This window comes from Coturnix japonica, chromosome 1, assembly GCF_001577835.2.
Source record: "Coturnix japonica isolate 7356 chromosome 1, Coturnix japonica 2.1, whole genome shotgun sequence".
Lineage (NCBI taxonomy): Eukaryota > Metazoa > Chordata > Aves > Galliformes > Phasianidae > Coturnix > Coturnix japonica.
Genome location: NC_029516.1, coordinates 1,321,806 through 1,465,984, shown reverse-complemented (window position 1 = coordinate 1,465,984; position 144,179 = coordinate 1,321,806). Strand labels below are relative to the sequence as shown.

General features: G+C 41.9%; 3 protein-coding genes across 5 annotated transcripts in view; 2 read left to right on the top strand and 1 right to left on the bottom strand.

Annotated features, from left to right (window-relative positions):
* Positions 1–75,966, top strand: part of EXOC4 (exocyst complex component 4) — a 365,546-nt gene extending 289,580 nt beyond the window's left edge. Inside the window, exons 12-18 of the mRNA XM_032448867.1 lie at positions 14,801–14,937; positions 20,461–20,616; positions 30,893–31,071; positions 47,722–47,863; positions 51,504–51,682; positions 53,161–53,320; positions 74,745–75,966. Coding sequence (XP_032304758.1) covers positions 14,801–14,937; positions 20,461–20,616; positions 30,893–31,071; positions 47,722–47,863; positions 51,504–51,682; positions 53,161–53,320; positions 74,745–74,982 — 1,191 coding nt within the window. The 3' untranslated portion in view covers positions 74,983–75,966. The remainder of the gene's footprint in view (positions 1–14,800; positions 14,938–20,460; positions 20,617–30,892; positions 31,072–47,721; positions 47,864–51,503; positions 51,683–53,160; positions 53,321–74,744) is intronic.
* A 6,917-nt stretch (positions 75,967–82,883) lies between these two features.
* On the top strand, positions 82,884–127,595 carry LRGUK (leucine rich repeats and guanylate kinase domain containing). Of its 3 annotated transcripts, XM_032448801.1 has the most exons (21): positions 82,886–83,250; positions 84,370–84,477; positions 85,117–85,198; positions 86,246–86,346; positions 86,818–86,899; positions 89,408–89,532; positions 92,438–92,581; positions 95,500–95,580; positions 97,047–97,133; positions 98,867–98,973; positions 102,714–102,833; positions 105,865–105,961; positions 107,014–107,127; positions 109,986–110,187; positions 111,129–111,233; positions 114,549–114,706; positions 117,437–117,525; positions 121,438–121,572; positions 123,782–123,811; positions 126,048–126,217; positions 126,584–127,280. In XM_032448801.1, exons 1-21 carry the CDS (start codon positions 83,065–83,067, stop codon positions 126,718–126,720), a joined length of 2,460 nt encoding a protein of 819 aa, XP_032304692.1. In that variant the 5' UTR covers positions 82,886–83,064; the 3' UTR covers positions 126,721–127,280. The 3 variants fall into 3 exon arrangements, with proteins under 3 accessions (XP_015715721.1, XP_032304692.1, XP_015715786.1); XM_015860235.2 differs by lacking the exons at positions 123,782–123,811; positions 126,584–127,280 and adding an exon at positions 127,388–127,595 and having other exon boundaries at positions 82,884–83,250; XM_015860300.2 differs by lacking the exon at positions 123,782–123,811 and having other exon boundaries at positions 82,887–83,250.
* Positions 127,596–132,485: 4,890 nt separating this feature from the next.
* Positions 132,486–143,467, bottom strand: SLC35B4 (solute carrier family 35 member B4). The gene is made up of 10 exons (XM_015860415.2): positions 143,214–143,467; positions 140,506–140,619; positions 139,922–140,024; positions 138,902–138,951; positions 138,318–138,399; positions 137,529–137,589; positions 137,021–137,130; positions 136,210–136,285; positions 135,917–135,992; positions 132,486–135,131 (listed from the first exon to the last, which is right to left on the bottom strand). The coding sequence occupies exons 1-10, from the start codon at positions 143,288–143,290 to the stop codon at positions 134,885–134,887; spliced, it is 996 nt and encodes a 331-aa protein (XP_015715901.1). The 5' UTR covers positions 143,291–143,467; the 3' UTR covers positions 132,486–134,884.
* Positions 143,468–144,179: the final 712 nt, after the last annotated feature.

Sequence of the window (144,179 nt, the reverse complement as noted above, 5' to 3'; positions counted from 1 at the left end):
GGTTGGAGCAGATGAACCATCTCTTTGCCCTAGTATAAAATCACCCACCCATCTGACTGGCCTGGTGTCCCCTGCTGAAGTGAGGCAGTGAGGAAGGTTAAAGCAAGCTCTAAGTCTATTGTATCGATACCTCTGTATTTTTTCTCCTTTTTTTTTTCTTACTCTTTTAGGAAGCATAGTTGATTCAGGTGTATTTCCCACCATTGGTTTCTGCCCAATGTAATCTCAGAGGCAGGGGAGCTTCTCACATTTTCCACCATTCTAGCTTTATTCAGGAAAAAGAAAAGGGGTCTTTATAACCTCTTGTATTACTTGCCGTGAGTGTTAACTTTCATGGTTGGTTATGACAGTGCAGATTGGGCCAGCATCTTCTAAACATGTGGCAGCAAATTAAAATTATATGGCTGAATGAGTTCCTGCCCCCAGCCATCTGCCCCCTCTGTTTGATGGCTGTTGCTGGAAAGGTGAGGATATCAGAACTGCCTGCGAATCAGTTGCTGAAAAGCTCTAGTTTTCACCTGATAATTTCCAGCAGACATAACCTAGATATCAGTTTATCTGAATTCTGTGAAGATTTAGGTACAGATTCACAGGTAGGTGAGATGCCCCGAGGTTGTGTTTTTCAGCTGAATGATTTTAGTCCGCAACTTTCTCAGGCCATGAAGATTTTGGTAAGATCCATGCTGCCCTGTGCACTGATGGGAGCAGGACACAGCTCCTCAGAAATCAGGGTTGTATATCCCATTTTGGGGGTGGTCATATTGGTGTCCTCTTCACTCATCATCAGCCTCAGATCTATGGACTTGGCATCTGGTTAGTCTCTCCTAGAGGTAGTAATTTGGGAACCATGATGAGACTTAGCCATTCTTCTTTTCCATCTTGAAATGGTCAACAAGAGTTGACTATTGAGTCTGCTGGGGAAAGGAAAAAAAGAGAAGAAAGAAAGAAAAAAACAAATCAAGGAGAATCTTCCCTATTCATTAGGTTTCTTCGTAGTCTCTAATAGTTCAGCTCTATCCCCCCATGCTGCGTGCAATGTTCTTCCCAAATCACATTAAGTCTGACAGCTCTGGATTGCCTTGATAGGTGTGTAAACGGCCGGCCCCATTGAAACATGTGCCTTGCTGATACCTCCTGTTGCCAAATCTAATCACACTCTCATTACACATAGAATAAAAACTATTCGCTTGTTTCAGCTTTGAATTGCCAGTTGTTGGAGTTCAGCAAGTTGTGCAAATAGGTTTGATGTTTTTTCCTCCAGGCTGGATTTGGAAGGGTCACAAAGTCCTGGTCTTTGCCATCAGATGCACAGCGTCGTGTAATCACTTCTCAGAGACAGGCTATGCCTGTCTTCAAAGTAGTGTTTCTTTAGTGCTCTACCATCCTTCTGCTTTTTAGCATAACTGATAGCCAGTGTTCATATAGGCTACTGAATTTGGTCCACCTGAGCTTTACTGCATTTCACTTTGGGCCACACTGGTCTAAGTAGTTTGGAGGCATCTACAGATGGGTCTGCTCAGAGGCACTCAGCTTTTCTGCTGAGAAGTGGAAGGTTTTTTAAAGGAAGTCAGGCTTATTGTAAATAATTTCCATATTCTTTCTCAAAAAATAAATTAGTAGGGCTTTCATTGATAAGGAATGCTTGATTTTCCCAATAGCTGAACTACTCAAGATTGATCTGAACATTTGTCTAACATGTCGCCCAAGGAGGTTGTGGATGCCCCATCCCTGCAGGCATTCAAGGCCAGGCTGGATGTGGCTCTGGGCAGCCTGGTCTGGTGGTTGGTGACCCTGCACGTAGCAGAGGGGATTGAAACTGGATGATCATTGTGGTCCTTTTCAACCCAGGCCATTCTGTGGTTCTATCAGATCATTCCAATGGTTCTAATAATATGATTCCAGATACAGTGGTCTACAGCAACAGGCAATGATTCTATTTAGAGAATAAAACTATGATTACTATTTTCTCACACTGTTTCCAAGGGGCCTTCAAACCCTTTAACATTTCTGTGCTCTGTGTTCTCAGAAATTCCATTCAGAAAGATTCCATAGCCACATTCATCAGCTTGCTTTGTGCTTCTTGGATGGAGGATGCATAAAAGCCACACAATATGATGTTGCAGAAACACTTCTCCACATTTCATGTTATCATAGAATAGTTGGGGTTGGAAGGGACTTAATCATAGAATGGTTGGGGTTCGAAGGGACTGATTTCTCATCTTTTTTGCCTGGTCACAGGCCCAGTGATTCCTGTGCCATACAAACTCCCTGCTATTGTGCTTCAGTGTCCTACTGATTTTACATCAAATGAAATGTCTCCAAGGAAAAGCCATTCCTTTCCCAAAATGTTTCAGGTGCTTCAGCTCCACTGACGCTGCGCTCCACATCACACAAGGCCTCAATGGCTTTGACCAGATAAGAAGAAAAATATTTCTCCTGCGTTGGAATGGAAGGGAAAAAAACCAATCCAGCAGCTAATTGGAGTGCTTTAATTTGCTCATCCTATGGGGATGTGAGGCGGATCTGCGGCCATTAATTTCTACAACATCTTGATGTCACAGACAGATTTCTTCCCCACTCTCTCTGCATTCCAAACACCACTCCCAAAGGCAGAAAGGATGGTACACGAGCAATCATGAGTGCCACCTGGCTTCCTAATAGAGCCTGCATTTCCTCTGGTTCCCTTGTCAGGGATATCGCTCCTTGCAGCAGCATGGCATTGCCAAAGAGATCTTGCAAATATGACAACATTCGAGAGACAAATTATCTCCATTCGGAGCTAATTTCTGTTTCCCAGCAGGGCTCCACTGTGACCCTGCTGAGTTTGGAAATGCTGCTGTTTGGTTAATAGATGAATGTTTTGTGGATGACTGTATCTGTGCTCTGTTGGTGCCAAGTTTGGCTTCCTCTGCTCCCTCTCCTTCTCACTTGCAGCCAACATTGCAAGGCCTAAATGGATTTATTCACAGGACAATAACTTGCCTGTCATTAGCATGGGGAAAATAATGTATGAGCAAGTGATAAAACAAAATGCTCATTCTCTGCCATCCATAAATGCCTGGGAGGTCTCTTAAAGATGTACTATAGGGAGCCATCTGCTCAGAAGGGGAGATGGGATTGTCAGGAAATGATACACAAGTTAGAGATGGGAAGAGAAGATCTATAGTATCATCTAGACCGTTTGCTGAGTGAGGCTGCTCATTACTGCTCTGCCCGCTCTGGCTGGCAATTGAACAATGGTATCTCCACTGTTATTAGACGTCTCTCATAATGAGATGACCCAGTGGGTCTTTCATTTCCCCATTTGTTGTTTGTGGTTTTTTTCTCCTTCTGGAATGGAATCTGAAGGGAAAGGTGAGGACTTTTTCACTGCCCTTCTAACCATGTTTTGGAAGCAGGATTTTGTGGCCAGGGAGAGCTTTGTGTATCTTTACTGTGATGAAAATCCTGAGTTATAAGCAGAGAGCTTTTTTTACAATAAGGGTGGTAAGGCATTGGAATATGTTGTCCAGAGAGGTGGTGGATATCCCATCTTTGGAGACACTCAAGCTGAGTCTGGATGGGGCTTTGAGCAACCTGAGCTGTAAATGTCCCTTTTTATTGCAGGGCAGTTGGACTAGATGACTTTTAAGGGTCCCTTCCAACTCAAACGATTCTGTGAGTTATTGAGCTACTGAGTAGTTCATTTAATTCATTTTGCTTCTTGCAGGGAGCCCGGAGGAATAGAAATATTCATTGCGTACTGTGGGAAACTGAACTACAGTGGAACACTTCTTTGCTTCTCTGAGTTGAGTTTGTTGTTTTAGATTTAAGCACAGGTCTCTGGGCAGATCACGATAAAATACCACAGCAGTGTAGCTGAGGTTTTGTCACCATGTGTATTGTGGTTGTGAAAGGAAGAGGACAAAGGTGGAGGATATAAGACTTCCCCTGACACGTGTGTAATTCAGGGTTTATCTGCTGGAGCATTTCTCAAACACAATGTTTGACTTTACACTGCGAGCAAACAGCACATCTGGTTCCTAGCACAAATATTTATTGCAGAGCTCAGCCCCTGTCCAGACGCTGCTTTATGTTGGAAGGTGTTAAGTGGAGCTCTACCAAAGCTATTCCTTTTCCATCACTCTCCATGAGGACAGGATGGTTTGTGTGTGTGTGTGCCTGTGCTCCATCTATTTGAGATTCTCTGCAGGCATTCAAGTGATCCCATTTCTTCATGCTGTCTTACCCTGGTACAGCCAACCTTTCATACAGTCATTTGAGTTGGAAGGAACCCAACCCATTATTGAAACGGTGCTTCAATAATGCTTAAATTTTTCACCCTGCCCAAATTTTACACTAAGCCTCATTGCAATCACTGTTTCTGTTTGCATGAATCAAAGGCTAACGTTGTCTTTTTTCCCATCTCTTGAGCAGAAGGGTTTGTCAGACCCGAATCACCAGGGTTTTTGTGTGGTCACTCACTTTTGATTAATGTGATGTTAATACAAACTGTCAGATACTTTGAGTGATCTGCTCTCAGTCTCCATGCGTGAGGAGTTTCAAAATAATCCTTTGGAGACATCCAGGGACAGAACTGTGATCTCTTTAGTCTTTGATGTGTAGAGCACAAGACTTAATTTATTGAACAAATCACAAGTGATGCTGTCAAGTGCAACATAAGAGTTTCGTCCTCTCTATGCTCTTTGGGCAGAGCACTTCATGCTTTATCTCCCCTTTTGGACCCCTGAGGGGCACCCAGGGCACCCTGAGTCTCCCTTACATAGTCAGATCAATGCCCCAAGAGTAGATGCAGAAACATAAACAAGGAGAATAAATGAATGGATGAAGCTTTAGCATGTGAAGATAAAACTGATCCTGTTGTAGTTTCCAACTACTTAAGCTATTCACAAATGTTGAAGTTTTACGTAACCAAGATTTCACAAGGCTGAGGATGTTTTGATTTTCTTTTCTGTGTATGTATATGCACGTCTGTGTGTTTCTACCTTGAATATAATGCAACTGAATTCGTAGTAGTTCTGCTTTTCAGTTACTAAATTGTACCTGGAATTATGAGTATGGGAAGCTCTCCGCTGAAGATGTCAGCTCCACTACAGTTATGTCTGGAGGTGTTTGGAAGGCTTTTTTTTTTTTTGCTGATTTCTGATTTACCCATCCCATTACATCAGTATATTTGGTTGAAATTCAAAAAAGCAAAGGAAGTAGGGCCTGAAGAGTCCAGCATCTCTTGGTCAGGATAGTCCATTGATTAAGCCACAGTAGGATATCCAAGTCTGAGTCCTTCTGCTGATTGAACAATAGAAGAGAAATCTTTTACTCCTTCTTTTTGGTTTCCTAACCACCGAGCCAGGCAGAAATCATTTTTGTATGTAAATCCATTTCAGCACTGGTCAGTTCTAGAGAGAATATGGAAAAGGTTATGATTTCACCCACTCTAAATGAGGAAAGTTAAAATTTGCCATGAAACCAAATGGTCGTCCTCTAATCCTTTGTGACGTTCTTTGTTTGAGTGCACTGGGGTGTAAATTCCCCTTAAAAAGACTTTTTTTTCCCCCTCTTTAAAATGAAATTCAACCTTAGCAGAATCCAATAGCTCCAACTTGAGGGTAGCTCTCCAGGAGCCAATGGCTGTTGATGCAGCCCATCAATCACAGCTGTCAATGGTAATGCCCAGGCCTGCATGCTCAGGCTGCGTTGCACAAGGCAACAAGTTCTCCCTGAAACAAGCATAGTAAGGGCTTTAGCAAAAATGTAGCTGCTGAGTTGCAGAAATCCATCTCAAGTTCATTACTGGTAGGTGGCCTGTGTGAGTATTTGAGAACATATTCAAAAATACAGAGTTCCCAATCATCATTCCCAGTTATCTTATTGATTGTTGTTGATTAATGAAGAATAAGAGGCTCAGTGAACAGAAACATGAAATGCAGTGCTCTTATGTGATATTTGAGCCATTTCTGCCTTCTGGGACTCACCCTGTATTGGACATTACCTTCTAGAAACCTTCTGGTGACATTGGTCATGATGCTCTGTGATGTAATTTAGCCCAACAAATGAGGCTTTTTGACACTTGTCCCAGAGTCTGACAAATGGTTATGTAACATTGGTGGAATGACCTCTCAAGCTCATCCTTGGTTACCCATTAAAGCCAGTATTTCTGGCTTATATATTTATTTGGCCGTTTTGTTCCTTTCAGTCTCACGCTCCTGTTTTTATTACTTGCTGAATTTATATCATATTTATGCTGAGCCTGAATATGTCTTCACATTGGTGTCCATGTGTGCAACATAAATCCAGAGGCACAGTGTCTTCTTTTTGGGGTTCAGTCCTATTCTGTTCCCTTCTGTTCATTCAGGTTGGTTTGCATCTTGGTCTGCCCAGGGGCATCTCTCCTTCATATATGTTCTTCCTCTCCAGCAATAAAGTTTTTTCACATAAAAGCACTTTTAATCTTGGGGTTCTCAGACTGAACAGGCCTCCAAGCAGACAGAGTATTCATAAAAATAATACAGATGGCTCTTATTCTCCAAACTAGGCTAACCATATGAAAACATTTATTTAAAAATGAGTTGCTCTGCTTCCAGAATTGATGCCCTACTTCTGAGCATCATTAATTTGCTGGTCTGGGTTCAATTTGTATCGCGTTGCAGGCCGCTAACGATGTTCTAGAACAGTTATTACAAAGGAGAGGGAAAGCTGCCACTCAGTGCTTAGGAAATAAATCTCCACCTTGCCACGAGTTTACCTGTAATTGGAAGAGTTGTGCAAAATACGAAGAAGAGCCACTTCTGGGAATATTCAGGGTGGATGAAAATGTCAGGGACCGGCTTTTGAGCTCCTGCAGTACAATCTGTGCTCGAAATAACTGAATGTTATTCCTTTTCATTGCAGCCTTGCACAAATGTATATTGATTAATAAAGGAAGGGCATAGTTTGTGCCTGGCACTTTTGAGTGATAAACAGTTACGCAGCAGTAAAGAGGGTATATTAAAGGGTAAGAGCTAATGACTTTCCTTATGTATGTAACACATTAAAACCAGCATGAAACTACAGCTATTTTATCATGCTGCTAATGTCCCTGACAACATTCACTTGGTGGGAGTGAATGAATAGAAATCCATTTAGAGAAGTAAATTAAAATACCTTAAAAAATGTCTTTAATAATAGCTACAGAACTCAGCGGGATCAGAGAAGTGAGAGATACAAAAGACCTATTAAGTTATCCAGTCCATCTCCCTGCCAGGGCAGCAGTATTCCTTATTATGCAATTACTCCTGTAGCATTTGGTGAAGATTTAAATGTCTCAAGTGCCAGTGCCTATAATAGGGGAGCAATCTAAAGTCTGGGAGATGGACTTTCACAAACTTTCCCCTCTGTGCAACCTTGTGTTTCCTTCTCCTCTTGGCTCCTGTGCTGCATGAACAGATGTGTGGTGGCAGTAAATGGAAGGAAATTCTTATCCAAGCTAACTTTAATATCTCCTGCTCATAACAATGCTTTGTTACCAAACTAGTTGGCACTGGAGATGCATGCTTGTCTGAAGTCTAGGGAAAGATGTCTTCCCAAGCAGATACTTCCAGTTCCAGCACTCTGATTTTTGGTGGCAGAGGAACTCAGTACCTTCAGCCAATGGACCTGCTTAAATTTATTGCCATGCTGCCAAGTACCTGGGCACTGGTTAAGAGTTAATGTGCCAGGAATTTCTGTTTTATGGGTAAATTCAGAGATCTGAATGATTATGGTCTCATTTTTGGGGAACAGATTTGCATTACCAGTACTGGAGAAGAAAATGTCACTGCTCTTAGATGCTTGTTTCAGAGCTTCTGGACTGTCAGGGCGGTTTTGTTCTCTTGTTAAACAAGAGGACACAACCATTTTTTCCCATGGAATTTATTTGAGCTCAAAGTCAGACTATATGCATCCGGTATAGTCAGCCACAGTAATTCACGCAGTAATTTCTGCATCAAGTCCATGACGCCTGTTTGAATGTGGCTTGTCTTATAGAAAAGCTCCTGTGCTTGATTTAGAGCCTTTTATAGATGGGGAATCCTGCACACACAGTTGCAAGCTGTTCCTAGTGGTTAATTACCTACAGTGTTAAAAAGGAGTAGCTTGCTTCAGATCCTATCCCGCTGGATCTCATTATGGCTTTTTTATACTGATTTAAAGGACTTAAATAAAATAAATAAGGAGCTTGAAAAATATCCTGATGTCACAGACAGAGAGGAGGTCAGAAAAGGCCCTTTGTCTTCTTTCTGTGCAAAGGGCTGAAGAGAAATGTCGTGATAAACAAGTCTAGTTCATTTGGGCTTTGTAGAGTATGTGTGTCAGTGTGCAGTGGTCACTAATTAGTGGGAAGAAGAGCTGAATTAGAACCCAGCTGTTAATTCCACATCCTGCATGGTGTAAAAGTACACACAGGCTGGTGCTGGCTGAGTCTGACCTGTGATGCTGTAAGGACTGAGTTCATTTCAGCAAAAACTGGGGAAATCTTTCTAAGGCAGCATCTCTTTGCAGTCTGAAGCAAAGGTTGAGTACTGGGGGAAAAAAAAATGGTTCTCAGAAAGGGAGATGAGGCATTAGCACAGGCTGCCCAGGGGGTGGTGGAGTCACCATCCCTGGAGGTTGTCAAGAGAAGGGTAGATGTGGCAACTGGGGACGTGGGCATAGCGGGGATGGGCTGATAGTTGGACTTGGTGATCATTCCAGTTTTCTCTTTAGTTCTGTGACGTGGTCTCACGTAGCACAGAAATGGCACATGTGCTTTCAGAATGCGAAGGCTTTTGTTGAAGTTGCAGTGTCTGTGAATATCGTTTCCCTTTATTTTTTTGAACCAATGTACAGTATAGTTTGGAAGCATTCCTGGAAGACTTCTCTTTTGGTGCCTTAAATAGTTGTGATTGATTTGGTACTTGCAGCACATTGGCAAGGTTGGCTGCGGTTCATGTTAACCTTGTGTACAATAGAGACTTGTGTGTTTAAATACTATACTTGGGATCCCTCAGAATCCCATTGCCTGTGAGGTGGCAAATATCACCTGCAGAGAAACAGGCAGAGCTATCATTTAAAAAAACAGTCCTCAGAGTTAGGAGGAAAGTTGCAGTAGGATGTAGAATAACCATAGTAACGAGCAGGATTCTGTAGAACTGATACTGGAATAATGAATTTTGCTGGGGAAAAAAAAAAATACCATATGAGAAAAGCAAGCTATCAGATTTTGAGACCATAAAAAAAGAGTTCAGCATTTAAACATGCATTTGAATTGATACATACTAAAAACTCCTGCCCTTTGTAAAGCCTGGATGTGCCGGAGAAGAAAACAAATTGAAAAGCCTCCTTATCGCTCAGTGTGAAATAACCACTAATCAGTAAAACAGGCAATTTTGGACTATCATCTTCTCTTTGATAGCTAAAAAAATATATACTTTTTGGTTCAGGGTTTTGGTGGTTTTTTTCCTGTTTTAGTGCTGTATGTAAGTAGGGCTGCAGGTTGTCTCTACGCAGCAGTGATAGAGCTTGGGGAGTACCCAGTTCTCTTGCCTTGTCCATACCTGTTCCTCTGCCCACAGGGGCTTATCTGGGCTCATTTTCAGCTATAAGTAGGCTTAAGAAAACAACCTGTGGCAGCATTCACAGGAAGCTTGGTTCCCAGCTCAGTTTTTAGACTGGTTTATATCTCTCCCCTCCACCAGCATCACCTAATCATCCAACATCAGCATCATTTAATGGGGTGAGAGAATGGTTATGTCATTGGCCTTGCAGGATGTTTTTGCAACTGCCGGAATTCGGAGAAAAGAAGTGAATGCGTTTGTATTCTTATTTATCTCCATCCATTTTCTCTCTATCGCCATCCGTTGTGCTGTCCAGGTATTTAAAGCAGCTCCCTCCCTTTCCTATCCACACCAGTAAAGCACAGCACATGCTGGGAGATTGCCTCAGAGCTCCGTTTCACACGCCTGCTGGGTAATAAAGCATTATGAATTGACAGCAGGGTAACTAAATTGCAGCTGGCAGCGTAACACTGCGGAGCATCACGGGTCACAGCCTGGAGGAGATGGAATCACAGGTGGGGGACGCGGGCTGGGAGGCAGCTCAGGCAGGAGGTTCCCATTTCAGAGCTGTTTGCCTTGGGTGTGAATGTGGAGAAGCTCTCACGGCTGCCAAAATCCCATCAGTCTCTATAAATGTCACAATAAAATTGATAACAGCAATAGGAGTTGGAATAATGTTAATATTAATTAATGTCATAATAAAATTAATCGTAGATACTAAACCCTGCATCTCAGGTAGAATCATAGAATCTTTAAAGTTGGAAAAAAACTTCATCCCATTGGCCTCAACTCATCAATCCAACCTGTCCAGTTCCCTTTGTAGGGCCTTCTAATCCTCTGACAGATCAGCATTTCCCCCCGGACTTGGTGTCAGATGAGGGTGCACTCAATCCCCTGCAGATCTCCAAACCCACCTGGATGTGGGGCACAGCTCTATTGGCCTTGTTGGAGCAGAGGATGGACAGATGGTGCCTCCAACCCCCAGCAGTTCTATGATCCTGTGATACATGGGCATAACAGTGATGGTGAACAAGGCTTCAAAACTTACCATCCACTTTGCTATCCCATGTTTTTTTCTGTCCTGAAAGAAATACAGGGCAGCTTCTGACCCCAGTTCAAGCACCAAGCCTGGAAATGAATCACAAGGAGCAGAAAGACAGCAGAAAATAATCAGTCTATGTACCAGGCGCCCTAATCCAGTGGAAGGCATCCCCACAATATGAGCCTGTAACTAGATAACCTTTAAAGGTCCTTTCTAACCCAAACCATGATTTTGTGTCATGGCTTTATAAGACACCAGAGCCCCTGGGGCCACGAGAGGAAACCATAGGGACCCATAGGAGAGTTTGTCTCCACAGTGGATGATTACACAGCATACAGCACCCAAGACAGGTGAGAGTAGCTTCGAGCAGAACAAATCTGTATGGATGATGGATTCCTGCTGGGACAGGCATAGGTTTCCTCCCTCAATGTGTTGATTTATATATTTTTAGCTCTTTCCTGATGTGTAGTGCCCCAGCGTGGGTCATTGGAGCCCCCTGCTGAACGTACCTTCACAGTGCTGGGAAAGAAGGATGAATAATGATTGGAAACAGGAATTAAAAGTACTCAGGGATGTGGGGAGGGGGCAGCTGAGAAGCTGTAATTAAAAAAATAATAATAATTAAAAGAATTGCAGAAGTAAATGTTTCATGTCAAGGTGTCAGTGTGAGGTTTAACCGCCAGTGTGCTTTGGAAGTGGTCCCAAACCCAGAGCTGTGGGATCAGCACTGAGGTTGAAGAGGTTTGCAAAGCTTTTGTCCCTCCTGTTCTGCCTTTAATTACGGCTGTGCTCTGTGTAGCAGTTTTTAAATTGTGGGGTGTCAGCTACACTCCGGCTCAAAAATTAGATTAGGCTTTATTTATTTTCTCCTTTGAGACAGCCACATCCTGCACTCATCTGGTGCTTTCCTCTGCCAAGACATCTCAAGGAGATTTAAGTGATGGGCAATAATAAACTAATAATCGACAACCTCTACGGTGCCAAGGTCTCTTCCTCCATCTGCTGCCTTTTCAAGAGCCCATCATATGCTCAAGACATCCCTGCACAGGGAAATTCCCATCCTCACCATTCTTTTCCCAAGACAATGAAGAGTTTGCAAGTGAATTGGCCTGGAAGAAGCTGTGAATTATGCAGAGGAAAAAAAAATCATTCAGGGTGGAGATTTTTCTTGTAATCTTTTGCTCTTTGCTGGGAAGTCAGAGGAAACAGAGCAACAGATTGAAAACTGGAGGTTTGTGCAGGGTTGACCTGTTGCTTTGAACTTTCTCATTGTGTTGGCAACTCACTGATCTCTGCTTTATTGTGCCACCTTTGCATCTGCTATGGGGACCATTGGAAAGGCCATTTGCATCATTGTACATTGAGTGACGTCTTTATGTACAAAAGGCATGTCCAACCCATAGCCACAAGACACTGCTTACTCTTGTCTCACACTCTGGTCTTCCAGGGTTTCACAGTGATAAGGTCTACCAAAGAGTCTGATAATGTCTACCAAAGAGTCTGATAAGGTCTACCAAAGAGTCTGATAAGCTCTTTGGTGACTTGCTCACAGTTACATCTTCCCCCACATGTATAGAGCAAAGGGGTGTTATTGAATTCTATTTAGAGAAAGGAAAACTAAAAAAAAAAAAAAAAAGAAGAAAAAAGAAAAAATGTTATTTCTATGCAGAAAAAATTGCACCCATTGATACTCACCAATGCTTGCTGAATGTTCATGGAGACCAAACAGTGGATGTGGGCACAGTGAAGGATGCAAGTACAGAAAAGGAAATCCTATCATGTGTTTTTAGTTGTTGTTGTTTTTCTTGCCCATCTGTCAAATGGGGGTTAATACATCTGAGGCTGCTTATTCTTCTCCATCATTTTGGGCCGATGAAAGCACTATGGTCAGCGCGTAAATCATACGAGCCCTGGAGCTGCTTTACATTATCTGAAGCTTCAGTCCGACTAAGAATAAGGGCTGTATCAAGGAGCAGTGATAAATGTTTGCAAAATACATGAAAGATAAAACCCACGGTGTTAATAACGACCCGTGCTATTCTGTTTCATCACATCACATTGGCAGTAGCTAACGGACAGGAGGTCGTACGAAGGAGTTTCTTTTTATTTTTAGTAGCTGCAAGAGCCTTTTAAAACCTTCACCCCGATGTGCTGTAAGAGTAATGAATCATCCCCTCGGCGTGGTGTTGGGATTCAGCATCACGCCGTGTTTTCAGGTGCGAGGCGATGGATATTGTTCTGCGGATGAGTCTCCTTGTTAGCGTGGGTTTTTTTTTTGAAAGGGTTCATTGAAGTGCCTTGCCATAAAATTATGCTTTGATCATATCCATTTGCTGTTAATGAATCCGGATGGGTTAGCAGCAACTGGATTGTAACTCTCTGATAATACATGCGCTGCCTTTCATTTTCTCGCACGGAGTTTTAGAAGATCCTGTGCTGGCCCAGCTAACGAATCCAGCTGTATTAACATGGCCTAATGCATCCTAATACATAGCATCCCCAGAGACACATGCAGATGTGTCAGGATTGCTTTGGAAAAGGTTAGAATGGTTCAGAAAAATAGCCATTACATATCTGGTTCTGTCTTCTTTCATATGGTAATTCTCTTTTCTTTCTTCTTTTTTTCTTTTTTCTCTTTTTTTTTTTTTTTTTTTTCTTTTTCTTTTTAAGTCATACGAGTAGCTTAATATTCTCATTAAATCAAAAGACCTTATTCTAAAATCAAGATATTGGCAGGAACTCAGCTCTGGTTTTAATGTTGTTGTAGACAGGAGGGAAATGGGAGAAACTACACAGAAGCCATCAATGCCGTCCCTTTTAACATCCAGTATTTGTTTTTTTAAGTTGTTCTTTTCTCAAATACTGAGTTACACAATGAAATATTGATGTGGCAGATTGAAACCGGCTCCCATTCATAGAATCATAGAACAGCCTGGGTTGAAAAGGACCACAATGATCATCCAATTCCATCACCCAGGGTCTCCAGCCACCAGACCAGGCTGCCCAGAGCCACATCCAGCCTTGCCTTCAATGCCTCCAGGGATGGGGTATCCACAGCCAGTCTGGGCAGCCTGTTCCAGTGTGTCATCACCCATTTTTTTCCTAATATCCAACCTGAACCTCCTCTGGTGCAACGCAATGCCATTATCCCATGTTCTATCAAGATGTTCTATGATGACTTTAAATATCACTGAGCTCCAAGCCTGCACGCCCCCAGTGTAACTGCAGTCCAACATTTCTCAAATGAAGCACAACTCCCGGTGTCTCAGTCTCCTTCTTTGCCTTTGTATTTAGCTCAGGAGGAGCCCTTCGTTCTACTGAGCCTAATATTAATTCAATTTGTATCAGCTTGGGACTTTGATAACCTTCCTTCTGTATTGTTTATAGCAACAAAATTAAATACAGCAGGCAAGTCACCTTGGGGTGCCTCAGAAATCCCGAAATTTATATGGGGCTCTATAAATCTTGGATGTTATCAGATGCACGGTGCCTCCTTCCTCCTGCAGGATGTCTCAGCTGGCTCATCTGTAGGCTATGGAGCAGTGTTTTTGATTTTCAGATTCGCCCTGTTCCTCCTGTGATTGTGTTAAAACTGTTTATAGTAACAAAAGGATTGCAAGGTGCTGCTTAACCCTCAGCCTCTGGCAGAATGCTTATCCTCAGCACATGCAGTTTGTACTGATGTAAGCAGTAGGGTGTAGAGTAGTGAAGCACTGGCATAGGTTGCCTGGAAAAGTGTTGGATGTCTTATCCCTGGAAACAGTCAAGATCAGGCTGGATGATGCTCTGAACAACGTGACTGAGCTGTAGATGTCCGTGTTCAGTGCAGGGAAGTTGGAATAGATGATCTTTACGGATCCCTTCCAACTAAAAGGATTCTATGATTCTGTAATGCTATAATCAAACATTTGGATGTTGAGGTTTCATCTCATGGACAACAAACCCATTGAGCTTTGTTCGTCCTCAGCCAGATTTTTCCCAACCTGATATTCAAGCCCTTTAGCCATCCCTGTTCCTCTCTCACATAGTTCCTACTTTTTCCTCTTTTGTTCTGTTTTATGTCACTCAGTGGCATGGACTCTTCCAGCATCTGCTCAGTGTCAGAGAGGATCAGCTGTACGGTTGCATCTGTCACATTAATTAACAAAACATGAGAAGGCTGAAATTAAGATATATGGCTACTCATAATCCTGCTTTCTTTCTTTTCCAGAGCACAGTAATTGTGGAGAAGACTGTTCAAGACCTGATGAACCTGATGCACGACTTAAGTGCCTATTCAGATCAGTTCCTCAACATGGTGTGTGTGAAGCTCCAGGAGTACAAGGACACCTGCACCCTTGCCTACAGGTATGAACAGGATCACAAACCCATGTATGCTGGAAATACTGCACATATTCTGTTGCTTCCTGACAAGAGAAGGAAGGAGTTACATATGGAAATCTGAAGTAGCGATCATTGCCGTATGAAGAGTTTTGGTTTCCCAGTGACTTTGTACAAGTCACCCTATGGTTTAAGCTTTTTAAATTATAGAATTGACGAAATTGGAAAAGATCTCTAAGATCATCCATTTCAACCATCCACCTACCAGTATTTCCCCACTAAACCATGTCCCTTAGTGCAGCAGCTAAGTGTTTCTTCAACATTTACAGGGATAGTGTCTCAATCACCTCCCTGGGCAGCCCATTCCAGTGCCTGATAGCAGAGCTTAGAAACAACGTCTTTGCTCGTAATCAGGTAAAAGCTGGCTTCAGGTTGGAGATGGAAATCATAAGGCATCGTCTCTAACATAAATGGATGTATAGTGGGCTGACAGTCGGACTTGAAGGTCTTGGAGGTCTTTTCCAACCTTAATAATTCTGTGATTCATACTCTATGTAAATACACGCTGGGTTTTGTGGCACTTGCCCTAAACCTTCCTGTAAATTTACTCTTTTAAGGGGTTGTCATATGCTCTGTTTTGTGCTGTTCATCATTTTTCTGTGTCTGGGCGGTAAGGGGGGGGGAGATCTGTCTCTAACTGCTTCCCAAACCATGGTGTGGAAGCTAAACTCAGTGTGGTCCCACTGGGCACAGGGTTGGGACTCAGAGTTTGAGTCCTTTGGGTACTTTATCATAGATTTCCTTCATAACCATTAATAAGTAACATGTTCTATGTACATCTCAGCTGCCCATCTGTAAAATGGCTCCCTGGAGAGAGGGGCCAGGAGCATGCCCTGCGCCGCGGGGATAAATACTTGCATTGAAAGACACTAAAGATGCTGCAGCAATGTGGGCTATAATAGCTGCTATACATAATCTCCTTTAATAGCTAATTGAGGCTGGCGATAGCAGGGGAAGCTGAAAAAGCCCCTTGTGTTTTCTGACCAAAGCATTAAGAAATTATTTCCTATTGCCTGATTTCATTCAGAAGAAGCTTCATCTGGCGAGCGGCTGCGTATGGGCTCATTATTATTATTAATAGCACCAACAATAGCAGTGAGCACATATGGGGGCTAAACGGCGTCCGAGCGTGTGTGTAAATTGGTAGCTATGCTTGTGCCATTGTCCAAAATGCTCATATTTTATATGAAACTTCATTGACTGGAGCCAGACAATAGATATAATTTCTTTGGCTTGAACTTAAAGGTCCTTCCTTCCTTCCTTTCCTGATACCATTCCTGGCTTTGGCACCTGCTGAGGCGTAATTAGGACAGCCCTCATTTGGCAATATCCTGATTACAGCAGGAGGAAAAACAGGAAATGTTCTAGTTTTGCTGCTAGCAAATGAATGACTGAAATAGAAATCTATATACATTTCAAATGATTCAGAGGAATACAGCAGCTATCCCTGCAAGCGGTTCATTGAGCGGGGTCGGCATGCCCTCTGCAGGGACATTGCATCTCTACGGCTCAGCGTTGACCATGGTTTTCCTTAAGGGTTTGAGAAGGATAAATCTTCACAATGATAGAGTTAGAATTCTGCATAAAGTAAGAATCAGACCCTTAGAGCTGTATCCTAATGCCAAGCTATTGGAGGAAGGGAGTGTGTATCTGTTCTTGAGATGTCAAAATAGTAAGAATTTGGGAAGGCAGAGAGATGTTTTATGTAAGAAGAACACGTGGCATTTGTTCCCTTCCCATGTGCATGTGTTTTCTGAAGGGGAATAGCAAGAAACACAGATTAAATGTATTCAAATACGGGCTCCTCAAAGGAAGACGCTTTCATTTGGAGTCTTTGCAGCACATCCATCAGGACGTCAGCATGAAAAAATGCCGTGCTGAGATTTTTCAAGCTTGATTTCCACTTGGCTCTGATTTTCTAGCGAATACAGAAACTAACAGGGCTGATTGTGAATGGAACGGTCATTTATATAAGCAGCAACTACAGATTTTCTTGCTTCATTTGATGACACATTTTGGAAGTGTATTGAATCCGAGCTAATTGAGATGTCTTCTGTTCGTAAGAAGTTAAACACAGACTGTTTACAAACGTTGGATTCTGTTTTTCACCCCTTTTCCATCTTTTTTCACCCCATCTCCATTGAACAAGTGTTTTCTTGTGCTTTCTTCGACCTGTTTGAAGAATCTGAATTCAGACATCCAAATTACTCTTTATGTAAAAAGAGGTGGACATATCCAATGAGAGATTCTTCTTAAAACATGGCCATACAATCTGGAAGTGCCCAACTCTCACCATCAGCTATGAAGGAAGTTTATGGTGATCAGCCTCCTGGTTGAACTGTCTTGCTGTGTTTGTAAAATTAGGTGGGGTAAAGCTGGTTGTAGCCCTATGCAAACATGAGCAAACTCAAATAAAACTAAGCCCCCTTTTTATAGATAAGGAAATGAGAAGATGAATTCATTTGGGGTGAGGGATTGGAAGCCAAAATGGGATTTCTCAAGCCTCCAAAAATTGCTTTTACCACTCAGTTTAATACTCTATACTGGCATCTTCTTGAATTAAGCTTTTTTATTTGTAAGTTGTCTTTGGATCTAAAAACTTTCCAGGCAGTTTCTGTATCCCTCAGGCCTGGCATGTGCTGAGCTTACTTCTTTTAAACTCTTAGCAATTCGAGCAGAGCTCAACGTGGCAACATCCTCTTGGCCATGGGAAGAGAAAAGAATCATTCCCAGATACTACTGACACGACTCAACAGAGCTCAATTAACCCCTGTGGTGTGCAGATGTTTACCTAATGAAAATCTTTGATCCCCAGCTGTGTCCGGAGATGTTCCCCATCACTCTGCTCCCAGCCTTGGGATGCCCTGATGCCAACCCAGGACTACGACCACCAGCAGATGTTTTCTGGCTAAAACTCAGTGAGCTGTGGAGGAGCAAACCCTCTTGCACATGTGCCATCACCTGTGCAAGAGTTACATCTATTCCCTATCCACTCCTGAGAGCTGGGTACAAACAGATGGCATTTTTCTGGGCCCATTGAGCTGTGAATTAATTAGTTGATTATGGCATTGGTGGTGGCAAGTAAACCTATTACAACAGCGGGAATAATTGCGGAGGGCTCTGGGAGAATGGGGGTGTTTGGAAGAAAGCACTCTGAGCTGCACTAAAACATGTCATCCTGTCTTGTGATAATTTACTCGAGGACTTGAATTAGGTTGACATTGATAAGAAGGTACGGAGGCTGAAAACTGACTGAGATGTTAGAAAGAAAAGGAGGGGAAAAAGGTGTCTGTAATTGATGGGGAAAGCTGGGCTTCCAACAGAGATCAGGGTACATTCCACCTTATTTAACACCTTCCATAATGAGGAGGTGGTTACATAAAACCAGCCTGTCAATAAAAATTAGGAGGTGTTGCAACCATGGGAAAAAGTAAGGAAATAATTCAAAGGGATCCGTGTAGCAGTGGCGGTGTCCCAGCATTGAGGCATCCTACTGATTGCAATAGAGAAATCTGCCAAGGACCCCAATGGCTCATGGTGCTATGAGTAAAACACCACCAAAAGTTAAGAAAAAAAACAGAATTGTGTGGGTTAGGCTCTTGGAAAAAGCTGACCCTAAAAAAGCAAGGAGACCTGTCTCAGTTTGGAACTTGCTATAGCAGCCAGATGGACATCCTTCTCTCTTCCCTTGACATCCACTTTAAAAAGCAATAGCCTTTTTGAGGACAGCACATAATAAGGATCATGAAACACAGAGGGAGTTCTGTCCTCTGTCTGACTCCATAGAAGGCTCCCGAAGATGGCTTTCAATTGCATACATCTAAAGGACTATGATGATGCTCTAAATAACTGAGTACTGAGGCTGAGTACTGAGTCGCCTGTAAGGGAAAATATCCGGGAGTAATGGGATGAAACTGAGTAAAGTAAAACATGGTTACAGTATTAGCATTCTTTTTTTTTCTTTGTCCAAGAGTTAGGTTTGTTCATCTGTGAAATAGTCTCCCAAGGGAAGGATTCTATTACTTTAGTCATTTAAATCTGGAAAGGAGAAAGCGATGCCTGATGTATTCCATGGAACAGTTGTCCTGCCTTGGCAGAGAAATGGCCAAATGTCATCAAATTTAGTTTTTCTAGCTTGGATGTCAGAGATTCTACTGGAGTGGTTTTTTTCCAATGTGTTGAGCAATGCTCTTTTTCATAAACAAAAAAATACTGAGTTCCCAAACAGCAGCAGAAGGCCAAATTGGTATTTTCAAGCCGAGGTCTTCTGTGGTTGGAAACAGAATTCATTCTATTTTTTGTCTGTGGGAAATCGAACATGAAATTTAAAGATAAGGAATATTTGTATGTAAATATATGTGACATGTGTACTTACCAAGCAGAGGCTGTTTCTTTGGTGGTAGGTGAAAGGAGCAATAGGTTGCTGGTGGAAAAAGAAGTAATCTGTTCTCTTTCAAGTCAAATCAGTGTTGGCTCCTGCCTCAGTGCCATTTTCACTCTTTGTCAAACTGCATGGATGTGTTTATTGACAAAGCCTACTTAATATGAGGCTGGTTATCTTGCATAACCCCTCAGAAACCTGCGGGATCCTTGTTGTGATCTTACATAACCCATCCCAAAATCACTACTTTGCATGGGTAGTGCCCCATGCAAAATCCCAGTTGGCATCCTGAAAGCGTGCAGCCCAATGAATGTCACTGTGAGCTCCAGGTTCAAATGACCTGGTTTGAGCCAGCACCCATCTGGCCATAGTGCAGCACCCAGCAGCTCCAGTTCCCAACTGTCAGACCCAGCATTGAATCTGTATCTTCTTCATGTACACCAGAAAGAGGGCAGTACCACCATGTTCGTGCTTTGAAGATTTCAGATTAATTACACTGCCAAAAATATTAAACAGGGAAAGTCTTCGTAACTGAATTACACTGTGATCTTTGGTTCAGCTTTACACGTACATACAGCTCAGCTGCAAACTGTGTTATTAGTTGTTTTGGGTGACTAGAGGGAAGATTCAGGACCCTTCATTTCCTTTCATTGCTTCAGGCCTGCTCCCCATGTAGGACCAGCTGATGCTTCCCACCCAGGTCTTCCTGGGCAAGTTTCCACATTGCATTCACAACACAATCAGCAGCCAATGGTGGCCTCAGTTGGGATGGTAGAGAGCATGAGCTGTAGAGAAACTGCCTTCTTGTTGTCTTAGTACAGGATGATCCCCTCCAGTTGTAAACTGTAAGTTGAATGATTTCAAGGGTGGGAGAATATGGCCAAGGGGCTCTATCAACATCCATCTCGAGTTACGAGGAATTTATATCACATCTGTTTGTGCTCTTATGCCTTCCCCACAAGCACCTTCTTAAACTCCTCTTTGGACCCATTCATTAATACTCTGTTTTGCAGGTCAACACGTGGTATAGATTTTAATTAACATGTGTGGAACCTTGTGAGAAGTAGAATTCACTTTGCAGTAATGTGATTGTTGCTGGTTTCCCACAGGAGCATCGTGCAGTCAGATGAAAAGCTGGTGATCAGCGCATCCTGGGCTAAGGATGATGATATCAGCAGGCTCCTGAAATCTCTGCCCAACTGGAGCAACATGGCTCAGCCCAAGCAACTGAGACCCAAGAGAGAGGAGGAGGAAGATTTTATAAGGTAAAATATTTTATAGCTGAAATTGCAGAAGGTTTTAAAATAGAAGTAACAATGGTAAGAACAGCTGGAAGCAAAGTAATTACAGTGTTGTGTCTCCAGGTATGAGGGGAGCTTCAGAAGTGATCTTTCCTTGAGTGGAGTAATAAAACACAAGTTTGTATGCCCTTACAGGAAGGCATTGTCTCTGTTGAACTGGAAAACTCCTGTGCATTTCTTGGGTTTGGACAACACTCTCAGATACAGGGTTTGGATTTGGGGATAGTCCTGTGAGTAGCCAGGTGTTGGACTTACTGATCTTTACATGCCTCTTGCAACTCAGGATAGTCTATGATTTCATGATTCCAAACCATCCTGAAGCTCTTTTTCCTATTCAAGAACAAGAAAGTTGAGCTCCTCGGATGCATCAAAATAGAGGGACACCACAAGTCAGTAAGGAGGCTTCAATAACAGCCACAAGCTCACTACATTCCTTCATTTTTTGACTATTCCTGCTTGCTCTGTTGTTCATCCTCAGCTATTTGGCATGTAAACCAAGTCAGGAAAGTGACTGGCACAAAAGAAGAAGAGAAAGGGTTATTTTTAATTCATAGAACAGAATAATAGAATTACCCAGATTAGAAAGGTCCTTCAAGATCATCAGATCCAACCATCAACCTGACCTACTGAATCTCATCACTAAAACATATCCTTCCGTATCTCTATGGAGGACTCCACCACTGTAGTGGGCAGCCTGTTTCAGTGCTCAGCTTTCCTTCCCTTGAATAAATTCTTCCAAATATCCAGTCTCAACCTCCTCTGGCACAACTTAAGACCATTAAGAAAAACAATTAGGACACAACATTTGACAACATTGACTTGATCTTGTCAACATTGCACTTCACACAGTGTCCTAACACACCCTTAACCCAGTCTGAACTTAATCCAGAGTCATTTATTTGTATCCATGTAACACCTTCTTCAAATCCTTTAATGACTTCTTCCAATCTTGAACCGGAAAGGCTTGTTTCTGTCTCTGGAGGAATCAAGCTTCTTTCCATTCTGTAACATTTCTGTTTAGCTCAGGTTCCTTGTCCTGTTTGATGACCCATGCAAGGGACAGAGAGAGCACTGTCCTTCAACCTAGTGATGGGAACAGATGATTGTACTGGGCAAGAATTCCCACATCAGGAATTGCCACCAAAGCTGCTCTCTGCACCAGAGCAGTTTTTCGTCTTCATCCATAGACAAGCATCTACTAAGGACACCCAAAAGTCGGCCTTGAAAAACAGTGGTACCTCCAGGGGAGATTCATTCAGAGGCAACTTTCTGTATCCAAAAAAAATAATGGTTTCTACCTTTTTTTTCCCCCATTCTGTATGCAGGCAGATTGCATTTCCTTGCACACTGCAAATCACTTGTTCTTTGAGTCATTGGCCCATCTTGAAGAACCAGGTCCTCTTTGTTATTCCGGCGAGTCAAAAAGCTAGTCTGCACATTCCCATTACTATTCATCACATCCGTGATTGGCATTTGGCTATAAAACTGTAGGAGTAAGTGAAGCTGTTGAAAATTAAAGTCTAATTTGCCCAGATTGTCATTTTCCTTGTTCACTGAATGCAAGCACAATAACATAAAGATGAGGCAGACTAAAGAGGGAAACGACAAGTATAAAATACGTCTAGTCACAGAAACATTTGCTTGTACTGCGGTGGGTATAATCAGCACTGCCAGTGTTTTTATAAGTCCAATGATACCAAAAGGATGCAGAGCCCTTAAGGTGGGTTGGGTGTTGTTTTCTTTTGAGGATTCATTCCTGGTCTCCATCTTTGTCTTCATATTATTCCTTTGTTTCTTGACATGAACGGATGATGGGATGCCCCACTGGCTCTTTTAGTGGTTTATGAACCATCAGCCTCAGGCACCAAAACCCACAGTGACTCAGTGCTGGATACTATTGATTATAACCTGCTAACATGTATTCCTGGACTGGCCAAGCTCAGTCTGATGATAGCAGTGCCAGCATTTTGATCCTAGCATCCATTTTATTCCAGTATTGTCATTTTACTAACCATCAGTTGAAGCATTTTGTGAAATCGTATCAGAGATGTTAAAATAGAAATCCCTATTAGGTCATCTGCATTGAATTCACCAAGAAAAGCTCCTATACTCTGCCTATTTTTTAGCCTAGACATTAGGACAAAGATCTTTTCTCAGTATCTGTTTGCACAGAGCATCGAGGATGAAGCCACGGTTCCTCAGAGTGCTGTTTGAATGCTCCTGTAGCATTAATTTAAATGATAATAATTGGTCTGGGCCAGTTTTAGCCATTGATGGTAAGCGACATGGCTTATACATTTCTTCAAGACTCTTTGCATGGTTGAATAGGTTTCCCCTAAAAGCTTCAAAATAAAATTAATTGCTTGTCCAATTTTTGTCATCTTCTTTCCATTTAAACATACATTTCTTTTTTTCAGACTTTCTCCTAATACAAAGGAACATGAATCCTTTGCTGCTGTTGCTTCTTTCTTTCCCTCTTGGTGTTGCTGATGAATTGGGAATAATTCTGCCATAAGCCTGAAGGCAGCCGCATATCCAAAGGGAAATGGGTCTTGCAGATATCTTGGTAAGGGTCATCTCTGTGATGACAGAGCCCACCCAAGATATATAAAAGTTAATACATAGAAACCCACCTGTGTTCACCCACTCAGTCTGATGAATGTTACTGAATTAAACATGTCCTGAAAGTTTACCACTGATTTTCACAGCGTGGCAGGAAGAGTTATCGGCGCACTGCTTTCTTTCCCCCCTCCTCCTCAAGCTTTCCTTTAACTCATTTGTTTAATTAAAAGGAAGAATCCAGTGCCTTTGCAAAAAAAACCCCATCTTCGTGCATATCTGTGTTGACATTGATTGATTCTGTTGTCTTAACCTGCCACTATCTCTTTTGCGAATACATGTCAAAAGGCAGGGTTGGATACTAGCAGAATCTCCCCATTAATATTCTGGCATGGTTGGCCAGACAAAGGGACCTGATTGAGCATATTATAGTAGCTCAGAACTTGGCAAGGGGCGAAAGGAAAGAAAAGTCGTGCCTCTATTCATATAATTAGTTTCTAAAGCTCTGAAGGCTATTTGGCAGTGGGGCGAGTGTGAAATATGCTGCCCTTATCGCTTGATAAAGGTTAGCCTTCAGTTCATTACTGAATCAGATCTGTTGGTGATAAAACCCAGAGATGTACGATATCCAGGTTTGCCTTTGACGAGGAAAAGCAATGTAAAAAAGAGCTTCACATCTGGTCACACTCGAGTTACAGCAGAAATTCCTGGTTTTCTTTTTCTTCTCACTCCTGTTGTTTTTCTGTTGAGAATTAGGAAAGCAATGAGAATTTTCTAATGAGAATTAGAAGAATTCTTTCTCAGAGAGAGTGGTGGATCGTCAGAACAAGCTGCCCAGGGAGGAAATGGAGTCACCATCACTGGAAGTTTTCAAGAGAGGAATGGATGTGGCAGTGAGAGATGTGGTTTAATGGGCATAGTGTGGTTGGGTAGAGCATTGGACAAGTTGATCTTAGTTCAACTGCAGGCAGTCCAGTTCACACACTCTGCACCAAAAGGAAGGGCTATATTCAAACAGCATGGAAGGATGCCTGTACAATGGCAGATCCTTCCCCAAATTATCCCAAATGGCACTGATCAGGATAGTTATGTTATTCCAGCTGCTTAGTAGGATTGCCTCTCCTCCTTTAATTCAGGCAATGCTGTCTTATAACAGTATTTCCAATGGGAAACTGGAGCCTACATGAAAATTTGGGAGTACATTGGAAATGTTTCACAACTGGACAAGACAGATGGCTTGGACAAGCTGGGTACAGACTAAAGGGAGTCCCATGAGAATGCACGGCAGGAGAAAAAGGTTTATACTCCAGTATTGGGGCTGAAATTCATGCAAGTTCATGAAATTCATACTGTGCAAGTTCATTGTCTGCTCTTGATCACAGCTTTATTTGGTTCAGCTGCTTCCAAGGGGACTGGCATCCTTTCTGTTTTCCATTGCATAAATGGTCTGTGCCGAACAGGCTGCCAAGGGAGGTGGTGAAGTCATCATCCTTGGAGGTGCTGAAGAAAAGTGGACATGAGGCACTGAGGGACTTGGTTTAGTGGGCATGGTGGGAGTGGATTTGGTGATCCTGGAGGTCTTTTCCAACCAGAAATGAGCAGGGGTAATTTGCACTGGAGCTGCAAGCTCTTCCCTTGGCATGCAAGATAAGAGCTGCAAAGACAAGAGCATGGAGTTCTCCTTCAGCCCCGGGATTGGGTGTTCTTCCCTTTTTCCACCTCTCTCTGGGCAGCCAGTAGAAATTGGCGAAGATCTTTGTCAAAAGCTGAGCCCTAGGTTAATCCATCTGCTGTCATTTGGGTGTTTTTTGTCACATTAGGTTCGGAGCTTTCCATTATTTTTGTTGTCTTTTGATGCTGAAGCCTTGATGTTTCAAGGAAGGCTTCTCCTTTTCTTTACCTCTTAGTTTTTTCTCTCCTATTTTCAGCAGTGGCTTCCCTGTCTCTCTGTTCTTGTCTTTTTCTCTCTCGAGAATAAAAGCTCTTCCTCTCCAGCTTTTCAGGCTCTATTTATTGTGTTCATAATACTTTGAAAGGGTAAAAGAATGGTTGTGTAAGATTGGCAGCCGACTCCATAGACCTTCTTTTTCCTCTACTGGGACTACAAATCTGGGTATACTGTAGGTGTGAGTCATTTCCATTTGATGACAGCCTGCTCCTTTATGTGAAATGAGTTTCTAGATCTCTTCTTAGATCCTATAGAAAAATGTGTCTGAATGTCTTCATGATGAGCAGAACTGATGAGAAATAGTAATGCTGCTGGGTCTTATCTGAGAGGTACAAAATAGGGTGAACATGTGGACTAAATGGCCTTTAATGGTCTCTTCCAATTCAAATGATTCTGTGATCTTCACAGGGTCTCTCCTTATCTGAGAAATTCCCTTCTGCTTTTGCTTGTCTTGTGGATTCAGAGAAGTTTGGCTGGATTTGGGCTGGATTTTGGTGTTTGGATTAATTTGGGATGGGGACACGGGAGGATTATCTGTGTTCTCAAGCTGAATCCCAGAAGAATGTCTTAACTTCAGATACATTAATCCTACAGATTGCAATATCTATTGAAATGAGTGTAGCAATGCTCAGCTCTGCCACAGTACCCTTCTGGGTGATGTCCCCTACCTAGAAAGGGAGGGCAGAGCAAGAATGTGAAGATTCAGCTTTTCCACAAAGTTTTAACAGCAACTTCTGCGTTCACAAGATTTAATATCATTAAATCCCATCATTAGAACTACACAATATACTCCAAGTCACATCCTTGTCTGCCGTGATAAATTATATAATAGAAACCTAACAAGGCTAGAATAGTGAAATAAATGTGAGACGATGGTTTGTAATGTTACAGCTTATAATTGTCCATTAGCAGTGTCTGTTTCTCAACAGTGTTACAACTTCCCAGCAGAGATGAGGAGCTGGCACCCAACACCCTGCTCCCTAATAGAGATGCACAGGTTGTTGTCAAGGCATTGCAAAGCCCAACGAACCTCAAAATCAGGGTTGACTTTAAGCTGGGCTGGATCTTCAGTCCTTTAAAGCTGAATATCGTAGGTTGGCAGGGTGAATTTATATCCACCGAGGATCCTCTGCAGCATCTTTTCATCATGACTACAATGCTGTTTGGATGTGCTGCAACAGCAACAACAAGGAAAAAAAATGTTCTTGTGCTGAATTTTTAAAATACCTCCAGGTGCTGAATCTTTGAAACAAGTGAATCCACAGCTTGTGTAGAAATAGGGCTGGGCTTGGTTTTATTCTTCTGGTGGCAGCGAATCATTGGGGATGGCTCCTTGGGCACAAAGCAACCCACGTGGGTTGTTTGTTTTGGTGTTTGCGTGATTCCTTTATGGCTGTTGAGCAAATTCAGGTACAGTATGAAGCAGCAAGCCATTTATTTCTCTCATTTTCTTTATAAATAAGAACATAATAAGAATTTCTTCGAGTTGATTCAGGGGAGATCTGTCTGCCCACGTAGTTTCTACATACAGTTTTAAAGCACCGACTCTATGGGTGAGTTGCAGGAATAAAAAACAAAATGTCTTTGTCCTGTTAACGGTTCAGTAGATAATTTTAGGGTATTTCCATGCAGCCGCAGCTCTACCCACTTCTCTTAGCCTGGATTTAAATCTGCTTTGTTTCTTCTCTGCAAGCAGTCAGTTCTCAATTGAGAGCATCTCTCTGAGGTCAGGAAGGTGTGGGAAAGGACAGGGGGTTCTCATCGGGTCAGTGTGTTCATGGGGTCATCCTAAGGGGGGGGGAGGGGGTGGTTATTGCTGCCTCCCCACCTCCTGCAGCTCCATGCCCCCTCCCAGGGAGCTGCTTCCTTGGCCTTATTTGCAGAAGGGATAATTGAAGCTAATTTCTTGGCAGAGAAAAGAGAGAGGAGCAGTAAACGAATGCAAGGCCTCTGCCAAGTGTACATCAGAGACCTCCTTCCTTGTTCTGCCATATTGATGTGGACACTTGGCTGCTTTTCAGCTCTTCTCTGGCACTGTTAGAGTGCCTTAAATGTCACCCGGGTCATCTTAATTTATCACATATGCTCTTCCCTGGCCCATCTTCCCTAGCGTACAAACTTCCCATCCTCCCATGTATGCTGGGAGGGGAAGCCTCACATGCCATCATCAGCCCCTGTGTTTCCAGTCAGTTCAGCTCAATAGGTTATTCGATTTTATTAACAGCTCATCCCTTAAATGCATGGCTTGGTTTCTGAAGGGGAAGAAGGGAAGATGGTCTGTATGCAGAAAATTCCACTTGGAAACCATGGTTTCTCCCCATCACTGCTGGTAGCAGGGATGCACTGTGCTTTTTGGGCAACATTTATGAGATCAGGGTGGACCCGGTGCTGATATGTCACTGGCCACTGTGCTGGAGAGAAAAAAAGTACACAGAAATTAATGGCTTAGCAAAGGGAAACTAAATCAAGTGCTTTGTTAATCCAAGGATTTAGCAAGCACAGCTGTCCTCTGACAAAGCAGGGATATAAGAGTGAACCCTCTTGTGGCACATACAAATCCCATAGGAATCAAGACCAAAAAGGCAACAAAGCATTGTGGCACCAGCATCACATACTCTTAATGAGCTCCCATATAGAAAGATGCTGGGCAGTGAAGAAATATACCTGAATTCTCTTTATTTACTGATAGGGAATATTAACCTCTGTCTTGAGCATCAGTATATACACACCTGAATTAACAGCAGGAGAGTGGAGCATTGCTTTCTCTTCCAGTTCTGTAAAGCACTCCATCATGAACCTCTTGGTTATCAGGTTTTCTTATTAGAAATTCCATCTCTGAGTGCTCACCAAAACTTAAAGTGTCTTTTTTGGTTTTCCTATTGGAAAGCTTTGGCAAAATCCAAAGGAAATTTGTAGATCAGGTACAGTAAGATTTGAGTTTTCAAAGTCATGGTCATTCAAACCAAGGGTACCAGCTCAGCCATCCAGAACTTGTAAGTTATAGCAGTAAAGTGGCTGCAGATGGGGTTGTATGTCTGTCTCTCTGTTCTGTTGTTGTGTAATAGAGTCAGAATTACATTTATCCCAACTGCATTTTAGAGTATAGCTTTCTGTAGAAAACTTTATTCATATTCCTCCCAGGAATGAAAATAGAAAACACACCAGGCTTTGTATTACATAGATTCCATTTCTTTTTCCAGCCTGCTTGGAAGCACTGTATTATTCATGCACAGGCTATCCATCCAGAGCAGTGCCAAACCCTTTTCTCTTTGCATGTGGGAAGGCAGCAGAGTTGTCCCTATGAGTAAACCCAACTTCTAAGCATGGTTGTGGGCAGTGCTATGTGGGTGACTCCGCATTTGACAGCTCTCAGGTTATGATTCACAAACATGCGCTCTCTTTGCTGTATTTCGTATTGGAAAGCCATGCTAATGAAGATAGAAATTCACCAAATATTTCATTTCTTAACTTTCCTGAGTAATTGATGCATTTGATGGTATAATTCAAGAGGACTGGTTCAGCTTGGGTAGGAAAAGCCCATCTATGAAATGCCTTCAGCTCCCCAGGAACAGAAGAGGACATTTGAATGCATGTAGGTGGGTAGAGCTGAGCGAGGTGTTTCATGCCTGTTGTAAAAGCCAATAACAGGTTTTGCTTGAATGAACGATCCCAGAATCATAGAATGACAAAGACTGGAAAAGATCTCAAAGATCATCTTGTCCAACTGCCCTCCTACCACCAGTGTTGCCCACTACACCATGTATCCTAAATGTCATATCTCCATGTTTCTTGAACACCTCCATTGATGGTGACTCCACCACCACTCTGGGCAGCCTATACCAGTCTTTTGGAGTACAAGTTTTTCCTACTATCCAACCTGAACCTCCCCATGCAGTGCAGAGCAAAAAGTGGTTAAGCCTGGCTATGAGCTTGACCACCCAGTTCAGCCATGGGTTGGAACTTGGGTGAGTCACTCAGCCTGTCCCTACTCCCCAGAACTTTGCTGCTTCTCATTAATATCTTAGAAATACCCAGGCAGAGAATCTTGTTAAGACCTTCCCTGAAGTTCACAAAGGATTTAGTCTATTTCCAGTCGCTAGAACATCTTATTAACCCCATCCTATGGAGAGGGAGACCAGATGAATTACCACTGCCATATTGCACTGGAGCTGGAAATTGACTCATACTATCACTAAGGCTAGAAAAGACCTCCAAGATGGCCAAGTTCAACCCCAGCCCATCCCCACCATGTCCACTAAGCCACGTCCCTCAGTGCCACATCTCCACATTTCTTGGACATCTCCAGGGATGGTGATTCCACCACCTCCCTGGGCAAATAGAACAAGATGTTACTGCATCTCAGTCCTCAGACTCAGGCTATAGGTAAGGTTTCCTCTCAAACTGTTAGTGCCCAGGATACAGCCTAAGGCAACATATTTTTTATGGTCAAGGAGAAGAAAATCCTTGAAGATACTTTTGTCTTATTTTATTTTATTTTATTTTATTTTATTTTATTTTATTTTATTTTATTTTATTTTATTTTATTTTTACCACTAATGGATTCCATTGAGCAACTCAAAGCCATTTCAGGGTTGTTCTTTCTTTTCTCAATGGCAGAGTAATCCCACAAATCTAGTGAGATGCTGGCAGTAAAGCTGCTTAGATAGTATATAAAATGCCACTGATGGGATTATTTTGCTGCAGTTCGTTGCAGCTATTATGCTCAGCAGCATGATTCCTCATTGTAAGTTCATAAAGGAGCTAATGACAGGAAGTGAAGGTTTGCAGTGTTGAACGAAAGTGGAATGCAAATGCCTAAAAAGAGCAGCTAATGATGGGAACAGTGTACTGAGGACCATGGAAAGCATGCTGCCTTTCAATAATACACTCTTAGTTTCATCCAGGGGCTACTGTAATTAGTTGGAGGAGATCTTACCTGATTTTCTCCATCCTAATGGCACACAAAAAGCCATGAAGGAAGAGGGCTTCTCCTGCCTGCAAAAGCAGTGAAGGTATTTGCCATGTTTTGGTATTTTGCCATGTGAAGTGCTTCATGAAGACGAGTATTATAAAGCTAAATCTCAGTTCAATAGATGGAGCGTGAGATGGAGTGAGTGGCAACAAACCTTTGAAAGAGCTTTTTCAGTTTCTGTGCAGTGAGCACATTTGTCTTGGTGGTCATTTTTCACCAAGCGTTATCTGTGCAGGCAAAATAATGCACTGACTAATATTCAGAATCGTTTCTCTGTCTGTTCGTCGTGATAAGCCACCACACTTTGCAGGAGGTGTATTTTGATGTATGTATGAAATAGATTGACGTGGGGATTAGAAGAGCTGATTTACAAGGAGAGATTAAAAACACCGCGAGTGAGTTATTTGTTATATACCCCAAGGAGGTTCTGAAATCACCTGCATGTGTGGGAAGGGAGGGAGAAGGCTGGGAGAAGGGGGTATGGGAATTGATTGGGATGAGGTTTGAAAATGAAATGAAATTCAGAAATTGTGGGTGAAGGGAGAATGGCAGACAAACATTTCCCGAGACAGCGGGGTCAGGATCTGCATAATACAATGTATTTTATTCACTTTGATGAGATTTGTTAACCTTCACAAGATGAAATCCTGCTCTGGGGGTGTTTTGCACTGGGTGGTTTGACCTCTTCTGTGGCAAAACCAGTGTCTCCCACTTGCTGACCTGTGCTGTCTGTCTGAAGGTGGCTTTGCTTTGCATTTCAGGGCTGCTTTTGGCAAAGAGTCCGAAGTTCTCATTGGCAACCTGGGAGATAAACTCATCCCCCAACAGGAGATCCTGCGAGACGTCAGCGACCTCAAGGCCTTGGCCAACATGCATGAGAGCCTGGAGTGGTTAGCAGGTCGCACCAAGGCAGCCTTCTCCAACCTCTCAGCCGCCCAGAGTAAGTATAGAAGCGTTGAATCACAGAATGGAGTGGGTTGGAAGGAACATCAAAGTCCATCCCATTCCAACCTCCTTTCGTGGGCAAAGACACCTCCCATAGACCATATTGCCCAGGGCTTCATCCATGGAATGAGAGTCAGATCATCTTAGTGACCTACTCTTGACCTGCTTAATGTTTTTGTTGTGCTGGAGGCTCTAGGCTTGGTCACAGTTCTCCAGATAGAACCTCACAAGAGAAGAGCAGAGGGGGACAATCACTTTCCTGCCCTGCTGCCATCCCTTTATTGCTGCAGCTCAGGATGCGCTTGGCCTTCTGGACTGCAAGCACACAAGTAGCTCCTTTGTCATAGAGCTGGCAACCAGCAAAATTATGTGATTTTAGCAGGAGGGAGCATCTTGACTTCTTGATTTCAAAGGTGCCTCATGTCAGAGGAAAGCAGAAAGCAAAGCAGCTCCATCTCTTTCTTCTTGGTGAACTCTATAGTGTGACATCTCTCAGCCTGTGGTGCCAGGGGTGCCAGGAGCATCACTTCTAGCAGAAGCTCTGATGGGTCTTTCAAGGCTTGAGCTTTTCAGCATTCCCTGCTAATGATACTCCACAGTGCTGAGACAGGTTTCAATTTCTTTCAAGTGTTGCTTGATCACTGAATATTTAAAAATACATGTATAATAAATTCAGTGGAGAAACTGAGCAGCTCTTAACGAGGAGTACCCTAATGTGCATGTCACTGGGGCACTGCTGCTCAGTCTGCAAAGGCAAAAGCAGCCCCTGGTGAACCAGGGTGCATGGAGGGCAGAGCCAGAGGAATGTGGAGATGTCACTTCTGCTCCTGGCTGTTAGGGATTGCTGGTGCTACCTCTGTGAGATCATTTTACTTCTCTCTGCTTCAACTTTCAGTTCTTTCCCCCTGAGAACAGGGATTTTTTTCTATCTGGGAAGCAGCAGAAACGTGATCTTGCTTCTTCTCCTATCATCATCATTGGCGTTGTGTGCATAGGGTCACATAGTCACCAGGTTGTGGCTATGTCCAGAAGTGGAGCTCAGCATAAACAGAGCACAGCTCTGCTGCTCTAGCAAAAGCATATTAAGCTGTTTTAATCACACACACACACAAAAAAAAGCTTTTTAAGAATAATATTCCATATGCAATATGACAGAGGTGCTGTTTGCACATCGCTGAGTGCCTCAGTGTAAGTGAATGTCAATAGATGGCATTCAAAAGGCAGCATCATGCCAAAGGTGATGTCTTTGACCTAAGAGCTGCCTCTGTCATGTTTCATAGCAGCGAGGCAACCCATGGGATGTAGCTAAGTGTGATTATTACTCTTCCCCCTTGTTTAAAATCAGGAGCTCATCAGCCCTCCAGCAGTGCACTCTCCCAGCCATCCTCTGGTTGCTTAAAACAGACTTTTAGATAAGAGAAAGACTTTATCAATACCATGCACTTCTATCAATTTCATAATGTTTTGCTTGTATGTTAAGCAGCAGATCTCCTTATATCTCTTATATTTTGCAAGGATTCATCTTTAGCTGAGCTGACACAGAAATAAGCTCTTCTTAGGACCAAGGTTTTGCATCTCAGCTGCCTATCAAGACATTCCCAATAGTTGTCCTCTATCAGATGTTCACCCTGGGGAGGAGGTCATACATTTTTTATAGTATTTCCTATTTCCCCAGATCCCTATAATATAACACAGTGAATTTTACAAATGTAGAATCATTAAGGTTGTAAAATACCACTAAGATCATTTAGTCCAACCATCAGCCCATGACCTCCATGCCCGCTAACCATGACCACCGTGCCCACTAAAGCATTCTGTTGAACATTGTCTGTGTGCAGGTTAGCTGTGGAAAGAAGCATCTTTATCAGTGTAATACTGTATCATGGATGAGGGGCCAAGAAATCATAGAATATCCTGAGTTGGAAGGGACCCACAGGGATCATCGAGTCCAACCAATGGCTCCACCCAGGACCACCCCAAATCCAAGCCCTATCTATATCTGAGAGCATTGTCTGCCTAAGCTGTGGCACCTTGGGTCCATGGCCATTGGCCTAGGGAGCATTGGAAGGGTTAACTAACAGCAAAGGAAGTTGTAGATATTAGAGATTACCGTGTGTGTAATTTCTAATTATAATTATTTAGGAGAATCAGTAATAATTGGGTAGGCTGGTCTATACATCACCATTTTTGTATATATTTATTTCATCACAGTGTTATTTCTCAGTTAAAGTAGTTGCCCCTTGACGACACTGCTTTACTGTGACAATATCTATTTGACTCTCTAAGAGAGCATCATCTGGTTGAGTGACAGTTCTTCCTATGGCCTATAACTTGGCGTAAAGCAGGACCTCTGAACTGTTTACTCAAGCTGTCCCTGATAAAGGATAATTAAGATTCTACAATCAGCTGACAATTAACAAGACAGAATGGGTGGTTTTACTATTTCTATAAGCCATACTGTGTGTTTTGGATACCTGAGCGACATGAAGAACTGCTGTGCTCTCATAGTGTGTATTTAAAAGACTATTTTAAAAAAGGAAAGGCAGTCAGAAATGCTATTAAAATTCAATAGCCTTGTATTTATTCCCAGAACTTTCTAACCAGAGGTGTTCTTGGGGCTGAGGAGTTGGGGCCGTTAGAAATAAAAACATCATTCGTAATTTCAGTTCTGATAGAAACTCAAATTTAAAACTAAAAATCAATGTTTCCAAGCATAAAAAGGCATGAGAATGACTTTCAAGCTTCCGAGAGGACGTTGCACACAGCAGTGAATAAAAATAAAAGTACAAAGTATAATATTTTACTTAGCAGCATCCTCCTGACAATAAAAATTCATCTTCCTTTGTAATAACTTCATACCAACGTGCTGAAATGTCTGTATACAAATGCCAGGAGTATCTGAAACAAGAGGAAGAAGGAGAAGGGTTAGGGAATGATAGAGGCTATTGACCTCATGGTTATAAATGAAACCTGGTGGAGTATTTCTCATAAATGGAACATAGATTGCAATCTATATGGGAGAAGCAAAAAGCGATGCCATGGGGCAGAGGTGGTGGGATAAGTCAGATGTATTTACAAACCCAGCAAGCTGCAGTTGATATACAGGGAGTTGCAATTTTTTTGAGGAAGCATTCGAAGAATAAAGAACAGAGTTAAAAAGAGATGAGATTTTTCTTTCCATCCTACCTGATCCGGAGAAGAGAAACACAAGTGTGGGACTGAACTGGGAGGAGGAAAAAGGAGAACTGCCTGTTGTTTCAAAGATTCACGCAGTGTTAATAACGTAACACTCAGCTGTCACACGAGTTACTCTTCTCTTTTCTGTGCTGTTTTGATCATCTAAATTTCTGAGCATCTGATTGCTGCAAGACACAGCGTATAAATAAGAATGAGAGGGAAGAGTAGGAGGAAGGGAAATAACCTAACTAGAAATAAAGCTAAATAAGGAGGGTTTCTGCCATGCACTGAAGCCCACCCAATTGAAGCTCAGCTTGCCAGAAGTGGATCCAGCTTTATCATTTTGGCATCAGTAGCTTTGACTTTAAGACATGCCCAGATGAAACCCAAGTGTTGCAGTGCAATGCAACTGGAATCTATGGCTCATTATACCGGAGTGGACAGGCCATTAGTCGCCCAGCTCCATTTTTTGGTAGCTGACTTTGGACAGATGGCAGTTGTTACAATCCTTGGAGCAACTCTTCCTTCTCCTTTATTTTTCTCCTTGGAGAAGATGTTGTGTAGAAGCGTTCATGCTTGAACAAGAGCAGTAATGATGCTGGTAGAGGTGGTGGGGTTTTATGTTCCATGCTCACCATATGTTGGCCCAATAGAATAGTTGGGCCACATGGTGATTCAAGAGAAGCATTGCTGAAAGAGCATGGGGAACCAGTTTGATTTGAATATTGAGCTGACCTCAGCTCAACGTTTGAAAGCACCAGTAAATTACGAACACAATTGCTGTTGAATAACAGTGAAAGTGACACTCCCTGTTGTGTTAAAACAACTCGATGTGCATCTTAACTGCAGTCATGGTTTCATCTTGGTGCTTTCGATGTTGTTTATGCCTCACCTTATAGCATAACTTATTTTCCCAACATTTGGAGAGTTCTCCTTGCTTCTCATTGGAAAGTGTCAGAAAAAGAGCACAGCTTCAGGTCTTGGATCTCTGAAGACACCTTTCTGTCCCAGTGATTTGAGATGAAACCACACTCAGAGCATCACCAAAGGCCTTAGTGAGTGGCTGGGTCCAGAATTTTGGGGTCGTTGCCAGAAAAATAACCACCAACATAGTGATGGTAGTGGCCCCATTTTCCTTCCTTGCAGAAATAGTAGCTTTCCCAGCAAAGCTTCTTTGACTGTAAATGGGCCATTTGTGGACATAGCTGTCAGTGTTCAGAAACCATGAGGCAAAGCTGGTCGGGTATGGGAAATGTTTTGGGGAATCCTGAACAGGGGGCTGTACATCAGTGGCTTTTCAGTTTGGCTGTCAAAAAGCCCCTTTTTACAGATAAAAATTGAATAACATTTTCCCGTGGATGTGCCACAATTATAACTCATTTAAAAACAGACTCACTAATAGAGTGTTTTATCATGCTGGGCAGTCTCTGCATTCTTCATTATTTAGTGTTTGCTAAGCTGATGGATCTTCCATAGCTCTTCCCTTATCTACCCTGCTACAGAATTGGATTTTATATTTTCTGAACCAGTCAGATATGACAAAGTAATTTTCTTTTTCTCTTGTCTTTTGAGGGAATACAAACTTCTTTTTAACAATAACCATTTAAGGATTAAAGTTGCTGGAAGTGGGTAAATTAATTGAGGAAGTGGTGTGCATTTTGAATGGGTTATATATGAAAATGGAAGCCGGGTTTCCTCCCCGCTTCCCCTCCTGCTTCTCAGCCTTGCCATGGGCAGATGCAACACATACTCATCGTTTCCTTTTGTCAGAGCTTCAGCTTTCTGAAGCCCTCTGGATATTTTATGAAGAATTAATTATCATAGAATCACCAAGGTTGGAAAAGACCTAAAAGATCATCCAGTCCAACCATTCACCTATTACCAATAGCTCCCAATAAACCATGTCCCTCAACACAACATCCAGTCGTTCCTTGAACACCCCCAGGGTCAGTGACTCCACCGTCTCCCAGGGCAGTCCATTCCAGTGCCTTTCTGAGAAGTAATGCATCCTAATGTCCAGTCTGAATCTCCCCTGCCGCAGCTTGATACCATTATTATGCATGATGAAGAAGATGGGACCATCTTTCCATCTTTAAGATGGTTGCATGCTGCGTGTAGGTAGGAAGATGAAAGATTAGCCATTAGCGAAGTGAATTGCAGCTATCCTTTTGAATTCAGCTGGCTGTTGGCATCTTGTGACTTCAGATCACTGTAGTCAGCAGTTACCAACTGACTGCCTTCAACGTTAAGTTTAAAATGACTTTTTCACTGAGCTTAATAAAATCAAGGTAGAAATAGAAAAAAAACCCAAATGCCTGAGTGCTTTTATTGTACGGTGCTTGTTGCTTTTCATGGCATCCAAGTTCCTGGATTTACACTTGCTATATTTGGGAATCACACACATACATGTACGCTTACTTCTCTTCTTAGAAGAAAACAAAAGTATGAGGGATTAAAACATACTGTTTTAAAACCAAATCTAAGCCAATGATTACTTTGTTGTCAGAGCTCTTGATGTTCAATGCTCTGACCTTTCTGTCTGGGAGGGAAGAACCCAATGTTAGACAATAAGCATGTAAAACCTAAGGGCAATTTGCATTAGGCATGGAGCTAATTACTGCATTTGATTAATACAAGTACATGCAAGTTTAATGATAAATATGGAAATATCAGAGTGTCTTTTCAAATAGGATATTTGCACACCCTTCTAACTGGAAGGACATGGATCTATGACTCTCCCTCCCCATTTTACACTGTTTATGGGGATGGCCTTCCTGCCTACACCTCTGCCATCAGACACACTATGACAGCTTTAAGCAAAGTGTTTAAGCAATGTCAGTACATCAAAATGATGCAGATGCCAACTTCATCCAAAAGCCAGAAGGGGGGGAAAGATGGATTGTAGAACAACTTTTTTTGCCAAATACTGAAGGTTTCTGTCATTGGCTTGTTCTTAGCAATGATAATACCAAGCATTTGCCTTGCATTTTCCAGTCATACATCCTGAAGTACTTTGAAACAGTTAGTGAAGGCCATTATAGGATCAAGACTATCCTGGACCACTTTGCACCTGTGGGGTCAGCCTCCCCATTGCCCAGCTCCGTGGTCCTCCTCATAGTGAAATAGGCTTTGATGGCTAATAGAAAGCATCCTGCAGCACTTGAGAAAGCGATGCCTTTGGAAATGGATGGCGGAGCGCTTTTATACCACTCTGCCAGAGTAAAGGAGCTATAATTTATAGTCACTTTAAGGCCCCTTTCTACTGACAGAGTGGTGTAAAGGGGTCTCGGCACAAATGAAAATCAGGGCCGACGTGGTGGTAAAATTGATGTCTTTCATTTTGCAGTCAGACCACACCACGGTGGTGAACTCGGGCAGGTCTTTGTGTTTAACCCTGGTGTTTCTAATGAACTGAATTTAGCTCTTAAATGTGGCTGTATTTCTCTCCAGTTGGAGCTTATTTTTTTTTCTGTCACCGAGCTTGTAACGCATCTTGCTGTATTGATTGCTCACGGGGAACTTTTTTGTAGAGATCTATTAATAGAGAGGCTTATTTAAAAGCCAGATTAAAGATGATCAGCGCATACCTGACCCCACGCAGGAGAATTGAATGCTGCTGCATTATTATTTCAAAGAAACTGCATTTCTAAAAAGAAAAAGCCACAAATTTCTTCCAAATGTAAAATATCTGCCATTAACTTAAAAAGATAAATCATGCGTGCTTGTGTCATTTGATGAATTCCAATTGCTGCAATATAACTTAGCCTAAATGACAGCTTTCCCATTTCGCTTCTTAAGCAGTCTCATCTTCCAATTCCATTTTGTACTCTTCCATTACCTGAGCAGTCAGTGCTGCTCTGTAAATGCTGAAAAGGGGATCAGTTCCCCTTCTCAGTTGCTCTGGACCTCCATAAAAACAACTGTTGTAAGTTGTTTCCATCTCAGCTGTGCTGGAGATGGGGAAGGAGATGATGGTTGAAGGGAGATGTCATCATCTTAGAGGGATCTCTCTTCATCTCTACTATCCAGACTTTAACCTATTTTGTACATATGGGGTATTTTACAGAGAATTTCACTCTGTCCATACCATGAGCTGATCTCAAGTTGCATGAATATGGCTAATCCTGATTCTTTTTGGCCATAATATCTACATATCTTGTCAGTCCCAGAGCTCATACTGGTCCTTGTCTGATGTCTCTTGAATATTGCAGTGATGACCAGTGCCATTTCCCTGCTACTGCAAATCCCATCTTTATCTATAGCATATCTGGGGCTGGTATTTAGTTAAAAGACAGGTCTTGAGTCATGGGTTTTCTAGCTGGGACTCACCACAAGCTTTGCCATCCTCAAGCATAGCAGAATGAAGATCTGTTAAGTCCAAACCAAACCATATCTGATCACCAAATTAATCATCATTTGTAGCTTTAGTAGAAGCCACAAATGTACTTAAACTTATGGAAAGATGCTTTGAACAGGCTGGAAAGTCTTAGATAGTATTTAGAGCTTAGGTTCAGCATCTGCAGTTACTCTCTACTGAATGGTAAAAGGCTCCATTGGAGGGAACAGTGTCAGAGTGCAGAGGCCTTTCAGAAGATGTCCAGGGAGGAAATATTAAGTTTCTGCCAATATCCTGACATTCTACACATGTGAGCCTTGTATCAATGACTCCAAGAACCATCAGCAATGCTCAGGAATGTGTTTTCTGTTAGAGAGCTTCAGGCTTCCATGGATTGAATTAACATATCAAAATGGTTTCCTCTCCAAGTGCCAATTCAACAGAATCATCTTGGATCCAAAAGCAGAGTTGTGTTTGTTGTTGTATCAATGACTCCAAGAGCCATCAGCAATGCTCAGAGATGTATTTTCACTTAGAGCCTCAAACTTCAATGGATTGACTTACCAAATGAAAGTGGGATTATTTTTTATCTCTCTGAGTGCCAATTCAGCAGGATTGTCTTGAGTCCAAAAGCAAAGTTGTGTCTCCTAACACCACCTGAAGCTGAACAAGAGCAGAGCAATTCAGGTAGGAGACAATAGTCCAGCTGGTTCTATCTCAGTGTAGTTAGCTTCTGGAGGAACAAAACCACTGGAAGTTTGTTTGAGACAGCAAAGTGGTAAGTTTAGCCTTCTGAACCAGTAGGAACCTGGTGGCCTCATGAAGACAAAACGGCTGTTTTTGTAAGGCCTGAGCATTAAGAAATGATTTTGATTTGTTTTATAATTTTGGCAATGAATTTTCATAGTTCAGATATGGATCTGCTTTGTTGGATGCCATGGAATAAAATGACACAGTCATCAGCCAACTAAGAGCTCTTGTTTTCTTGTCAAAGTCATCTTCCAGTGCCTTTCAGTGCCCTTTTTCCTTTGAATGTCTGCAGCAAAGCTGTCCATGTGGATTAGTGGTTACTCCTTGCCCCAGACTCCATGCTTTACATCAAATATTTAATGGTTAGGAAATGAGACTGTTGTTTTTGTGACCTCGATGCTCAGCATTCACAGTTCTTTATCTCAGACAATAAGCACACCACCAGGATGCAGTCTCAGTATTGATCTGGTGCCTTGGGGTCAGCACTTAGCTTACCCTCATGATTACACTAATTACTCTTCCTCCAGCATTCTTTCCTCCCACCCACCAGCCTTAAACGCAGGGGATTGTCATGTAAATAAGTGACCTAATTAGCAGCGCTTTCAAACCATTTTAAAATGAGGATCCCTCGTGAGTAATACCAGGAAATCAAGGTTTTTGTGGAAATAACTCCAAAGAGCCTGCTGTCCACACCAGTTGGTTGATGCATTAAGATGTGTTTATCTCTTCTGAAGTGAATGACTCATTGGTGTCAAAGATTAATAGCACTAAATCCACCTGCTTTTCCTTGGTGAGTTAAGAGATGGAAGCTTCCTATAGGGCTGGGGCAAAATCATTTCTAAAACTAGGTGGCTGGACTCGAAAGTGTAGTCAACCATTGACATTACCAATGAGTTGCTTTGTACAGTGGCTACAGTGGGCATGTAATAGGATTGCTCTGATCTAATCTGTGGCTATATATTCATGTGGGACTTGGAGAGTGTAAATCTTAAATAACCAGGAATGGTGGAGAACTCAGACTGTGAGGGTCAGGTCAGATGGGGCTGTGAGCACCTGATTGAGCTGTAGGTGTTCCTGTTCAGTAATAAATTGTTTTGCAAAGTTAGAAGGAAAAAAATAGGATCATCAAATCGTTTGAGAGGGAAGGGAGCCTAAAAGGCCATTTAGTCAACTCCTCTGCAGTGAACAGGGACACCTGCAACTCAGTCAGGTTGCTCTGTGCCTGCTCCAGGCTGACCTTGAACATCTCCATGAACAAGGCTTCCACCACCTCTTTAAGCAACCTGTGCCAATGCTGTCTTGATCCCTCTGATCTCATTTTGGGGCCTAGTTATGGCTTGTTTTAAGTATCCTAACAGAAATCACTGTTTTTTCTTTTCTAGTTCTGATATAGCCTTATGTGAAGGTCGATAATTCTTCATTGGTTGTTGAGGTTTTTTTATTACCAACCCAAGTAGCCATCACTCTTCTGTCTTATTCTTTCAGCTGTCAGAAAAATCAAACATTTTGGTTCATGGAAGGCATATCCTAATAAAGTTTGGGGTGAATCATACATTAAGTCAGTGCATCAGAGCCTGAAGTTCTCTGCTTGGCTTCACATGTTCATGCAAATATTTCTGCAGTTTTACAGTGCTTGGCTTTTTCTGCCCCATGCTCGCCATTGAGTTAATACTGAGCCAACACGCTCAGAGCCAGATACCACTGAAATTTCATTACCTTGATGACATGTACATTACGTGTATTCTGAGTGCTGCGAAGCATTCTTTATTAACAACTGAGGGGAAATCATCTCTTGTGAGCTGAGGACCTGGTGCTTTTTGCTAAGCAGCTGATCTTGAGCTTTTCTGCTTTCCTTCCACTCATTTTTGCTCATTCATTCACAGATTTGGACAGTTTTTAAAAGATCTCCCACTTGAAGCCAGTGGCAGCACTCTTGCTGACTTTAATTAGGAAAGAAATTCATTTTCAGGGCAATTTTTGGCTCTGCTGTGGCTTGACAGAAGTTTCTAAATCAAGTTGCTTCTTTGATAATAGAATTTGGACCCAAAAGAAGGGGGGAGGAAGGAGAGAGTTACATTATGAAGAACTGAAAACAGGAACATTTCACACAGTTTTCATATCTGAATAGCACAGGAACAGCAATCCCTGACCTGTTGAAAGAGATCTCTACATATTCAGAGTCTTCAGATGAAATCGCTCTCTTGCTTTAATCTGCATCTGCACAACTGTGCTTCTTTCAGGGGGAAAACTAAACAAAAACAAACAAAAAAACCCACCACCCTTTTTAGGTATTTTAGATACCTTCCCCGTTTCCTTCCCTTCCCTTCCCTTCCCTTCCCTTCCCTTCCCTTCCCTTCCCTTCCCTTCCCTTCCCTCTCAATTCCAGGCTCTTTCCAGACTTGAATGCAATATATTTAAAGAAAAGTGTTCAGCAACCAGACCTTCCTGCAGGTTATTGTACAATGGATGTAGACCCTCCCACCACAATTTTAGTCCTGCCCCTCTACCTCAGGGACATGTGCTTTTTTCCATGATAATCCCTTTCTTGAAGCTGCATATTTGCAGAAACTAATGGAAAACAAACCACTTTTAGAGGAGTTATTGCCTTTTTTAAAGTGCTAATTTCCTCATGAAATTTATGTCTGCCAGCAGAGGCAGACGAGGAGCTCTGCAGACAGCTCTAACGAGACAATTCATTAACTAGCGAGTGTACACACACCATAAAAAACATTAATTCACAAAATGAAAAACTAATAGAGTGTTTAGCCTGTTCTTTATCACCAGTGACAGTCTGTGCTCTCCTCATCATTAGTGTTTACCGAAGTGATGGGGGCTGCAGCCCAGCCTGCTTATCAGCACTCATCGCAAATGAGGTCGCAGTGCTTTTTTTCCATCACTGTTACTTTGTCCCATCTCCTGCACTTGAATTTTAACATGGAGGGTAGGACAGAGGCATGAAAGGATACTTTTAAGTTTTGTCCTTTTTTCTTGTCAGATTAAGTTCTGTTTCCTTTTCCATTCTTGGGAAGATTGGCAAGGGAAAATCCCTTCCTTAAGGAACCTCCAATACAGAACCATTGCATCATTAAGGTTGAAAAGACAACTAATATCGTCTAGTCAAACCATAATACATATGATATTTTGCATAGGATCACGGTTACCTCTGCTAAAGAGGCAAAACTCTTAACTATGTACCAGTCATACTATAGGATCATCATATATCCCAAGCTGGAAGGGACCAACAAGAACCATTGAGCCCAGTCCTGGCTTCACCTTAAAGTACTGACATAGCTTTTCCCCTTCAACATCAACAAGCGATTTTCTGACAGTCGCAGTAAAAGGTGAGCAAAGACTAGTGCTGAGTACTTAGAAAATTCCACTCTCACATCTGTTGTTTGAAAGGTCCTCACATCTTAAAGCTTGTCCTTTCTTGGTATTTGCTTTGCTTTAACAAGAATCCCTGTTCTTCCCAGTGTTTCTCTAGCAATCGATATGTTCAGCTGCATACTCATCCCACCTGCATGTAGTAAAGATGTTGTCCATATCTCAGAACTTTTCTCACCTCAGGGTTAGTTGCTTTTTTAAAGAGAAGAGTTGGATCCAGTGTATGAGAGACTCAGTGGTGTGGCTTTGGTAGGTGCAGGCTGTCCTCACTTCTGCTCACTGGCTCATCTGTAAGTAAGCCAAGAGTTGGGCACAAGACTTAATCCTACCCAATGTTGTTTCCTGGTGGTTTGCAAGAAAAGGGTAGATGTGGCATGGAGGGATATGGTCTAGAGCAGTCGCAGTTATGGGTTGATGGTTGGACTGGAGGATCTTAGTGGTCTTTCCAACCTTAATGATTCCACTTAAAACTTATACGGAGAACAATTTATGTCAGAAGGAATAGTGCAATAAGAGCTATGTACATATCTTAAGTAGTTACCCATATCTGAGAGGCCCAAAGGTTCAGACACAGTTCTGAGAAGTAAAGGGAAGGATGTCGGAGCCAAAATCTGTCTTTTTAAAGATAGATTTACAGGTTCCTGTACCTCTGAAATAAATCTCATGAGTTTGGGGGGGAAAAAAAAATCAAAATCCAGTTCCAGATTTTATGGCTCATTCCATTACTTTCCTGCAGAGCTGCAGCTCTGAGATCTCCAAACAGACCCGTTTAGAGGCAGGCAGTGAGTGATCTATGCCTTAGAGCTACAAATAATACTCCTGAAGCCAGAAACCGGTCCAAGTGGCCATATGGGTTGCATATAGTTGTTGTTTTTCATTATTTTTCGAGCACCACAGGTGTGCAGAGCACTTTGCGAGAGGATAAAAAGAGAAGATCCTTGCTCCCCTGAGAGCTTATACTCTAAATTAGATTGAGACGGCATCTCGAGAGCAATAGGATATCAAATAGGAAGGAAAGATGTGTAACCACAAAAAGAAAAGTGGCTTGAGAGCAGGGTCCTGGTAGTTATTCCCACAGAAAGAAAAACATTTGAGTTGATTTGCTTTGTCTGGTTCCCTGTAGTTACTTAAGGCTTTTCATCTCCAGCAAATCCTAACACATCTGCTGCTGCCAGGGCAGAATGCAGCCTTCTCCATGCAGCTGTGCAGAGTTGATGCCCCAGTGATTTCCACTGCATTTGGTTGGGTGGGGGCATTTTAGGCTGGAAAAGAGAAGACCCAGGGGAGACCTTATTGCTCTCTACAGCTACCTGAAAGGAGGTTGTAGCAAGGTGAAGGTCAGTCTTTTCTACCAGACGACATTGATAGGATGAGAGAGAATGGCCTCAAGATTCACCAGGTTGGGGTTCAGGTTGGATATGAGGAAAAACTTCATAGAAAAAGTGGTGAAGCATTAAAATAGGCTGCCCAGGGAGAGGTTGGAGACACTGTCCCTGGAGGTGTTCAGATGAAGGGGAGATGAGGCAGTGAGTCTAGAGTGTGAATCTACACCATGTCCATGGTTTGCTGGTGGTTGGACTGGATGATCTTAATGGTCTTCCCAACTTTATTAACTGATTCTAAAGGCTGCATGAACGGGAGATGAGGAAGCCTTAAAGCCTGCTTGCATGGCAGTGATATATAAAAACATTTACCCCAGTTTTTACTCACTGCAAAGCAAAGCATGGAGAGAGAAAGTGGTACAGCCAGAGCTCCAAAAATTCACCACCAGAGGTAGGGGTTAACCCCAAGTCTCCAAAGGCATGATCCAGCGCTTAACCAATAACTATTTCCTTTTGCATGTGTGTTCTAATGATTATTTTGGGATTTCCTTTTCCAGAGAGGAAGAGAGTAAGAAATTAAAGATTGAAAAGGTGTAAGCTGGTCCCTAATATTACCTTTGGGACACAGTAAGGGTTTCTGACTGTGTCACTTTCCCAAATACAAGCTTTTCACCCAAAAGAACTGTAAAATATTTCTGTGAACCGTTCCTCTTCCCTCTGCAAGGCAGTGGCTTGTAGTGCTATATGTAAAGTGTGAACATGTTGCAGGTTTATTTCTCAGGCTCAGGTTGCACCGGAGCCAAAGCAGAGGCAGTAACCTTAGATTGATTTTTCCCCTTGCACTCTTAAATCATTCAAATCTGTTAGCAGTCGCTCCGCTCAAGCAGGACGCGCTATTGTAGACCTTGATTGGATACAGAGGTTTGTTTATGGGCAACGCTGCAGGTTTTGTTTAATATTCCAGAGGTCTGGTAATTTACATCCATCGATTTACAAGGCACAATCTGTCAAGAGACACCAGCGTCCCATTGAATTGCAAAATGATTGAAATCATGGGTGACAACTAGCACGTTAAGTTTATTTTTCTCATGTTTGTTGGAATGAAATGTTCCCTCTCCTCAGAATGAGATATCTTGGCTGTGCTTACAGCGAGCTAAAAGAAATCCCAAACAAAGCTGTAATTGTTATCCAGCAGCACAGGAAGACGACTCGAGACGACTGAAATTCATCTGTTGAGGCTGCGTGATGATAAGGGACTAAGGAGCAAGTTGTTGGCTGCGTGTTACCCAGCCATTGGGTGTTTTGTTGTCTAGAAGGGCTCATTGTTTGACTTGGTACCAAGATACTTATAAAGGAGGAGGAGGAGAAGAAGATATGAATGACTGTGGATCTATGGTGTTGCTTTTCCAACATTTCAGTTTGTGATGCCTCCCTTTGCCCTTTATGTGGAGAGCTGAGAGTGTTCCAGTTGGTTGAATGACTATGGGGTGCAGGGTCACCTTTCCATGGTGTCCACCCAAAGAACTGCCCATCTCCAAAACAAGTTCCAAAATCTGTTATTGTTCAATACCCCTTTAGGCTGTGATCATCTTACATTTCTGCAGACTCCTTCTGCAGGTTCACATCTCCTGAACAAGGCTTTAAGAAATGGGATTTTCTCCTTGGCTGCCTCAGCAGCGAGACAATCTATTCTGAATGTCCGAGGAAGGAGAAAGGACAAGTGGAGGGCTCTGGAAGTCTTTGGATCTAAAAAAGTGATGGTATATCCCATATACTGTGGATATACCTTCCTAAGCCAGCACTCAGTCTTCCTTCCCAACTTGGGGATACACAACACCCAGAACTTCCCACTCTGGGAACATGGAACATGCAGAATAACTTCCCATCTTGGGGACATGGAAAACCCAGAACTTCTCACTTTGAGGACAGTGAAGAATTTAAGCACTCCGGCTTTAAATAAAGCACAGATTGCCCCTGTCTCCCTCCTCCTCTTATCTCCACTGACAAATACAATTACCGCTTCACTTAAATTGCCATAAATGAATTCTAGAGAGCAGAAAAAAATGTGCATATATCTCTCCACTACAGAAATTAGCTGACTCTTGCATTTCAGATGATGGATCTATCCATCTCCACTGCTGGAGCGAGTTGGCACAATCAAATCTGAGACTGCAGCAACATTCCTGTGCTGTAACAGCAAGTCCATCTCCAGGAGCAACACCAATAGAAACTTGTCAATATTTAGAGTTTTTGACTAAAAAAGTGATTTATCCCCCCCCCCCCATTTTGCAAACCTGAATCTGCATGGTCCAAAAGCCCCATCACCCTCTAGTGAAAGTAGATGGAAGGTTTGTTAAAACTAGGCTTCATATGTACTGCTGTGATTGGATGAGTTGCTGAAGGAAGCAGCTTCCAGGAGCTGTATTTTACATGGCTTTGCCCTTACATGGTTTTCTCTGTAGTCATTCACAGTAAAATAAGATGCACAGTTTGGTGCCTTGCTGTGTGCAGTCTTTTCCTTTCGCTTTGTCTCACTCCTTTAATTGCACAGATCTGTCTTTCATGTTTAGTGCTGTTTCAGACAAAATACACTGGAAACTTTTGTCTCCTCATTTTGTCTTTGCTTTTCAGGATGGATCTAAAGCTGTATTGAATTTTACATGCAAACCCAAAGCTCCACGTAGGTTCTTCTTTCAAAGAAAGTCTCTGGCTATACAAACAGTGCCAATAGACGTTTATCTGATCAGTCTCCATCACAATTAAAGTTTGTTGTCAACAGTTCCATAGCAATGTATAAATCCTTTCTGCACTGCGCTGCATTGGTGTCTGGCTGAGTGTTTGTCATGTACCAAACATTAGGGAAGGCAAGAGAAAACAAGAAAACAAGCCAATTCTTAGCACCAGCAGATAGCACACCTTCATTATTCAGGTTGACCACGGAACAAACATGAGCTGAAAATGTGAAACAACCATGCAAAGAAAGCAAAAGGATATTCCCTGGAAAGGTGGGAAAGCTCCGGTCCCATTGTGGCAGCACACAGCTCTGGTTATCAGTGCTCAGAAGAAATAATTGAGCCTGGAAGGGGTGTAGGGGGTTGCTCCTAGGATGAAGAGGGGATGGAAATTCCCACTCCTCAATGGGTTTGTTGTAGTGCAGCAGGAGATAAATACTGATGATGGAAAACTCCATCAGGCAAAAAATAATGCTGGCATATGAAGAACTAAATATAAAACGTCAGTGATTAAGTGTAGGCTGGAAATTAGATCCTAACCTCTAACATCAGTGTTGGAGAAGTGAGTCTAAAGTGACCAAAAAGGGTCATCTTTCTTGTTGGTGCCGTGGTTTGGCCCCAGAGCAGTTCCTTCCTCACTCCAAGCAAAGCAAGATAAGCATTCCTGGATTTTACAGTTACAGAAATTCATATCACAGAGCAATGTCTTCCCAGGCAAATGTATTCTGGTGGTTGATTAAACCCCTCAGCTTCATTCTGGAGTTTAACCAGTCGCAGGAGCAGTTTGTTGTTTCTTACACTCCCAAATCATAGACTTGGTTGCTCAGCCAAAGATAGAAGAGAACATGCACACTTAGGGAGGAAGCAGTCAATGTGCTGTAGTTGCTAAAGCCAAGTGGTATCGATGAAATATGTCACTGATTTATCCCATCTTCTTTTGCTAGCTGTGTCTCCTGGCCAGGACAGCCATGCCAGCATGGAAAACCTTCCTGCATCTGAACAGATCCTGCAAACCCTCAGTGAGCTGGCCAGGTCTTTCCAAGAGATGGCTGACCGCTGCCTGCTGGTTCTACATTTGGAAGTGAGGTAAAAGCCTGGAATATGGGGATAGAGGTGATCTTGGGAAGCTACAGGTTAGGATTGTTTTCAGAGGGCACATTATGGCACTTGAGAATGGTATTTTTGCCTGCCTTGAATCAAAGAGGCCAAAGATGTGCCCAGAAAATCCAGATCCCATAACTATGAATGGCCAAATGTGGGGCGGAGGCAAGATACCAACACTGGAATATTCTAAGAGGTTCTGTATCTTGTGTCTTAAACTAAGAAAAAATGTGGTGGTTTTTTTTTTGGAGGCTTTGTCCTTAGATAATTGCACAGTGTTTTTAAAGCCTAACAGGTGTCTGCATATTTATTAGCCATTGCGCTTTGGATTGCAAATAAAAGCCTTTCTTACTGCTTTTTTTTTTTTTTTTTCAAATAGTAAGAGAATCTGGGGAATAGAAGGGAATAGAAGGTAAGCACCAGCTGGAACTTTTTGAGGGCTGGAGGGTTTTGTGATGTCTCTGACTACACATGCAAAGATGAAAAGCAACAAATCCCTTTCTTCAGGCTGCCAGCTGTCCACTCTGGGGCTTGGAAGGCATTTGTCCCTTATGCATTGGCCAGGTGTATTTTCACTGCTTCCTTTCTTTCTGAAGCATCAAATATAAGCGGATGTCATAGACAGGCAGTGAGACTCGATGGGCCATCGTTTTGTTCTTCTGTAGCATATCCTGAGCCATATTTTGTCTTCATGTACGTTCACAGAGCTCTCATGAAGTCAGTATGTAGCTTTAAAAAAATACACATCAGTTATTGTCAGCAACCCTTCAACCCGCTATCCATCATCTGCTGCCCACTTGATTGCAGGCATCACAGATGAGCTGGGGCTTGAAGGACTTGAAGAAAAGATTGTTAAAATATGGAAATGGAGCAGCTTTCCAGCTGCAGTGTAATGCGACGTTATGCCAGGGCTAACCCAGACTCATGACACGGGCACCAGCATAAATGGGTTTCTGGATTGCCATCACACTTTGGTTAAGCAGAAATAGGTGCAAATATAATTCAGGACAATTCTCACTGATGCAGACAGCAAAAGAAGGGTTGAGGCTTTGCAATGATCCCCTTGGTTTTCTTCTACCTTAGGGACCCCCCCATTTGTTCATGGCTTTGCCAAATGCTGTTTGGCACAATCCTGGGGTTGGATTCTGCTCCACAACTATCAGAGCATGACCCGAAGACTGTGGTTCCTGAAACCCTGCACCTTGTGCTTCCTTAAATTAAACCTGCTGGCACTCTGAGATAATTAACCATTTCTTTTAGGGTTGCCCAGAGAAGTGGTGAATGCCTCAACCATGGAGACATTCCAGGTCAGGCTGGACCAGGCTGTGAGCAATCTGATTGAGATGTAGGATTCCCTGTTCATTGCAGGGATGTTGGACTAGGTGACCTTTAAGAGTCCCTTCCAACTCAAGTGATTCTATGATTCTTTGTTTACAAATAACCATGGAATTTCAGATTACTGTTCTGTTATCATGTTTTACCATTCAAAAAAACACCCATACAGCATTATATGGAAGCAGGTGCTAAATAATAGATATATTTTTACTCTGGAAGTTGCCCTAGATTGAACTTGCTTGTGATGGCCACCTCAAGGGCATTTTCCACGAGAACTTACTCATCACCACTTAGAGAATCATAGAATTGTTTGAGTTGGAACCAGCCTTTAAAAGTCGTCTGGTCCAATTCCCTTGCAATGAACAGGGACGTCTATAGCTCGGTCAGGTGCTCAGTGCCCAGTCCAGCCTGATTTTGAATGTCTCCAAGGATGGAGCAAGTACCACATCTGCCACCCCACCCCAACCCCAGTCCTGTTTGAGCCAGCCTGCCTGGCATGAATTTTATGTCTCAGTGTGCTAAACCTGAGTTACACTCTGAATGCAAGGGATATTTATTTCACCCAGGTTGCAATTCAACTATGATTCCCTGATGGATAAAATTCAAAAGAGTCCAATCAAACTCCTGACCCCAATCCCCATTGGGTGATATGGGTGAAAACCAAGAATTACAGAAGTCAAAGGAGTTTTGCTATTGACTTTGCTGATCACAGCAGTTTCCACTATGAGTTCAAGAGAAATGACCTAATTGCAGATTTTTGCAGAATAAAATGTGAGCGTACAGGACTTTTTCCTTTGATGGAAAAGATGATGGTAAGGCACGTTGCCAACAGATCAACATGTCTGACAAACTGGAAAGAAGTTGCAGTTATATCAAATGTTTGGGAAGGGGCAATCTTGGCCTTCAGATTACCATTGAATGCCCCCTGGCTCACTCATTTTTTCCAGTTATAAGTGCTACAAGGGTTAACAATACATGTAAGGAGTTGTCATTGGAGCGTCAGTATTGAAGTGCTGCTGAACCAACATGTTTGAAAATGGAGAACCTGGTTAAAAGGCACTTGGCATTTCAGAGTGATGGTGTAGGTCATATCTGTTAATAGAGGATCCTTTGTATTCGGCTCTCAAGATAGGTCAAGAGACAGATGCATTTAATGCAGATGTAACCACTCATTTCTTAAAATTACTTTTTACTTGCTTGAACTTTAGAAGGAAAGTTATAAGGCAGCACTTTTACTTCTGATGTATTAAATACATTGTCATGATAAGTAATGCGCTTCGGGCTTTTTTGTTTCATTGGTTTTTATTATTCCAAAAATAAAAGATTTATGTTCAAGGGAGTTTAACTATGCTCACTAGCCCCTCTGTATCCCTGCAGTATCCTATATATGTCATTTTTCCACAGCATAATCGGCAATGCTTTTCAGAAGACCAGACCACAAAGCCATGTCAAGGTCGCCACAAACATGCTGGTGTTTGGAGAGAGAAATAAAAGGAACAACTGCCCTCCTTGGCAGCCTGGACCACTGCTGAGGTGTTACAGAGATACTCTTCATCAGAGCCTGACTGGGATGTAGATATCCCTGTTCATTGCAGGGGTGTTGGACTAGATGGTCTTTAAGGGTCCTTTCCAACTCAAACAGTTCTGTGATTCTGCTGAAGAACTGGGTAATTCATGATTTTTTTAAAAAATGAGATAATTATCTAAAAATTTGAAACTTTAAAGGCCTCTATGGACTGGTAATGAGATTGGGAAAAAGAAAATCTCTTAGATCTTCACATCAGAGCAAAGGAAAAAGGGCACTGGAATGTCCATACATCCTCCAGGCCTCCTGGAGCTGCTTGGTGTTCTGGCAGTAGGCAGTTTTGCAGCTGGCATTGAGACCATGAGGGATGTTTTGTTCACAAGGGAACGGTCCCTTCAGTTATCCTCCTTCTTTCCAGTCCTGGCTGAGAAACCAAAAGCGGAACAAGCAATGCAGACATACTCTTTGTCCAAATCATTTGGCTCTTGAGTCGTGTTTCTGTTGATGGGCTTTCACTCTCTTCCGTGGGATCTCTACAGCCTTTAGAGGACTTGAACGTACGCAGTTGTTCAGCTGGCATCGCTAGCATTTCTCTCCATGATAATAAGTAATAACTAATAGCTAATAAGTTAATAAGTAATAACTAATAATAAGTAATAACTAATACGTTGTTTTTTTCTGCTTAGCACCACTTCTGAGTTACACCCACTGATATTTTAATGTTGACATAGTTGTGCTGTAACGCTTCTCTCTTCTGTCTTGCAGAGTTCATTGCTTCCACTACCTGATCCCATTGGCTAAACAAGGGAACTATGCCATCGTTGCCAACGTGGAGAGCATGGACTATGACCCCCTTGTTGTCCGGCTCAATAAGGACATCAGTGCCATAGAGGAAGCCATGAGTGCCAGCCTCCAGCAGCACAAGTTCCAGTACATCTTTGAAGGTCAGACATTTGTCATCAAGTTAGTAAGAGAAGTATTTGTGTCTTTCAGGGTAAGATGAGAGGAAATTGTTTCAAAGTAGAACAGGGGAGATTTAGATTGGATATAAAGAAAAGGTTTTTCACACTAAGAGTGGTGAGGCACTGGAACAGGTTGCCCATCAAGGGGATGGATTCCCCCATTCCTGGAGATATTTGGGGTCACTGGACAGGGCTCTGAGCAACCTGATCAAGCTGTGGGTGTCCCTGTTCATTGCAGGGAAGTTGGACCAGATGACCTTTATGGGTCCCTTCCAACTCAAATGATTCTATGACTCAACACACAGCGTGCTACTGTTGCCATCTACAGCAAATTGATTGGTGAGACCTATGCAAACATAAGTCAAAAACCAGTTGCCTTTTTGCCATTTCTGATTGCCTTTGATAGAACCAATCAACCCATTCTGAGCACAAAAAGGGTAGGCCAAGGTACACACAGGACAGTTCATCAGGAAGCTGTATATATTGCAAGTACAGCTCTATTATAGCTCAGTCCCTATCCAAAGTGTAGCCATTCCAGTACTAAAATTAAATTTCGAGAACATTAGCTCTTCTGATGTCTCATCTGCTGTGATTACCTTGGAGAATATCAATCACGTCTTGGTTTATCTCCCCTGTATTTATTTGTGGCACTGACGCACAGTTGTCTCACTGTGTGCCAGGGTGTGTGGATGTCAAAATCAGAAGAGTGGGGACTGGAGATGCGCTCATTGTATTCTAGCATGGATGAAGGCTGTGCAAGCCTCAGCCTTCTTCTGACCAGTATTTGGGTTGCCTAAGCATGGGCATATTTTCGTAATTCAGACTTTTAATCAATGTCTGGTCTTTTACAGACTCCTGTACTGAGTGAATTAGGCTACATTTCTTTCTATTTGCAATGCTTCATGCATAGGTACATCATTCTGAGGTTTCCTGTGCCTGCCATGTCCTTCAGTAGCAGGGGAAAGATGGGGATATCACTCAATCAAAAGAAACTATTGGAGAAGCTGTGCATTGAGTGCACTGAAACGCAGCTCATTTTTGCTCTTGTGGACTGAGAATTTGCCAGGAAAAAAAAAATATCATCCTTGATAATAGATTAGAATAGTATCATTTTGTCGGAGCAGTAGTGGTCCATTGATCTGCTAGAGAGAAAGGGATGTTACAGTAAATCTGGGGGTGTCCTGTAAAAATCAATGGCTACAATAGTGCAACTAAGTTTCTACAGAGTTGGGGTCCTGGTGTGTTCCTTTTGTATTTTTGGTAACAAAGAGAACCTTGAGGAAAGTCAAAAAATTCACAGGGAAGATGGTGAAGAGCGTTTCCAGATGCCATCTGGTCTATCTCTCATTCCAGTTCACACACACCCATTTCATTCCCATTCCTGGGTTTTATGATTAATTTCTGTCGCTAAATGCCTTTCTCTTCTCATTTTATTATTCATTTCTTTCTTTCCTTTACAGGTTTGGGCCACCTCATCTCCTGCATCCTTATCAACGGAGCCCACTACTTCAAGCGCATCAGTGAGTCTGGCATCAAGAAAATGTGCAGGAACATTTTCATCCTCCAGCAGAACCTGACAAACATCACCATGTCGCGTGAGGCTGATCTGGACTTTGCAAGGTGAGCTAAGAGCCCTTATTGTGTTTGTTATTATTTCAACATCCACATGTAGCTCCTTCCAAAGGTTTCACCACTCACCATGCGACTGGATGGGTTCTATTGCTCTCAAAATTGTAGCAATATCAAAATCAGACATGGTAGCTCAGCTGCATGTTTCTTATCTGTTTTGCTGCTTTATTTCCTGAAGGGGGATCATTTGAGGCATAATCACAGGGTTTAACTCTCAGCAGAGCTGTGTTGTCTGAACCTCTGAAGCAGTCATCAAACCATAGAATCATTTGAGTTGGAAGGGAATCTTGAAGGCCATCTAGTCCAACTCCCCTGCGGTGAACAGGGACATCTACAGCTCCATCAGGTTGCTCAAAGTCCTGCTCAATATCTCCAAGGATGGAGCATCCACCACCTCTCTGGGCAGCCTGTGTCACTGCCTCATCCCCCTTATTGTAAAAAAACTTCCTTATATCCAATCTAAATCTGCCCTGTTCTAGTTTGAGGCCATTTCCCCTTGACCTATCAGAATAAACCCTGCTAAAGAGTCTGACCCCTCTTTAGATACTGAAAGGGCAGTGGTCAGCTGGGTCCAAGAAATAGTCAAAAGAAGAGCCTAGAACTTGCAATGGAAGGCTTGTAAGCTCAGATGACAAAAGTTTTGCATGACACTCAGCTATGACCCTCTGCCAATATTGGTGTCACCATTTGGCCATCACTCTTGGATACTGAATTACTGGAGAAGCACGACTCCCTTAGAGGAAGGCAAGTAGATATGACTGAGTGCCTCATTTACTTGGGCTCTCATATGGGGAATGATCTCATTATTGGATTAGTCTTTTCATAATAACATTGACGTGGGGAAGTTATGAATGCTGAGGCCTGGGGGACTGAGAAGAGAGTGAAAGCAATAGATCCATTACTAATTCTCCAGGGAATAAAGTTCCCAAATTGAATCTTTCCTTTTTAAAATGCTTTTTTTTTTTTTTTTCATTATTATTTTTTTCCCTGATCTGTTGAAATGTTAAGTAAATTACCCCAGTTTTTTGGCAGGCAGAGCAGGGCTTGATCATATGCTGACTAAAACTGGCACCCAACTAATGAAATGCTGACCGAGTGCTGTTGGAGGCTGGCACAGTGCTGGCCATTTTCCGATGGGCCTTTGCAATCTGAGTTGAACAACCACAGATCTGTGACTTGTAGTGCTGCATAATTAGACGTGGGGTTTGAAGGGAAGGGTGAGGAGGGAATGCATTTCCTCCCTTCTGATCTTGCTTGATGGATGGTTTGCCATGCAAGCAGTTCTTGTGGTATCAAGCACATATACACTGTGTGGGCTACACAGCATGTGGATTTTCCCCTGCACCATTTGAGATGCTGAGTACCATCACTGAGAGCTCACTGAGATACCTGTTGTGCACAGCAGCATGAGTTGCCATGCAGATTTCTTCCCATAATACAAATTCAACAGCTTGTTCCTGGCTGGTCTTCTTTTTTTGTGGTGTTTTCTTTTAGCTTTCTTGACTGCATTGCTTCCCTCTTTCTTTTGGGGCAGACTTCTGTAATGTAGAGAATATGTTTTATTCTTTTGTTCTTCAGATGGCTCCTGAATACTTATTATCTGGATTACCCTTTTACATATACAAGGTATCTTTGTGCATCTGAACCCTGCCCTGCTCACCTGAATATACAATTACCTGAGCAAGTCCTCACATTACCCCAGGGACTCCAGTTACTAAGGTCTATTCCAACTATAAAATAAACATAACCATTCACACCCCAGAAGCATAAAATAGCATCAGTGTAGGATAAAAGTGATTTGTGCTTCTGTGATCTCTCATATAGGAATCTGTAAATGCTTCGTGCAGTGGCTGACTACCAGTTTTGCCTTTTTAAAGGTGGGAAGTGGAGAGCAAGTGGTTATTTCACATACAGAAGCAATAGCAGAGTTGCAGAAGAAATAGGAGGAGAGGAAATGGCCTCAAGTTGTGCCAAGGGATGTTCAGATGGATATTAGGAGAAAATTCTTCTCCAAATGAGTGGTGATGCATTGGAACACATTGCCCAGGGAGTAGTCCAGTGTCCCTGGAGGTGTTCAAGAATATGGAGATGTGGCACTGAGGAACATAGTTGGTGGGCAACAGTACCATGGAGTGGGGAGAATCTGTTTCAGATGGGTTTTGCTTTGAGATTCTCCTTTCAAGGTGGAGTGAGGCAGAGAAACTCTCTGCAGAGCATCATAAAGCAGAGTTGGAGCACATTTCCAATGGAAAAAGAAGAAATTGCCAAGCTCTGTGAGCTGTGGGAAGGAGTATCTCCACCGCAAGAAGAAAGGGTAAAATAGACTGGTTCTGTCGGCTAAGGCATCACAAAAGGATGTGCATCAGTCACTGAGTTTCTTGCAAGTATGAATAAGGTTTTCCCTTATGTGTGTTCAGTATCTAGGCCAGCAGAAATGATGATTAGGACATCCCCAATTATATTAAATAAAAAGCAGTATTTTCTTTCTGTATATAGCATCTGGTCACATGCTACAAAGTCTAGAATGGAGCGTGGATTCTAAATACCTCCATATTCTGCAAGTTTCAGACCCAGATTTAGATTTATGCCACTACAGGGCTAGAGTTCAGTTTCAAATACAGACTCCAGTTCAGATCTTTTCCTGTCTGTCTCCTTTACCTCCTCTCTATCCACCTGAAATACGGATTTTGAGTGGTGCTACTCTTCATTATTGGGTCTGAAAGTGTCCTTCATCCCTAAATAGTGAAACCGAGATATCTGTACACCTCAGAGCAGATTAGAGGTTTCCCAGCTGCTGCCATTCAAGCTAACAGTTGCAGTGACTATCCATCCCAAAGGACCACCAACCTCTTTTTCTACTACTGAAGACGTTACCAGGGCCATTGGCTCTGACCACATCTCTCTGATAGGTGTTACACTCACATTGTCCCTGATAGTGGATCCTGGCCACCTTGGAGGAGTCCCCAGTGTAAAGGCACAGGGAGAAGGCATCAGCTTGTCAGGCAGATTGGACAGGAATAAAGACTTGAAATGTAGCTCAGACACCTGTGATCAAATGTGTCTGTATACAAAGTCTGCTTGAATTTTTGCTGTTCACAAAAGAGAAATGACCTTTGCTTCCTCTCCCTGGCAAAATACAGCTGCAGCTACTGCACTGACTCCGTTCCTTCATGCCCACATTCTCCCAGTGATGCTATGGTGTAAATGCTTGGATACTAACATCATCAGGGCAAACACTGTCCCTGTACCCATACAGCCGCCAACAGATCAGGGGAGAGCTGCATCACTTCTTATACTGATTTGGGTGCTCAATATTTTGAGTTCCTTTCCTGCAGCGACTGGCAGGCAGGGGATACTTTTGCTTATTATAGAGAGTTAGGAGGGATTTATGCCTCCTGCTCGATGTTGTCCCATACAAGTTGAATAAGCAATAACATGCTGCCATCTACTGGGTGCTGCAGAGGGTAAGGGAAGCCAGTGTTCCTTAGAGATCCTAGTGCTTTAAGTCCTTTTCATTGCTAAATATTATTTCTCTTCCTGAATTTTGTCTCAGTGTATACATGAACTTGTGCATGTTGAGTCCCAGGTTAAGCAGATTGGAACCTGGATCCCCTTGATTCATTGGCAAACTGCTTTTCTGCTCTCAGGTCCCTTTGCAGTACTTCTCCACTACCTCTCTTCACTTGTAGTTCAGAACTGGACAGCATTCGAAGTAACGGATTTGGGCCATTTAAGATTATTTTGTTTGAATAAACCTCACAAAACTTGGGTATGAAGCACCATAATATTAATCACTGAGTAAGGGCTAAGACTTAGAGGCATAGAGCTGCAGGCACAAGAGCAAAATAGCTGAGGTCTACCTGTGGACAAGGAGCAGCCATTGCCTAAAATCCTGGGTCCCTGTTGACCTAAGTCATCACCTCTTCTCCATGTCACAGAAAGGAACTTTGGTTCTGAAGTACAACAGAGCCAGTTCCATCATGAAAGAGAACAATTCTCAATCTCCCAAACTGATGGGTTTTAAGATTTGGGGTGGAATTTCAGCACATGTGAAATGTTCTTTCCCTGCATGGCAGTGACAGCAGATGGCTGGAAAGTGTGCATAGCTCCCAGTACTGGGTAAGTGCACACATACCTATCCTATAAGGTCTTATTAGGGCTGGACTGCTGTATGGATTGATCCCCTTTGGTAAAAAAATTAGCTACTAATGGGATATTCTAGCACTTAGGAATAGACAGGCTGGTCTCTGACCCATCCCTCTTGGTTCAGTGTTAGAGAGAAAAGCTCTTGTTCATAAAAACTATGTATGTGTTAGTCTGGAAGAACTCTCCTCACTTTGTAGCCCAATGTGGTCAGTGCCGTGGAAGGTGAAACTCACCAATAATTTCTAATGTGGATCCTAAGAAAACCCATCTGTATGGAGGAGCCAGAAGCAGAACAGGCTCTGGAAGAAAAGCTTTTCTTCACTGACAGCGTGGGAAAGATGTGTTATCTCCATCTCAATGCTGGACTCATGTTGTGTATCTGTGGAGCATGCCCTCATTTTGGTTTTGCTGTTTTTAATTAACAAAGCTGCTTTAGTTTTCAATTAAGGACTTGCTTACAACAAAATCTGTATTTTCTTTTCCTTTCTTTTCTCCCTTGTTTTCTCCCCCCTGTAGTTTCCACTGAGCTTTGATCTCAGTGCAGGTTTAATTAGCTGTAATTAGTGGTTTCACTGCATTAACCAAAAATCCCAACTATAAAGGATTAAAAACATCCCTCAGCTTGATGACTCCCTGCCCTTTCTCCCATTCTTCTCCTGCTTTGGGAGATCAGAGTCTGCATCTCCATATGGTCCTTCACCAGATGGGTGCTGCTGGGTGATGCCCCATGCATCCCAATCAGCCACCCAACTACACGTACATTAAAACTATGCTGGAACAAATCACCCATCCACTGCGTTTTATTTCCAGTTAAATCTGCAGCTGCTATGAGTTTTAGTAAGGCATCAATTTATGCCTTCGTGACATTTTGTAGAGATGCTTCTTGGGGTTTCTGACACTGCAATACAGTACATTTGCAATAAGGTGCCAGCTCAAGACTGTGAGACTGGAGATCACAGATGGATCCCTGTTCATTGTGAGTCAAGTATTTCTAGTTAGCACATCTGTGTCAAAACCAGGTGTTTCAATCTCGTGTATGTACTCCATCTTCTTGTAGGGCCAGGAACCAAAAGACTCTTTTTCCTTTCCTCAGATTAAGAGCTTGATGACAGTTGGACTGGATGAGGTCTATTCCAACCTTAATGATTTGATGATCTTCCCATCTCATAGCATCCTGATGGACATCAGATGAGAATAGATCCAAACACCTCCAGTTTGTCTAAAGTACCCTTCCCATCTCAAAAACTGGCTGATACATTCAGTTTTATTACCTGTGCAAAACATCTAGGTTGTGGGTGGTGATTGTGTATCACTCTGTAATGCCATCTTCCTCTTCCCATTCTTTTGGTTATGTCAGCATAGCAGGCACTGATGCAACGCAGTAAATTAGAGAGGGGAAATGATCCAGCTTGGGGAGAAGGGATATATTTTGCTTTTTACATCATTTTTTCCTCATTTTTGGCAGGATCAGCTCCCTGGTCTGGTTCACAGCAGGCCTTGCAAACAGCTGTGCTGGCACAATCGAAGGAGAGGGAACAAACAAAGAAATGAGGTGTAATGCTCTGAAATGATAATATCCCTGAAAATGGAACTTCGCCTTAAATTAGGTTAAGTTATCAGGTGTGAATGAGAGAATTGCTGTAGGCAGCACCAGAGATGCAGCAGGAGGAACAAACACATCCTTGTGCAGGCAGCATTATTACTCTTCCCTCCCCATCTTTGGCCTTGCTCCAGCCTAAGGATGGACAACTTTTGTTCTCAAGTCTGCTGAGCAGCCTATTTCTTATTCACTGTGTGTATATATGGGAAATGCCTTGCCTGCTGCTCTTTCTTCCCATCAGAAAAAAAGTCCAAGATGGTGATTTGCCAGCTGTTCAGAAGCAAAGGACCTGACTCATGGGGGATGACATTTCTCCTGTTTGTCCTTAAGTAATTTTCGCATAACGAGAGCACTTGAGCACATGAAGATGGAAAGAAAGTGGCTGGAACCACCGGGTAATGTCAAAATGTCCCTCCGCTTCCTTTGGTGGCTGTATGGATTATGAATCCTCAAGGAAGGGGTTTTGCTAGCTTTGTAATTAAAACACTCACCAGGCATTTTGCAGGCCCTAGAAACCCAGAGAACACACACTCATGTCCAGCAAGGCATCCAAGCCTAAACTTTCAGATTTATGCATTGACTCTCCGAGCCGGTAAATACTTGCTCTCTAACTAAAGATCCACCACAGTCATGTCACTGTCAGAGCTGGTTATCCTCAATGCTTACAGTGAGTGGTGAGAAGTGAGCACCTTTAGGGTGTGATTCTGTAAACTGCTTTAAACCATTTGAAATGAGGTGCAGGGCCACCTCAGCAGCTGCCCAAGCCAGGAGGTGGCTTTGCAGATGTGCACATCGATCCATAAGCACCCTTGGGAGGATTTACACCAGGTAGCAGCCCCCTATTAAAGAGATTTAGGGGTCTGAAATTGTTTGGCACTTCCTATGTCCCCAATGTCCAAACGTCGTGATGTACAAAATCCTACAATATCCCCCCTTTGCTGGTATCGCTCCATATAGCAGAAGCATCTTAAAATACCCATTGTGTGCTGGAAGGTGACGGTCCTGCCCGGGCTTTCCACTGTTGACTCAACATTGAATTTTGATCAGCCATTTCTCTTTTTCCCGGAGGTGCTTTTAATCTTCACACCGTAACCTTTAAAGATAGAGGTTTTAGCGGCCTCTGTAATGATTTTCATGTGGTTGTTTGAGTTGCTCCAAGTAAAGAGATTAATTCAATTTTCCTACGCTGGAAATGGACTGAAAAACAGAAGAGTCTTCATTGACTTTCTCCGCTTGGTTCTTGGTGTGTTAGTGAAGCAATCAATGGAGGTGAACTTCTCAGGCAGCCAAAGCCTGCATTCACATTTCCAGGGACACAAGCTCAGGAAGATGCAAATAAACACTTTTAAGAAGCGTTTTTGGCTCTTAGACTTGGCCACGGCGCGTTCCCATTCTGCATTAACAGCATCAGGATATATTCTCCTGGAAATGAATTACAAATTCCTCATTTATCCCTGAGGTGACAGTCTTTTGCTGATATGTGGTTTCTTGAGACTAATAAGTTTTGAATGTTGCTGGGAAAAGAAAAAAAAAAAATCAAAGTAATTACTTTATGTTCCCAAGCTCCTTATTTGTGTAGGTGCATGTGTGTTTATCTCTTTCTGTCATGCTGCATTGCTAATGGTAATTAAAGGGAAAGGATTTTTCTTCGTAGAAGTTTTTTTTTCTTGTTACTTTTTACCTTTAGTGACTTTGGCCTCCCTGGAAATACTGACCAGTTACGTGTAGAGCTGCAGCCACTTCAATGTAAATTCAGGAAATTTTGGCTGTCCAACTGGAACTGGGTCGTTTTGTTTATGTACAAAGCCTTTGACACTGTCTCCTACAGTATTCTCTTGGAGAAGCTGGAGTCTGTGCCTTGGATATATACACCCTTTGTTGGGTGGATGGCCAGGACCAGAGAGTGGTGGTGAATGGAGTTAAGCCCAGCTGGCAACTGGTCATGAGTGGTGTTCCCTAGGGGTTGATATTGGGTCCCATACTGTTTAATATCTTTATTGGTGACGTGAGTGAGGGAATGGAATAGTGAGGAAATGGAATAGTGAGGAAATGGAGTGCACCCTCAGTGAGTTTGCAAATGGCACCAAGTCGGGGAAAGTGTAGGTCTATCTGAGGGTAGGAAAGCCCTGCAGAAGGGATCTGGATGGGGAGGGAATTGAAATTGTTCAATTTAGAGAAGAGGATCAGGGGAGACTTCATTGCCCTCTACAACTCCCTGAAATGAGGTTGTGGTGAGGTGAGGGTCAGCTTCTTCTCCCAGGTAAGAGTGATAGGGTGAGAGATGATGGCCTTAAGGTGCATCAGGGGTGATTCAGGTTGGATTTTAAGAAGAACTTCTGTGAAAGAGTGGTTGGGCATTGGAAGAGGCTGTCCAGGGAAGTGGTTGAGTTGCCATCCCTGTAGATGTTGAAGAACTGTGGAGATACGATACATTATGGACATGGTTTAGTGGGCAGTATTGATAGCAGGTGAACAGTTGGACTAGATGATCTTAGAGGTCTTTTCCTACATCAGTGATTCTGTGATTCAACTTAGAGTGGGTGTTGATTTTCTTTGCAGACCAGGTTTTGAAAGCACATCCTGTAGGTGTGAGTCTTGGTATCCAGGGCCTTGTTGGTGCTTTTTGCAAGTTGTGGAGTACTTATCAGTGTCTGCTTTCTCTTGGGCTACATAGAATTCAGTAGTGTAGGTGTTTGCAGAAAAATACAGCGTTGTAGGTTGTCAGCAATAATATGGTGTGTGTTCAACACGTGCTTGTGACTCCCTGATAAATAAGTAGTCTTCAAACCAGGGCTCAGACTAGCTTAAGACATCAAAACTACACCCCCACCACAAGATTCGAAAAGTACCACAGTTAATGTGGCCTTTCTTATCCCATAGAAATACAGAGCTGACTGTGAAATCTCATTTCCAGGTTTACATAAGTGCATAACACACGTGGTACCCCACTGGCTTTAGCCATAAAGGGGTAGAAAGACTTTATGTGTGCGTAGACAGCAATTTTATTTGCCTGCATTGGTCTGCCATATGAACATTTTACCAGTCCTCTTCTGCTAGAATCCCAGGGCCTTCTCTCTCCTGCTTCCCTTGGTTCCCTGATCATCCAGAGCCTCACAGCGGCCATGTTTCTCGAAGACTTGACCACTGTAAATGTAGAAAGAGCTGCCCATGACCCACCTGCAATGCAGAAATGCAGAAAGCAACAGAAATCATGTTGATCCTCATGCCAGACCTGATGATCCTTGTTGATCAGCAAGGATAATGAGGCATCCACAACTTCTCTTCCATCCCTTGTTGAAGATCTCAGCATTTCTTCATTCCTGCATCACTGTGGCACATCCCTGATACTGCCTGGCAATGCTTGTTGTCCTGACTCGCATGGTGGTGGCAGATGGCTGATGGCTGTCATTCAAATGGTGTGACTGTCACCTATTGGGTATGCTGCACGGAGTAGCACAGCTCCCCTGCAGAGCAAACACATGCTGGTTTTTAATTTAAGACACAAGCAGAGTGGCTGAAAAAGAGACATGGGCTTGTAAAGCTGGGCTTGTTTAGCTTGGAGAAGGGAAGGCTCCCAGGTGACCTCATTGTAGCCTTCCTTGAAGGCAGAGCATAAATAGGAGAGGGTATGACTGTTTACATGGGTTGATGGGAGAATGGGGAATGGATTATACTGAGACAGGGGTGGTTTAGGTTAGAGATTAAGAGGAAGTTTTTCACCCAGAGAGTGGTGATGCACTGGAATTTATGATGATTCTATTCTACGACACTGCTTAGGATAGGTCTGTGTGAGACAAAAAAAGGCAAGGAAAGGAGGGACGATCAGTATGGAAAGAACAGCCTTCCCAGACATTTGTCTGCAACTGATAAAAAGGTAAATATTGGATTGTCAGCTTGAAATGCATCTCTATTGCCTAGCTCCAGCCTGCAAATGGAAGCAATTAGGAAAATGCTCTGCCTTTTTCACAGTAGGCTGCTTCTTTCTAGCACAAGCCCCACAGATAGAAAGACACACGCAAGTCCTTAAGTAGCAGATTGGTTTACCCTGTCAGTCAGATCTCATTAGAAACTGCAGTGCTTCATACCCAGTAATCTGCTCAGAAGCCGCAGATATTGGTGCAGTGTGATACATTGGTAAGAATTGCCACTCATCACTTTTCCATGCACTGAAGTCGTATCTTTTGCAGGGGGTTTCTCTCTTAGTTGGATTGAGCCAGGGAGAAGAGTGTACCTGCAGGCACCCAGGAATCAGAAATGCTTCACCTGGAAGGTGTACCAGTTGGCAGGGCATGGCTAATAGGGGAAGAAAATGGTGAAGAAATGGCCAGCTCTGGAAAGGGTGGTTGTCAGAGTTACATTGGATCGGGCTGCCCAGGGAGCTGGTAGAGTCATCATCCCTGGGGGTGTTCAAGAAACAGGGAGATGTGGCACAGAGTGACACTGCTTAGTGGGCAGGGATGGACTGATGGTTGTATCTATGATTCTATGATTCCATTGTAGTCACACTCAGCTGCTTTAGGACTCAACACATAGAACCATACAATCATAAAGGTTGTAAAAGACCTCTAAGATCATCAAGCCCAACCGTCCACCTACCACCAATATTGCTCCCTAATCATGTCCCTGACAAGGGACCACTGATCAGTATACAAAGAAGCCACAGCCTCACACAGAGACCACCAATGAGATCATCTCCTGGCTTTGGGCTCTAATCATGTTCTTACAGGCTTGAATTTGCCTCATATGAGGACAAGTTGCCTTGCTGCAGCCTTGGCTCATGGAAGAGCAGCTCCAGGTCATCACTGAACTCTTCAAGTTCATACAACAGCATCCTATTTTTTATATTCTGCTGCCTTAGTGGCTTTCATCGTGACCTGTCCCAGAAAAGCAGTGGTCCATGTGAGCTGTATTTTGGTTTGATTGTCTTAACCACCCTCTGGCTTCCAACCTATGAGACAAAAAATGCTGATCGCAAAGGGAAGCTGTGATTTTTACAGCTAAATCAGGAAAGAACTGAGTAAACTGAGAGACGGTTCTTCAGCTGCAAAAGGTGACTGGCTCCAGGGCACAGAAACCCACAGGGGGAAAGCTCCTGTCTGCCCAAGGTCCTGTGGTGAGGCTGACATTAAAAATTCTGACTCAAATGAAGGAAACACGGAGTTAAGGAGGGTGAATTATTGATCGAGTGCAACTATTACCATATCTGACAGATGGAGACTGTCTGAGAACGTTTTGCAGAGTGGCATCTGCACTGTGCCTGATTGGCATCCCTGAACTTTCACACGTCAGATGCAGGGTATCAACACACAAACTCTGATGCAGCAATTAAATCTGTCCTGTAATGAACCTGGGCTCGATAGCCAAGTGAAATCCATGCACTCACTTGAAGATGGAAAGTCTTTACTCTTGTATTTTAAGAAGATATTAAAACATTTACATCCAGACCGCTGTGTTTGAATCTACACTTATGATGCCTGCATACACAAGTCTGTATCACTTTCAGGAAATGATCTGCAGTGTGTCATCTCTTACTTGGGTTTTATTGAAGGCTGTAAATCTTGCCTTGTATTCTACAATTTGTATTCCAGATTTGAGATCAACTAGTACATAAAGGGTATAAAATTCAGATGGCATGTCATGCCATGGACTCTTAGGATCATTAAGGTTGAAAAAGACCTCTAAGACCACTTATTCCAACCATTTACAACCCACCAATATTGCCCACTAAGTGTCATTTAAATGCACTGACATCTAAAGCTGAAGTTGGTCCCTCTGGTGCATATAGAAGTCATACATCAAAAATGGATTCCACATTGTGTTGTTTTGTGTGCAAAAACGGAAAGAAAAAGAAAAGAGGTGCAAATAATAGCGAGTTCCATGCTTTCGTGAGGAACAGCTTGTATTATGAAGAAGCAGTATGTAAAATGCATCATTTTATAATAAGATTCAGTGTCTTCGTGTTCTCGGTTGTTTTCTTAAGCCCAACGCAACTTGGTAAATGATTGTATTATTTTTTTTTGCAATCTGTTAACTGCTTGGCACGCTGCGTGAGATTTATTCTGCCTTCACTTGTAGCATGCAAATGGGCAGATTCAAAGAATCACCAGGAAAAAGCGTTTTTTTGTCTATGGAGGACGTTCAAAGGTTGAGAGTCGTGGTGAAGCTGGTCCTGCTGGGAGGTTACCAGCATGGAAATGGCTTTTACTGGCTTGTATCAGGTTGGATATTGAGAAAAAAAAGGTACCATTGGAAAGAGTGGTAGAAGAAGCTGCCCAGGGAGATGGTGGAGTTGTCAACTTTGTAGGTGTTCAGGAAGCATGGAGATGTGGCATTGAGGGACACGGTTAGTAGACATGGTGTGGAGGGGTTGAGGATTGGACTGGATGATCTTAGGGGTCTTTTCTAACCTTAATGATTATGTTATCCTATGATATCCAGCCTGCTGTGCGCACAAAGGGCTTCAGCCTGACCTTCATGTCAACAGACTTTCATTTTCTCAACCATAAAACAACCTTTTCATAAAACAGAGACGTGCTGTAAATGGTATTTAAGTGCTTTGAGATAAACAAATAGAACTAAAAGAGACAGTGAGTGAATTAATACAAAAATTTACAGGTCCAGTGTTCACAGCAGATTTCTTTCAATACTGTGGAGGTTTTGTACAGTGAGAAGATGCATTTCAGGAGTGGGATAAAATTAATGATTCAGAGTGATTTCTCTGGTTTGGATGGCTGTGAGGTCCTTGTTTCCATGGAGCGATCATCATTTTGCAGTGAGATCATGACTTTTGCAGCTTGCTCCTAAAGAACAAGGAGAGAAGACAAGCAGACCTGGAGATAGAAACCACAGCCATAGCTATGGGTTTTACCATGCACTGGCATTGCCTTGACGATGGTTTCATCATACATGCTAATGATTTCTGCTGCTTAGCAAAAAATATCCTGGTGTGGATCTGTAGGCTTAAGAAGTTGAGGATGTTGAAGGTAAAATTTCACTAAGAATAGCCAGAAGAGGCCACAGTTGTGCTGCACACACAGCACAACTTTCACTCACACTCTGGGGTGAGCAAATGTTCCTCCTTTCAGGAGTGGCAGACTTAAAAAGAGGCAGTGCCTTAGAGAAGCTGTGACTTTCCCCCTCTTTTGCCCCAGGCACATTAGAGAAGGAGAAACAATTTAAACCAAAAATATTGCTTCAAGAGCAAATGAGTAACAGCTGACCATAAATACATCCAGCTTGTAAATCTGAAGCTTTCCAAGTGTCAGAGTTATTGAGAACTGGCATATTAGGTGTGATGAGATGTTCATTGTGGGCAGTGGCCAACAAAAAAGGTTTGGAGAAGAATGCCGAAGCTTTTAAGCTTTAAATCCTTCATTGAGGAGACACACAGATAAAGTCCACAGCTTCTGAACATCTGAAAATCTGATATTAAATACACATTGGTTGCCTGGTTTCTTTATAATAACCAACCCCCATATAGCACTCCAACTTGGTATAACTATGGTGTAGAATGAATTGGCCTCACACTATTCCTTGTCCATTTATAGGGGGTAGATCATTGCCCTCAAGCCCTCTAGGTCATGGTGGTGGTAAGTCCTTGCTGATGATCCCATAGGTAGGATTTGAGGCTGATGTATGGCTTAATTATCTTGCTTGTTTGAATCATCCCAGTGTTCAAGAGGCATCTGGATAGGGAGCTAGGAGATATGGTTTAGTGGTTTTCTGTAGGTATGATAAAGGGAGGATGGTTGGACTAGATGATCTTGTAAGTCCTTTCCAACCTTGTGATTCTATGATTCTGTGATAGTTCTTGCCCAGTGCTGAGCAAGTGGCAATCCAATATACTGGGTATTAAAAACAACTTAGAAAGAGTGATGAGGCATTGGAATAGGGTGCCAGGGAGGTGGTAGAGTCTCCCTACCTGGAGGTGTACATGAAAAAAGTAGATGTGGCACTGAAGGACATGGTTTAGTGGGCATGGTGAGGGTGGGTTGGTGGTTGGGCTGGATGATCTTAGTAGTCTGTTCTAATTTTAATGTTTATATGATTCTGTTCTTCTGTGCTTTGTGCTTCTTCAATCACAGAGGTTTCTAGGCTGGCATAAGTTAATGGATGGTTCTAGCAGGAGAAAACTCAGTAGTTAACAAACAAATGATAACACGAAACGCTATTTCTTAACTCTTGAAGCTACTACAGCATCCAAACCCAATGGATAAAGATGGCAAGAAAAAAGAAAACATAAAGAGGAGTTTTCAAGGATTTTTGGCAGTTTGCCTCACCCCAGTGAGTGGTTCAAGCCTCTTTTGAAGCACCGAGGGTCAACCTCAGCCTCCTACAGGCAGATATTGGCTTGGTGGACCTCACAGTTCACGTGTTACATCCTGTTCTGCCTAGCAAGCAGATGTGTCCTTCACCCATCGGTAACTACCAAACATTCCCCTTTGTATTAAAAATCAGCACACATGCACCACTGAACATCTCCCCCATTACAACATTGGGGTGTTTTTTTTAATCTGGTTCCAAGCCACTTCATCCTAAATAAAACTGGCTGTTGGGTTTGGTTGGTTTTTTTATTTGTTGTGGGCTTTTTTTTTTTCCTCACATTAATGGTTGTTCCCAAAGGGTAGCTAAAATTATATTATATTTTTGCTGACCGGAGCAATCTTTGCAGTAGTTTCCATCGAACTGCTGACACTCTCTTCTTTAGGGCTACATTCATTTTCACATCTCCTCTCATTTATGCATGAGGCAAGGGGAAAAATTGTTTAATATTCTTTATAAACGGGCATATGGTATAGATAATTTTTTTTTCTTTTTACTATATGCAGTAAAAATGCAAATGCGTGTAGCTTATTTGCAAATGCTGGCATTAATAACTGATATTTGAGCAGGCTGGATTAGCACTTCTACTGATATACTAAAAAGATTTTTTCCAATCATTTGCACACTCAAAATCAATTTTAATACAACATGAAAATTGAATTTAATTTTTTTATTATTATTATTTAAAATTGCATTTATCTGCTTGAACCATTAAATTTACTATTTAATATGTACTTTCCAGCTCACTTGGTTAGAATTTCATTGCTCTTTATCTGTATAAATTTAATTAGCCTTGATATCATCAGTATATTATAGAACTAATTAAAGATTTAGATAAGTGCTGAGGGTGCTTATTTAATACCCCGTAAAGTTCCATTTGGAGAGTGGGAAATTCTGTCCTTCCTAGTAGCAGCCAGGATGGAGCTACAAGGAGCGCCTCAGACATTGTCTTTGAGAAATATCATTTAATGGGTTCTAATGGATTTATCCTTCCTTTGAAAAAGCCGTGTAATTACCGTGTATCCCAGCACAGCGTGAGGGTGGCTGCTGTCTTGTAGGGAATGGTTTGTAAATGATCCAGGCGTGCGTTCCCATCCACGATGACGCCGTCTGATGCAGAGATCCCCGTGGACCACGTGTCCCCACCAGGGCATGGAGCCCCAAGGCACAAGGGACAGTCTATGGGAAGAAGGGAATATTAACAACAACAAAAGAGATAGTTATGTAATGCATGTCTTTACATCACAGCCCTGATTTGTGCCTTTATTAAGGGCTGCGATTTGTGGAGATACCACATGGAGAACCATTATGCTATCAATTCACCTTTATTTCTATCTCCTGTGCTTTATTTTCAATTGCAAACCATCTCACATCCCGGGTACTTGCATATTTTAGCTTTTTAAGTGCTCTTAACATTCTTAATATTATTCTGCTGTAGGAACGCAGCTCACAGCCTCCTGCCCAAGCCATAATGTATGTTGATGGGACATCTCCTTTTGGTTTTCCAAGAGGAAGATGATGATGGATGAGGCTGTCCATGGTGCATCTCGAGAAGGTGTAGATCACAGAACTACACATACATTTTTGTCTGTTCTAGCCTCATTCTTGGTTCTCTGTACAGCCCATGGAAGCAAATAGATCCTTCTTGACCATAGTTCACCCTAAGCTGACTTGAGAGATGCCCATCTATTTACATGGTGTAAGAGGAGCTGGGGTTGACTAGATGGTTGGACTGGATGTTCTTTGTGGGTGTTGTCCAAGCTCTATGACTAGCACAGCAATGGCATCTTTGATGTGGGCAATTAAACCCATTTGAATTGCCCGTAACTGCTTTGGGTTCTTCTGGAGGCAGAATATGGACATTACTATTATTGTGCTCAGAACTGGTCCAGATTAATTAAAAATCAAGAAGAGGTGGTGAGGCATTGGAACAGGCTGCCCAGGGAGGGGGTGGAATTGCCATCCCTGGAGGTGTTCAAGAGTAGATGTGGCACTGAAGGATATGGTTAGTGGGCATGATGGAGATGGGTGGGCAGTTGGACTAGATGATCTTAGTTGGTTTTTTTCCCAACCTTAATGACTCTATGATTCTATGCAAACATCATTTCAGTCTTCATGAGGTGTAGAAATTACAGTAATTGTGGGTTTATGTCTATTTTCCATTGACTGGTATTGCAGGTTTTGAGAATTCGCTTTGCAAAATTTAACATGCTGCTGCATAGCCTTCCTGTCCCATCTCTGGTGCCCAAGTGACCATCAGTGCCATCTCCCATGGCCACCTCTTCTCATTCAACTCAAGCCCAAAACTCTGTATAACATGAACCAAAGTCACCTTACTTCTTTCTTCACCTTCCCTTTTTGCACTCACTTAACTCCTCCATACATGTGAATATAATAGTTCTATGGAGATCTGCCCTTATCAAAATGAAGTGACTTCATTACTGCAGCTTTGGTCTTTTTTCCTCTTCAAATATATATTCACTGTTCTGTCTTGTAGGTGTGTTGTGTGTGTGTGTGTGTGTGTGTGTGTGTACAGATTTAGTCTGTAAGTGCTTCAGACTTGACCTTTCTTACTTTCTTGCTAGATTTCTTATTAGAGTATTGTAAAAGTGACTCTCTAATCCCCCAAAAATGCAAGAGATAAAGCACAGAACACTTATTTTGTTGTCGTTCTATTTGGGTAAGTCAGCACCCAGATCCAAGATCTTCCCTTCTGAATCTGTTTCTGTCCACATCATTACAGAGTAGGCACCCAGCTGTATAATGAGTGAATAATTGAAGTAAGATTCTTTATCCTGGAACATCACACCGTTCGTCTGAAGGTCCTTCTCTTAAGAAGAGATCAAGTCATTCTCAGGGAAATCAGAATTTAATTGTGAATTCACCTGGCCATCTTTTGAAAAACTTTTGTGTGTGTGCAGGCCTTGGGTTATAGGTTAACATTAGCATTTAAATGGAGAATGGTACTAATAGTCCTCAGAGGATCTTGTCTCAACCTGATTGCCTTTTCAGAGATTTTTTCTTGAGGAGAGAACCACCTTATTTTTTTCCCTTCCTCCAAGAAAAGAGTTCAAGTTACCATCTTTTTTGATAAATACACTAAAAGAGCATCTTTTTCGCTCTTCAATGGTTTGGCGGGCAATATTGGTGGTAGGTGAATGGTTGGACTAGATGATCTGAGAGGTCTTTTCCAACTTTAATGATTCTCTGATTCTATAATTGGCTTTAACAATCTTGATTTGCCCATGTGATGGGTTTTTTTGTTGTTTTTTTTTTTTTTGTTTGACCTGGGAACCGTTTTCATCTGTGATATGTCTTCATTTATTTGCTGTTAATACAAAGATGTTCATATGAAGATGGATCTTCCTGGGCCTCCTAAGTCAGCAGAAAGAATACAGCAGTATTTGAGCTTTGGATTGGGCAGTGAGGGCATTTTCTCTTCATCTTTGGATACCTTACACAGTCCTTCACTCCTCATCTTCTCAAAACACAACCGTCAGCCCTGAGGCTGAATGTAAAGGACTGTTCTCCCCCCATCTACCCAGTTGGTGATGATATCACAGAAGTCTACCAAGTTGGTAGAGCATGATTTCCACTTGGTGGTTCTATGTAAATTAGTAATCTTCTTTCTTTCCAATTGCTTGAAGGTGACATCCAGAACAAGGCACTGTAACAGCCTGTGCTTCAGTTATGCACTTGCCTTAGTGATGAACTCAACAAGCCCTATCTACACTTTTCAGCATCAGACTGCTCAGTGGATCTTGGTGCCCAAACTCTTGATCAGTTTAGGATAGGTCAGCATACACGTGTTTAGCTATACTCACATGGAAGCCAACAGAAGGCTTGGGAAACTAAATTCATTTTCCAGTTAGGTATGTTAATCTGCTATTATTATTTATTAACCCATTTGTCAGATGATAGAATCAACTTTTGATAAATATTAATTCTTCTTCCTGGCTTTAAATCTCAACTTTAAAAACCAGATCAGTCTGCCAGCATTTGACTGAATAGAGATCTCCCTCACCTGTCATCCATTTATTTCCCCCATCCCTTACTAACTTGCTTTTCACAACCTCCTCTTGATAATCAAAAGAGCATTTATAATGGCAGGGACAAATACACTTCTGAAAGTAAAATGAAGAGCCTAAATAAAAAATCACAGAACAAGAGGCTCATCCCACTCACTCTTTCATATTTCATTATTTGATAACATCAGAAGATGAGTCCATCAGAGCTGCATGGGCAAAGGCAAACAGGAGTGTGTCTGATCAATATTTATTAATACTTTCAAAGACAAGGGAGGCAAAGTTGAGCAGACTTCATAATGGAGTGAATAATTACGCATGCAAATAAGGTTTGGCCAAAGGCAATGCCATGCCAAAGCAGCAGTGTTTTAATTGCTCCCAATTAAAAATGCATACCTTTTGCTCACTCGTACTGCCTCGCTTGCTCTTTTTTTTTTCTTCTTTTTTTCTTTTTTTTTCACTTTGCAGGAAATTTTTAATTAAAAAATAATCTGATCCTGAACAGAGTGATAGGTGAGTCCTGTGTTTATTAGGTATGGAATTCATCTGCGGTAACCCAGGATTTGGGACAGGCCAAGAAGAAAGGCGGTTGTATGGACACAGAGTAAAGACAAGGGTTGCATTGACTAATAGTGCTGCAGACAGAGCAGCTTCAGCATCTCAGGAGAGGGTATGAAGTGGGATTGGTCACCCAGATGTCCACTGACACCCTGACACCATAGAATCAATAAGGTTGGAAAAGACCTCTAAGATCTTGTCCAACCATCCACCTACCACCAATATTGCCCACTAAGCCATGTCCCTAAGTATCACATCTACACATTGAACACCTCCAAGGATGATGACTCCACTCCCTCCCTGGGCAGCTATTCCGATGCCTCACCACTCTTTAAGAGATATTCTTCCTAATATCCAACCTGAACTTCCCCTGCCCTTCATCACAGAGCCAGTCTGAAGAACCAGGGGAGACTCAAGGCTGAACCCCAGAGTAATGCACGCAAAAGGCATTTAAGCAGTAGAGATGGAGTCAAATGGAAGACGCCTAAAGAGGCTGTGGTTGTTTCTTCTCCCTCCTGGTCCCTTGTTGCAAAGCAAAAATTTCATTTCCTTTCTGTTCAGCATAAAATATCTGAAGATGATCAAAGTTTCCTAAATCTCACCATTTACTTTGACAGCTGCAGTGTTTTTTCTATGCTTAGTGTGTATAACTGTACTTGAGATATTGCCAGTATCCTCAGAGTTAACCTAAGAGTAGATTTCTCCCTATGTATTGAAACAGATTTATAAGCAGCTTAATCTTTTTAACACATTGAGGCTCACAGCAGCTTCTGGGTACTCTGTGGTTCACTGAGTGAACATACCAGGATGCCAGGATGCTGTAGAACCCACTGGTAGATACTGCCATTAGAATCTGGTCTCTTTGGCCTTTCTGCAGCATCCCAGATAAAACTGTTTATGCTCCACCTGTTCCAGTGACTGGAGGTGAGGTTTGGTTTAGTCTTCTGCCTTCTGAATCCAGTACTAAGAAGTGCATTTCAGAGTTTAGTGGCTTTTGTTACTGGTGTTCTATCAAAAGATAAAATTTCATGCTGTGGCTTTCAAAGGGACCAAACCAGCCTTGCAGAATGCTTCTTACCTGAACCACGTAGGTGTATTCAGTCATTCTCTGAAGCACTGGCTTCATTTGGCATTATCAGCATCACAAGAGCTGATGAGTCTGTAGCTTGTAGGGATTACCCAAATGCCATCTGCAAATAGCAGTGCAAGGTCTCTCCCATCCTTACATATCTACCTGCCTTTGGAGATGTACTCCTCTTAAGTTAGGGGGATTTGAGGGATCCCTTTGATCAAAATTGCTGCCAAACAGCTCTTAGCGATGCTATTCTTAAGCAGTTTGCATGGTTTCCCTTTCTTTTCCAAGACAAATCAGAGAATATCTTGTATTGGAGAATCACAGAATATCTTGTGTTCTCAAGAAGCAAAAGTTAGCCTGACCAATTTTCCCTTGCTTCTTAAGGAGAGCCATGTGTCCTTGTACCAGAGCCCAGCTCAGAGTCCCCTGGGGCTGTTGGTGATGCTGGAGAACTCATCCTCCTTCAGTTTCAGGACTTTATATCTCATTTATGTGGAGCCTAACTGCTTGATTGGTTTTTCAGCTTATTGTTTGTAGCCGGAAGCTATTTTTTATTTGTTCCTTGTGCTTTCTGTGTACCTTCACTTGTACAAGCATACTTCCTTCTTTTCTGACCACAGAACACAAATCCTATCAGTCCTTGTACCTGGAATTGATGGTTTTGGACTCTCCTTCCTCTAGGTGCAAGTCCTTCATCCCACCTGGTCTCTGATAGCAGTGATGTTGCTGCAGACTTTCAGCCACAGGAGTAAAGTCTCAGCTCACAGCAGCAGACAATGTCTAGAAGGAGACAGAGGGGATGAAAATGCAGAGCTCTGAAGCCCAGGAGCCTTGACCACACAACCAGGCATGACCCAAGAAGCTGCAAACACATGGTTTTGTCACAGCCAGTTACAGTCATTGCAGCAGTGATTTGCAGTCTGCAGGCACGCTGCATGCTCTGCAAAAGCACAGCTAAGCCAGACCCGAGAGCCCACAAAGTAAAGAACAAGAGGAATTTAATATGCATTTTTGCCATGTTTGCCCTGATTGTTATTTTAATGCAGTCAAAGAGCAGAGAGAGGGAACGAGGTGATAACTTTTCCTGGAGTTCTTTCCCTTGGGTTTTAAATAATTGATCCCACCGCAACCTAAGGATTAGACTGCAGCCTTCTCCAGCAGAAGCATAGGGGAGCTTCCCCTTATTCCTGACTCTGAAGGGGCTGCCCAGGTTTGGAACCCCCTTTGCCTAAAGGAGCTTTGTAAAATGTTATGTTTGCACAGCTTCCCCTGGACAGGATGCTTTTCTGTTGGTATTATCTGGACCACAGACCTGCAAGAGATCTTTCTCCTTGGTACAGATGGGAAAACTGAGGCACAGAGCATAGATGTGTGGCATCTTAGTTGGAGGTAACAACCAGCAAAGAGGATCCCTCAGTTCCACATAATTTGTGTTTTGAGTATGGCAGAGAGTTGGGAGCAGGGAAAGTAGGAGATTTGCTCCCATGTGATTTTGCACTTCATATTAACTTTGTGTTAAATAGGAGTATGTGCTCTGCTTTGTGCTCTGCTTGTCCAGCACCTGATGTAGCCTTCTCAGCTCACGGCATTGCTGAATAAAAAATAATCAGTGATGATATCCTATAGAATTAGTGGTCTGGAGCACCAAATATCAATTCTCACCAGAATGATTGTTTGCTTGCTTTCCAGGCAGTATTATGAGATGCTCTACAACACAGCGGATGAGCTCTTAAACCTGGTGGTGGATCAAGGTGTGAAGTACACAGAGCTGGAATACATCTATGCCCTGAACTTACTGCACCGAAGCCAGACAGGTGTGGGAGACCAAACCACACAGAACATGAGGCTTCAGAGGCTGAAGGAGATCATTTGTGAGCAGGCTGCTATCAAACAGGCCACCAAGGACAAGAAAATCACCACAGTTTAATCTGCTCAGCCACAGTGAGCAGCAGGGGCTGTCAGGTTGCAAGTCCAGATTTCTGTGTTTCTGTTATAATTTATGGCAAAAGAATGTATCTTCTGGGTGACGGTCTGCTAGCGAGAAAGGAAATGCAATTTAAACTTTAGTTTGGGGGGTTTCTTGGGGTTGGGGTTGATGTGTAATCACGTAATGCTTCCTTAACATGTTGTCCCAATAGTTATTGCACTGCAGGAGGAACAGGCATCCTGGTAGACATTTTGGTAACATGTGGGATCGTGATGATATTGAAGCTGTTCCAACAGCATTGCTGCACAGGAAGACTGTTTCAGCTTTGCCAGTACTTTTTGCAGTGACAGTCATAGATGCATTTAGTTTTCTGCTGTTTCCACTGCAAAGAGATCTAGTAGCTTATTCCTCCAGATACTAATAAGCCAGTTCTCGTAATGGGAGGTAACGTGGGACCATTTGTTTCCACTTTTACTTTTTCATTATCATGGAGCCATATGGCATCAGTTTCTGCAGCTCATACTGCACTGGATGACAGTGAATGTAGGAGAAAATTGTCAATATAAAGGTAATAGCTGAACTTAATTCTCTTTTTTTCCGAATATATCTTTAGAGTATGCCCAGCTCTGAAGATATTTCTTAATCACCATTTGATGTGCTGGAAAGACACACAGTAGCTCAGCACTGAATGATCAGCAAGGGCAGGAGGGCACATTCCAGCTCTGCAATATGAAGAGAGCTCAGGTCACCATTCTGTCCTGCCTTGGCCATTTGTACATGCCTGGTAAAAGATTCCTTATTCACTAGGGCTGATAAGTTTATGTCAGCTCTCCAAACCAAGTATACACTTCACTTGTATTTGTCAGGTGAATAGCCAACCCGGCTGGGTTTCACATTCTGAGATAGGTTCTCTCTGAGCTGTGTAACTGCTTGTGCATTTGTCTTGAAACTTCAGAATTAAAAGATATTTGGGGACTCCTCAAAGGCTCTGGTGCTTTGTTTTTGAAGAACTTTTGTGGTACTGAAAAGATTCTCTTCCAGATCTAAAGACATGTGTTGTCTTCCAAGAAGTGGTCTTCTGATTCAATCAGTCTAATTCCCAGCTGCCACAGTCCGACTGGACAAGAAGCTTCACAACCTCTGTGTTAAAGGTAGAACCCAGTAGTTCTAACTGTTAAGAATCTTCTGATTTCTGTTCTCATTTTTTTTCATGAACTCAGTTTTTCATGTCAGTTTTGGCCATTAAATCCAAGAGTTCATTCTTTTCCATGAGGAATTTGCATGAGTAAGTGTGGAGAGCAACCACCGTGGTCATGTATGATGATTTGGGATCTTCCTGGGGTAACACATGAGCTCTATAGTCAGTAACTGTGACATCCAAGATGTGCTGCAGAGAGGATGCAAGAAAGCAGCCAGTTATGCATCCAGACATGGGAGGAAGGAAAAGAAGTTGCATGGTAAATGTTAGATTTCAGACCCTTTGAGGCATGTGAGGGTTATTGTGGCTTAGAGTCAAACTATTTTAGATTCTTTTTGTCTCTAGTTGCTTAATAATCTGAGACTGCCTCATCTTTACATGGCTGATCTCAAGCTTTGAAGTCCACATTTTCCACCCACTGAACAGCTGTGCTGGTAGATGCCACGACAAATCATATGAAAACAAGAGAATTTCAAATGTAGGAGTCTATATTCTTCCAAAGTAAATTATTTATAAGATTTTTCTTTGAACTACATATCACATTGTCCATCACGCCACCACAAGCAGTAAATACAAAGTCCCGGGTCAGGGACTATTGACTGTCTTGAGGTGTGAGAAGGAATTTGTTGGGCTGCAAGGGGCAAGAACAGCATGGCATGACTATGAAGAGAGGAGAGGCGGTGCAATTGAGGTAATTACACCATATATATAGCAGGGATGTCACAGCAACAACATTCTTGATACAACACACCTGAACAAGGTAAGCAATGAGGGGGTTCTTTTGGCACCAAACCTGCCTGGAACAAAGAAGTCTCCTTGTACAGGGTTTGACTTGAATGTTGGTGTTTGTTGTAATCCTCTCTCACTAATAGAGAACTGAGTAGGTGGGGGAGAGATCTTTTGGGAACATGTTGTGTTCGTTGAGCTGTTATTGTGGGTAGAGTCAAGCTGTTTTAGTAAGCAAGTAACTATTCAGACAACACGTTGGCTTACCCTCTTGCATGGTCCACACACGTTCATGCCCATCTGGAGCCACCGCTGGGCTCCAAACCCAAGCGTAGTACTCAGACACGAGTGGCTTCTAAATAGGTGTTTGGAAAGGCTCTTGAGATCACACTGTCTCATCAGATGTCTTTTTAACACCGTACTCATCCTGTCCCTTATACAACTGTATAAGGGTGACATACCCTTCTGCCCTGAAAGAAGGACCCATCCTCAGTGTTGTACTTTCTTAGGAGACCACAGGTGTTGTTTCCTGTTCTGTTCTCTACACCACTTCTTGCCTACAGTGGTTTTGCAGTCCTCGTGTAACCCTGCAAGACACAATGTTTTATGGACAGCACCTTGGGATGTTGTTTGTAATGCAATGTGAAATGCTATCAGCTCCGGCAGCCCTTAGAAAGTAATTGTTATATGACTGTGGCCCTTTGGTGCTTAAAGAGACAAGGAAATACTCCTCCAGACCACAAAATGAAATATTTTCATGGGAGCTGTAAAAGTTCATGAGGGTTTCACAATTTCCCCTTTATAGCCTCGTAATCTTTACTGGGTTTTAATTATCATGCTGTTTTGAAGCCTGTGCCAGACATAGAAGGTAATGTAAATTGCTCGTGTTCCTGCCACAGTTGTCTATCAGTCACCAGCTCATCTTCTCCCAAGTACCTCCTCCTTCTTGGCAGCCTCTTGATTAAGGAGAATATAAAGCTGTCTGATCAACAAGTGCATATTCAACTATATGGATGCGCACACACACATTTCTATGCATATAAATTATTATATATACATACATATATACACAGGGGCCAGAGATATTATGGTGTGTGTCCCTTCAACCTCATAAGCTGCCATAGATGTGATGAGTGCAGCATTGAGAGACAGTGCTATTGGAAAGGTTTCCTGAGCCGTCATTCTACAAAGTCTCTCTTTTTGCCTTTTATTGGCTGCACTTTTGTTTTATTAGCACGAGTCATAATTGCAAATTTCTTTTTTCAATGTGGTACATGGCAATAAAGGGGAGGGTACTCAGACAGAGAGCAGAGGAGAGCTGCCAAGAGGAAATTAGCATTGCAGTAATGTCAGCCCTATTGCTCTTAGGCAACTGGGGAACTTTTTGAAGGGGGAAATGGAAACACCTTCCTGAGCTGAGCTATGGAGGAGCCACACAAATGAGCAGTGGCCACTTATACACTGATCTTTAGTATTGGGGATTAATTCCCATAGCAGGAACACACTATGCTGCCCAAGCCTCATTCATCGCTACAGACCTCAGCCACGAAGCTAACTGTGCTCTCATTTCAGGAATTTATTACCCCAGGCTTCATTATTTTTTTTCCCCAGTGCACTTTAAATACCCAGTGACCCATATCAATTATATCACAGCAGCAACTTGAGCCTCAGGCAAAGCTGGATGTCCACTGCTGCGTATGTGCATCGCAGGGTATGTTGTGCCCTGAAGAGTTTGTACTCAGAACAGCCGTGATAAATGATAAACTCAAAAGGAAGCTGAGATGCGGGGAAGTCAAATGATGCTTTTCAGGCCATGGTCCCCAGGGTATCAGCCTTGCTCTCATTGCTGGACAAATCCATCTTGTCTACCCAAGCTGTGTGTGCCCTGCAGTTCACATTTTACCTTTTTTTTTTTCCTTCAAATGGGAAACGTGCTCAGAAATGAGGCATTTTACTTTATTTTCTGTTCCCTCATTTGCTGATTGAAGCTTGCAACTGAGCCAGGAAAAAAAAAAAAAAGAGAGAGAGAGAAAAGAAAAAAAAATAATAAAAATGAGGTGGCTGCAGCCAGCATATAATCATTAAATTTGCTTTTGGGTGACCTGTCTGAAATTCATCAGGAGCGATTTATTGGGAAGTTCATTGCATCAGTGTTCATTATTTACTCTGTTAGGCTTAGGCACAGTGGCAATCAGTGGAGAAAATTGGACTGTTAGGGCCTCGGACTCCAGTGTTTGTTATTTCCTCTATGGAATTGCAGCATGAAATAGATTTGGCGCAGACAAATCGCTCCGCTGCTACAATTCAGTGTGCACTCAGCTATCGCCGACAACTGGAGAGGGAAAAGCAGGCCTGGGGAGAAGGAAGGAGAAATAAAGAGCAGCCTGAATCACACCCACTGGTGTTGAGCGCTTCCAAAGCTGTGCCCCATCATCACCACGAAAAGCTGCGCCTGCAAAGTTGGCTGAAGTTGGATCTCAGTGGCACAGCGCCTGCTTTACACCTTGCTTCTCCCGCTGCTCAGGAGCACCTTGGCGGCATTTCAGGTTTCCCCTTTACTTGTTCATCCAGCTGAGTCCTTTTATTGCCTGGTACTTATCAGTGAATCACCAAGAGAGTTTGCATGGGTTTTTTGTGACTGCAAAGTGCTATCAGAGTGCCAGGGCTCCCTATAAATCTGCTTTGCATGTGGCACGTATCTGGGAGCTGATTGTTTTTATAATTGAATTGTAAATCAATGTGTTTAAGGCCAGCATTTGCCGTTAACACTTCTGAGTATTAAATGTTCCCTCTGTCGATATTGGGAAGGGTTTATTAGGGTAATAACTGCTGATTTAGAGCTTAAATTCTGGATTTTTTCTCATGTTCAGTTCAGTGTTTGCCATTCCAGAACCAGGAGAATTTGGGGAGCAATTCATGCCGCAGCCACACAGCATCTGAAATGCAGCAACGTAAGACTGGATGTCTAAGGAATATCTAACTCCCACCTTTTTTTGCCACATCAGTCCCTTTGGGCACTAACAGGCCATCTGGGATCAGCAAATTAATGGGTTCTCCTTCATTAGCAGAACTGGGGGCACTCCTCACCTATCTGAACTACTACTACCCCTACCTTGAGCTTTAAGCTTGAGAAGTTGAATGCAGTGAGGGCTCTTTGAACATGCTTTTAGCACTATGGTCACCTCAAAATGTTGATCTTCACTGGGCCAGGCTGGCCGTGATGTGGGTTACCCTTTGTCTTATCCTCCTCTGTTCTCATTCCCTGGTTGAATATCAGTCTAGAAGATTTATCTCTCCTTGGCGCATCCAGAAATCCCCCTTCTCACATGAAGAACAGAATCATGTCAGATGAGGCTATGAATAACTGAGTCTACACACTGAGCTGTTGCTCGTTAATCACTCAGAAGAGAAGCCCAAGCATTTAAGGGAACTGTAAAGTCTCTCATCTGCATGATTAGTTCTTTCCCAGCTGATGATAGAAGGACATTCTTTGAACAGCTCTTGTTTTTAATGACTCCTCAAACATCAGTAGGATATGTCATATCTAAGGTAACCTCCTGGCTGGACATACTGTGTTGGACCAGGGGTGCAGCACAGGAAGGGTGACATTTCCCATCACCCCATACATTTTCTGCATCCACCAAAACTACCTTTACCACCTAAGCGTTTTCAGATCTGTTTCTTTTTCTTTTTAACAGTCCCATTCAGGAACAATCTGTCTCTGGCCCCAAAATACATAAGGCTCATTTCACTCCCATTGCCATCCTCCATGGAGCAGGGTCTTAAAGAAGCCGTTTCAACTCAGAGAGCATGAGCCAGCAGCCGGTCCCTGCATCACCAAGCCAAACAGATGGGGTGGGGAGGGGACAAGGAGAGAGGACAAGTGTGGTTCTGAGGTTTTAATAACCCTTACTCCTGTCTGAGTCATCGCAAATCCCACTGGAAGGGCAGGCATTTTCCAGATGGTAGGAAATAAACTCTGGGAGACTTCCATGCAGAGAACTCATTAGCCCCGCTGGCAGTGCTCCAGTCTCGATGGTAGCCCATCTAAACTCTGTCTGGACCTGCCCCCTTTTTTTTTATCATCTGTTCCCATGAAATCTCCATCTCCATCTTACATGGACCAGCTGCCCAGCTAGCTGTTAATTTGATTACATGTTGCCTTTGCCTCTTGGAAAGCTTGGAGCTCAGGCAAGTATCTTTCCTGCAAACCTACTGCACACTAATCCAAGCATCTCAGCTGCCTTCACACCTCCCATCAACCCACCACTCTTCTAATGTTAACCTGCCTGTGCATTATGAGAAATAAAGAGGTATTTGGGGTGAGGTATTGCATGTACATGCATGTAAACTGGTTTAAGCCCAGCCGCAGCTAATGTTATTTTCCTATTATCCTATTTCACTGCAGCATTTTACACCCAGAAAGCTCACAAGAAGCTTGTGCAATATAAAGGTCCATGTAAGTGGTGTTCCAGGTTTGCAGAGAGAAGATACATGCTGAGTGTCTGTTGTTTGTGTGTTGGTTGATGGTTCTTCTGTTTCTGTTGAATGGGGAAGGCAGTGGGAAGCCAGGGAACAGTGACTTGCCTAATGGGGTCAGCCCTCCCATGTTGTTTGTAGCCCAGGGTGTGAATAGAGTAGAGTAGAGTAGAGTAGAGTAGAGTAGAGTAGAGTAGAGTAGAGTAGAGTAGAGTAGAGTAGAGTAGGGTAGAGTAGACTAGGGTAGAGTTGAGATGAGTGAAGTAGAGTAATGGGATGGGGTGGGATGGAATGGGATGGGATGGGATTGAGATGCGGGATGGATGGTATGGATGGGATCGGATGGGATGGGGATGGGATGGGGATGGGATGCGGAATGATAGATAGGAGATAGGATAGGATAGGATAGGATAGGATAGGATAGGATAGGATAGGATAGGATAGGATAGGATAGTTCAGTTGGAAAGGACCTAAAAGATCATCAAGTCCAACTGTCTGACTACCTCAAGGCTAACCAAAAGTTAAAGCATATTATTAAGGGCATAGCCCAAATACCTCTCGAACACTGGCAGGCATGGCACATCACCCACCTCTCTAGGAAGCCTGCTCTCATTCAACAGCTCCTGCTTGACTTTGAAGCTCTGGCATCAAAAGAAGCGTAGCCTGCAGGGAAAAGGAGGTGATCCTGCCTCTCTACTCTGTGCTGGTGAGGTCTCACCTGGCATAATGCATCCAGATATGGAAACTTCAGTACAGGAGAGACATGGACCTGCTGGAGCACATCTAGCACATCCATGACCTTTCAAGGTCCCTTCCAACTCATTTGATTCTATGATCCTATGGTTCTAAAAGCCTCCCTGTACAGGAGGAGGGGAGGCTTTTAGAACCTGTATCCTGACAGGACTCAGCCTTTCCCTTCAGGATTTGCCATCTTTCCACAAGCTTTTCCATCCTGTTCCTTTGCTGCCCTCCTCTGAACACAGCCCTATGTGGAGAGCATCCATTGCAGGGCAGCTACTGTGCCCAGAGGGCTCTGGGAGGAGGCACAGGGAGCTTAGTGAATAAAAAAAAAAAGAGTAAATCTCATTAAGGTTTTTAACATTTAATGGCCGGCGAGATAATGAAGGAAGGCAATCTGGGGTAGCTTTATTGCAGTTATCATAATGTTTCCCTGAAGCGCAGAGATAAAACTCAGCGGATGGTGTCCATAAGGAGGTTTTTATGTCCTTTTTTATTTTGTTGGAGACCCATTGCAATCAGCACAAACCCGTTGGCTCCCATATTAAACTGGTTTAGCTTGTATTGGGGCAACACACAAAGGAGTTGGAATAGCGAGGAATGGGCTGTGTGAGGAGGCTGAGCAGAGCGCCTACAACTCCCAACATGCTTTGCGGCACGTCTGTCCCCCCACGGAGAACTACAAGTCCCAGCGTGCACCGCTCCAATCGCCGCTTTCTGATTGGCTGTCTGTCGAGTTTCCCGGATGGGAAGGGAGTGATTTGTCCCGTCTCTATGACAACAAGAGAGTAAACAAGATGGCGGCGGCCTGAGAAACCCGTGATTTCCCAGTCTCCATGACAACGAGAGGGTAAACAAGATGGCGGCGGCCTGAGCGGAGGGCTGAGTTTGGATGTGGAACGCTGATAACGCAGCTGTATCTGCCTCTCTGCTCACATTTCATGGCGGGGATCGAGGAGAAGGAAGGAGAGGAGCTGTCTGTTCCATCTCCTGACCCCCAGCACGACTTGTCCCAGGGGCTTTCCGAGGGGCCCAGCTTGAAGCACAGCCCCCCTTACCAAGAGGATGAAGTGGAGGAGAGCGATGATGAGAGCGATGATGAGCCCGAGGAGTTGCAGCCCAAAGAGGTTGAGCTCAGAGCTTTGCCCAGCTCTTTGGGAAGGGGTTGTGCCTATAGGGACAGTGTCTTTTCCCTCCTTATCTCTCAGGGTAGCTGTGAGTGTGTAGGGGGGGGTAATTGGGGAGGTGATGGGGGCAAAACGATGTGATTTTCCATTTCCACAACAAGAGAAAAGGATGTTTTGGTGCTTCCCTTTTTTTTGTTAGTGTCCCTTTCATCCCTGCTTTATCCGGGAGAGTTTTGTATTGCCTCCTTCTATGAAGACAAACTAAAATATGGATTAATTAGTTAACCCAATGAATATGAATTAGCAAATTAAGCCCCTTTCTTGCATATACTCCCAGCCCTCAGGTTAAATAAGCTCCTGGACCAAGCTTCTTGGCTGGGCTTTCACATCCACTGCTACAGCAGTCATGAAAATATCTCTGCAGTCAACACTGCTATACCATATAGGTGTAATAATTTAAATGATTGCCCCTGGAAACATTATTTATTCTCGTCTATAGATAAGGGATCATTATGTGACTTCTCCCATCTCATAGGAATTTCACAAGCCATTGGCTTATTTTCTCATTAAATCTACACAGAAGTTCATTAGTGCCATCTGTCAAGTAGCCTCTTTGGCAAAGAGTGTTCTCCGAAGAGCAGCAGTAGCTGCTCATGCTGAACAAATGTAAGGGGCCTCCAATAATGCATGTATTGGGGTACAACACGGGGGTTATGTTAGTGCTGATTCGCTGAGATGTTAACATCCATAATCATTGTGAGTTTCATGGCTCAACACCTCTGCTTAATGCTGAGCCTGTAAATCAGAAGGTTAAAAAAAAAAAATCTCAACAGAAAAAAAAAAAAAAAGTATTGGAAAGATTGACTGTGAACATTTTTCAGTGCCTGGACTTAGTATGTAACGTGTTTCTATTTATCAGTTTTGAAGGCTCTATTCATCACTCTTCCTAATGTGTACTGCCTTAACAAGGTGATGGAGCGCTTAAAGCAGCATTTGATTGAGGTCTTATATTAAACTGTTCCCAGTTACTGCTCTTAGATTCTATAGATTTGAATTTTGTTTCATAAATCTCCCCTAAACCCATTCCTCTACCTTTCCCTCCTTTCTGGTGTTTTATAGGAGGGTCTGGAAGGAGTGTTGGATGAAGACACTGTGGCTGAGGGTCTCCACAAGCTGGGGCGCTCAGCGCCTGGTATTGAATACGTTTATCTTAATCTGTCACTTTCAGTAAGTATAAGTGAAGAGTATCATTGTAAAGTGCTTTTCCACTTAAAGGTTTCTTCTTTATAACAGAAAATAGTTGGCCTGGTAAAATAATTTTAAGAAATAAAATTTTCTCGACCCATCAATTTCCCGTACATGAGACACATCATAAAACACAACACAGCTACTGCTCACAATAGCCACATCAATACTGTTCTTTTCCCTTAGTTGCAACAGTAGTAATGTTTTTCTGTGCTCCATGTTCAGGCGTGGAAATGTATCTTCATTCTTTTATCAGCTAGAGATAAAAACAGAAGAACATACTAAACATCTAAGAAAGCTACATTCAGTGTCTTCTGGACAGATGATTGCCTTAAATATTTCTTGCTGTAGGCACCTCTTTATGGAGCCTTGCTTTTTTGGCACTTTTCCTAGCTGCAGTTGTGTCATGGTTGTGTTCTAAAGTATTCTTATGATATCATGTCCATTTGTGGCTGGTCTACTGGTCTAATATGGTCTGCTTTCTGCCATTCTGTTCAGAGAGATCCAGCTGGAGGGACCTTGGAGGATGTCTTCAATGTCTTCTGATACTTCATATCTCTTGAGAGAGAAAGGTGAGGCTATACAGTTAGTTATTAAAGTCTCTTCGCTTTATTTTTCCAGGGTCGTGAGTTGAGCGACATTAACATTCTCTCCAGATACATTCACCTACAGAAGCTGGATCTTTCATCTAATAAAATTAATGGTATGTAATAAATACACTAGTAAATTCTTGGGTTGTGAAATCATTTAAGATAAGAAATGCAGCGTACCATGTAGGCTTAATATCACAAACCTTGGTCTACATTTTAATGGCATAACTATGCTGGCTCTACAGACTGAGGCAATGGCTCAGTCTTCTCATGGATGATGTATGGACTGCTCAGACAGCTGCACCAGCATATGCTTATCAGTGGGAACATGGAGATTATTGTCCAGTTTATTATCCACAACTAAAATGCAAGCAAGCATGTCAGTACAAGATTAAGGTTGAGACTTTGCACATACAAATGTCACAGTGTGTAAAATTATGGCTGGTACAATTTTGCAAGCCTTGGGCTTCCTCAAGGTTTTCCATCGCTGACCAAAGAACAAATAGTACACTAGATTTAGAGAGATAACTAATGGAGACTGAAGTAAACCCTGTTGTCTTCTGCTCCTTTCCTCTGCCCTATACCCCCAACTCATTTTTTAATTTAACTTGAAAACAAATGAGCTGTAATAGCATCCCATTACAGTATTGCTTTCAATTTCATTTCAGTTGAGGTGCTGAGTCGTATCATAGCAGCACTTTGGTAAGGCAGCACTTGTCTGTTTTACAGACAAACTGTTAGTAAAAGCCTAGGTCAGAGCTGAGCATGGACTTCTTTGTAGCACTCATTCTTTAGTTGTCAGTAAAGACTCAAATACTTTTCTCCAATAATTAATAAGTTAGGACAGTAGAAGTCTCTCTATTACTTTAAAGGGAATTAGAATACAAAACTACATTCTGGCTTACAGACAAATACATTTCCTAATGGAGATTTTATGTGGAATTCAAATATTTGTTCTTTGATGTTTAGTAATGATCTTTTTTTTCTAGTACAAGGTGTTAATATATTTTATTTCTGCATTTCAAACACTGCTTTCTGAATGTGTAATCACAAGCTGATTTTCAGTTGCCATTGAACATAATTATCACATTCTGACATGATGACATCTGCATTTACCTGTGCATTCATGTAAAGCATTTGTGCATTTGTTTTGTTATTAGATCTTTCTTGTGTCAGTCAGATGCCTTATTTACTAGAACTGAATGCTTCCAACAATGAATTGACTACATATTTTGATTTTAAGCCACCAAAAAATCTCAGGGTAAGTTGCAAAAAGGTGCATTTTATATATGTGTTTTTGTGGGTTTTTTTTAATAAACTTTCAACATTGTATTTAAATGTGTGCAAAAGCCAACTTTTGAGCTTTCCTTGTTCTTCTCTGGTTGGCATTTGACATTTTAGTATATTTTCCAAACGTCTGGGTGTTTTACATTGTATGTTTCAGTCTTTTGTTTTCTTACACTTTCTGAACCTCAGCATTCCGTGGGAAGGTATATTTTTAATACATATGCATACTTGCAGGACCATCAATGATAACTTTGTTTGAAAAAAGTCATTTTGAATTCCTTCTTGTAAAAATGAGCCTTCCTACTTAGGTCCCAGTATTAACATTGATGTTCTTCTAACTTCTGTATCATTGATCACAAGCTTAATATAACAGCCATTTAATTTCACAAGACATCTACAAGTGGTGAAAAAAAAGAAAACTAATTTTGTCTTTCTTTCTCTTTAGGAAGTAGATTTTTCACACAATCAAATACCTAAAATGCAAGATTTGTCAGCATATCGATCACTAACTACACTCTTGTTGGACTGTATCCTTTATGGAGATTTGAGTGGAAAAAATGTTGCTTGTTTGCTTTATGAACAACATTTTTCCAAGTAGTTCTTTGTATTTTTTCCTTCATGTCATGCTTTTCTTTAGAAGGAAGCTGATTGTTATGCTGATCTTAATTTAATGAGTTTAATTTAATGAGTTAAAGGTGTTTGTATATGTATGTTAATCTTAGTCTTAGCTACTGAAGACCTATGGAGGTTCTATGGAGAGCAAGGCTGTTTAGTGCTAATGAAAAGAATATTTAAGTGAGAGGAAATCTCCTGAAGTATACTACTGTATACACACAGAGAGGCAGAGTATTCTGCTACACAGAACCACAGAGTCACACAATGGCTTGGGTTGGAAGGGACCTAACGGATCATGAAGCTCCAACCCCCCACCACAGGCAGGGCCACCAACCTCCACATTTAATGCCAGACCAGGCTGCCCAGGGCCCCATCCAACCTGGCCTTGAACAACTCCAGGGACAAGGCGTACATACATACTACACTGTCACTGGTTCCTATTTTGCAAGACTAAAAACACCATTGTGGCAGAAATCACATAAGTATGGATCTGCAGATAGAATTTCTCAATTGCTTACTTTTCTAAGGTTGTCCATAATGCTCTTAGTCTCTGTATAGATTATAAATGCTTCTCTGAAAACTCTTCTGGAGCTTCACAGTGATGCTTAACCTCATGTACAATTGCTTCCTGAAGCCTTGTGACCCTTTCCTCTTTGCTTCATAAGTTGTATCTTGATGTTCTGCTCTCTGAAAAGGAGAAGTCAGCAGGCTGTTGCAGGCTTTTTTTCCTCTCTGTCTCTTGTCCTTGAAGTAGCCCATTACCTAACACTATTAGTACAATGTCTTTTTAATATAGGAACAGATAAAGCATTTGCAGGGTTTCCAGGTTACCTTATTCACACATTTTACAAGGTGTGCAGGTGACAAAATTCATGTCAGAAAATGGCATTGAGATGCTATTCCTTTGCAATTCTAATTTTCCATCACAGTGCAATATATATATATATTTATACATATATATGTGTGTGCGTGTGACAAAAATGAAAAGGGAAAAAGAACAGATATTTATATTATGGATTTGAATCAGTATTTCATCATTTGGTTGGAATGCTACAGCATGCTGTCTTCAGTTTCTTAATTTGCACTGATGCCAATGTAATAGAGATAAAAGCTGTTTCAGTGTTCACGATCATAATGGGACTCTCAGAAATAGAGGCAAATGAGGACAGAATTTAGAAGAGTAAAGTGACACTGTTCCTAACCCATGTCAAGCATTCCTCACGGAAGACATGGCAGACAAAACAAGCTGTTCTTTGTAATCATAAATGAAAAAAGTAATAACAATAATAAATATCATGCAGTCGTGGAAATGTTTGGCATGCATTTCCTTCTTGACAGCAACTAAGCATTCCTTACCATATTTAAATGAATTCTAATGCAGATGGTAAGGTCATTGTAACTTTCTTTCTGACAGGTGCACATAGAAGCACACCTGACAGGAGTATAAATGAGTTTTCAAGGAGGAAGCTGCCCAAACCAGAGAGGAGACAGCTTGGGTGATAATAGCTGACAAGGCATTCTAGTGGGCTGTTAGAAAACTGATTATATTAGTTCTTAGTGCTGAGCAATTTGCTGCCTCATATTGATGCTTATGGCTTAAACCTGTTCGTCTCAAATCAGGCTGGTGCTTGTGTTTACTGGCAGTGAATGATTTGTTGATCTCCTTCATATCGACCTTAATTCTTAGCTCACTAAAGCTTTTCCTCCTCAGTTGAAAGAGGAGCAGTCCCTTGCTGTATTTGCATCAATGAATATCTGTCAGCTATCAGTGCCGGCACACGGTGCTGGTTTCTTGCCTAAGTGTAGGAGACAGCCAAGTGAGGTCCTTTGAAAAGAAAAATCTCTGCTTACCAGCTCATTTCTCCTCCTCTCCTTTCCTATCTCAGCCTGTGAGTGCTGAACTTAGAGGTAGAATATAATTAAGTCCTCATATAAGATGGCAGCTAAGGGAAAAAAAAACAACAGTGTAAGGTTATGGTTATTAAAGAGGATTATGTTGGCACTGTCTAAGCTTACATTTCAGTTAGATTTACGATATCATTTGGATTTAGAAGAAAAAAAATCCAGATAACTTGTCCACTGCTTGATAAGAGTGAGAACTCATCTGTTTTAGCAGGCAGAGTTCGTTATCTTGAGTCAATTAAAAAATGTTTTCTTCTGAGGTTGCCTAAAGGCATTTCTCTGTGTCCTGCTTGTTCTGGCTATTTTGCTTGGTTATGTCACTTGTTTTTCACATCAATAGTTCCACACTGACACTTATCCACAAAAAAGAAGGGGAGGGTAAATTCAGTCCAGTCCAGCTCCCTATACCATGAACGTCAACCCCAGTGAGTAATGTGGCCACCAACTACTGGCCACCAAGTATTGCTATGATTTTTTGCATCGAGTTATTTTCCTTGAATTACAAATCCTTTATGAAGTCAATAACATAGAGGAGATAAGAGGACTGGAGAAGTGTTATAGTCTGACTCATCTAAGTTTGTCACACAACAGACTGACTGCAATCAGTGGCCTTGCGAATTTACCTATCAGAATACTCAATCTGGTAAGAAAGTATTTCTTTTTGTTGTGCCGTCAATCTTTATCAATATATTAAGACCTTAATAAAAGTGAAGGCAGCCTGTTCCAATACTTGCAGGGTCGCTAACCACCAGTCCAGGCTGCTCAGAACCACATCCAGCCTGGCTTTGAATGCCTCCAGGGATGGGGCACCCACAACCTCCTTGGGCAACCTGCTCCAGGTTACGATTGCAATACAACATAGAGCATATTTTAGATTTTTAGTGGGATTTATCTCATCTGGTTTCAGATTTCTGCAGTGTAGACTATTGCATTAGAGCTCATTCTCTGCTGTCTCAGAAATCAGTGGAGATAAATGGACGCCTAAGCTACTGCATTAACCTCATCCTCAGTGGATGACGTCTCCCTTAATGCAAGGTGCATCAGTCCTTGGAAGCATCTCTTGCTATGTGTTGGTTATAAAGACTGCTGAGGATTAACTAACCCATTGTAGACCTTTATCAGTCAATGCCTACACTTCTTTGAGTGCATCTGGCCCCTTTTCTAGTCTTGGAAAGGTATTTATCTCAGTATTCCTCTGTTCCACATTAGTAAAATGTTAACACCAAGCATTTCTATCAGTATAGAGGTTGCAAAGTACAAGCAAAAACTACTTTTAATGCAATTGCCATAAAAATACAAGTCTAGATCTTAATAGGTTTTACTTTCTAGTTGTACTTTAAAATAGTAATTTAAATCTGGGTATGAAGAAGCTATACATAGAAATATGTTCATATCTGCTACATTAGTGTTAAGCACCTACATAAATATTTTAGGTAAAGCGAATGAATCCTTTATTCAAGTATGAAATTCTTTTTCAATCCTTTTACAGTTTTAAAGATTTTTTTTTATGTGGTGCTGTAGTAATTGATGTAGAAGAAAAGTAAGGTCTGTGCCCATCACTGCCTGATTGTCCCTCATACTTTTTGCTGCTTTGGTACAGGCCTTCACATTCCCAAGTGGGCAGTTGTATATTCTGAATAATATATTCAAAAATCATTCAGCAGTGTATTTTTAATGGATTTCTATTTCTTTCTATTGCCTTCAGTGGCAATAATACTGTTTTTTCACCTTATTTTTAGTGGATAAGATTGGCAAAACCTTGTCTAGAAGTTTTGGAATAAACTATAAGAATACGAAAATCTGATCTGACGGGAAAATCTTTTCTCTAAATAACTCTTTTCTCTACTAACTTGCTTAGCCTTCATGTACCTTGATTTCCTCATCTGTTAAAAGGCCTAATAATAATTCTGTTAGTAATGGTTATCTGCTCTGTAAAATGCTTTGGAGATTGTGTTAACAGCTAAGGCCTATTAATATGAACACGTTCTTCAGTTTGGGTTCTTACATGCTGATACGATTATTTATCCAACTGCTTGTCTTTTTTAATTAGCAAAGTAGATAGTCATGTGAAAATTATGTAAATAGACAGATTTTAGCATAGCATTTTCTTTTACTAATTAGAATGAGATGCAGTTCCTCTTTTTCCGTGGGCAGTTATCCCCCTCTCTTCTCATTGATTCAGATTCTCTTTCTTTTTTCCCTAGAGCTTTCAGGTTGAAAGAGTAGTAAAGGTCTGAAGTTTGGAAGAAAGACTTCAGAAACTAAATACTGCCTAACTATTGCAAAAAAAGCCTCTGTTCTGCTTAAGCTTGCAAAAAATAACAAGTGCAACTCTAATGAACTGGACTCTTAGGAATTTTATGCTTATCAAGAAAGGACCTCTACACAAATGTCTTTTGTTCACAGAATTTTGTGTGTAGCTCTTGCATAGCATTTTGCAACTAGAACTCTGAGCTCTATCTTATTAAGGAGGTCTAACAACGTACAGGAAGAGAGAGCCTCCATGCTATTAATAACCTAATTAAAGATTTAAAAGTCAGAAAAAATGTCAAGGACAGACAACTGGATTAACATTAGAGTCAGCTGGCTTATTTATTTCAACAGTTCCTAAATATTTATAAATAGAGTATGAAGCTTCTAAGATTTCAGTACAAGGTGATGCTGATGGGAAAATAAAACTTGCAAGGTTATATGGAGAGAATCATATTGAGAGGCCATCTGGGTACATGTAGCCACTGAGACAAAGATGAGAGGAGAATCGTGCATGTTGTATCTGTTTAGAGTTAATAGCAGGAATAAGTATAGGATTTGTGAGGCCCTGAGAAGTGAAGCCATCTGGTGTCCCATGATTAATATAGTCATTCTATCTTGTATCTTGTTTGGAAGCAATATAAAACAATGGTAATTGCTTGAGTTCTCAAAAGCTTGGGTCATTTCCTGTCCAGGTGAACTTACAGGAGAAGTAGTTTAGGGATTTTTGGGAACATTTCTGTGCATGCTGTCACTGGCAGCAAATAGTTTGTCTTCATTTTGTACATATTAATGAACTTTTGTATCCTAAAGATATTTTATAGATTGCCTGTAGCACAAAGAAGATGGTACTGTTTTGTTCTACCTCAATATTTTCATTATTTATTCTCTAATCATAAAGGTAAACATACATTATAATTTAGAGGGAAATTTTATGTATGTATATGTGTTCTATATTTGTATGTATATATTTTCTAAATTTTGAGTTTGTTAATGGCAAGAGTATTCTCTAGGCAGTATTATCTCGAAAAGAATGCTAGAGCTCCTTTTAGACTGTTATTGTCTCTTGCTGTTATTCAAGGTGAGCAGAAGATAAGTTAATAGGAAGGTAGCTGGGTTTTTTTTTCCTTGAGGAGTATGGAAAGCTGCAATGTGTCATCTCATGATGAAGCCAATGCATAAAAGGACTGTTTGTAATGGGATTCTCAATGCTAAAGTGGACGCTGTTCTTACTCAGAAATGTTGTTTCCCATCTGTAAAACTTTTATCAGACTTTATATGTTTTCTTGTATTCTTAGAGCTCTAACCTGATTGAGAAGATAACCGGGTTGGATAGCTTGAAAACTCTATGGAAGCTGGACCTTTCTAGCAATAAAATAACTAGTCTAGAAGGCTTGGAGGGACATGATCTACTAGAGGTGATCAATCTAGAGGACAACAAGGTAACATATTTAATATTGATCTCAACTTTTTCTGAGAATGCATCCTTTTTTGTTTCTCCTCAAATCCAATCCCTTGAAACATGAAACAATGAATCTTACAATACTGCAAGAAAGAAATATTAGAAAAGAGGCCAAATCCTTTGGTGTTTTGCTCCAGTATTGTTTCACATGTTGATTAGCAGTATATTCCTAAGGCTTTATTTGACATCTCTAGGTTTATCGTTATGGAAGGATCACTTCTATCTTATTTAGTGCTCATGTACATAAAGAACTAACAGAATTCCCTTGAGTAGATATGATAGAGGTGAGCATTGGTGGTTTTCTTTCAGCTCGATTATTCCTGAGGATCTTTACTTACATCACAGCGTTTCTACTGTCGGGAGGGTTTGCTAATATCTCTCAGCCCAATTTTATGACCACAGATTCTTCTGAGCTCTCAAGTGGAAAGTTTCTGTAAGGCAGAACTGCATGTACTCTGTTATAAATTGTGTTTTGTTCTGCAGCAGGGTTTTCACAGGGAGTACAATGATACAATCCAACTCATTTGTATTTGAATTTTGAAACCCGAGCTACGTATTCCTAATCTTTTTGATATTGAGTTCTCAGAGTCTCTAACTGAAAAGACTGTCAATTCATGAATCATTTTGACATCAAAGATAGATCTGTGTGTGAAAAAAAAAATAAAGAAGAAAATGAGAAATAACAAAATAAACTAGGAACTGAACATTTCCTGTAATTTTTCCCCACACAAGAAACATTTATAAGAGGAGTACAATCCTCTATGAATTCTTTTTCTCACAGTGTGTTCAAGTTGACATTTCAAGGTACATCAGTGTGTGAAATTACACAAGACAGGAAACTATCTAATGGTGTAGTTGTTATTAGTATTAATAACACTACTTCCACTGCTTCATATAGATTCCACTGTTCTTCATGGCACGTAGAAGCTATTAATTTTGCCTCATCAAAATCTACCTCTGTTAATGATGTTGTTGAAGCTGTTTAATGAGTCACCATTTTTGAACATTTCTTTCTGCAGAATAATTTAAAGAGAATATTGGCACAATTGCTATAGCCTCAAGTTTTATCTGTCTAAAAAGCTGCATTAAGGGTTCTCACTGGAACTCATTGTTCCAAGGTAAAGTTAGGTTGGTCTGCCCGCATCTGTGTTGGGAGTAGGATGTCAGCTGCTTGGTGTCTCTGGAGAGCTGGGTGGACATGATATTCTGCAGATCTGTGGGGCCAGTCAGCAGATGCAGAACAGAACATTCAGTGTTTTATTTCTGTTCAGCCTCCACAAGGTGGAACTGTCCCGCTGGAAGTATTCTACGTGCTGTCATTCAGGCCAATGAGGACAGTAGATTTATCTGTAGAATGTAGCTCTCTTGTATATCATAGAATTGTAGAATGGCCTGGGTTATAAAGGACCATAATGATCATCTAGTTCAACCCCCCTGCTTTGTGCAGGGTCACCAACCAGCAGACCAGGCTGCCCAGAGCCACATCCAGCCTAGCTTTGAATGCCTCCAGGGATGGGGCATCCACAACCTTCTTGGGCAACCAGTTCCAGTGTATCACCACCCTTTGTGTGAAAAACTTCCTCCTAGTCTCTAATCTAAACCTCCCCTGTCTTAGTTTAAAACCATTCCCCCTTGTTCTATCACTATTCACCCTTGCAAACAGTCATAACCCTCCTTTCTATACTCTCCTTTCAAATACTGGAAGGTCTCAATGAGGTCAACTGGGAGCCTTCTTTTCTCCAAGCTGAACAAGCCCAGTTCCCTCAACCTTTCTTCACAGGAGAGAGGCTCCAGCCCTCTGATCGTCTTAGTGTCCCTCCTCTGGACCAGTCCAAGAGCTCCACATATTTCCTGTGCTGGGGGCCCCATATATAACCTGTATATACTTAGGGATTTTCAATTATGGCCTGTTGGTTTTCAATGACTTATCTGGTAAATCCATTCAAATGACAACCTAGTCAAAATTGTTCTGCAGTGGGCTTGTTACCTCAGAAGGAATATTGAATATGGTGTGGTTGAGATTTATATTTTATATTTTTAGAAACCTCCCATAAGCTAACTAAAAACTGGGGATGGTTCAGTCTTCCAGTGTTTGAAGGAAAATTAGTATCTTTAGAATTCCATTTATCCCAGCATGCATTGGTTATGTCCTCTGAAACTGTCTTTTTCCGCTTAAAATGAAATTGTTAAGTGGATGATCTGGGCTAATTAATTTACAGATGGCTAAAATAAGTCAGTAGGAATTCCTTTTTACCCACTTTGTTTTAACTGATTGCCTTACAACTGTTCACTGGGTACCACTGGCTTGACTTCACTTTGGGCACAAAAGCTTTGGTCAGTCCCACTAACTTCTAAAGCTTAATGGATATGGCTGAGTGCAGCCAACCAAGGTTTTCTTTGTGGATAGATGAGATGTTAAGTGGGATGCATTACCCTCTGGACATAGAGGAAAGAATAAGTATGCTGATGCTTTTCAGTTAAGTGCTGCAAGTTAGATAAAGTGAACTTGAGCTCCAGTGAAAAGAAAATCTCCTTAGAAGGAATTATTTTCTCTAGTCATGAAGCACAAATATAACTGCAGAATTGCCTCACTTAAGCACATCAGCCACATAAAAGTTAAATGTGTTATGGCTTGACGTATGAAAGAATGGGGAAAATGCAGGTGGTTCAAAATTACCGTGCTATATTGCTTCTCCAGCTAACATCCAAGTTGTCTGCCTTTTGTGGCTGAAAATGCCTTATTGAATGCAGTTAACATGTATACCCAGTCTGTGAGTATAACCACTTATCTTGATTTCCAGATTTTAGGAACAGGAATTAAAAACTTCTTTTCTTTTTCCCATAGTTATCATTGACTCTGTTGCCACTAATTTATGTTCTGTTTTTGTTGCTAATTAGATCGCTGAGCTGAGTGAACTTGAATATATTCAAGATCTGCCAGTCCTCAGGACTTTATGTCTTTTAAAAAATCCTGTGCAGGTAAGAAGAAAGTAAAAATGAAGGCAAAAATATGAACCTAGAGATGCTGTTTTGTGTCACGTTAGATTCCATTTAGATTCCTCTTCTGTCTCTGGGAGTGACCAGGTCATCTCAGGGAATGAGGATAGGAAATGAAGTACTGATGAGTGGTTGTTCTGCTAGCATATTTACCCATCTTTCTTTGGGAACTTCCTTAGCCAAAGCTATATATGAATGATGTTTCACATCCACACAGTAAATCCATGAATTTGTTGAGAAATCCATGAATTCCATTTGTTAATACTTTTGTATTCATAATATACAATTATTTTTTTGGCGGGAGGGGTGGGGGTAGAAGATCCCACTTCTGTTTGCGTGAGAAAAGCTCAAAGGAACCTAATAGTATCCCTTTTCAAATAATGTGTCTCTGGAATCTCTATCATCTTTTCATCTTTAGGATTTACTCAGTTCTCTTTTATGGCTTCCTTAATATTCCTCAGCTAGTGAATTAAACATCTGGTTTGCCCAGGTTTTCAAGAATTATATAGATGTGGCACTGAGGGACATGGTTTAGTGGGCATGGTGGTAATATGTGGACAGTTGGACGAGGTGATCTGAGAGGTCTTTTTCAACCTTAATGATTTTGTGATTCACAAAATGTCAGATATACTGACTTTGACTCTGCGTTTGTAACTGGTCCTGTGTAAATCCAAGATGACTCTCTCCTGGCTTTTGTGACTTCTAGATTGTTTGAACTGGTGCTAAATTGACCTTGGTTGGCCTCCAGTTGCTCACCAGACCATTCCCATTCCCTAGCTTCTCCTCCACAGCAAGAGGGGGAGAAAATAAGATGAAAAGAATAAGATGAGTCAAGATAAGTACACAGAGATAACTCACCAATTATGATCACAGGCAAAACAGACTTGACTTGGGGAAGATTAATTTATTACCAATGAAAAGTAGAGTAGGATAATTAAGCAAACAAACAAAGAAACAAAAGACTGAAAACAGGTCCTCTCCATCTTCTTACACAGGTCAAATTTGCTTTGACTCTTCTTTTAGAATAGGCTGTCCCAGGCCCCCTCCATGTACTGAAAGCCTTTTTCTGTTTATATGATCTTCTCTTAAGCACAGTCTGATCCTGTTCCTTTAAATTACCATTTTAATAGATGACAACAGTCATCTTAAGACAGCGATTTGAGTTTTGGTTATTTATTTGATTTTTAATTCTTATTTTTTATTGTCCTAGACTTAAACTCATCATTGTAAATGCTTATATAATTCAAGTTCTCTTCTAAAGTTCCTACAGTCCTGCTTGGGTTGGAGATATTAGACATGGATGATTATGTCTAACATAGACACATCATAGATATCCAGAATAGATAATGCTTTTGGTTCTCCAGTAGTCTTTTTATATCACATTGTATTAAAACCAATAGATATATATTAAATATTAGGTTGATGAATCTAGGTACTTTCTCCTTCAGGAACAAACAGATTATTGGCTCTGTGCGATTTTCATGTTGCAACAACTAACAGAACTGGATCTCAAGAAGATTTCAGTGGAAGAAAAGGTATTTAAGTGTATCATTCTGATTTTTTTCTAAGTAAAGAATGCAAATACAAAAGAAGAAAAAAAAAAAAGCAGGCATAGCCACCAACCTCCACATTTAATACCAGACCAGGCTGCCAAGGGCCCCATCCAATCTGGCCTTGAACACCTCCAGGGATGAAGCACCCACAGCCTCTCTGGGCAAAGTATTTACTTAGCAGCTGGGGTTGCTGACATAGTGAATCTGATTAGGCAACAAAGCTCAAAACACTATGTGGAAACCACTGTGCTACTTCTGAAATACCGTTACATTCTTTTTTAATGTTGTATATTGCAAGATGAATTCTGGATATTATAATGATACTTGTTTCCAGGTCTACTCAATGCAGCTTTATCTGTATAATCTTCTTCCCTCTGATAATTCCTCAGACTACTTACAGTAACTTCTTGAAGCAAGGTTGTGATGAAGAGGGGCTTGGCCTCTTCTCCCAGGCTACAAACAGGACCTGAGGAAATGGCCACAAGTTGTATCAGATGAGGTTCAGACTGGACATAAGAAGGAACTTTTTCTCTCAGAGAGTGGTCAGGCACTGGAATGGCTGCCCAGGGAGGTGGTGGAGTCGCTATCCCTGGCAGTATTCAAGAAGTGTCTGGACAGGGAGCTAGGAGATATGGTTTAGTCGTTTTCTGTAGGTATGGTAAAGGGAGGATGGTTGGACTAGATGATCTTGTAAGTCCCTTCCAGCCTTGTGATTCTATGGTTCTGTGGTAATATAAACCTTTTCTTCTAGTGCTGTTATAGCTAGAACTGTTAGGATTAACAGTTGCATATTGGTGTTGGATTTAAGGGAAGCATCCTTAAAACAAAAAGTGTATAAAAGATCCTTACAGGAAATTTGTCACTCCTAACTTCAGCTGCATAAACACCAGGGATCAAGGCACTTGTTTACTGCCAGCATCTTCCTATCATGAATGCAAATAGACCAGAGATGTTGATCTCTATTCTTTGTCTTATGTGAAAATCTGCTTTCCTTCTACATATGTATATTCAATAAATCTTTCTTTCTCTATGGACTATAAAATTAAGCCTAGATGACTGATTGAGACTAGCACACAACTTTTGTGTGGTTGAAGTTACTTCAAAAATCCTTTCCTCAGGTTATTGTAGGAGTGTCAAGCATTAATAACAACAACAAAAAAAGTAAATACAGCCCATTAGAGGTCAATATCCTCAAAAGAATTTTGACACGATAAATAGGGAGAATCTTTGTAGTTTCTGTGTTCTTCCTCCCAGGAAAGGCAAAAATGCTTTGTCAGGAGAAAATTGCAGTTTGCTTACTTTGTTAATACCCATTTTGTTCCTTTTCTAACAAATAAGTGAACGGCTTCAGTCTCTAAGGATTTTAATTTGGCATCTTCCACCAGCACTGAAAGGATGCAAATTAATGGATAATTAAAACCTAAGCAGAATTACTTTGTGTCGTATGTAGCATCCTGTTTTCTCTCCAGTAAAATGTTGAATATATTAATGATGGTGACCTACTTCTGGCTACCTTCCATCCATCTATCAGAGCGTATTTAAATCTCCCAAAAAGATTTATGTAGCAGAGTGCTTATAGACAAGCCAAACGCAAAGGCTGACCCTCACAAATATGAAACCTTCATTATTCATAGTGATCTTAGAAGCGTATTGCAGTTGGGAACAATTACATCACTGCCCTTCTTCTTTCTTTTCTCCCTAAACTCTGGAGACAGGTTGATGCTGTGAATCAATATGACCCTCCTCCAGAAGTTGTTGCTGCTAAAGATCATATGACTCAGCTTATGTATAGCATGCTGCAGCCCCAGAGAATCTTTGACAGGTAAGCTTACCTCCACTTCACATCTGCTCCTGAGGGTGGCACTCAAGTAAAGCAGAATATGCTGGCATATTTAGAGGGACAATTTTCTGTCCCTCTCCCACCTTTAAATTAATCTAATGAAGAGGACATGTTCCATCGTATTCCGTTAGCAGTCTGCAAATTAGGCAGATCTTGTTTGGTTGAAATGGATTATGAAATGAAGTTAGTCATTCACCTCTGAAGTCTGAGACAGATTGTCCACAACTCCGTTGCTTTTAAACAATCTGTTGAAACAGATGGCCATTTGCACCATAAATGAGAGATGTAAAATTTCTGTTTCTAAAAGGCAATTTGAAAGTCTCTAGAGGGAGAAGAGAGCTGTAAAACATTTCTTCCTGTTCTGCTTATTCCTCTTCACGCTACTGGCATACCAGCCTGAGCAAAATGGCTTTATTTTGTGGCTTTGGGGTATGTTTTTATATTCATAAGGCAAAATTTTCAAGTTTGTACTTAAGGAAGTCCAACTACGTCTGCCCGTGGGAGGAGATGATGCTGTCTGCCATTTAAAGAACAGAAGGGAGAAGCAAATCAATGTTCTTTTCCTGACATTACCATTGTCATGCCAGGTGACTTCACTCTGTCTTGTTTCTCATTTAGAAAATGGAAATCAGCTGCTCTGTAGATGAATTATGATAGTTGCTTGATAAGTTTGGAAAGTGCTTTGACGTATGCTGATGGAAGATACAATGACATATAAGTGGTTTGTTATTTTATCAGATACAGTGGGTGTTGAAATCAGCTTGTGCCCAACATCCTGTCTTAGCACCATTATGGGCATCTTAATTCATAACTAAGTAACATGATTCAAGATCCATGATTCAGTGACTCAATTTACGTTTTTAGAATGTCTGTGTTGCAAAGCTGGTTTTATTTTTTGGCTTGATGTTGACAGATAGGAACTATCCCTGTGGTGATGATAGCTCTGAGAATATTAAAAAACAAAACAACAGAAAAGAAAAACTAACCAACCAAACAAAGAGTAGTTTTACCTAAGGGCATGGATTTCTTCCAATGCAGACATAGGCCTTATTTAAATATTTGTTTATTGGATTGAGCCTGTGTATCTTCATTGCTAGAAAGGAACAACTGTCTTCTGTCAGAGGCATTGTGTACACAAACATATAAATAAGCAAAGCAATATTTATGGTACTGACCAAAATTGTTAATGACGCTTCGAGTGTTTGCCTATGCTCAGCTGGAAAACACACAACACAGTCATTAATGAAATCTTCCTAATGATGATACGTTGCTGTCTTCTATGCTGTAAACTGCTTACTGGAACGAGATTGGTGTAGTTCATTTGCATCTATCTTGTTAGATGAGTTTATAATTAATTCTGTTTTTAGTAATATTTCTATTAAAAATAAAGCCTGAAATCAAAGGAAAAGGATATACTGTTACTTACTCCAGTCAGAAAATATTAGCATAAGTTACTTATGCTATTCCCTCTCTGTGTGTGCCTCCTGATGCTATCTTTAATTACATAGTAACAGACCACTGAACAATATTATGTATATTTTTTTTCCCTAACTCTAAATGCATGTGACATTTAAAAAGGTGGCTTGACATAGTTATAACTGCTATGGGGGGAGTGGAAATTTAATAACAGAGGGCTCTTCAGTCTATTGGGCAAGCACATGATGAGACTTACTATCTGGCTTTTGAGGATAAATTTATTCAGAGAAAAAAGAGGGCAGGATTATTTTTAACAATGAATCTAATTAACCATTGGAACAATTTACCATGGGTACCAAGAAATCTCCACAACTGGAACGTTTTAATTAAAATGTGCTCTGACAGAACCCTCAGCATCAGGATTGCAACAAGAACTGACTTGGGGAAATCCTGGAGCCAGTGTGATGAAGGGGATCTGGCTAGATGATCGTGAGTCCCTTCTGGCCTTGAAATCTATTAATCATTCACAGCAGTGTTTTGCTCTACTCACTAAAGAAAGTTGGAAGTTGAACATTAAATAACCAAGGACTCCTAACCAGATTCTGCTTTTACATTTTAGCAAAACCAAAAATTCTGAGAATTGGTAAATGGTGCTGTAATGAGAGATAGCACTGGAAATGCTCTCCATTTTCTTCTTCTTCAAGGAATATAAAGATATGTTCCACTGTTCTAGCAATGGGAATTTATTTAAAGAGAATGAGAATCCCAAGTAAATAGGCTCTGAGCACCCTGATCTTGCTGTAGATGTCCCTGTTGCTTGCAGGGAAGTTAAGCCAGATGACCTTTAAAGATCCCTTCCAACTCAAAATTACTCTGTGATCCTGCTAATAAGCTTATTGTGTTAATGTTGTTTAATTTTTGTAAATGTCACAGTACATTTTAAAAAAAAAACAAAACAACCTTAGGTCTCTAAATGATTCTGCTGCTCTCTTGCTTGAAAATAGTCCAGTAAATGGAGCACTGGACCAGGGTCTTGCTTCATTTTACAGTTTAGTAACCCCACATATGTACAGCCTCAAGCCAGGCAATTTGTTAGGTGTGTGTGCTATGCCTTCTGTGAGGGTAGTATTTATCTACTTCACTGGAGAATTAGGAACTGAATTACATTATTATCTCGGTACTTCTGAAACATTCAGTCCCATTATTCTGTATAATCTGGTAGAAGATAGAGTTGTTTTGTTGAACCTAAATAGAGGTAAAGCTATTACTGTGGTTTTATTTATTTATTTTTATTTCTCCCCATCCTTGTGTTTGATGGCCATCGTTACTTCTTGTGGACCTTGTCATGTGCAAGGGAAGAGTTAAAAGAAAGGAATCTGTTTTCAGGAATTTATGCTCACCTGCTGTAAATCACATTAAATGTAATCCAAGTGAACAGAGGTAGTTTTCTTCCATTAAAACTGAGGTTGATTTAAAGCTATTCATTATTTTAAGATGAGTGTTTCTGAAATTATTTCAGCTATTTTTGACACGTTATCAAGTGGTGTGATCTTACAGCCCAACTGAGATTTAAAAATGAGAGTTCAAAGTTGTGTTCTATTTTTAGTTGCTTTCGGAAATGCAGAAATGCCATTTATTCCAGTATTTAAAGCTGAAAGAGGAAATTCAAGAATCAAACCATCTACACAGCATGGAGAAGATGGAGACGAAGTGTGAAGGCTTTGTGTTTTTGCAACAGTTTGGTTTCTTTCATTGTAGTGTTATTTGTGTTCCGTGGAGTTTAAGTTTCTTAGTGTCCCTCATTGTACTGAACTGAAGGGCTCTTTACAAATTACCACCTTCATCTGGCAAGGTTAGCAAGAATATATGCAGGAGTACATAAAGATTTGTAGGACTGAGTTGAGGTTCACTCCAGGCTTATTGTCCCAATCATTAAAATATTACCATCCCTACAATAGAATACAATAGAATAGAAACAAAACCCAGCAATGTCGTAACTGCAGAGGAAACTTCAAAAAAAGACAGCAAATCAGAGAAGATTATTGTACGCATAATATTATACCTTCAGCAAAAGAGACCCAGGGGTCTTTATTGTGGCATTCTGCTCTGTTTTTATGTTTAGAGCATATCAAACTGAGCACACGCTTTTCCTGATCTTTGTCTATGCTGCGATCAATGTGAATATAGCATGATAGATAGAGGAAATTAGTGGAAAGGATGATGAAATCTCTGCTGAGGCTTTATGCAATGTTTTGAAGACTTTATTTGTAGGTAACATAATGCTTCCTTCTTTTCCTTTCTCATAGCACCCTACCTAGTCTCGATGCTCCCTACCCCATGCTGGTGTTGGCTGGCCCTCTCGACTGCGGGAAGAGAGAGCTTACTCATAGGATCTGCAGACAGTTCAATAATTTCTTCAGATATGGGTAAGTTCACTCCTTGAGGTTAAAAGAACACAAAGAGATCGAGATTGAAATTGCTGCTGTTTGTTTGGTTTTTTAATTGTTTTTTTTTTCCCCCAAAGAAGTTAAAAGTTAAATACAACCAATAAATGTTAGTAGCTGTGCATTTTATCTCTTCATAGTGCTTAATTGCCCGAAGTCATCAAATACTTTCTTTAAAAGAAATGCCATTTAAATTATCTTGTTCTTTTCAAAGGTGAACGGCAAAGAAGCAAACAAAAAAGTGTCATTTATGCTCTGTTTATTGATCTGCTCTATCTACTCTCACACATGCCCTTCAGTCTAAACATCTGCTTAGATATGTATCCATTTCTCTTAAGTTTTTATAACGTACCTGCATGTAAACACATTAGCATGCATGTGCACGCTGCATCCAGAAGCTAGGCAAGAAGCAAGTGCAATTGTTGGACCAGTTTATTATCTTCCAAGTAGTGCTATCAGAATAAATGGCACTTTTCAGTCTTCACCACCTGCTGGGAGGAGCAATTCTCCCACTCTGAAAGGCCTGAATTAGGATCCTTTCTGCCTTGGGCTCCCTGTGTATTTAGTGCACAGAAACCAGCTCTTTCCAGGGGAGATTCAGCTTTTGTGAATCACATACCTATCTTCAGTGCCCGTAGATAGGAATTGTGGCTAAGTCAAATCACCACTGTCTGGTGCCTAAAACTAGGTGGTACAAGCTGTTCCTTGTGTCTACTCATCCCGTTATTCATAGTAGCTAGGTTCCAGAGATCCTCTTATAGATCCACATGCTATATGGCACTGATCTAAAGCCCCGTATGCCTGATATATTGTCTTTCCTCTGTTTTATCACTTTTATCACTTTCTCAATTGTTTGTTGCTTTTACAGTCACACAACTTTACCTGTTCTTCTTAAATCATACCTTGGCTATATTTTCATATGCATGGTGTTTGCCACAACATCTTGGGTCCATATTCATGCTGTCCTGTTTACTGAGCAGTGAGTTGAAAGAAAGGGACCATGGGCATGTGAATATTTGAGAAATATTTCTCAGTTTCACAGCATCGTGGAATCACAATCTGCATGCTGATGTAATAACATAGAATCATTAAGACTGGAAAAGAAGTCATCCAGTCCAACCATCAACCCATCACCACCACGCCCACTAAACCACATCCCTCAGTATCTGGTATAGCCCTCCTGTCTAACACAGTACTCCACAGTGAAGAAGCTTACATGCCTTCACTGTGTTCATATTAATGACCCAATCCAGAATGTAGCTAGAAAAGGGCAAATCAAAAGAACATTTTAAGAAAAGACCTGAGAGTGTAATGCAATTGGAAAAATGTCTTTTCATTCCCTTAAAAAAAAAAAAATAATGCTATGTTTTGAAAGATGAGATGGGAAATTACAAACTAATTGAATGCCAGTTGAAATTTTCTAAGCACTGTGTTGGGTTTTGTTTTGTTTTTGTTTGGTTTTAAGAGCATTGTTTCTCTACTGTTTATACTATTTTATTTCCTAAAAGTTTTATGCACAAGGAGGGGGAAGAAGGGGGAATAGAGACGGAATCTTAACAGAGCAGATAATTGCAACCATAAAGCAAAGCTGTATTTTAATTATTCAGTGGAGATTTAAGCAATTTTATGGCTTACTCTTTTAATTTTCCAACATTCCACTCATTAAAAATGTATTTCATGCAAGATACTCTAGCAGTTTGAATGTAAACATGGCCTTGCAATTAAAAAAGGGTTGTAATGTTTAAAAGCGTTTCAAAAAATAAAGTGAAATTAGACCTTCAAACCATCTGGCTTGTGCTCAGGATTGACCTTTAAAGCTGGATGCGTTCATAGTATCTTAAGAAAAAATCAGGCCTTTGAAGTGATATTTTAGGGTCCATGCATAGCACACTGTTCTCATTTGCTATTACTTCCTGATGTAAAAAGAAAAGAAAGAAAGAAAATTAATGACACTGAATGGCAATGCTTTGGGCAAATCCTAGGCTAGAAAAGCAGGAGTTGAGTCCTTGGCCCACGCTCCTGACAATACTGACTTGGTATGAACTGGCTCCTTGTTCTGTTTTCTATCATTTCCAGCTCTAATCTCTAAATTACCTCTCTCCCTGTCTATTTAAAATGTATTAAAACCTTCTCCAGAAATGTGGCAATATGGGTGAACCCTGTAGGTGGTATACTAGCATGGTATGTTTTTTGCCATACTTTCTAAAGGAGTCCAACAGCAGTCAAGGAGGAAATGCTGTCAGCGTGAACTTTGTGTTGTGTTTTTTCCTGTTATCCAGCAGTGTAAAAATTAAAAACAAAATCAAACCAGAAACAATTAGCAAAATATCATTTCCTAAGAACATGAGCCACTGAATAGCAAAGCTGCTATTAATCCAAGCTTAATCCAAAGTTGCTACATGCATTGACTTAGCTGGGGCTTTTTGAACTGGTTTTGTTTTAGTGTTTTTCCACGGTAGTTTAGTTCCCATATCTGAGGCTTATCCCATTATCCTTACATGGTGACAGGTAATTACTTTTCTAGCCTTGTGTCCCACTTATCTCCCTAGTTTCAGGACTGCATCTCCTCTTGATATTAGGGCACTATTTAAGGATTGGTCTTTGTATCTCTTTCTTAACCTCACAGTTCAGCCTAACTCCTGGTCTCTTTTTCTATATTCAGGATTCTACTTTATATCATTCACAAGCTGACATAACAGGGAAAAAATGGCTTCATCATTTCTCTGTTACAGAATGCTATGACAGCTTCAGTTCTGGCTATCCTGGGTTGGAGGGGATTTATAGCCAAAATGTAATGTTACATTTAAACTTTTTTATGTGTGTATTTATGAGTTAATCTTTCAAACATGCAGCATTAGTGGTATGATTTGCACCTCTTTATATTTCTCATATTTCTTCTCTTCTTAAAAATAAAATGATTTGCAGAACATTCCCTTTTTCCCCCCTTCCTATCCCATGGCTGCTTCTGTGACTGAAAACAGGTTATTTCTTTATTACACCATTTATCTTCCAGTCCCTGTCACACCACCAGGGCAGCTTACTTTGGTGAAGAAAACAGACTTGATTATCATTTTGTTTCTCAAGAAGCATTTGACAAAATGTTGAAGGCGGTGAGTACCTCACTAGTAGTCTGGCAGGACTGTTTGCTACAGAGTGAACTCAGCTTTTCCATCCAAGTCATCATTCACAGTTATGTGAATGAATATGAAAGCTCATACAAAACAACCAAAAGTTCATTGCATATTTATGTTGTCTTTTCTTTTGTATGCATACATTGAAACTATTCCATAGGCCTAATGGTCAGTAGGAATCTTTAAATAGCATTATAAAGTAGAAATAATCTTATTTGCATGTACAGGCATCCAGTGTGGGTTAAAGAAACATAAATTCATGAAATATCTGTCATCTCCCCTCTAAATTTTCCAGTAACCCTGCAGGGAACGCAGTCTTTTGAAGTTTAGCAAATTCCCCCTAAAGGCATTGTGCCTCCAGCTAGTGTTTCTGATGTCTTTTGCTGCCTGCAATAAAATTTTGGCTTGAAAAGCCACAACAGAGCTCATTATTTGTACACGTACAAACAAGGGAGCCAACACAGTCTTAGGCGACTGATTTTAATGGTTCTTAATGGTAACTCTCAGTAATCAAGCAGTTTTGCTTACATTTCTCTAGATGAACTGCTGGGAGCCAAATTTTCAGTTGTTAGGTATTAACTTTGAAATTTTTTTGGCCAATTATGCATTCTCCTTGCAGGATTGTTTCTGTCCTCTTTTCTTTGGCATCTTCTATTTTAAATGGCAGAGCCATATGGTTTGATGTACTGTCACAAAAAAAAAAAAAAGGATGCCCCTTTGTTTTAGATCTTGCTTTTTTACAGAGCGAATGCATAACCAATGAAAGCTGTAAACTGTCAGCAGCTTGTTTTCAAGGCTATGGTGTTTTATTATCCATGAAAAACGTACAAGCCCATACCCTGCAGGCCAGCTATGTGCTCCTCTCTGCAAATGTTGTGTTCCCACTGGCCTTATTATCATTGATGATTTAGTCAGGGAGAAAATCTGTTGGAAAAGCGAGCTAAGAAGTTCACTGTAATTATGCTCCTTTCAGAAAGTGGTTTTCATTAAAATACTTCCTTTGTCATTGTACTCACTGTTTTGAATTTCAGGGGAAGTTTATAGCAACCTTTAAATACAGTGGCCATTACTACGGGCTTGGAAGAGACACTGTGGATTCAATTGCCAGAGAAGGTCTTGCAACATGTATTCATTTAGAACTAGAGGTAAGAATTGATCTTGCTTAAACATTTTTGAATATATGAGTTTGTGAGAACTGCTGTGGGGAGGAGTTCGGGCATTTTGACTGTGGTTTGTTTCAGCAGCATAGACCTATCAATTTAGTCACTTCAGAGGCATTCTAAGGCCTTATGCCAGGCCCTATGCCATGGATAGATTTCAGTGACTTCTTTGGGCTTCATTAGTGTCACAGGAGATGCTGTCTTTGAGTCTAATGAACTGTATCTTTAACTCCTCTGCTTGCACCAAGTAGCTCTCCATTATCTACGCCTGAAACAATACCTAACATTTCCTTTACAGATGCCCACATCCCATGGCTGCCATCTTAACATTTCTTAATCAACTTTTCCCATCTTCAGACACCTTATCTCCCCTCCATGTCATTGGTATTTCCATTATGGTATACTCAACTTTTCATCCATGTTCTTTCCACCTATCCCCAGCTTAGACTGGGGCTGGTCTAGAGCTGCACATTCCCTAAAACAATGCCATTCTTCTCCTTTCCTCAGGAGCTGTCAGGGAGAGACAGCTAAGAAACTCCTTCGTTGCTGAAGTTTTGAGGTCACATAGTTATTATCTGCACTCTTGAATCACTGTGGACTCTTCTAGCAGATGAAAAACAATAATGGTGTGTTATGTACGTGAATAGAAGTTATCCAACTCCATTACCTTCTGCAAGGCTCATAACAAAAGTGATTTAGCATTATTAAGGGAAATTTTAATTATGGTCCATCGTCTGAGACTAAAAATTTAGTGCTGTTCATTCCCTTTAATCTACAGCATATCTTTTACTGATAAAGGAGTCTGACGCACATTTTAACATTTACATCTCGCTGAGTCTACACTTACAGTTAGTGAAGCTGCTGCTGTTCTGACATGCAATATGTACTGGAGAAAGCACATTTGCAGTGCTTTTCATTTGCTTGTGTAGCCATGAATATCTGGATAATAACAGAGGAGCTGCATGTTCCAACTGAGGGCTTAGTGGCAGAGTAGCTCACGTCTCATTATGCTCCCAGAATTGTAAGTAGAATCATAAAGTAATTAAGGTTGGAAAAGACAATGAAGATCATCTAGTCCAACCATCAACCTGTCCCAGCCATGCCCAGTAAGCTGTGTCCCTTGGTATGGCACCTACCCTTTTCTTGAATACCTCCATGGACAGTGATTCCACCTTGCACAACTTGTCTCCACCCAAAGACCAAACTTCTTTCCATTTGATGCTGGTTATCCATCCAGGCTGTGGAGTCAGAGGAAACGAGGTAAATGTTAGTTGTGTCTTTTCTATAAGCCCATGCTGTTAACTGAAGAAACGAAGCTACTTTAAATAGATGGGCATCCTTAACTCAGGTAGCTTTCTGGCCTTCCTTGACCTCAGATAGAAACTCAGGAAACTCGAGTTATTTTCTTTTCTGATTTTCCAAGTCTCTCCTTGCTTTCAAACTGCATCAACTTCTGCATTTTCTCATTCTTTATCCTAAGGTCACTTTTTCTCATCTCACATTAGACAGTTGCTCAACCTTTAGTCCCTGTGTAGTAAATTTATTGGGCACACCAGAAACTTTCTTTATCTCTTCTTTATTTCTCTTCCCTGTCCATCCCTACAGGGCCACCTTCCTATTCCGATATAGTTTGGGGTTATGTTAATCGTTTGTTACATTACTTCCTGATCAGAAGGAGAAATAACTCATGGTGCAGCTTGAGATGTGGAGGATGTTCCTAGGCTGGAATGTGGGGGTGCTTTCTCCTGGTTGTTTCATCTCTGAAAAGTTACAAGCATAGCTGTTTGTAGGTGGTCACATAGGAAGATGCCAAGATTAGTGCCCCAAATTCTCCCTTCCATTTTTCACCAAAATGAATAGGATTTTCCCCAGAATCATTCCCATTCAGTTCTGGTGGAATAACAAACAGTGTTCAGTTTTGGCATATTATGTGTGTTAGATACTATTTTTTCTTTTCTTTTTTAACCAGTGTTGTCCACCTCCATATCTGCAACTTTTAATGACCATTACTGGCATGTTTATTGCTGTGAGATCTCTACTGTCAAGCCTTTGCCCTGTCTGTTATTGTCCTGTGCCTGTACTCCTTTGCACTGTGTCCTTTCTCAGCTTCTTCAGATCTCTGCTCTTGTACCAGGCCTGTATTTATCTACATTATTATGTTGAGTCATAAACATCCCATAGTACCTGGAACAATTGCTTGTTACTGCTATATCTAGATAAAACTATGGTTTTACTGCACTAAGAGAAAACAAATCAGATAGATACCTCACCTGGTCAACAAAAGAAATTGCTGTCACAGCTGAGCCAAGTAAAACAAAGCTAAGGGTAAGTCAAGAGATGTCCAGAGGAAGCAGGACAAGCCTGAGGACAAACCCTGAAAACTCAGTGTTACAAGCAGTGGCAATACCATATTACAGGGCTCTGTGGTTACAATATTCTGGTTTTTGTATGTAGAAAGAGAGAGAGAAAAGATTATTCAACATATGAGTTGGTGCAAATGAGAGCTGTTGAAAATTCAGGGTTAGTACCTAACTCAGAAGTATGATGAAGTACAATGCTTTAAATCACTGTAAGAATTTGACTGAAAGGCTTCATTTAAAAGGGTGTTTAGAATAAAGTAGTGCTATTCTTATAACACTTCTCACATGTAGACATTTGGCACTTTGCCTTGAACTTACCCATTTTGTCGAGCTGGATTCCAATCTTGAGACCTTGGATTCAAGTTACCTGTAGTGCTTTCACAGTGCTTTGTGATAAATAGAGTTGTCCTCAGCGCAGGTATAAACTCAATGGACACTCAGTTTCAGGAACAACACATTGTGCTTTTCTGTTTCGTTCTAAAGGGTGTGCGTAGCTTGAAAAATACCTACTTTAAACCCAGATACATCCTGGTGGTACCAATAAACAAAGTAAAATACGAGGGACATCTGCGGAGGAAAGGATTATTCAGCAGGCCAGAGATAGAAGAAGCAGTATCCAGAGTGGACATGTATATCAATTTAAGTGAGAATATTCCAGGATACTTCGATGCTGTAATCAGCACAGGTGAGTTAATCTCTTTTATGCTATAAACCTGACTTTTCATGTTACAGAAGTAAATGGACTGTTACAACAACAGGTGGATCCCATCATTGATTTGCTGTGTTCATTTTCATCCCAGGAATCCAAGTACCCTGGAGATTTGTCAGGAGTGAATTATTCTGTGTCCAAATTGTCACAAGCCCATCTAGAAAGGAAACCAAATAATTGAAGTCAGCAATACTAAGGGTTGTCTTCTGTAAGAATGTCAAATAGATGTTCAGTGATCTATGTTAATTGTCTGTTAGTTTCTGAGTAGAGGTCAGAGGTGCTTTTGACCTAACAGATCTAATTATCTCTAGACCAGATAGACTTTTTCAAGTGTTGAACTGATGGCTGATATGTATCTTACTGTAAAGGAGAGGCTGCTGCAATGATTTTCCTTGTCGGACTCTTCTAATTAGTAACTTGTTCAAGTCTTCCAGCCTGAGACAGGCAACGTGTGAGTGGTCAATATTTCATTAAAACCAATGTTTGCTTCTTGATATTAAGGGGTTGAGGGCAGCAGAAGGTGGAGAGGAATCCTTCTCTAATTCATTCTGTTTGTGCCCTTTTGTTGAGGTCACTTTGCAGTTCATCGCAGTGATGGTGAAATATTTATATCGTAGTGGTAACAAAAACATTATCTGTAGTCACTGTCAAGGGTTTATGGAGCTTACAGTTAAAATAGAGCATTAAAAAAAAAAACACCCTAAAACACAGTAAAACAAACTCTAGAATAGAGTGTAGAAACTTAGAGCTGAATTCCAGTTTATTTGCTTGAGCGTGATGCTTATGAAGACGTAGATTTTTCTCTCAGAGATGAGCTCGATGAGTTAAGAACATATTTGTGTCTCAGGCTTCTGTGATTTGTGACTTTATAGTGATGGAAGCTTGTTTTTTCACCAAATGCTTATCCTTTCCTGCAGATGAATTGGACGAGGCATTTGCAGAGCTGAGTTTCTTGATAAAGGTATACCTGGGTCTGGAGCCACCTGCAGCTTCTGATAGCAGTCAAAGCAAAGCAGGAACAGGTACTGTGTCTGGGCACATGCTACTACTCGCTTTTATCAGTAGAGTGTTCCTGCTTATTTGTTATGAGAATTAAAATCTATGAATGATGCAACCTGTGGGACCGCTCGTCTCTGAAAGCTCTGTGTGTTTCTCTGTAATGGGTCTCCTGGGCTGTTTCCTCCCTAGGATGTAAATCTTTAATGGAGATCTTTCCAGGTACTTTACACTGCTCTGTGCCCAGAGGCAATAATATGCAGAAAGTAAGTTACCAGACTCTTCCGAGGATGTTTCTGGGCTGAGGATCTTCCATTCATTCCAGATCAATCATAAGCTGGATATGCGTCCCTGGCTGAGAGCTTTGTGCCTATCAAACAAGAAAAGGGCATGGCATTGAGAGCTTACCTTTCTCTCTCCCTCAGGATAGCCAGAAGCACGAAGAGATATATGAAAACCAGGATACTAAGATGAGTGAAGGCATCTTAAAAATTCACTCCAAGTGCATTTGGGGTTACCCACTGCAGCAAAAACCCAGATGATTGGCACTGTGTTTAAAAGAACCCTTTAGCTACTTGAATAACTGAAGATGAAGCCTCTTGATCACTTCAGGCTAAGCCAAGCACATGCTGCTGCAAAAAGCAGTTCTGCCCAACTTCTCTCTCCTGCCTGTACATTTCTAGTTCTCCCTTGCTCCCATTCCTCTGATAGTGCAGTCATATGTAATCCATCCAAAAACTAACCCAGAAAAGAACACGCCTGACTTTGAGACAGATCAGTTCCTTGATCTACCTCATCATGTAGCTATAGGGTTAGCTCAAGGAGAGAAGGGTAGGGGAAAAGAGCCGCATGAGTGCTTCTGGAAGAAGAAAAGACTGCTCTCATCAGAGAGTCAGTCTCTCTGTGAAGAGAGCAGTCCTAAGATTAGCTTATGAGAACCCAGCTCTAGCTCATGTATTTATTCCAAACGGGACATGTTACCAGCTGTGATAAAAGCAGAATATCATCTCTAAAGTATGGGGGAAAAAGAAATAAGGAGATATCACAGCAGTGAGATGTTGCACAACACAGGCTAACAACAAGATCATTTATGTGAACTTTTACCTCTAAGAACCTCTGTGGTTTATGGCTCTCTTGGTTAGATCCACTGCAACAGGAGAGTAATTAGTTTCTGAAGTTGCATTGAGCCAATATTCATGACCTTCTGTGTGGCTCAGAAGGCTGCAAATAAAAGTAGATGAAGGAGGGCAAAAACGTTTGAAAATGTTAATGAAGGATAGTGCAGAATTCATCAGTTCATCATTTCAAGTAATTTTGTATCCTGAAAGAATTAATAAATACTAATTTCCCAGGGGGGAATGAAAAGCTCCTCTGCATATTGTGGCATCCCAGTGCTACAGCAGTGAGCACGTTTTCTGAAGAATCTTATTTAATCTTAATCTATATCGATTTTATTTTCATTTCTAGAGCTTGCATATTTGTTTGAAGTCAGAGGGAGGAATTTCTTGCCTTACTGCCTATAGTCTTGGTGCTTAATTTGTCTTAAAACCACTGGAGATCTTTTGTCCTGAGAGGCAATAAAATCTACCAAGTTCCAACTAGATTATCAGGGGGTAAAAAAGGAATAGGTGTAAAGACAATAGATTTGTATGTAATCATGGTATTTTTGAAGATGTATGTGTACATACCTGAGGTTTCTTTAAAGGTCTCTGCATTCCTCAGAGGTTCTGAGTTCTTTCTGCGAGTGGCTTGTCACTAGTTACAGAAACTTCATTAACAGTGCTACATTTTGGTAATTCTGCTGTCCATAAAGCAACTTTTAAATTTACTATGCGCCATTAAATTCATTTGGAGCTTCATTTATAGGTGTTCCAATGAATTTAACTATCCTGTTTCTAGCGATCATCCCTTCTCCTGGACTGCATGAAATAATTTATTTTTAAAAACTCGCCTCAAGGATGTCTTTAAATGGACATTTTTAGTGAGATAGAAGCAGGGGGAAGATTGGTTGTGTGAGATTATGATAGGTTGTTAATTCTCTTTTTAATGAACTGCTGCGCAAGATCCTTTGCTCATATGCAAAGTGAAAATACTGGGAGAAAATAGATAAGTTCTTCTTTTTAGAAACTTTATAGGAGAAATTTAGTACAGTGCAGAGCTGATAATGCTTTGTACTTGCATTAGCAGCTTTCATCCACAGAACTTGGTACTATACAACTATTAATTATTTCTCACAGCAGTCCTGCAGAGTATGTGTTACTATTTGTATTTTACAAGTGAGTGAAGGAATATTTATGTGAAAGACTGATTATTTGTGATGCTGGGCACCAGCAAGCCCACAGAACTTTTTGCAGTGTGAAGCTCTGTGCTTCTGAAGGTTAGATTCTACCACTTACTCAGTGTCAAAATGAGTGATTTACTGTGAGTGAAACAGAGCCTACCAATCTCACGTCTTGTCTCCTCTGTTCTTAACACCAGATCTCCTGGCAGCTACAAGCCAGCAGCATCTATTTAATGGCTGGGCTGAAAGTCACCTGATGAGTGTTGAAACTTTTCTTTTTTAATAAGTGCATATAGTAGGAAAAGTAACTATATATAATATATGAACGTGCAGATGGACTGGATATCTCTGTCTCTCATCTACCCCGATTGTGTGTGATAATACGTGAAATGACACACAATACAGTATGAGTAAATGAATTTACACAAGGAAATGATTGAATTTCTGCAAAAAAAAAAGTGTCATGTACCAGAAAAAGATATTTTCCTGTGATTGAATTTAATATTTAGATATCGTTTTATAGGCAGAATAAATTATAGCATTGTTTGAGTTGGAAGGAACCCTTAAAGACAATCTTGACCAACTCCCCTGCAATGAACAGGGACACCTACAGCTGGATCATGTTGCTCAGAGCCCTGTTCAGCCTGACCTTGAATATCATAGAATCATAGAATCACCAAGGTTGGAAAAGACCTAAAAGATCATCCAGTCCAACCATTCACCTATTACTAATAGCTCCCACTAAACCATGTCCCTCAACACAATAGCCAGTCTTTTCTTGAACACCCCTGGGGTCAGTGACTCCACCACCTAATATCTCCAGGAATGGGACATCTACCTTCCATCCATCTATCCATCCCAGTTTATAGATTTTTCAAATTTGAAAAAAATATATAAAAATGAAGGAGTTATCTGTATTTTCAGCTTCCTGGCTTACATTTTTGTTTGATTCCTTGCAGTACAGCAGCATTACAAATCTTTGGATTTCTTGGTTTTTTTAAACTTCAAACAAAGTGCTGTTCAGAATATTACTTTTTGAGAAGTGTCTTTTCCATCTTAGGTTCAAGAGTACGTTTCTTGCAAGAGCAAACATTGTCACCCAGCAGAGGAGTGAGTGGCACTACTAAATCTTCAACAATCAATGAGTTCTTGGACTCTTCTGCCAAAAATTATTCAGGAGACACTTTGGACAAACTTACTGTACAACTGAGCGCTGTGGTAAGTAGCATTTGCTCTAATCTGAGGATAAAAGTAACTTATATGCAAAAAAAAAACCTATTTGTAGATCAAACTTTTCTTTCTCCAGAAAAGAATTAAGTTCTGTTCTTTGGTTATCTTTCCTTCCAACCATTTACAAGTAACCTAGAGTTCAAGGCAGATGAATAAGGCAAGGAAGGCAAACTAACCTGCTCAATTTAACACCAAAATAAAACGATTTATCATAATGTATTTCATCCAGTTGTGCCCTGATGTAAAGGAGCTGAATATCATCTCTCTCAGTTCCGTTACACAGTATTGAAACTTTCCCGTTCAGAGCAGTTAGGTGCAGATATTAGGACAATGAAGATTACTTATGAATGCCATCCTGTGGCAGTGGAAAAACTCATTCAGCCAAGTGTCTCAGTGCGAGTGCAAGTAATGACTGCCAGAGATCAAATTTAAGCACATTTTTCACCTGCTTTTACTTTTTCAATCAACAGACTCAACAGTGTGCTTGGATTTCAAATAACCTCTTGCAACTTGGGTTTCATCTGTTTTTTTTTTCTTCTTCTCAGTAGTGTTTTCCCTAAAGGCATTCATTCTCCTTGCAGGCAGTGGGGGAGCTGGGACTACGAAGCAGATGTGCCTAATGCTCTTTTTATATGACAATGACAGGAGAAAAAGAAAAAGAAAAATGAAAGCTTTAAACTTTGTTCCATTCCAGGGTTATGATGTCATTATGATGAATGATGGCTTGGCAGGCATGACTTGCTGTACAATTTTGCCACTATCTCTGTATTTATAACTACCTCTGATGTTTAGAATTAGTGTTCTAGATGGAGCAAAGTAGAACACCTCCTTCTGGGCTTCCCAGGCTTAAAAAAAAAGACTCTCTTGAGTGTGAGGAAGGGTATGATGGCAAAATGGCTGACATAAATAAGGAATCTTGCATCTTCCGATGTTCTGAAATGAAATGCCTGTGTTCAAGCCTTGCAGAATTCAAAAGCTGTCACAAGTGTTGTTCGTTTTCATGTTTCTTTCATGTAAAGGTTTGTTAGTTTAAGGTGAGACAGGAAGCAGAATTTTTCTTACCTTGGTGGCTCTCTGACAGCTCTCCTGCCCCAGCAATTTTTGTCTCTCACTTTTTATTTCATCTTCTTTTTATATTATCTTGAAAGTTTACATTTTGTCAAGTCAGGGAGAAGTGGTTTATGATGAAGGAGGCTATCATTTAATGTGGGTTCTACTTACTTCATGGCTGCAAGGCTCACTTTCTTGTTAGTCTCCTTGTTCGGTGCTGGTAATAACTTTTAGTTATTTACTATGCTAAGTTTCCAATACATTTTTATGTGCAGAGGAAGCTTTATAGCATCAGCTGAAGTGTGAATGTAGTAAAACATTCAAGGTGAAACACAGGTGCCTCTTGGACTGTATTTAATGAGAAGAATATAAATATGTCTGTGGCCTTAAAGTAAAATTGTGTCTAAACTGTTACATTTGAGACTATGCATTTTTTTTTCACTCTAAGCACTGAAATAATTTGCTGTCACTACAGTAACTGCATTCCACTCCCATCACATAAAAAAATATGAAGAAATTATGGATGTGGGTTGTCCATGAGCAAATTAAGAAGCAGAGTCTGCTGTTCAGAGGAAGACAGCAGATCTGATTCCCTTCAGCCTTTTACCCCTTGTGAGCATGCCAACACCAATTTCATGTAGCTGCAATTAACTGCATAAGGGATGAACATAAAGGAGTCTATGCCTGTAATCCACACCAACAAAAACAGGAATGGAGCTGCATCTTTACCGAAAGAAAGCAAAACATAACTCAAGCTCAGTGAGCTTTTAAACAGACCCTTATTTATCATAAGTAGTGAAAGAAAGTGCACGAATTCACAGTAGTCATCCTGTGAGCCATTAGCAGATTAACTGTATTCTCTTTCATTCCTCATACCATCACAAAAAGCCTGTTACAGACATGTGATTTAGCTATTATATTGATAAGTATCAGTGGCTATCAGGTGATAACAAAGCAGGATGTAATAACTTTGCTCTGAGATTTACATTTCATTTTTTAAGCACGTTGTTGCTCGGTGTTGGTCTGACCTGAGAAATTACACTGAGCACAGCACATGTTAATTAACACCCCCTTGAAACTCAAGACCATATTTTTCAGTCTGCTAAGATCGTAATGGGTTCATTTTACCTTCTGCAAATTACAGTCGGTTAAATCCAACTCTGAATATTGGTTTATATGGAAAGAAAGACAGGTTTGCAGTATTGTTAGAGCAAAGAGAGAAAACTGGTGTATTTAAGTTGTAGCAGAAGCAGTTTTGTTCTGTATTCAGCCCCTTGTTGGTGAAGATAAACTTAAGACAAAAGCATAGCTAGAATTATCCCAGCTCTGTTATACTGAGAGGTAGGAATGCATCAAAAGTAGTTCTCTGCAGATACTCCTTCCTGCTATGTCCTGGCATGTTATATGAAGAAATAAATAGGACTTTACTGGAGATGAATATCTTCATTATTCAATGCCTGCAAGATTCCAGACCAAATTTTGCTTTGTGTAAATTAATGAATTATATTTAGCATCTTGTTACTTATAGTAGAACTCTATTTTCCCGGAATAAATGCATTCACTTTAAAAACTTAACAAAAGAGAGGAATATCACAACCAATTAAATTACCCTATATAATTTTAAGTTTTTTAAGTTCCTGTATGAAGTTGGTTGTATTTCTTTATCAGGAAGAAGCTTCTCTCCAAAGGCGTCATGCTGCAGCATGTCAGGCTCTGTCAGGAAAGGTACCCAGTGCATACGTCCAGCTGTTTCAAAGGTAATGTAGAACCACAGAATCATTTGACTCCTTTGAGGTCATCTAGTCCAACTGCCCTGCAATGAACAGAGACATCAGGTGCTCAGAGCCTACTCCAGCTCTACTCCTTGGATGTCACCAGGGACAGAGCATCCACCAACTCTCTGAGCAACCTGTTCCATGTGCCTCACCACCCTCACTGTAAAATAATTTTTCCTTTATATCTAGTCTAATCTCCCCTCTTTAAGCTTGAAATCATTTCCCATTGTTCTATCACAACAGACCCTGCTAAAGACTCTATCCCCTTCTTTCTCATAGCCCCCATTTAGATGCTGAAAGGTTGTTTCTGGCAGTGCACAGTCTCCAAGATGTTTTTAGTGCTTCTGGTGATTAGTACTGAACCTTGCTCAGCACAAAGTTCTTTGCAGCACACTTCTGTGCATACTTGTGTTTAAAGCAGAATTTCTAAAAGCTGGTTCCATTTTTCTGGCTCTTTTTCTTTAAAGAAAATGGATCGTATCTTTACTGTCTCTTCTGTCTTTTCTGCTCATAGTCACAGCCCTGAAAAATGGTGTTAAGTCTGTAAATCTTAATGTACTTTCTTTGGTTGGTCTTTTGTGGGATCTCTGCCTTTCCCTGGTAAATACCGATGCAAATCTTCCTATTTTGGATTCTTTTTTGCTTGCTTTTCCTACCTGTTGTGAAAAGGCTCATCACAGTGTTGACGTTTAAAAGCAGCATATGGGCCTCTGTATCAGCATCTATCAAAATGAACAGAACAGTGTTTCAGTTCTGTATGAATGCAGTCACTAATTACACATTCCAGCTTTCCAGTAACGAAGACTGAACAATGATTCTTTAAAAATAAATAAGGAAAGAAACAAACCATTGGATTAAACTATCTTTAGGAAAAAAAACAATGGCAGAAGCTAACAGCAGAGATGCATAATTATGATACATTTCCTAAATCTTAAAGTTTTTTAAGTAGCAGAAGGAAGTCTTTTCTTTCCTCTCATTTATTTAAACTATGTTGTACTGAGAAGAAAAATGGAAATCAGTGTTTTCTTATGCTGGATGTTTTGGTTTTGATTTAGTGTGGCAGTGTGAACTGTTCTCTTGCATGTGTTCCTCTTTGCTGCCTTTATTCCATAATAGTCATTCCAAGGAAGCTGGTTGAGGAGTTAAATATGAGGCTGTTTCAGCAGAGCTGTCAGGCAGGTGAGAGAAAATCCTGTCACTCCCAATCAGTATTTGCAATTACCAGGCCTCAAGGGATAGATGCACGCAGCGGAATTGGAGGCAAGAGTCGACAACGCACCATTCCATGCAAGAAGTTAAGTCAAGAAATGACATTAATATGAATGTTATAAAATGATTTAAATTCAGGGAGAGAAACTGATTCCTGGAACACAATTAAGGTTGTGGAGCCCTTTGATCATGTTCATGGCCCTCCTCTGGCCCCAGTCCAGAAGGTCTGAATTCCTCCTGTACTGAGGGACCCAGACCTGGACCCAGTACTCCAGATGTGGCAGAGTAGAGGGGGCCAATCACCTCCTCTCACTGCTGCCTCTCCTCTTTTGATGCAACTCACAATGCAGTTGGCCTTCCAGGCTTCAAGAATCCAGCTTTTTGACCATTAGGACTCCCAGTCCTTCTCAACAGGGCTGCTTGCAATTAATTCTTCCAATTTTTAGACATATCCAGGATTGCCTCAACCCAACACTTTGTGTGTGACCTAGTTAGACCTCATTGTGTTCTCATGGGACCCACTTTTCATGCTTCTCCAGGTCATTCTGGATTCCATCCCTTCTTTTCTGTCAACTGCACCACTCAACATGGTGTCATCAGAAACTTGCTGAGGGTACGCTCAATTCCATCATCAATGCCATTGATAAAGAACCTGAAGAGCGTTGTTCCCAAGATAGACCCCTGGAGGACACCGCTTGTCTCTGGCTCTACCTGAACATCAGACCATTGACCACATCCCTCTCATTGCAACCATTTAACCAATTGCTTATCCACCTGACAGTCCACTCTTCAAACCCATGTCTCTTCACATTTCTCTGCAATCCTGTGCTTAGTAATTTCAGCAATGTTACTTTAAGTTCTCTCTAATTTGTTAATTAACTCTCAAAATTGACCAGAGAACATCAAATGTCCTTAAAAGTGCGGGCAAATAAATATCAATAGCATGTCTGAGGGACATCATTTATTGTCTCCCCATGTGATACTAAAAGTGGACACCAATCCTTTCATGCAGTCAAATTGCATTAGGCATTCAGACTAAACATCTCATCTCACTATTATGTCTAGATCCATCTTGTCTTCAGTACTCATCAGATTTTTCTCTCTGATGGAAAAATACTCATTTTAAGCTATTTCCTTTGGAGGTTTTTCCTTCTCTTTTTACTTGACTATGTAAATAAGACAAAAGTTATGCTGTTTAAAATCTGGTTTTGAAAAACTCTTACTATTTTTGCTGGAATCTCATCAATTTTGTCCTACATTATTTTATTTTGTTTTTAGAATGATGCATCTTTTCTTTATTTCCATTGTCAGCAGCAGTGCATAAAACCCTACTTCAGCTAGGAGTGAATCTAAATACAGTGAGATATATCAAACTGGTGCCAAGAGTGATAGGTGCAAAACAGTTCTTAAGATACTAAATGTTTTGAATTTCCCATGTATCAGTAAATATTAAAAGATTCTTTAATGCTTAATCTCACCACTGCACATTTTAATCCAGACTTACATGTATCGCTCAGTTTTTCTAACTGTGCATTAGAAAACTTTAAAAGTGATGTCACAGAAGCACCCAACCTGATTTATTTATTGCGACCCTCAGGGTCATCTACATAAATTTGGGTTCTTAAATCTGAATTACTGAAAACCTAGCCTTTCTTATTTTTCTGCCTGTGGCTGTGTGTAATTAAAGTCATTTTGATGTCACATTGCCTGATACAGTGTAAGGGCAATGTTTCGTGGTTTGGTCTGAATAATTTCACTGTCTCTGTGTCTTAGGGTAATAAATAAGGAGTTGGGTTGAAGTCTCATTCAGATCAAACCTTCATCTAATGATTAACTTCTTGATTTTCCTGGAATGTTGCTGAAAGAACTGAAGTAAGCAAGAGCAGACATCACCAAGAGGAAAATTTATAACCTGTGAACTCACTTTTCTGAGTTGAAGGAGATTCCATACACTTTACAGTCTCAACAGAGCTCCCTGCCAGAACTGGAAGAGCAAAGGTGCATGGTCCACCTGTGGTTGAGACACTCCATTCAGGCTGCATTTGCTTGCCATGAGCATAAGATGTAGCATATATATCTTGCACATCCAGCTTCTGTCTTCAATATAATTTCACTTTTCAGTTTTGTTTTTATACCTGTGCTAGTGACAAAACTAGAACTAAACTACATGGGTATGAGCTACATGGGAGCTATTTAAATTATCCAACCCATTCTCATTTGATCTGAGGCATAGTAATACAATGAAAGTCTTTAAATACCTCTAACAGAAGTACAAAACTCAAGACCAAGTGTGAAGAAGATATTTGGCACCCAGGTAGGTAGTGGAAAAACATCCCTTTCACCTTTAAAAATGCCTGGTAGATTGGTTTAAATTTACTTTTCATCTGAGATGTAGCTTCTGAGAGTTGATCATAGGTTGTGAATACCAAGCTTTGCTCTAAGTAGTAGAGACCATTCAGCATTTCATTGAGAATGTCTTATTTCTGGCAATCTTCAGTGCTGCTTGTGCTTGGTTTTAGTTTTACAGCGTCCCTGACCAGGTGTCCCTCTTCATTGCAGTGTAGCTGGGCTAAATGACCTTTAAAGATCCCTTCCAACTCAAACAATCCTATGGTTCAAGCACTAGCTGTTCTGTCACAGTATATAGTGACATGCCCTCTATTTTCTTTTTGTGTTTTTTTCCAGGGACCTTGGAATCACTCCTGCATCAAGCAGCTCCCAGCAACCATTACTGGAGCCAACAACACATAATTCTCTGGTCTCAGATGCAAAGAGTGCCACCAAAGACCACAGCTTCCCCCTGATTAACACAGAAAGCAGGTGAGTTCCATTTCTGAGACTGCCTCTGAGTACAGTGGAGGTTAATGCTGCAGTACATAAGATGTAAAACTACTGTCCAAGCTAATGCAGTTGTCTCATATGTTTCAGCAAGAGCCTTATTATATGTACAGTGTACAAGTCTTGTCATTCACAGGGATGGTTTCATTTAGACACCATAATTCATAAAAAGAGAGAATTTCCAGAGCTTTCTATAAACAGAATATTTGAAGGGGAAATGATGCTGAATGAAACTTGGCCCAGGTATAGTAAAACAGAAATTCAGTGACAACTATATATTTTTTAGACAAATTGCCAGATATTGCTATCAGAATTATTTCCTATGCTCTTTCGAGGATTACCATAGTTAACACCTGAATACCATTTGGGAGGCTCTGGATAACAGCACAATCTTTAACTTCGTATCTCATCGATGATAACAGCAGACCCTGCCAGGATCCTCTGTAGTGCCTTTGCCTTTCCTTGTTGCTATGTGGCAAATCTCATCCAATGAGTGATGAGCATCCTCATTTCTATGACCCACAGCTAAACAGGTTCCAAGGTATGGAAAGGAGACAGCTCCTATCTCATGTAAAGCTTGTAGAGAGAGAAATACGTGTATATATATATATATATATATATATATATATACACATAGATATATATATACATAGTATATATAGTATATATATATATAGTATATATATGTATATATATGTATATATATACATAGATTTGAAAGGCTACATCTACATTGCCTTTCAGGCATCCTGCTACGAAGGGAGCTATATTTTGCTGACTAGTTTTGCAAGTCCACGTTGCCATCTTGCCAAGACGACTTGCTCTCATTGTCCTGCTCCATAAGAATGTCTGAGCTCTGTCTGCCAACTATTACAGCAAGTGACACTGCAGCTTTTCTATGCAGAATCCTTAATAAGCCTTTTTTTTCCCCCTCTTCTGGCCATCTGTTGTAATCTTATGCCCAGATGGCATACACAGAAGCAGCTGGATGCCACACAGCATGACCCAGTGCAGGATAACATGCCAGATCACCCATCCACACATGGAAATAGGTGTGCACTTGTGGCCATGCTCTGGGCCACCTTGAAATGAGCTCTCCTCACTCTTATGAACCTATGCAAAGCTCATCTGAAAGCTGCAACTGTGAGCTGATGTCTGTGCTGTAGAGCTGTTGGAAAGCTGGAATTATTGTTGAGTCCCATAGCTGATACCTTATTCTCACTCAATACAAATGAAGCTACCTTTCCCGATGTGTTAAAACACCCATACCGTGTATTTTCCAACTGTTACAAGTGAACAAATCGCTGCATTAAATAACTAAGCCAAAACACACACTAGACAGCTTTTCACATAAGTCAAAGCAACAAGCAATGCTAATCTCTTTGTAAGATTTCAACACATTCACTTCATTCTTGATCTACTGAAGCAGAATTCTTAGATAAACTTACTGTTGGAAAAAAAATCCGTGTTCCTTTTATATCCTAGGGAGGCTGCCAGTTCCATTTATGTGACACACTACCTGCCACTGTAATTACAAGTAGTTAATTAGCGTGCTGTAAAGAGGTTGAAACCGTAGGCCTCTGCAGATTCATTTGTCCTGAGTATTTGTAGCACGGTGGAGTGTGTTGAAGGGGAACAGAGTGAGCGTATGAGAGAAACTGAGTGCATAATAGGTTGCAGAGGGATTCTGCATCATCTGTCCTTACCAGTAAGTGGCAAGACCTATAACTCAAATGAGTGCGAAGCTACGATGAGTTGTAAAGGTCTCACCCTTCGCATATGGGAATAAATATGTCTTTCCACTCCACCACATTTTGGTGTTTTGACTTTAGCAGTGTTTTCATTTAGCACTGTTAATAACACGGTGGAAAAACAACTGTGAGGAGGGAAAATGCAAACTGCTAATCTGATTCATTTTCTGTGCATGCATCAAGGCCTACCATGGAACCGTATGGAGTCATGTTGTCACCTTCTTTTGCAAGGGAAATAAGGAAAGTTTGGAATAAATTTTCTAATAGGAATGGTTGATGGAAATGCTGTTGTGTAGATGCATTCGAAATACTGACAAAAATAATCCCCCACTTCTGAAGTAAAAAAAAATGTAGTGATTTTACTTGTCTAAATATTGAGGTGGTTTAACCTTTTCTTTTGCTTTTTCCCAATTTTATGCTTTTCACATTTGGAATGGAAGAAAGAGTAAAATTAAAAAAACCAACAAGGGGTAAGATCCCGAATGTTTTGACCTCCAGGCACAGGCAGTTAAAACAAATATTGTTTGCCAGGATGGGGTGCTGGGACTACAAATAGGACCATAGAGTCATTAAGGTTGGGAGAGACCTCTAAGATCATCCAGTTCAACCATCGACCCATCCCCACCATGCCCACTAACCATGTCCCTCAGTGCCATATCTCCATGTTTTCTGAACACCTCCAAAGACAGTGAGTTCCACACCTCCCTGGGCAGCCTGTTCCAATGCCTCAGTACTCTTTCTGAGAATAAATGTTTCCTAATTTCCAACTGAACCTCCCCTCACAATGCTTAAGGACATTACTTCTCATTCTAGAGCGCTACTCACCTATACCAGTAGAGGTGCTTGTAAGACTACCATATAAGCCAGTTATTAAAATAGTCTGGTTACAGCATAGCAAGGTGAGGAGAAAAGGAATGGAATACAGAGTAAAGTTAGGGGCTAGTGAGCTGGTGAGTGGAAACTTCTTAGCCTGTTACTGTACCTTCATCTTTATAAGTTTGAGAGTGGAAGCAGAACCTCACCTATAACTGAGCCATGCATTTAGCAAGGAGCCGTCTCAAAATACAATCAAATGAAGAATATCCGTCAATTGATATATTATGCCAACATTTGCAATGATGTATGTTAGGGATTGGCAGTCCATGGCAAGCGTAATTTAAACAGAATGTGTAGCAGTCCAGGGCTTTAGTCTTCTACTCATTACCGATATAATCTGTGTTTAGTGCAGCCAGACTCCATTTTTCTCATTATTCCTTGGAGTATTCAGGTTTTTTCCTTCATTTCCTTTCCATTTAAATGATGGGGAAATAGAGGTAGAGGTAAAAGCTTAAAGTTAGGGCACATATCTACTCCACATGTGGTGGTTTTCTGTGCTGGGGAAGGTCTAGACGTAGATTACTAGCAGATTTTAAGCTCTAATAATTTCTCCGCTTACTTTTTGATAGCTTTTTTCTTCTGAGTAGCATTCCAAGAAACCTTAAGCATTTCCCATGATGTTTTTGCCAGAGAAGCCATTTGCTAAACTCTGTGCAACTAAACAAGGAAATGAGCATTACAGTAAAGCCTCATGTCAAGGCTTATTAAAACTCACTGCTTGGCTAAGACTGGAATAATAGTGAGGCATTTTTTGAAGCACCCAACACTTGGTGTTTGGTGAGCAGCCTTGGATTCAATTGGACCTCAGAGGAAGATACAAACACTCAGTTCATTACAGAATATAATATTCCTTTACCTTGAAGGCAGTAGAAAAAAATCGCACAGACTTCTACACTACCTCTAGTTAGAAGATAATTACCTGTTTCCTATGGGAGTAACACACTTTTTAATCTCCTTATTCATGATGCCTTCTTCTCACTGCATGGTTTTATTAAAATACCACAGAAATTATCTCCCTATTCCTTGGAATGCTGTAATCACAGTATTCTCACAAGGTATAATGCACTTGCAAGAATTAGAGGATGAAATTCCTTCAGCCTGCACTATCAATAAGGTCAGAGTGGGTAATCTTAGAGCTTCCTCACAGATTCATTAAACCTATGAATCAGTTTGACCTTGTAGATCAGAACAGCAGACATTATCAAATGTCTTAGGTATTGCTCCAGAAATATGTTATGGTTTTACATTGAAGAGGTAGTTATTGATCTCTCTATAGCAATCAGGGCCTTTTACTTTCCTTCAAGTAAATTGATATTATATAGATGGAAATTGAAAGCCTTTATCAGAATAAGCTACAGTCTGGTCATTGCCATTGTCACATTTACTCATTACCCATCCAACCTGGCCTAAAGCACTACCACAGATGGGGCATCCACAGCTTCTCTAGTCAACCCATTCCAGTTCCTCGCCACCCTCTGAGTAAAAAATTTCCTTCTAACATCTGACCTAAATCTCACCTCTTTTAGTTTAAAACCATAACCCCTATCTCATCACTATCAGACTCCAAATAAGGAGCCATGAGTTTGGTACTCAAAAGCTCGCTGGCCATGGTCTTGGGCAACCTGTTTTGGTTGGCCACGCTTGAGCAGGGGAGTTGGACTAGATAGACCCAGAAGTCTTTTCCACTTTAATCTGTGATTCTCTCAAGCACCAGCTTTTATTTCTGACTTCTGGTTGAATTGCGTGATTGCAGTATCAGTAATAGCACCAGACTTGGTGTGTATGCTTTTTTATCGCTATTTTAAAGCATAAATCATTTTCTTCTCTCAGCTGCAGAGGATTTGGTCTTGCTAACAGACTACTTCTAAACTCAACTGGTGCACCTGGTGCAGAAGGTCTGCCCGTTCGGAGCCCTCTTCCCCCTGCTCATCTTCCTGAAGCTGCTGAAGCTCAGCATCAACATCCAAGGGGAGCTGAAAATGGAGTGGACAGATGGAAAGGTTTGAAGCTTATTCCAAAGTAACAGTCTTTCTTACGCTTACTATAATGATCAGGGACTCTTACAATTTGTTTTGGTTGGAAGGGACCTTTAAAAGGCTCTGAGCATCTGATGTTGCTGTAGATGTCCTTGTTCATTGCAGGGCAGTTGGACTAGATGGCCTTTAAAGCTCTCTTCCATCTCAAACAATTGTATGATTCCATATTAGCGTTATCTGGGTGATAGGGCAGCCTTTGTGCCTCTGTGGTAATGACACAAAAAGCAACGTTCTGATGTGACAACTCAGGATTTTCAGCTGGAGAAGCACTTTGTGGTAAATTCTGACTTATTATTTCTTTCTTCACTTATTTATTTATAATTTCTGCAGAGACTGAACTTCACAGTGACAACCTTGAGAGAAAATACAGCAAAACCAAGACCGGTTCTTCCCTTGTGCCTCAGCTCACCAACACTAAACTTGTCCTACCTCCAATCCCGTCTGGGCGGAAGGGCACCAACCCTTGATGGCCACTTCTACAACTCTTGCTCTCAGCCACACTGAAGCTTTCTGTCTAACAGGAGTTCTGAATTTGATAGGATTTCTCTTTGACAAAGCGAAGTCTATCAAAGATTATTTCTAAATCCGTTTCTGATTAACTCTCCAAAAAAAAAAAGTTATTTATTTATAACTTTATTAAAAAGTAATTTCTGTGTTTCCCAACACTAGAAATGATTTCCCCAGGCATTCTCAGCTGGGAAATGCTGTAGAATTTTTCCTCACCACCACGTGTCCATATCTTCTGTTAATTTATTTATTTCCTCCCCCTCTCATCTTATAGATTTAATTGAGGTGTGGAATCATAAGAGCTTCTGGTAACATTGCCCATGCTGTAGGATTAGTGAATTGTTGTAAAATGTGTTTTCTTAAGAGAGGAGACAAAATTATTTCATTTGCACACGTATTTATACAAACAACCTCAGAAACATTGTTAGGATCTTTGAGAACTGGCTGGAGCAGTAAGTGAAGGTTTCTTTTTCTGTACGTGGAACAGAGCTCTGACAAATAAACAAAACTCTTGAGCTGATGTATGTCCTGATTAATTCCATTGCCATACATTTATAGAACAGACAGTGCGGCCCTTTACCTGAGCAGCCTACCCAGAAGAAAACTATTTGCTTGTTTACATTACAGAGGTCCTCAATAGTCTTTGTGTGCATAGAAGAAGATACAACTCACTCTCCAAGTGCAGACTGCCACTACAGCATCACAATATCTTCAGCAGATCTCTGCATGGTTGTGTCGTCTCTATAAATACCTTCGCAGATGTTATCCTGGCTGTTACGGCCGGCTGCACGCTTGATTGACGTGGCTGCTGATCAGTGCATCAGTTTGTGCTGTTGTACAGGTGATAGTAGTATTGCTAATGTCATGGTTAATGAATATGTACAAGGTACCTTGTGTTTCGCACGCAGAAGAGCCAGGGGTGATCACACCTCATAGCTGAGCCTGGTAACAGAGCTGCTTAAATTAGGAATGCAGTGCAGATGGATCCGTTGTTTTGTTGCTTGGTGGTTTTTTTTTCCTGGACACTTAATTTCTGCGTGTCAGGAAAATCAGGGCAGTGGTGGGTGACACCCCAGCTACATCAGTGTCTCCTTTGGGGTTTTGGTTGGCTTACTTGGGTTTCCATCAGATAATAATATAACACGTATCAGAACAACATAACTGGAAGAGAACTGCAAGCAATTACTGGACCCTGAGCTCTCAAATACTTCCAAATGTGGGACATTCCATGGGGTTACTCATCCCCAGTGGGCAAATAGACCATGGGAGTTTAAAAAATATCAGAGAGAAGCTCAGGTTGGAAGCATGCTGAAACCAATTCAGCCAAATATTCAATTCCATAGATAGTTTCAGTTGGAAGGGACCCTTAAAGGTCATCTAGTCCAGTTCCACTGCACTCAACAGGGACACCTGCAGCTCCATCAGTGCACAGAGCCTCATCCAGCCTGAGCCTAAATGTCTCCAGGGATGTGGCACCCACCACTTGTCCGAGCAACCTGTTCCAATGCTTCACTTCCTCACTGTAACTTTTTCCCCCTTATATCTGTACTCCATCTCCCCTCTTCTAGTCTGAAACCATTTCTTGCCTTCCCTCCCCAACGTTTTACCTCCACACACTCTTGCTTGCTTTCCTCCCACTTCCCAGCAGAAGTTGCTCACCCAATTTACGAGATTCCCAGCAAGTTATGTGGACTTGCCCTTTGCCCACCTATACCCTGAAGCATGGAACATCTGGCCCATTCACAAGGCAGCAGTGCTGTTGGATTACCAACGTGTGCTATTTACGTTTTGTTCAGCAGATTGTGAAGCTTTGCAGTTGGGCGTTCTTAGTTTAGAAGGTTTATTTTTGGCTGGAAGTACAGAACTTGCAACTCCGTGCCTATATATTTATAGGCTGGCAGATAAAAGCAGGACTGTTTCAGGGAACTCTGTTTTCATTGGCAGGAAGTGTGTTTGGATTACAGCAGAGTAACACCTTAAGTTAGTCACAGTCAAACAAGTCTTTGAGTCCTGAATTTTACAGAGGGGAGCATAACAAGCTGTTTAATTTCCCTTTTGTACAAAAAAAAGAAGCATTCAGCATCCAATAAAATCCATACTAGTGCTTTCTGCCACGTGAATGGAAAAGGCTTTAGCAGCCTACTCTAGTCAAGTCTTTGCTTGAAGGATGGAGTGTTGGATCTTTGAGATGAAGCAGAGAAGACTGGGAACTTGTGGGAAGTTAAAAGCAGCTCTTCAGAATGGATGTTGGAAGAAAACTTCTCCACTGGGCACTGGAAGAGGCTGCCCAGGGCAGTGGTTGAGTCCCTGTCCCTGGAGGTGATCAATAAATATGGCACACTGAGGGATGTGGCTTAGTGGGCAGCACTGGTAGTAGGTGGATGGTTGGACCAGATGATCTTAGTGGTCTTTTCCAACCTTAATGATTCTATGATTCTGTTACCCATATCCCTCCCCCAAGCCCATAGCAACATGGTAGGAGTAACCATGGGTGGTGTAGGACCATGTGGATGCTGTAGGACAAGGAGCTGCAGAATTAAGGAATGACTGAATGTCGTTGGATAGACTTAAGAGTAGAGTGTATTAATTCAGATCCCTAAAATGAAAGGATCTGAAGTTTGTTGGATAAAAGTTTGTTTTACAACTCAAGGAAGTATTCCAGAGGTTCATAGATGTTCCTTCCTGCAAATTGGTGAGCACATTGAATGGTAGAGGTGGAGATGCTCCATGGACAAGAATGTAGACAGCCAGGGCAAGCAGCTACGGGTTCAGTTGAAGACAAGAGCAGGAGACAAGTGCTGGCTCAATCCTCCAGCACCCACTTCCCAGTTGACACAGGGAAAAAATGGACATAACATTATTTGTTTTGCTACTTTTGGAACATCACTGCCCTCCTTCCTCTCGCACTAACCTCACTGATACAGGCCAGTAGAGGCTTGATGTGAGGACTACTTTGAATCCAGCAGCAACCCCTTTTTATTTTCACTTGTTACCAATATTTTCTGGAAACAGATGGTGGAGAGTTGGTTTGGATTGACCAAAGGGATCCTTATTCCTTTGCTGAATGCCCACATCCATGTCTAAAAATACCTTTACTGAAGCACTGCATCGCATCCTGGCAGCATCTGGCTGCCCTGCTAGCTCTGCCTGCTCCCTCAGGAGCTTGTCTAATTGAATATGCTGCATAATATGCTGCTAATTTGGCAGCTGTCAAACTGAATTACACCACATTTTTTTAACAGTAGAGTAGTGGGGGTGAGAGAAGTTGTCGCACGGTGTGATAACACCAACTGACCGTGTTTCTCTTCGCATCCCTCATTTAAGGGAGAGCCAAAAAAGGGTTTGAAGAAGGCCCACTTGGGTCCTTATTGGTCTCACCCCACATGCATTCACAGCTCCAGCTCTCCCAACAGTGTTGGGTCTGTTTCCTAACCACTGTTTCCACGTTGCTGCATTTGCAAACCCAACTCAAGCGTCCATTCCATTGGAGCTGGAGCTTAAGCAAACTCTTCTTGATACCCACCATAGGCTCTCCAGTAACTCATCCTGCTTGAACATACCCTTTTGGTAACCCCCCTGAAATATTTCAAGCTTCTGAGATATTTGTCCTGTCTCCTGTCAGGTGGAGAGAGAGGAGCCCACGTTGCTAAGCCTGAATTTCTTTCTTTGCTGTGGGGAGGAGGGGGGAGGCAGCTCCTACATTGTTATCATTCTTGCTTCTCTCCGCTTATATCTCAGAGCATGTAGGAGCATGAAGGTATAAATCAATGTCCATCAGAAGTTGTGGATGCCTCATCCCTGGAGGTGCTCAAGGGCAGGATGGATGGGGCCTTGGCGCACCTGATAAGGTAGGAGGCAACCACCCCATGACAAGGATTGGATCTGGGTGGGCTTTAAGGCTCCTTCCAACCCAGCCATTCTGTGATCCTGATGGAAGACATCTCTGCTTTACATAACATTTGTTGTCCCCATGTTGGTTCAAGGGATCACCCAGCCATCATCTCTGTGCTATGCTTTGGGCAGCTACCAGCCCAGGGATTATTTCCACCCATGGCTGTCTTAAGCACCTCCTCTGTGGGAAATAGGACCATGTGGCTCTTACAGATGCTCCTACTTTGCCCCCACTTTAAGGGGGTAAATTAACATGCATTTCCTGCACTGCTGTCCTTTGGTCAATGCAGGCTCAGCGCATCCATCTTCCAGCTGCTCAGAAAGAGCAGGAGGTGAAGGGTAAAGCCAAGTTACTCATAATTGTATGGAAAAGGGGAAAATAATAATGATTACCTAAAAAAAATCCAGCACATTTTGGAGAAGGAAGGGGACCAGGAGAGACCCACAACCCTGGGCCATGCTGGAGGCAAAAATAATGGCTCCGTATCCTCCAAGCTGTTTCTCTCCCAGGTTTCCCATGTCAATAAATCTCACTCTTGGGTTTCAGCTGCTGATTTATGATTGCTATAATGAAAGATGCTGAACACAGAAACTAACTGTGTGGCTCCAGATGATTTACAGAGACATCTTTATCCCCTCTCATTTAATTTAGTGTCGGGAGTAAGTTTTTTACACCTTAGAAGTGACAGAGATCTCATGGAGGTGTTCCCAAAGGAGGTCAAGACTTTCCCTCTCGCTTTAATAAAGAAAAATACCCCTTGTTTTTCTCCATCCCACCGTGGTGAGCCACGGTGAGGACAGATTGAAAGTGTTAATAAACACAAACCTGAATTTAACGAAAGGTAAAAGATTTGGAACAGGAATGTTGAGTTGATGAAAGCAGTGCCCAGCCAATGAGGATTTATTAAATGAATGGCTGCCAGAGTCCGGGGAAAGATGATTTGTTGAGTTAGAAAAGCATATACTTGGTAACTACTTGGGAGTTGTATGCCTATTGATGCAGTGGGGAGGTTTAAGGGGATAAAACCATGGCAAGTGAAGCAGTGCAGCATAGACAAGATTTCCAGGAGACTGAAGCAACCAATGGGTCTTGTTTGGGGTCTTCGAATCCTGCTGGTGCCCTCAGCACCAAATGATTTGGGGTTCAAACTCAAACTGAGCCATGGCCCCAAGTCCAGAACATGGGCACCTCAGCTGCCCAACTCTGCAGTGTCAGACTTGGCTGCCCAGCTCACCCACCTGAGTGCAATTAGGACTGTTAGTAGATATCATTTATCATAAATGCAATTAAAGGGGAGCCTTCCCTATGGCCATCCTTTCCCTCTCCTGCCATCTTCCTCTTCCTGCACTCAGCCCAAATCTCACTTCATTTCCCTCATCAGTAACAACCAAGGCTAAAAGGGGTGGACACAAGGGGATAACACAGGTGGTATCAGTTTAGGGCTGCAGAGGAGGAAAAGAGACACCCCACCATTCTGTAGGCATCACACATGTGTAGATCATTACCGTTCTAGCTGCATTTCCCTTGTGCAAGATGGAAGGGCCCAAAGTGGATGCCTTGTCCCTGAAGATGCTCAAGGCCAGGTTGGACAGGTCCCTGGGCAGCCTGATCTGATGGGTGATAACCAGCCCATGGCAGGGGGGCTGGAAATGGATGAACTTTAAGGTCCCCTTCCAACCTAAGCCTTTCTCTGATAAGTAGAGGAGAAGATAAGTCCCCCATGAGCACCAAAGTCTCCAAAGGGAGGATAAATTGTGTTTTCAGAGCCCCAGCAATTTTCTGATCGCTGTCAGACAGAAGCAAAGGATGCAAGGAGAAACAAAAGGACCTTCATATCTTGAACAAGAGATATTTATTTTGTTCAACAAACCAGAACCCCAACAACATCGAAAATACCCCCCATAACCCAACCAACCAACCCAAAAGCTCTGTCAATCCAAAGCGTTGGTCTAAAAGCATCTTGGCTCATCACTTTGCCTGTCTCTGCTAAAAGAAAAATAGATGTGACCTATCACCTTATCATTTCTATTGAAAACGTAAAACCCAAATACTATTTAAATACTATTTTTTGGCTATTGGGGGCACTTCCCTTCACCTCACAACCAGGGGAGCTCTCCCGCAGCAGGAAGGGAATTGCTGACACTCCTAGGACAATAAATACTTGAGAACACACAGAAACACACAACGGACACGTTAAAAAAAGGCATGGGATAAGAACAAAATATATAACCCATGATCGATACCTGGCTTGAGAGACTTACAGCTTATAAAATAAAAGGAACCCAAACATCCCCCAGCTGCACCATCATCACACAGAAATGGGTGACAACATGTAATCAGGGGGTATCTTTGTTGATACAAAGGGCAGTAACCTAGAGTTGGCTATGTACAGTATGTTACAGGCACTCAGGCACCTGCTCAGATGTTGGTTAGGCCATGGATGGGCAATAAGCTGGGGGACAGCCACACAGCTGCTCTCAATAAGAATCAGCAATAAAATAGGAGCTTTGGGCTGGTAGCCATTGCTTGGGGAGGGCTTGGCATTGGTTTAACTGGGAGGCAGCAAGTGATTGTCTTTGCATCTTGCCTGTTTTTCATTCTCCCTCTTTTCTTTGCTTTTAGCGATGCCCACAAGTATTCCAGGTTTGGCTCTTTCTACTTCCCACCCAGGGCTGTGTGGTGCTTTGTTGTTAAGAGCAATGCAAACCAAAAGCCATGAGGATGTCGGTGATATCAAGAGTTGGCCAACCTTGATGTGATCAACTTGATGCTACTGGATGCTCTTATTGCTGAGTAGGGGAAGCATCACAATGAAGTAACCACGGTGCTAAAGGAAAATCAAGACAAAAAAATCCATGCATGTGCTCCCTTCCTGCTCCAAGACCAAGAAAGACAAGGCTGCTCACCAACCTTTGCTCTGCCCAACCATGACCAGCTCCTAGAACAGCGCTGCTCTTCGCCTTGCTGGAAGACATACATCCAAAGCTCTTGCAAGTTTTCCAGATGTCATGCAAGAGGTGATGCTATGGGACACCTGTCCTGCACCAGGTGGATGCATAGAAATGTCATGAGTGAAGCTGACCCCCAAGAAATGGAAGAAGGAAAGAAAAGGGGAGAGCCAGCTGAAGGGACGGGAAAACCAGCCCCTCCTCAGCAACAGAATTAAGCTCAGCTGTTCTGGCCCTTCTGAAATTCCTTGGCAATGTTTGTACCCTGAGGCGTGTAGTGATAGAGCAAGGGGTAACCGTTCTAAAGTAAGAGTTATATTCGGTGTTAGAAGGAAATTCTTTACTCTGAGCATGGGGAGGCACTGGAATAGACAACCCAGAGAAGCCGTGGAGGCCCCATCCTTCAAAGTGCTCAAGACCAGGTTGGATGAGGCTATAGGCAACCTTTCTAGTTGGGGGGGGGGGTTCATAAAAGGTCCTTCCCAAGCCAAATTGCTCCATGATTTTACACTGAAGTGTCCCAGGCACACAGCACGACTCACTGCAGCAGTAGGTAGCAAATTCACCTGTGGCCACACTTAGGATGATGGAAAAAAGGAGGAAGATGTGGCTGAAAAGTGACCTGCACTAAGTTCTACCAGAAGCAGGAACCCCTAACACCCTCCACCTCATTAGGTAGCAGTGCAATATCACGATATTTAGTGACAGGAGCTTGGTGGCTTGGAGGTAAGTCCCCAAAGCCACTCTTTAGTAGTCTACCAAGCAGACTGAAGAAGGTGGAAGCTATGGGGTGTAACCAATATCCTCCCAGCATGATCAGGCAACAAGGACTCAAATTAAAAGCCAGGCCTGGCACTTCCAGTGTAACTAAAAACCTGCTCCATAAACAGCAGCGTCTGGTGGCTCTCTGGGGCTCAGCCATCCACTACAGTAACCTGGCTGTTAAAGGACGGCACCAAATGGGCTCAGGGTTCAGCTCAATGAAGCTGAGAGGACTGCAGAGAAGCACAAGGTTGGGATCCTAATCAAGAACCGGGTCAGCTTTAAAATTATTTAAAAGGGAAGGAGTTGCATAACAAAATGCACCATCTCAAAAGTAACCATATCCTCCCACCACGATCCATTATTCCAGGCAGGTTCCCAGCAGAGGCTCCACGTTTCCCAGGAGCTTGGCACAGCCAACACCTCCCCTGTGTTATAAAAAGGAACCCCCTTTCAGGGAGATTTCCTGCTGCTCTGCTCTATAAAACAATAAAAAGGTCCCTCCAGAGTGTCCCCCAGCTGCTATTCCGCCTTCGGCCTCTTCCTCCAGCGAGCCAGGAGGGGCCCGAGGCTGTTCCACACCTCTGTGTACATGAGAGTCCCCACAAAGACGAAGGCAGTGCCCAACCAGTGCCAGGCCGTGAAGGGGTTACGGAAGTAGAGGATGGAGAAGATGAGGCTGACGAACTTGCGCAGCGTCACCACCAACGTGACGGTGAGGGAGGTGCACTCCGTGGTGAGGATGAAGACGCCCCGAATGCAGACGTATCTGGGTGGGTGGGAGGTTAGGGAGCATCAGAGCTACAAAGGGAGGTTCTCCTAGCCTCAAAAAATGCAAAGGTTTGGGCAGTGGATAACCCCAGTTTGGTTACAGAGAGAATAAATGTCCCTTCTCAGCTCAGCTGTGCTCTGACCCTCAGGGAAACCCCTGGATTCTCAACATCCCCTTCAGCCTGCACTGTGGGAAAGCAAAACTCCTCCACTACAGAGTAGCCAGAGCTGATGTGCTAGCAAAAAGTTAATGGCAAACAGGGTTTGCAGTTCTTGCAGTGGGGCAAAGGGAAACTAAAATCAGACTTCTTCTGATCTACTACTAGTTACAGATGGAGAAGTCCCCTTTCCTCCCTAAGAGGGCAAAGGAAAGGCTTTGAATTGGTCTTATGGAGGAGCATGAGCAGCTATAAGGCACACTAACTTGTCAGCAGTGAAGAAATTGGTAACTGAAGGGCCCCGTTTTCCAGGGTATCTTGGCTTCATCAGACTTGCAGATCTGCCCTTGCTGCCATGGGCATGAATGGCTGTTATCCTTTCTAACGGCTGGCAGAACCACTGTAAGCTTTTACCAGCCAGCCTATCCCTGGGGAGACGGTGGCAGATTTCAGCCAACCTGGAAAATACCCTTAAGTTCCAGGTTGAATTCCACTCTGTATTTTCCAAGATCAGCTCCCAAAAAGCAGGGGAGGCATTAAGGGTTCGGCATCCCCACCCTATTCCACCTCTCCTATCGTGCTTCTATCTCCAGAGCTTGTCTCAAGCTGCACATTGGAAGGATACTGAGTGATGACGTTCATGAGGAGGTAGAACCACATGATTGGCATGGTCAGCCCAATCACTGGGATCTGGAATGGCTCTGTGGGGAGGAAGGACAAACAGGTCTCTAAGCAGCAATTAGCTCAAGAAAAATGCATCTGCTGTAGGCACACAAAGTGTGAGCCAGGAGGGAGCAAGGTTTGATACAAAGAGAAGATGCAAGGAGAGAGAATGTCTCTTTTGTCCATGAATGACAAAAGCTTCATCCAGAGGACAGAAAGGTACAAGAACAAGGCTCCCATCCATGCAACACTCACCAGACTGGCTGAAGAGAACTGCATGGTGGTAGATGTTTGGGGCCAGGAGAATAAAGCCAGGGAGTGGTAACGCATGCTGGAAAGAAAAGGTAAAGAAAGACATGATGTTAGTAATTCATGTGAATCCACTCACTTCTTACTGAAAAATCAGCCTCACACATCTCTGTGGATTCGAGCTTCACTGCTCTACCCTCACAGAATGTGATCCTTTGGATTTCTGCCCCAGGGATATTGCCTGTTTTCAACATGCTCTGTGAGCAGCAAAAAAACCCTCCTCCTTCCAGGAAGCAAAGGGGGAAGATGGGATCATGTAATCACAGAATGGCTTGGGTTGGAAGGGACCTCAAGGATCATGAAGCACCAACCCCCTGCCACCAAACTCCACATTGAATACCAGCCCAGGCTGCCCAACGCCCCATCAAACCTGCCCTTGAACACCTCTAGGGATGGACGGGGCATCCACAGCCTCTCTGTGCAGCTGTTCCAGCACCTCACCAACTCTCTCTGTGAAGAACTTCCCCCTGATGAAGAAGGATCTACTACAGCCCAGCTATACAGGCTGTGAATTTCATCAGTCTGCTTCTCAGCAGGGGAAATTCAGAAAGCCAGACCTCCCCCCCCTTTATAAAATTCACCTCCTGGGCTGCACCTCCAAAGGAAACTTCTGGAGTCAGATGACTACACATAGCTGAAACCACCACTATCATTTGAAGCAGCTCACAGGGCTGCCTGTGTGGATCTGAGTGCCAGGTGGGTCTCTGAGCAGCTCTCTCTATCCAGTAAAAGAAACAACAAAGATGCGGTGACTCACGTTGTAAAAAAGGGCCTCTTTGGAGTGTTTCCCAAACTGCTTGTAAAGCGTCTCCTGGAAAATCCCCATTCTTGCAGACATGAGGAGGGCGAAGGTGAGTGCAGCAATACCTGGAAGAGAAACACTTGAATTGGCAACCACCCCCTTCTTTCTCACTGCTGCATAGGTCACATACATCAGGCAGGGAGGAATCAAGAAGGTACCCGCAACTATGCCTGACTGTAGTCTCATTCTCTCACTACACTACTACTACCTTGCAGCAATCCTTCAGGTGCTGTATGTGACTTGTTGGCTACATGACGAGCATCTCCTTGCACAAAGCTGTTAATGAGTGCCATAAACTCCCACTCTTTGCAAATCAACATCTGGAAGCTCAGCATAACAACACCAGCACGTGGACTCCCACCACAGTCTGCACTGCCCAATCCACAGTGGCCAAGGATGAGACCTCAGAGAGCTGAGCCTTGCCTGTATCTCAGCAGGGCTGGCTGGACATGTGCTCACATACCTAGCAGCCACCACAAGAAAACATGGAGTCCATCCTCTTCATTCAAGCTGGAGTCGGATGCCTGGTGAAGAGAGACACAACAGTCACCATGAGCTACCACAGCTCTGCATTCCTCTATATGTTTCTACCTCATTCCTGGCTTGTGTTATGCTTCAAGCAAGCCTGTAAAGAAAAGAATGGCCATTCCAGAGTCGCTTCCTCAGCTGAATGGATGTGACAGCAACCACAGCACATTTTGTTTTCCACTCTGCTTGGAGGAACATACCAGATTCCAGTTAAAAGTATAAATGTCTGATCAAGAAAGGCATTTTTCTTAAAGGAATGCCCTGGCTTGGCCAGAGACTGAACTCTTCAACACCAGAAATAACCAGTGCTGCTTAGAAAGCTCTCGGTTGGCCCACTGGCATCTGGTATAAAGGAAACAACAAGGGCTCTGGCCAAGTCCCACTTTGGTACTACAGCTGGCTTACAGTCAAGGTACTGAGGAAGCCAGACCTGTATATGCTGTAAGCTGATGGTAAAACACTTGGTGGCATGACTTGGCTGAACGTTTCTGCTATGGCTTAGGGCAAATTAGATTACACACATTTTCCATAACTCTGCATACCATATGTCATTGTTTCCAAAACCCCACACCCATTAAAAGTTGCTCTGTATTAATTCAGACTAAGGCTGTAGAGCACAGACCTTCCTCAGACACCCTGAGAGTATAAGCAGCTATGAAACAATGGCAGCTCCCCCCGTCAGAAAGGTTCACAGCTGTGACTTCAGGCCCCTTCCAATCCTTACCACTTGCTTTGCAGACATGAAAGTGCAGGTAAAGATCCCCATGGAAACCAGGGCTATGGATGTGTATTTCGACAAACTGTATCTGCACAAGAGAGAAGAGAAACGTCAGCGATCCAGCACAGATTTACACAGTTCATCTATTTCTCCTTTGCTCTGTATTTTGCTCTATTACACTGTTATGGACTTGGCATAATGGGCACAAAACCTTTACCTAACACTGGACACGGCTGGGGTTGGGCAGCCAACTTACTGAGCAGAAGGGCAGAGTCCATGTAAGTGGAAGACGGAACATGTTGGTGTGTTATCAGCACTGTCTTAGTCAGAAAGCCAAAACGTAGAACTCTTATGGGATGCTATGAAGACAGTTAACTCCATCCCAGATTGAGTCAGTATAGCAAGTGAAGGCGTGAGGGGCAGTGGGAGTGATGAAAAGGACCCTTAGTTCAGGCATACCCTGTGCTTCATCTTCAATATCAGTCAAGCAAGGATATTTATGATGAAAGGGGAAGGCACTTCACATTGGTCAGGATTAAGGTAATAGCAATGCACTGCATGACGGTACAAGAAAAGTGCTTGTAATTTACCTTTTCTTCAGAATGATGATACCCAGAGCCATGCTTGCTATGAGAGAGCCCTGGGGAAAACCAAAAACAGAAGGTCAGCATGATAGAATTCCTTGCACTGGTGCACCTGCCTCAGACAAATAACCTTGAGCTCAATACAACTACCATGAAAACACCAAGTGAAATGGCAGAATGGGATCAGGGAGTCTCACTTCAGCTATCAGGAAGGGAGAAATCAAGCCAGGCGTCCTGGGAACAAGGATCTCCTGACCCATCGACCTTCCCTTTCTTGGCCCACTCCCAACACTCCATGAGCAGCATGTAGCCAAACCACTGTGTTTTTAATTGGGAACAGGAGTGCAGCTGCACAGACTGATTGCAGGGCTGCAATACACGAATCCCTCATGGTTAATGCAGGACAGGGCTCCTACAGCACTGTCTGTTTTTCTTCTTGTTAATGTCTCTTGATTGCACGTATCTCAATGCAATGATAAGTTGTGAAAGAAAAGCCTCCACCCTGCAGATGTACCCAGCAGATTTTGTTATGCCCAGCAACCAGAGCTCTATTTTCTTAGTTTTTAATAGATATTTTTAAGTGAAGATGCATTTTAATAGCATCTTCCAAAGCAGAGGCCCAGGGAGGAACAGTACATATGGCCAAATCCATCCTCTCTGACCGAAGGCATTTAACACATGCATTTACTCTAGAACATGAACCATTTTGTTTCATTATGAGGTGGAAAGGAAAGCTGAGTCCTTCAGACCAGCAACTGAGTCCATGCAAGTCTGCCAGACAGAGCTTGGGCTTGGTTTGGTCACCCTTATTCCCTCATCACCTCAGGAAAGATGAATTATGTGCCAGCTTTGGTTTCCTCATCTATCTAGGGACATTTAATGGTTAATATTACAAAAGTAAGACTTCAAGCTGAGCCAGCATAGCAAAAATATGGTAGAAGAACACATGCAACAGAGACGGTGCTTGCAGATGTGATGGGAAGAGACGTCACATGAGGTGGGAAAGGACAGCATGGCAGTACTCACTGATCTGAAGATCATGTGCAGCGGCATGGCAATATTTAAGTTCAAAGCATAGTTATTCACCACGCTGACAGTGAAGAACATGGCCACCATGATGAGGTAGTACCTGAAACACAAACACAAAGTGGTGGTCAGCAAAATCAGCCCATGGCTGTGCAGGCTGGGATGCACCTTGAGAAGAGACAAGTGGTACAGAGAGAGCTGGGAGCTGAGCAGGAACCCACCTCACTCTAGGTCTGTGACAAGAACAAAGAGATCAACACAATTTAGATGCATCCATGCATCCACTGCATGAAGCACTAGAGAGACAGTGAGCTCTTCAACCACAGCCTATTCTTAAATGTACGAAATACTGCCCTGTTTCTCATACAGGTGGATACCTGACAGCAATTTCCTATTAAGTATTCTCAATACAATAAGGAGTTTGTATTTTACCAGGCATGACAGGTTCTCAATGAGGCTTTGCAAATGCTGCTGAATGGATCCGATTTGGACAGGATAAACGCATGAGCCATTTTATTAAACACTTCTTGAGATAACAGGGCAGGGCAATTTGCAACAAGTGAAAACATTCAAGTCCACTGTACCTCATTGGGATGGCCGGCCTCTTCCTCCCGAAGTTGGCTTCGAAGATAAAACCTTCCACTGCAATAAATAGGAACTGGGAGAACGTCACTATGTTCCCACATCCTGGAAACTGCCTGCAGGTAGAAAGACAAGCATAAGAGCAATGTCACAGAGCACAGTGTACTGGGTTGTAATAAACTCTAGCTAGCAGCTCACAATCCCACATTGAGCATCAACCTGGAGGGACTCCACTGTTTTAACTGGCCAAGTTCTCATATTGCTTTTGTTAAACGTTTCCCTGCAGGCACTGACTCACCTGTATTTGTGTAGATGAATGTGTAGCAATCCCTTCCCCTTCTATTTCCAAAGATGAAGGAAGCAACCACTCCCTTCATGGAGGACAGAGTGAAATAAGTCAGGAAGGAAGTGAAAGAAGAAGCTGCTCTGATCTGGGTCTGCATAGTGTCCCGCTGTGGTATAGGGTGTGAATGCACATCAAGCACTGACATAACCATATTGAAGCAGGGTCTCCATTCTCATGGGGTAAGAGGTTTTGACAGGGCTCTCTCACTAGATACTTGCTGCTGTGTGTGCTACAGGCCAGGTGAAACGATGACTGTGACTGCAAGGAAGGCAGCAGGATTTCTTATAACCCCTATGGGAAGGAAGAGCTGAGGTGAGGTCCATGTCAGCATAATAGCAAAGCTTTGTGACTTTGGCAGCTAAGCACCCATGGTGGGTGAGCCTGCTGCAGGCTCTGCCTTCTTACTAAGAAGCTTAACAGGAACAGGAGAGGATTTCCCAGCAGGCACATTGTCAGCTGTGAGTTGTCAGATGATCAGAAAGCTTGTTGTTCTTTGCAGCAGGAGACACAGGGAGGACTTCTCCTTCCTCTGCTGCAAGAGGGAAGCTGAGGCCAAGGACTTAATGAAGGAGATGCATGCTGCCAAGTCCCTGCTGCACCAGCATGCAGCTTGCTGTGTAAATACCCTACCAGCATAAAAAGGAAAAGCCATCTTTTCTCCCTGTATCTTTCATGGCACCAGCCTGAGTGCCTGCCCTTTACCCACCTGCCAACTTCAATGAACCACACAACTCCAATCCCTGCTTTCCAACGTGCTTAAGAGGTTCAGAAGTTACACGAGGGAACAGAAAACAGTCAACCTGAGACAGAAGCCACGTTGCATGAGGGAAAAGAAGAGAGACTGAACCACAAACAGAGGCCAGGCTACAGGATTATAAAGCATATCTCGGCAGGAAAACATAAAGCAAGAACAAACCTGGACTGAAAACAAGCCAAGACTGTTTTCAAGCACTAAACTTTGCTTCCTCCCTATTCACAGATCCTTGCATCCTGTTGCTTGTTGTACATATGACCTTACATCACCAATAAAATGCTGACAGAAGGTTATGTGTTGACAGATAATAAAAAGGCAAACAACAAAAAGAAAACAACCCCAAAATAAACAAACCCAGGCTGTATCCACCCATATGTTTGACTCACGATCCCAGCACATTGATAGACTTAGAAGAAACAGCACATAGTCTGCGTGTGTCAACTAATGGAATCCTTTAGCTGTAGATGATGATGGAGAGACCTTCAGAAGCAAAGCAGCATCAATCTATGATGCCTGAAGGACTGAGCAGCCTGGGCTATCAGCAGATAGTGGATGACGAAGAGGAGAAACCCTATTGAGATCTACCATGCAGTGATTCAGATGTCTTTACATGGATGACACCTCCCAAGGACACGACTTCAGAAGGTCAAATTGGCTTTCTAACCAATACTGTATGGCTCAAGGACAGTCCCACAGCATCAATAAGGAAAGGGTGCCAGCATCCAAGGCTCTGAATGCAGGAGATGGGAAGAATTGAAGTGTCTCTTGCCCTACTCAAGCCCCCTTTCTTGCTTAACACACTCTTGAGAACATCCAACAAGGAGTTTCCCTACTCTCCCTCTTAGGGACCCATTTCACTACAATAAGAGGGAGCAAACCTGTTTGTTTGGCCTGTTTTACATCACTTTCATAGCAACCAAAGCCCATTATTTCTTGTCCTGTCTCCTCCACAGCCATTTTCCATACATTTCAAGTCTTCTATCTGTCCTTCAGCATCTTTTAGACTAAGCAGTCTTCACTGTATGAGGAGCTGGTAGCAGAGAGAAAGCATTGAAGGGACACTTAAGGAACGATGTGTGGTGATCCCCATATCCATAATGGGATGCTGTGATGTGCCTGCACTGACAAAACCAACCCAGGCGTATATAAAGCTGGACAACCCCCAGAACACCATAAAACCCATAAAAACCAAAGCAATGTAAACCCAGGCTCTACCAGAGGGCCCTAAGGATGCCATACATCTCAATGGGGTCTGTGGTGGGTCCGACCATCCCTTCAGGCAATGCACAGCCCTGGGGCCTGGAGCTGTTCCCTTGTGGGTCTGACCATCCCTTTAGGGCCTCACAACCCCTCAAGGCCAACCTCAAGCCGGTTTTCAGCCCCAAATACCCCAAAAACCCCCTCAGATCCCCCCCAAACCCCCTCAGATCCCCCCCCAGACCCCTCAGACCCCCCCAAGGCCCCTCATATAAAGCCTTAAGGGGCAGCTTTCCTCTCCCTCCCACCCCAAGGCCTTCAAGCTGAGGTGGGCAGCGCTGCGATACCCAACCCCAAAAGCACCATTTCTACCCCCAAAACCTCCTTTCCCCCCCCCCCCCTTCCAACCTCACCTGACCAGCAGCTCAAGGAACACCACGTTACTGCAGCAGCCGCAGAACACCAAACACACCGCCAAAGCCGGGTGCATAGCGCAACCCTAAGCAATAAAACGGCCTTTTCGGGCCTCCACAGCATCACAGCTCCCGGGCCTACTGCCCCCAATGCCGGCCCCACCACCCCCGCTTCCTCCCGGCCGCCGGTAGTTCGTTCTCCGCCCCGCTTCACGTTGGTAATCGCCGCCTCTCCGTCACGGTGCGGCATACAAATCCCAGCAGCCCCCGCGGCGCCTTCCCGTCTCCTCCCATAGGGATGGTAGCGCGGGGCATGATGGGTGTTGTAGTTTCGTGCTTGTGGTGGGGGGGGCGGGCTGTAATGGCGGCGGTGATGTGGCTGTGGAGAACGACTATAGTAAATAGGCTGGAAGGACGTTCCTCAACGAGGAGCCCTTTTTAAGTGTTAAATAATGAAATCAATTGCTCAGATGTGAAATCGAGCTGAAATGCTGCTGCTGCTGTGATCCTCTGACTTTATTTCAGGGACCTACCAAACCCAATGGCACTATGAGGTGTCAGCTACTTCATGGAGACGACGGTGAAAAATGAACGTTTTCTGCTTGTATTTCTGGCTGTGATACATGGAAGAGACTTTACACTGTGAATAATTCGCCCTCGTGACTTAATGCTTTGGCTTTCCCTATCAAGAGCGAAGACACTGTTGGGTCAGCAATGGGAGACACACAAATCAATACAGTGCTGTATAGAATACGGTTGGAAAAGAGCACTGAGATCATCTACTCTGACCATTGACCTATCACTGCCATGATAAAACCTTCCCTTCCCTTCCCTTCCCTTCCCTTCCCTTCCCTTCCCTTCCCTTCCCTTCCCTTCCTTCCCTTCCCTTCCTTCCCTTCCCTCCCTTCCCTTCCCTTCCCCTTCCCTTCCCTATCCCTTCCCTCCCTTCCCTTCCTTCCCTTCCCT

Excerpts from the sequence above, each read along its gene's own strand:
- LRGUK (XM_015860235.2), top strand. The coding sequence starts at position 83,065 with ATGGCGGGGATCGAGGAGAAGGAAGGAGAGGAGCTGTCTGTTCCATCT. Across the intron at positions 83,251-84,369 it reads AGGAGTTGCAGCCCAAAGAG|GAGGGTCTGGAAGGAGTGTT; the intron begins GTTGAGCTCAGA and ends GGTGTTTTATAG. Across the intron at positions 84,478-85,116 it reads ATCTTAATCTGTCACTTTCA|GGTCGTGAGTTGAGCGACAT; the intron begins GTAAGTATAAGT and ends TTATTTTTCCAG.
- SLC35B4 (XM_015860415.2), bottom strand. The coding sequence starts at position 143,290 with ATGCACCCGGCTTTGGCGGTGTGTTTGGTGTTCTGCGGCTGCTGCAGT. Across the intron at positions 137,590-138,317 it reads TCATGTCTGCAAAGCAAGTG|GCATCCGACTCCAGCTTGAA; the intron begins GTAAGGATTGGA and ends TCTCTTCACCAG. Across the intron at positions 135,993-136,209 it reads AGTTCTCTTCAGCCAGTCTG|AGCCATTCCAGATCCCAGTG; the intron begins GTGAGTGTTGCA and ends TCCTCCCCACAG.